Here is a 144,179-nt window from a genome sequence, read left to right as displayed (position 1 = left end):
TTCCCTTCCACCAGTTCGTTGCTCAATCGCTCCATCGTTTCCATGGCGGACGCTCGCTGTGCTCGGGCTGAGCGTTGGGCTGCCCTCTCCGCCCGCGTCGCTCAGACGGCTCCCGTAGGCGGGCCACCTCGTCGCTCTCCGTCTCCCGCCGCCAACGCTACCGTCGGCCCCGCAGGGAACGAGCAGCAGCCATCCTTGTTGCATCCTTCGGTGCGGCAGGACGGCCGCACCGCTACTCCATCACTTACCCATGCCGGTTCTTCATCTCACGCGCACCGCGCTCATCGCGGCGAACGAGCTCCTGTGTTACTGCCCCGTCGACGACCTGTATGAGGATTGGCTCGACCGTGTCGCCGAGCTGGTCCGCGCCGCAGGGGGCTCTCCGGCGCCGTCCCACTCTCTGCCTCCCCCTCAACCAGCCGCGGGCGATGGGGCTCATGGCGTGCCTCCACCACCACAACCCCAAGACGGTGCCTTGGCACCAAGACGCGCACCTCCGCGGCGTGATCCATCGCGCCCGGTGCCCGCGCGTGAAGAAAGAAGTTGCCAAGAAATCCCGCGGCCGCGAGAAGCTGCACCAGCGCTCCCCGCGCCACCTCATCAAGACCGCGCGCCACCTGCAATGGCGCAGCACGGACCTCGCCAAGACCAAGCTCCGCCCCAGAAGCGGGCCCCGGCGACCACGGCTGGCTGCCGCGGCTTCACCCCCGAACTGCGTAGCGTCGCTTGGCCAAGCAAGTTCAAGCCAGATCTGCCTCCTCGCTACGACGGCACCGCCGACCCCGCAGAGTTCCTGCAGTTCTATGAGCTGAGCATCAAAGCGGCCAATGGCGACGAAAAAGTCATGGCGAACTTGTTTCCCATGGCTCTCAAGGATGGGGCCCGCTCCTAGCTACTGAACCTGCAGCACGGCTCGATCTCCTCCTGGGACGAGATGCACGACCCCTTCGTCGCCAACTTCCAACGCACTCGCGACCGCCCACCGGCCGCGGGTGATCTATGCCGCATCAAGCAACAACTAGGAGAGACCCTCCAGAAGTACAGCCAGCGCTTCAACAACACCCGCCTCAAGATCCCCAAGGTCACGGACGAAGCCATCATCTCCGCGTTCTCGGACGCCGTCCGTGACGTCAAGATGAAGGAAGAGCTCGCTAACCACAAGGAGCTTTGCACATCTCAGGAGCTGTTCAACCTGGCGACCAAGTGCGCAAGAGCTGAGGAGGGGCGCCTCTCTCTCCTTGAGCTGCCAGCTGCAGGAGCGGAGGAGAAGAAGGCCAAGGCCAAGGACGTGAAGCGCAAAGAGGCTGTGGTGCTCGCAGTGGAGCCCGACACCAAGCGAGGTAGAGATCAGCCCGAGTCATCCAAGAACGGCCGACCGTTCTGCGCCTTCCACAACCTGAACACCCACAACACCAGCGACTGCCAAGAGCTCAGAGCCATACGGGAAGGACGCTACGGTTGACGCCCCGAGCGCAACGACCGGGGCTACGGCCTCGGAGGTGGACGCTGGGATGACCGTGGCCCGCGCCAGGAGTGGCGCGACCGGCCTCGTGAGGACCGCTGGCAGGACCAACCTCGCGAGGGCGCCTGGAGGGACCCGCCTTGCGAGGATCGCCCATGGGGCAACGCCGGTCTTCCCCCGCTGCCGCCACCAAGGAGGAACGACGACCACCACCAGGACGAGGGGGCTGGGGGCTTCCAGGAGCCGCGTGCGATCGCCTGCATCTTGGGCGGTGCCCAGGCCCCAGCCTCTCAGCGCATCTTCAAACAGTTCGCTCGCGAGGTGAACGCGGTGCTCCCCAAGCTCGAGGCCACGAGCCCGCTTAGGTGGTCCTAATGTGCCATCACCTTCAACTCGGCAGATCAGCTCAAGTGCGCAGCCACCGCTGGAGCCCTCCCTATGCTGTGCTCCCCAGTCATCAGCAATGTGCAAGTCACCAAGACTCTCATCGACGGCGGCGCAAGGCTCAACGTCCTGTCCGTCGACACGTTCGACAACCTCCAAGTGCCATATGAGCAGCTCCAGCCAACCAAGCCTTTCTCAGGAGTGACCGTCACCTTCGGGAGTGCAAGAACTATCGCACCGAGCTCATCGACTTCGACGTCGCGCACATCCGCCTGCCGTACAATGCCATCCTCGGGTATCCAGCCCTGGCCAAGTTCATGGCAGTCACTCATCACGGCTACAACGTTCTCAAGATGCCAGGAAGCGGAGGGATCATCACGGTCCCGTGTGAAGAGAGGGATGCGGTGTGCTCCCTTGAGCGCGCCTTTCAAGCCGCAGCAATCGACAACCCCGACATCCGAAGTGAAGGCCCTCCGGAGACCATTCCCAAGAAGAAGCAGCCGCGCCGCGCAGGACCTCAGGTGGATGGCACCGCGGCAGGAGCCTCATCAGGATCTGCGCCCATCCCACGGGCGCCTCCCTCCATTGCATTGGAAAGCGCGCCCGGCGCCCTCCTCAGGCAGGGCTCGGGGGCTCTCTTCTGGAGAGCCTCAGACCTTGCCAACCTCACGAGGGAGGCGCTTGGGCACCACTTGGAAGCATGCCTCACGGCACACCTTCCTCAGGAGAGCGCAGGGCAAGGAGTGCCCACCACCCAGGAGTTCATCACCAAGACCACCCAGGAACTGCAAGAAGCAAGAGCCATGCACGGCCACAACCGCTCACAAGGCACAGCTCCCCATCCAGGCGAGGATGTCGGGCTGCGTGTCTGCGTCGACGTCCCAGGGCTCAACAGGGCCACATCTCAGGAGCGCTTCTGGCCATCGTGTGTGGCCGCTGTGAGGGCCCACCACACCGCTACGTTCGCATGCCCTTCGGCTTGCCGAGCGTGGCGTCGGCCTTTCAGCGCAACGTGCGGCAAGTCCTGGCGGCTCAGAAGGCCAGGTTCCATGCCGTCTTGGAGTTGATGGAGACGATCTTCAGGGAACCTCTTGAACCCCCAGAGCCTCCCGAGGCTCAGGGTCCTGGTGGCTCATGAGGAGCCATTCCTTCAACGCGCGGCTTCAGCTGCACCAACTCTACTTCGTCTACAGAACCAGGTGACATCATCCAAACTCGTTTAAGCTGAGAGCGCCCCTCGAGCTGCATTATTCGAGGCCACATGGGTTCGTCCCTATGGCATGTACCCCTTTTTGCTTATGTCTTTAGCTTACTTTGCTGGGGGCGCCCCTCGGGCTGCATCATCCCCAAGCCGCTCGGGCCAGACCCAGTGGCATGCATCGTCCTGCATTTATCCAAGTTGATCTGCCCTTCATGCTTAACCTGCCAACGGCTATCGCCTGCTCGATTGCCGCCCGTCGCGGGTCTCTTTATCCCATGCAATCCGCTTGCATGTTAAAAGGGGGGCTCCTGAGCATCGCGACTCAGGAGCTCTTACTGGCTCTCCAGCCCTCACCCCCTGGCCTTGACCACGGCATCGCGACCTAGCATACCAGCGGCGGCTGAGCTCGCTCGAGGGCCGGGACCTGAGGACGTAGAGTGCTTGCATCTAATTGCCTTGCAGAAACACACAGTCACCAAGACTCAAGATCAGGCGCAACCCGCCTTGAGGTAGGGCCTCGTGAGTCCCGCGCTGGCTCACGAGTGCCCAGATACACCTCGCAGCCCTGCCGTGCAAGCCACGTGTCAGGGCGGGGGCTGTACACGCCCCGGGGGCGCCTCTCCGAGGGGCCCCCCATCTCACGCCCAAGTGGAAGCACCATGGTCCGCGCTGGCTGACGACACTGCCGAAGAGCGGCTATGCCCGTGCACAAGCGTAAGCACTATGCTTCGCACTGGTGATAAACAACTGAGGGCGACCCCACGGTCTGCCAACCTCAGGGAGCCCAGAGCTCAGCGCCCAGCCTTACCGCGACACCTCCCCTTGGGAAAGCTGCGCATGGGGGCTAGGCACAGGGGCTGCGCATGGGTCACGCCCAAGCGCACGCCACCTAACCAGGTCCCCCAGACCTGGGCATCGCGCGCCCCTCCTGAGGCCTCGGCGAGGGCAGGTATGGCAATTTTTGGCACGTCAAGGGGGACTCCTGAGCATCGCGACTCAGGAGCCTAACTGGTCACGTAGCCCCTCACTCCTTGGTCTGTCCAAGTCTCCGGTCGTCCCAATGGCGGTTGAGGTATGCGCGGGGCCGGGCCCTGCCGACGTAGAACATTAATCTATCCCCACGAACTCTCCCTATAAACTATTTGCGCGTCAAGGGGGACTCCTGAGCATCGCGACTCAGGAGCCTAACTGGCCACGTAGCCCCTCACTCCTTGGTCCTTTCTGGTCTCCGGTCGGCCCAATGGCGGTTGAGGTATGCGCGGGGCCAGGCTCTGCCGACGCAGAACGCAAAGCAAATAGGAAGGAAATCGCGAAATCTCGAAGCAAATATTACAAGCATATTGTCCTCACAATACCAAGTAAAAGTCTAAACGCCTCCACGAGGCCTGTTGCATGTCGCAGGAACGGAACGGGGAGAATGGCCGCGGGTCACCTCTAGACATCGCCGTTGCCTGCGGAAGGCGCTCCCTGATGAGCGGTTTTGTCTTCACCACCAGCCACAAGGTCGACGACGCCGGATAGAGGAGCGAAGACAAAGCCACGGAACCTCCGCAGCAAGGCCCCCACCTGATCCTACACGGCCGCGGCAGCTGCCTCATACTGATCTTCAGCTACAGGCTCCAGCAGCTCGTCAAGACAAGCATTGGGGTCGCGAAGGTGCAGGTGTCTAAAGACGCGGGTCAGCGCGGTTGAAGACAGGACGCGAGCTTCTGCTTCTGCCATGGGACCGAGACCATCAACGACCTCCTCAAGCGCCTTCACCACGAGAGGAAGCAGTTGGACGGGGCCGTCCTCGTCGGTGTCCAGAGGCTTCTCCAGGCCGTGCTCGTAGAGTGTCTTCAGCGCCTTGCGAGACCTCTTCTCGAGATCGGCAAAGGCCACGCGGTCTTCTGCCAGGACTCGCGCCTTGGCGTCAAGATCGGCCTCCCTCGTCCTCATCTTCCGCTCCAACTCTTCCAACCGGTTGCACTCCGCGGCCTACTTCTTCCCCAGCTCCGCCAACTCTGCATCATGGTTCTTGACGGCTTCCTCCCGGGCCTTCATCTCCTCCTCCTTCGCTTGGCGGCAGCATACCTCTTCGGCGTGCTTGTCGCGCAGGCTCTGCAGCTCGCCCTCCAGCACTTGGCAGTGGTCGCGGGCGGCCTTGGCGTCCTTTAGCGCCGCCTCACGATCGGCTGAAGCGTTGGCGGCTCCTTGCTTCTCCTTCTCGGAAGCCGCAGCAGCCTGGCCCAGCGCTGCGCGAACTGCCAGGTCAAAGTGAAGCCAGCCAGAGGCCAGCTCCAGACGCCCGGCCACCAGGCGCGGGTCCGCGCTGTGGACATCCACCTACTGCTGGGTCATCTCCACAAGGGCACGCTCCAAGACGGCAGCAGGAGCAGAAGGACCAGGGTGTGGAGATGCAGCACTGGGAGGAAGCGACATCATCACCAGGGCTTGGGAGACCGCGGGTTCCGGAGCAGCTGGGACCTCGTTAGCCGTGCCAAGTACCGGCACCGCCGGAGCCAGCGGGGCCATGGGGGCTGACTCCACGCGGCAATGCTCCTCTTGGCCTCGCGAGGACGATCGGGCCGGGGAGATGCGGGCGCTCTTGCCTCCTTTCTCCGCGGAGGGCACGGCCGCTGCGTCTTCTTTCCTCTTCTTCGCCGAAGATGTCAGCCTGGTCAACCAAGGGCGAGTATCAGGAAACGACGAGTACAAAGCAAGGGCAAGGCGAAGCTTGAGACACTTAACGATCCACTGCGACGTATTCCACTGAACGCTTGAGAAGCTTGAAGCCTGACAGCTTCGGGACCTGAGGAGCAGGCGTTCGGGCTCCGGTGGCACCAGGCGGAGCAGAGGCAGAGCCAGAGCCAGCCCCAGGAGGTGCCAGGGCGGAGGCGGCACCACGGGCTTCCAGCGACGACCTACCCTTCATCGGGATGAGGGGTTGCCCCCTCTCCCCTTGGAAGGCGTTGGCCTCGGCATCATTAGGAAGGGCGCGGAGAATCTCGGCCTTGCTCAGGGGGAAGTCTCCCCCACCTCTTACAGGGTCTTCTCCGAGTCCTCCTCCATTTCCCCCTCTCCGCGGGACTCACCAGAAGACACCTCCACCGGTTTCTGCGCCGTAGGAACTCCCGGAGGCGTTGGCGGCACCAACCCGCGCGCATCAAAGGTCGGCCTGGAGGCGACAAATTCCTCCCGGTCCCTGCGCTGGAACAGGGGAACGAAAGCGCTAGGTGGACACTCCTGTTTGTCCCCGACTATGAGGCGCAGGACGGCGTCTAATTCATCGCCAAGCAGGTCCCCTGGCCTCAGGCGGGTCTTGTTCTCCTCTTCTTCAAGCTCCCAGAGGGGGCGCGCGCGCGCCTGGAGTGGCGCAACCCGCAGCGTCAAGAACTCCTTCAGGAGCATCGCCCCCATTACCTTGGCCGCCCTCGCGTTGCCCGGCCTCAGGTCGGTCATCATCTGCCCCAACACCAGCGATGCCCGCTCGTCGACAAGCTCCGCCTTGGGCCACCCCCCGTTGGGAGGGGGCATCGCTGTTGGCAACGCCAGACGCGGGTCGGCGCGCTGCGCATCCATCATGACCCATTTGGATCGGATGTTGTCGGCCCTCTTCCCGGTGCTCGATATCGAGTTGACCTTGCCGCATGCAACGAAATTAGCACACCCGGAGGTGTGCTCGCCGCTGACGCGGAGGAAGAAGAAATGGCGAAGGATTGCCACGGACGGCATAACGCCCAGGTACGCCTCGCAGTAGTAGGCAAAGATGGGCAGGAGGAGGACAGAGTTGGGATGGAGATGCAACGCCTGCAGCCCGTAGTGGTCGAGGACTTCATAAAGGAAATCAGAGAAGGGAGGAACCAACCCGACGGCGACGCTGCTCGAGAAGAAGGGGAAGAAGGTGCTCCCCTCAGGCTCTGGCTCGTCGGACGCGAGGCGGAGCTCCGTCTTCCCCCACTCATTGCCCTCGCCCGCTGTCAGCAGGCGCACGGAGGCGAGGCTCTTCTCCGTGACGATGGGCGCCACGAGGGCCGGCACATACCAAGCCGGAGCTGAGGAAGTCTTGACCTTGCGTGGCGTCATGGGCGGCGGATGCAGAGCAAGGATGGAGCAGATCTGGCGATAGCGGCGGTAAAGAGCGAGAAAGGGGATCTGGAGGGAGGCAAGGAAGAGGCAATGAAGGAAAGAACTGCCCGCGCCAGCCTTTGTCAGGGCAAGAAGTTGCCAAGGTAGCATGGGGAAGCGAAGACGCCCACGCCCAATCAACCGCCATGCGTCGACCTAGGCCGCAGGCTTTGGGGGCCTGCGGTGCTCCGAACTTGACCCTTGGCTTCGCCGCGAGGCCAAGCCCGAGCGCACCTTGGGCCCGGGGGCTACTGTCGGCGTCCTTGGAACGTGGGTCCCAAGACATGCCTGCCTGCGGCCCACAGCATGGCCAAGCAGCAGGCCGTACGGCCCATCTTCGTCAACAAGGCACCCAAGACCCTCGCGAGGGCCCAAGCCTCACGAGGCGGATGACGCAAGACCTCCTCTGGAGTGGCCTAGCCAAGCAGGCTCACGAGGAGCAGAGATATCAAGGCGAGGCAAATCTCACGAGGCTTTCGTGACGTGAGCCATGACGAACGGTACCAGGCGGGTGCCAGTGCGCGTAGCGTCCCTATTTCCTCTTTGGTGCCAAGGAGGCCAGCGCAGGCGAAGAGAACCAAGGCATCAGGCAAAGGTTGCCATATTGGTGCAACAAGACCAAGACCAGGAGGACGGCAAGGCGGAGGTCATCGTGGAGCCCAAGACGGCGTCACCCCAGAGCTTTTCGCAGGCGAAGACCGCTTTTGTTAGGATAGCTTGTACTAGCTGTCCCCCTTCAAATTTGCCCGCCGTTGTTGGCTCCCTTCCCGCTCGATATTTGGGAAGAGGACCAGGGCCTATATAAGTAGAGCTAGCCACCGCAATAGAGGCGTCGAATCCTCACGCCACAAGTTCATACGCACAAGAACACCTCAACCTCAGGAGGCTGTTCTTCCCTTGTACTGTTCATCATCAGCCCAAGAGGCAATCCACCACCACCACACTGGAGTAGGGTATTACACCACAACGGTGGCCCGAACCAGTATAAACCTCGTGTCCTTCTGTGTTGCGAGTTCGTCGAGTTTGTCTGCAAGATCTTAGTGAGCTAGAGCGTAGATCGGTAGGAGGGAGAGACTTCGCGCGCACCCCAGTGTTCGAACCTTAAGGGTTTGCCGGAACCCCACATCCGACACGGCTATATATAGAGCCCCTCCCTCCGCTTCGAAGCCTCACACCGCACCTTTCAACCACCACGACCACGTAGGATAGCCGTAGCCTAGTCGGGCAGGCCTCTGGCTGTCGACCATGACCAGAGATCGTCGGCGATCCCCGCAGCCCACCCTACAAAAAAAAGACACATCCGTGACATTTTGGGCCGAAGGAATTTTTTTCTGTCATACTTATGACACTTCTATGACGATAATTGTGAAAAAACCCGGTATCATCATAGATGTGGTGGGGTCCTACTTCTATGACAAAAAATCATGACAGAAAATGGGCTTTTCGTCCTGGGCGGGCCGGAGACGCAGCTGCATGACATTCTTTGGGCCGTCCATGACGGAAAAAACCGTGGTAGAAGCGAGGGCGAGGAAAATATCGGGGTGTTCCCGGTTACGCTGGGTGGTCGGGGCCCCAGCGATGCACGTTGCTCTCGTACATGCACGCGCGTGGGTGCGAGGCGTTGGGCTCTAACTGAACCCGATCGAGGCGTTGGGCCATAACTGAACCCGAGCGATTGCACTGCAGGCTACGCGTTACTGAACCCGAGCGATCGATCGATGACTGTTAACTGAACCCGATCGAGCGATTCCTTCGCTACTGCTGCTAACTGAAGCCGATCGATGCTGCCTCTGGATGAACAGTGAGCGTTCTGGGGGGTTTGGATGAATAGTTCCTGGTGGGGTGGATGAACAGGACCCCGTGGTGTTGCCTCTGGATGAACAGGACCCCGATCGATCGAGCCGGTTGGGGCTGGATGAACAGGACCTCGTAGAGGGCGGGATGAACAGGACCACCCCGTGGAGGGCTGGATGAACAGTAGATGGTGGATGGCTGGATGAACAGTATCCTGTGGAGGGGTGGTTGATTAGGAGCCCGTGGATAGGGCTGGTGGAACAGTAGCCGGTGGAGTAGCGCGTGGTGGAGGCTGGATGAACAGGAGCCCGTGGATGAACAGTCACAGGTGGAGGCTGGAGGAGATCGACGGTGGATGAACAGTAGCCCGTGGAGGCTAGAGGGGGTCGACGGTGGAGATGAACAGTATCCTGTGGAGTCCCGTTTTGCGGTACGCCACACCCCTCCCGATGAACAGGACCCCCGTTTCGACCGTAGCGCTCCAACACAAGTCTGTTTCCTCCGTTTTGCGGTACGCCACACCCCTCACGATCAACAGGACCCCGTTTCGACCGTAGGAGGTCCGTTTCCTCCGTTTTGTGGTACGCCAGACCCCTCCCGATGAACAGGATCCCGTTTCGACCGTGGTCGGTCGAACACAAGGTCGTTTCCTCCGTTCTGCGGTACGCCAAGCCTCGTTTCCATCGGCTGTTCCGTCCAAGCCCTCCCGATGAACACGACGACACATTCCGTTCCGACCCAGCCGGTTGGCTCCCCATGAACACGACGACGACGCTGTTTCTCTGTTCTGACCCAGCCATGTACACGAGCCCTGGCCGTACGTACGCGCGAGTAGGCGTTCGAGACCCCGCCCGTATGTACGTACGTGGCCGTATTTACTTTCTTGCACCCTGGCCATTGTACGTACGTGTACATGCTACGTGTGCGCCTCTACTACGACACGTGCACGCCTCTACATCGACCAGTATGTACGTACACGTTCGCGACCAGAATGACAACGCTACGTACGCTTCGACCAGGTGGGTCCCGACTGTCAGGCACTTCCTTGCGTGCGAAGATGTAGCTGGTGGGTCCCAGCAGTCAGGGGGCGAATCATTTTTTTGGCCCGGACGCACTTCCTTGCGTGCGAAGATGTAGCTGGTGGGTCCCAGCAGTCAGGGGGAATTGTTTTTTTCGCGAAATACGGTGGCCCGTCCGGTGGGTCCCCGCTGTCAGGTGGAGGAATAATTATTTTGCGCGTAATAAGGAGACACTTCCTTGCAGCGGCCGTGGACCCAGCTGTCAGCCTCTCCACGTACAGTCCACGTCCGATGGAAGCCGTTCCTTGACCACGTTGACCACGCCACGCCGAGAGCACCAGGGTGGTGGACGACGGCAAGGCCTAGGAAGGGGACGACGCGGAGCCGGGGAAGACGCGACAGTGGATGCCCACGCGTAGAGGAGTATGAGGGTTCACTAGTTCGCTGCGGTGTGAGGCTGCCATCGCTGTAGAATAACAGGGGGTGTGGGTGAGTAGAGGGATGGCCTGGCCAACGGTGGGAGTAGTAGGGGCGGTGAGGCCTCCGCCGCATCGCAGCCGGCCACGGGAGGCAGGAGCACGAGGCACGACCGGCGCTGGTTTGGGCGGCTGGAGCAAGAAGACCAGAGGTTGAAGAAGCACTACGGCCGTTGGATGGACATCGTACGGTCAGTAGAGCTAGAATCATGCATATTGACTTAGTTGACAAAGCCCTCCGTCCCTGTCAACTTAGTAGGCTCACAAGTCGGCTTGCCACTATACTGGGTCCCAGCTAGCAGGGGGGGTATTCATTTTTTTGTGCGTAATAAGGAGGCACTTCCTTGCGTGCGAAGATATAGCTGGTGGGTCTAAGCTGTCAGCGGCGGTAACGTTTTTTCCGCAAAATGCAGAGGCCCTTTCGGTGGGTCCCAGATGTCAGGTGGAGGAATCATTATTTTGCGCGTAATAAGGAGGCATTTCCTTGCATGCGGCCGTGGACCCAGCTGTCAGCCTCTCCACGTATAGTCCACTTCAGATGCATGTCGGTCGTTGACCATGTTGACCAGGCCGCGCCGAGAGCACCAGGGCGGTGGACGACGGCGAGAACTAGGAAGGGAACGACACGGAGGCAGGGAAGACTCGGCAGTTGTTTCCCTCACGGAGGGGAGTACGACTGTACAAGGGTTTACTGGTTCGTCTGCCGTCACCGGAGAATAACAGCAGGTGTGGGTGAGTAGAGGGATGGCTAGGCCAGCGATGGGAGGGTGGGGCGGTGAGGCCTGCGCGGCAGCACAGCCGGCGGCGGGGAGGAGGGAGCAGGCAGTCCAGCCGGCACTTGTTTGTGCGGCTGGAGCAGGAAGAGCAGAGATTGAAGAAGCACGACGGCCGTTGCAGTCACTGCTTGTGCGTCAACCTTTTTTTAGGAAAGCCTCAAATCTGTGGAAAACAGCATACAGCCCATCTGCAATTATTTCTAATAATTTACAGCCCATTTGCTAATTCTTAAGGTTTTTTTGGAGCCATATTCTTTTTGTTAGGATTACAGCCCATATTGTGGCCATGGTTAAAAAATTGTATGAAATTTTGCATATTTCGGTGCGGTCCGAACTGTTTTTAATCCCGAAATTTCGAGTCACATTCAAACTGATTTTAAAAATAAATGTATATCAATATAAAATCCAACAAATTGTCCACGCATAAAAATCAATGCAATTTAAAATCTCGAAATGAAAAAAAGAATTTTGAAACTAATTGCCGGTTTGATGTGTTTTAAAAATGTACAGCCCATTTCTCAATACTGATAGGCCATTTTCTCGGCCAGCCGAATGAAGCTCTCCTTGTCTTGACAGATTTGCAGCCCAACAGGCCTGACAAAGCGACTTACTTGGCAAATCACAAAAAAACTGGGTTGTGGCCGTGGACCCAGCTGTCAGCCTCTCCACGTACAGTACTCTTCCGATGGAAGTCGGTCGTTGACCACATTGACCACGCCGCGCCGAGAGCACCAAGGCGGTGGACGACGGCGAGGCCTAGGAAGGGGACGACGCGGAGCCGGGGAAGACGCGACAATGGATGCCCACGCGGAGAGGAGTACGAGGGTTCACTGGTTCGGCTGCGGCGTGAGGCTACCGTCGTCGCAGAATAACAGGGGGTGTGGGTGAGTAGAGGGATGCCCTGGCCAGCGGTGGGAGTAGTAGGGGGCGGTGAGGCCTCCGCGGCATCATAGTCGGCCACGGGATGCAGGAGCACGCGACACGACCGACGCTGCTTTGGGCGGCTGGAGCAAGAAGACCAGAGGTTGAAGAAGCACTATGGCCGTTGGATGGACATCGTACGGTCACTGGAGCTAGAATCGTTCATATTGACTAAGTTGACAAAACCCTCCGTCCCCGTCAACTTAGTAGGCCCATAAGTCAGCCACCCACTATGGTGGGTCCCAGCTAGCAGGGGGTATTCATTTTTTTCTGCGTAATAAGGAGGCACTTCCTTTCGTGCGAAGATATAGCTGGTGGGTCCGACCTGTCAGCGGGGGAACATTTTTTTTGCGAAATACAGAAGCCCTTCCCACGTATAGTCCACGTACAGTGCATAATAAGGAGGAACTTTCCTTGCGTGCGACCATGGACCTCGTGGGTCCCAACCGTCAGGCTCTCCACATACAGTCCTCTTCCGATGACTCTCGTATGTTGACCACGCCACGCCGAGCGCACCGAGGCCGTGGACGACGGCGAGGCCCTAGACTGGAACAACCCGGAGATGGGGAAGACGCGGAAGTGGAGTCGTAGACGGAGAGGAGTGGGAAACTTGACTGGTTCTTGTGCGGGGTGGGCCTACACTCGGCAGAGAATAACAGGAGGTGCGGAGTGGAGGGATGGCCTGGCCGTCGGCGGGGTAGCATTTCACTGAGGAGCGCAAAACAACGCCGCTCGACGCCGGAGGCTGGAGCAGGCGGTCCCGGCAGCGCTGGGGGAAGAAGACGAGAGATTGAAGAAGCATGCCGACCGTTGGATGTAAATCCAACGCCTTCTTAGGCTTCGACCTACTGGCCCACATGTCGGCCAGTCCATTTGTGTTTTAGTCCATTTGGTGGGCTGGGTGAAACAATGATGTAGCATCTATGCTGCCCGTCTATATATATGGTAGAATTTAAACCCATTTGCATTTTTCTCGAAATCCGCGAACTTGCCGGGCTGGGTGAAAATATCATGTTGGACTAGACGCAGAAATGTTATCAAAACATAAACACATAATTGCACGTCTATTACTGCATGGGTCAGTAAAATATTTGCAAGCTTATGTACGCAAACACTAGGAGTTAACTTGCCAAGTTATATATAAACAATTATTATTATTATTTTGTAAGAACTTTCAACTTACGAAATAAAATATCATTTAAATTTGATGAGTTAATAGCACGTGGGGTATCATTATTTTTTAGGCTAGACGTGGGACAGTTGAGTTGGTTCTAGGGAAAAGTACTGGGAGAAAACTTAGTTTACATCGAAAAAGAAAGTGGGAGAAAATTCAGATATAGGATTAATGAAAATGAAAAATAAAGGAAGTGGGAAGTTCTATAAAATGGTTGGACGAATGACAGGTTTAACGGAAAATTATGTTGTTTCTAATATATATATATATATATATATATATATATAAGTAATAAAATAAGATATAAATATAGGTTCAGTTTTGCATTCTTATAGAAAAATAGAACTGAGCTGTGTGTCATCTTGAAAAAACAAACATAACTTGGGCTGCTGATGTTATAGACAAGCTAGGTTGGGAGGCCCAGAGGCCGCTTGATACCTACTGGATCCAAAAAATGTTGAAACATGTCGTGGGCTGCCCATGTTAAACAACAAAACCTAGGCCATGGACCTGGTGGGCTCGGGACTGTTAGCCTCTCGACGAACAGTTGTCTCTCGATTCCTCTTGTTTTGCTGACCATGTTGGGAACGACAGACGGCGGCGCCGCGGCTGGAGCACCAAGGCGGAGGACGACGTCGAGACCTCAGACCGAACGAAACGGAGCGGGGGAAGACGTAGGCGGAGGGCACTACGAGGGTTGACTTGTTCGGGTGCAGGGTGGGCCGGTGGAGCTACCGTCACCGGACAATGTGTGGTAGTAGAGGGATGGCCTAGCCAAAGCCATAGGCTATGATGGCCAGCCGGTGTATAGGAAGAGGACGAAAGATTGAACAAAATAAAGAAATACAAATGGATAGGTGGTTGGTCCCATATGTCTGTGTACGAGACCTGCTGGGTCCACCTGAGGAGGGGAATATGTTGGGAGGAAGGAGATTCCAAGCACGGCAGCCGAGTGAACTAGTTTTTTTAACGAACAAGTGAACTAGTTACATACATAAGCAAATAGCCACTAAAAAAGCAAACAGGTTAATGGGTTCTTAAAAGAAATATTTCGGACAAAACAGATAATTACGACACATAGGCTAATGCATGAAACACTCAGGTGATAAAGGTGCTTATAAACAGATAAAGTACAACATCTAGACCTTCCTGGCACGCTTGATCATGACGTTGCGGCTGTCCGTGTACTCGTCGGTTACGGGAAGCAGACACGCCCTCATGTCCAAGGTCTGCATGTACATGTCGTAGCATGCGTATGCGTCCTTGGCCGTGTAGGTTATGTAGGCTAGATTCAGAGGTACCTCCCACGTGTTCAGGTCCTCGGTATCGTTGTCTTCTTTCATGTTGGCGTATCAGGGGTCGATGATGGTCTCGGCGAGGTCAACCACGGAGTCCTTCTCCTGCCCGTTGCTGATGATCTTGTATTGCTTCTTGATGTCGACAAGCTTGTTGCACCAGATGGCCGAATCGTCGCGTTCATCCTTCTCTCCACCATAGCGAAGGTGCAGTCAGCGTTGCCGATGAAACGGGCGAATGCTCCAGAACCTCTGATGGCCCTACAAAAGTGGTAGATGAGAACCTCGTCCCGCACACATACCTGGGCGACGGCGATCCACTGGTCCCTGTCAGGAGACGAATGGATGGGCACAAGGTCTAGTCCTGCAACCTTGTGCTTTCTCGTCCTGTAGGTACTACCTGAACTCGGCGAGGCAGAGCTTCACCGTGTCCGGATCGTTGGTGTACATCACATTCAACTTGGTGCAGCCGTAGGACTGAACGGCAAACTCAAAGGGGAACTCCTTGCTGAAGTCCATATCCAGCAGACTCACCCCTCGGATCGCCATTGGAGTCTCTTCAAGTGAACGAGTGTGTAGGCGGCGGCAGCAGTTCGTTTTTCAGCTCTTGGGGAACTGGATTCAACAGTAAACTGAGTGTCTATAGGCGACAACAGTTACTACCCCTCCCCCGTCCGCTGCACGCCCGGTAGAAGATGCACCCTCGGCGCATTCAAATGCCTCCATTAAGAAACCTACTCCGGCCACACGTCGGTTCACGAGCAGGTCTGTATTGGTACTGTAATAACAGGAGTTAGTGGTCACTTTACTTAAATTTAATTAGCTTTAATAGAAATTTATACTTAAAACAAGCAATGCATTGGCTCGTTCTATCAGTGCCACAGGATCAACATGCACAACAATTAGAATTATTATTCTCAGGACGCACACGATCAGCACGTTTGTCGCACTTTCCCAAAGATAATACTACCAAGTTTAAACTGTTTGTTATGGTTGTTGTCCTCTGCATCATCATGCCGTGTTTCCCAGCTTGCAAGATTCAGAACCAACAAATAAGATCCAAATAATAAGTACAACAAAGATGCCTACACATCTCATTGATTCCCAGCTTGCAAGATTCAGAAACAACAAATAAGATCCAAATAATAAGTACAACAAAGATGCCTACACATCTCATTGATTCCCAGCTTGCAAGATTCAGAACCAACAAATAAGATCCAAATAATAAGTACAACAAAGATGCCTACACATCTCATTGATTCCCAGCTTGCAAGATTCAGAACCAACAAATAAGATTCAAATAATAAGTACAACAAAGATGCCTACACATCTCATTGATTCCCAGCTTGCAAGATTCAGAACCAACCCATTAGAGCCTTTTTGATAAAGTGAATATCGGGATTAAATCCATCTTGGCTAGCCATGTCATACAATCGAAGAACTTGGCGAATGCTCTTGACCGTCACAACATCTATAGTTGACTATTCCTGTTTGCACAGCACAAACAAGAAGAGCATGATTTCACTTTAAAAGTGGCCTCCTTGAACTCAACCTCCAGCTCCACTCGAATGAGGCCTGCCTAGAGTTCCATGATTTAATTCATGCACCTTTTACTGCAGTTCACCTGAAATGAAGCAAAGATTGCATCATTCAACTAGCAAGAAGTACTTGCTCTCGTGAGCTGGCAGGTTCTTCTTTAGTAGTTGCACTAAAATTGAGGAACATTAAGGTTGGTTGTCCGGCTCATGTAAGGTGCAACTATAATTTTCTTATCCTTTTGTGTAGTTCCACTAAAATAAAGTGTCATTGTGGTGACAGTGACGGCCCATCTTGCAAAGGCTAATAAAATGTTGCACGAGATTACCAGCAGAACTTGACGGAGATTTTGGAAACTCCAATCACCATTTTGTGCAGTTCCACCAAAATTGAGAGATGTTGCCCACGTGACAAAACAGTTGGTGGTCAATAAGAATATACGAAACATATACGAAATGAAAAGAAGCATCTTAATTATGTTCATGGCAATCACGCAAGGACAGTAGAAATTTTAAAACGTTAGCAATGCTTCATGTTACCAGAAGCATTACGATCAACAATGAGATTCCTCAAATATGGGATTACTTTAATGGTGGCATTGCTTGTTTACCAGATACAGTAAATCAACAACAGCTAAAGAGTTGGTTTAAGGGCATGGGACCGTGGGGACACCAGGACACTCAGCAGCGTAAAGGAGCAACTTACTTATCATACTGGGGAAAACAACAGGAGTGCCATTTGTAACACAGTTTAATTGCATCTTATCACTGGAGGCATTAGATTAACAATAACACTGGTTAGACATGTCCCTAAGGTACCAGTGTGATCGCTTCATTTTACATGCACCCTTACATTAACAACAGCAAAAGGTTGGTATAAGGACATGCGACAGTGAACGCATCAGCACAATGTACCTACAAGGAGGCATAAAGTGGTGATGCCGAGTTTGTTCATGCTATGTGAGGGCAGCATATCTAATCCTGGAGACCTTTTACTATGTGACGGCAGCAAACCTGATCCTGGAGACCTTGTACTATGTGAGGGCAGCAAATCTAATCATGGAGACCTTTTACTATGTGAGGGCAGCAAATCTAATCCTGGAGATCTTTTAGTATGCGAGGGCAGCAAATCTAATCCTGAGACCTTTTACTATGTGAGGGCAGCAATTCTAATCCTGAAGATCTTTTACTATGTGAGGGCAACAAATTTAATCCTGGACATACTCTGTTGACTTGTCCACCAGCCGCCACTTTCTATCCTTTTTTCAACCAATAATAGATTTGTTACTTATCCAGTTTGTACTGCATTTTCCCATTATTTCCCTTTTCAACCAAGAGACCGGTTGGGTATCCGGTCTCTACTACTTTCACCATATTATTTCCTCTTTGAATCAAGTCCTAGATTCATGCTACAACTTTCCCCCCTTTCTTCGTTGTTTGAACAAAGCCCTAGATTCGAATGCAGGAAGTAGCTTTACCTCTAATAATACTAAAAATTTAGGTGGCTTTGGAAGAGCTGATGGGAGTAGAAAAAGATGCACATGCAGACACGTGGGGAGCTAGGGCAGTAGAGCAAGGCCGCTTTCGAAGAACTTATACCTAAGGGTCGTCGGGATGTCGGCGGCGGTAGGTCAGATCTGCGGACAATACGGCAGGGAGGAAGAAGGATCGGAGGACCTCCCGAGCCGGCGCTGTGTTAGAGAGAACGGCACAGGCGGAGGATCGGGCCCCTCTGGCAGCTGTGGGTTTCCTCCCTCGTCGGCGATGACCGCGTGAACGATGCACCTAGTCCTCTACACACACCAGCCGAAGGGATCCAGCCGGATCTGTGACCAGCGGTGAGTAGAGAGAAAATGTCGCTACCGCTGTCTTGTTTATATCTGGAGAGGATGAGAGAATGAAGAGAGCAACACTAGTAAAGTAAGCACTCAGGCCCCTGCGTACATATATAGTGGAGTGATTTTCTTTTTCTCTCCACAACAAGCGTTTCAATTTGTGTATGTGGCATTAACGAAAAGAAACTATCTATTTAAGGTGACTACCTGTACGACTCGTACTTACTACTACTAGTAGTAGTATTGTTCACTTGTGCTCCCTGGCCCTCCATTCATTGAACAACCCCACGGTTGAATAAACATACAGTACTAGTATTTATATAGAATGAACAAGCTCGAACTATTTTCGCGTAGTTAAAAGTTGAGGGCGGCGATTTCCCGGGCAGTACGCGCGGCAGTTTTCGCGTAGGCGGTTTGACAAAGAGGCGAGGAGGGTGAGGGAGTAGTGGATTCAACTTACTTACTGCTGGAAAGGTCGGGCTGTGCGATTTGACGGCGCGTTACTGTTTGGATCCATGTGTTAGAGTTAGTTTGGGTTAGTTTGAACTCAACTAACCCAAAAATATCCAAACAGGAGGGTTAGTTTGGGTTACTGTTTGGATCCATGTGTTAGAGTTAGTTTGGGTTAGTTTGAACTCAACTAACCCAAAAAAATCTAACCCACCCAAGAGGTGCTTATTTGGTTTAGTTCTTCTCGGGGCACTAAAAAACACATTTTCTCTCGCTCTCCCCGCAGCAGATCCCTCCCCACTTCCTTGAAGCTTCTCGTCCTCTCCCTCCTTCCCTCTCGCACCGCCCATGAAGGCACCTCGCCGTATCTGCGCTCCATCTAACCCTGTCACCCAAACACCTCTTTCGCTAGAGCTACTTCAGGATTAGAATCTAACTCTAACCTTTAACTGAGTTAGAGTATCCAAACAGGGCCAGGCGGTACCACCGTGGTGATGCCCCCTTCCGTTCCGCACTCTAATCTGGTGCATGACACGTATTACGTCGACTCGGATGCTGCTAGCTGTCCCACATGTCGGCGAAGTAGTACGTAGTAGTAAGAAGAAGCAAAGAATCATGCGGTATAAGTCTTTCTAGAGATTCCAACAAGTGACTAGACTACACCGCGTGCAGTATCTCAAATCTCAAATCTCCCTTCCGGTTTATAGGGCTCAAATCTCAAATCTCATCAACCAAGGCATTTTGCGATTGGAGGAATGTATCTCGTACTTTACAAAACTCCCTAATTAAACTCATACATTAATTACATAGTTCTCTCGTTTTCCTCTCCGCCTTGGTCGCGGTACACAATATTGACCACTCCTACTGTATATGACTAGCCGCTCTATCTATATGTGGGACATCAAAGCATCCGGGCCCGCGTGCCATCCACCAAATCACAGCGAGGTGCTACAGTCGAAACTCACCGGTCACCCCGGTGTGGCCGTCATGACCCGTCATATCACAAAACCCACACCTTTACCAGCAGTGGTAAAGTGGCCTCGAAGTTGGACTGGACGAAGCAACCATCATTTCACTGGAACGCTCGTTGAAGCCCTTTCTCGCCTTTCTTGAAGAAAACCTCACTCCAGGCTACTCACTTCTGCCATTTTTCTTCTGTACCGACAAAGGAAAGGTGGGCGAATCAGTGATGCTGCTATATTTTCATTCCAAGAATCTTCTTTTTGCAAAGCACCGACCGATTCTTACAGCCTATTCTTTTCCCGTTTTCATTGCGATTGTGGTTTCCTTTCGATTGCTTTTTGTTTGTCAGTTCATGGATGGATCCTGGAGCACTAGGCAAAGAGTTTTCGGTGGACAACCTACTGGAGACAGTGATCCCCAGGAAGCGAGCATCGACCAACGAGTTGACCATGTTGGCGGGCCAACCCATGGAGACGAAGAACTCCAAGAAACAAGCACTGGCCAAAGAGTTGACGACGTTGGCGGACGAACTCCTCAAAGAAAGTTGGAAGAAGAGCAAGGGCCCCACCGTGCCTACCCCAGAAACTCTGATGGCCACCTATGTGAGGCTCAAGGCTGAGTTTGAGGAGATAGTCGCAGTTGAGAAGCAGTATTCCCCTGGCAAGGTGATGGCCCCCATCGAGGGCGAGGAGATGGCCCCCGGAGGGATGGGATCCCCCGGTGAGCTGCACAAGGTGAAAAATAATAGCTTATTACCAAAAGTTGTGGTTTTTGATTATTTGCAATGTGCTTGCTAATATGTTAGGGTTGTGCAGGTGCCGGTGGACGTCCTTGATGATTCCGATGTCGCGGCCCGTCTTGTGGACAACGCCCCAGGGATCGTTTTCGATGTCGCGGTCCGTCCTGTTGGCATCGCCCCGAGATCGATTCCGATGCCGCTGCCCATCCTGTGGACATCACCCCAGAGATCGATTCCGATGTCGCGGTCAGTCCTGTGGACATCGCCCCAGAGATCGATTCCCATGCTGCTGTCCGTGTTGTGGTCATTGCCCGAGAGATCGATGACAAGAAATAGTTGGTCGCGCTAATCCTTCAGGGTAGTTTGCATTGCCCTGTGTTTAATTACCAGAACGATGCGTGTTATCAAACCATCTTAGGGCTAGTGCACTGTCTTGTGTGGGCGGTACTCGCTAGTTTTGTTTGATAGTGAATCATGCGAACCCTCTCCGAGTTATGGAAACAGATGTATCCTCACCAACTTTTGACGTAATATATGGCATGCTTAGATGTATCCTCACCAGCTCGTGGTACGCTTATATTGATCCGTCGTCGATCGGCCAATAGCCCAAGCTCCTAAAATTGTAGGCTTAGTGATCAATCAAACAATAGTCGACACGGATACATTCAGGCCTCATTTGGTTCATAGGGTAGGAAAATCGTAGCAAAAGTATAGAGAATTACAACACAAAATCATAGTAGTACGGAGACGTCCCTTTGTTCCAAAATAGATGAGTCAGCTTTTTACTACTAACTTTGAAACGGATGGAGTACAAATCCTAGGCGGGCCAGTTTGGCCTAGTGGGTTTTAGTGATATCACGTGGTACAGTGCCGTCCAGTCTTCGCGTGCGGTAGCAGTACTGCGGGTAGAGTAAGTTTTCATGAAGAAGCGGAATTCAATGAAGTCATGATGGTTCCTTCGTCCGACTAACTTTGTGCATGGCAGGTGGACCAGGATAATTTTGTGCATGGCAGGTCGACCAGGATGGTCGACATCCCACATGTCAGTGAATGAAAGTATTCTTTCCGATATAGTGGACGAGCAATGAGTATTCATTGTTTATTTTTGATGAAACCTATTGTCTCCACTGTTACGATGGAGGAGTGTGAAACACGGCATCCCAGTTAACTTGGCATGTGCACCACTCCCTCCTTCCTCTTGTAATACTACCATAGTGTTGACTATAAGGTTACAACTTTTTCTCACTCTCTCTCTATCTATTTCCTCTCAAATGTTTTTTACCTTTCTTTTTTAGACACAATTATTTTTTATGCCTCTTTTTTAGAATTAGTTTATTTATACCTCGGAGCACGTGTAGAGACGGGCTCCTGCAGATCCCACTCCTTGACTTTGTCAATGCCTCTCTCTACTCCACATAAGCGGGCTTGTCGAGAAGACAAGAGATGATCTCTTAGCACAATATGTTTCACCATGTTTTTAGGAATAACTAGTTATTGAAGATAAGGCTAAGAGATGATCCATTGTACACATGTTTTTTGTCATCTCTAAATTACATGCGAGACTTATGATAAGACTATGTTATCAACCATTGTACATGCCCTTTATAGCCCAGAATTTTACTGGTACTACTTGCTATGAATGCGGGCAGCTGGCCTCTGAGGGGGAGCGCGCGCGGGGAGGTGGTGGGGTGGGGGAGGGGTTCTGGTGAGCCAAGGCGGTAAGAAGCGGGCTTGGAAGCGATGCGGACTACCGCATGGCCCACCTCACATTATCACCACATATTTCTTGGAGTCCGTGCACGGCGGGCAGGCGATCTCTTCTCCCTCCCCCGTCTCTCACCTCTCAGCCGATGCCCGCCGAGCGATTAAATTTAGGCTATCGACGATTTATTCAATTGCAGTCCCACATGTCAGTGAAAATGAAAGACAACGCGTGTCCCCTCTGGTGAGCGGCGTGCGAGCCGGACTGTCGGCGGTGCGACGTGAACACAATGCGTACGAGTTGTAAGTGTGCCGCCTTTTCCTTTTGAACTTGCAAAACGTAACATTTTCGTGCGATCAATTGATAGAAATCAAGAACAAAATGACGAGGGTGGTGCTTTCCCGCGTGTTAGGCGGGCTAGTTTGAGTGATATGAAGTGCTACAGTGCCGTCCACTTGCTCCATTTTATGTAAGCAAGAGTCTACACTCTTACGTGGGAGGAGTGCGAAACACGGCGGATCTGATTTTGATCAAGGGATAACTGTTCGCTGCGAAATAATGGAGCACTGTTAGCGATTATAGCATGATAGTTAGGGCATCTCCAACGCTGGCCCTCAAATTTACACCGGCATCTGTCCGAGGACACTGATGGATGCCATCCAATGCTGCCCGCATACCTTTCGACAACTATATGAACTAACCGGACGAAATTCGTGCAAACAAAGCAAATTTCAAATTGACCGGATGAAATTCATTACATTTCGAGAACTTTTCCTATAAACGATCGCCGGACCCCGACCACCATGTCCGGCCATGAACCCGAGAAAGCCGGCCATTGCCTTTGCCTCCTCCTTATCTGCCTCGATAACCTCCTCCTCCGGAGCACAAGGTTATGAAGATTTCCGCCTCCACGTCGCCATCAAGCGGCTAATCGGCTACCGATTTTTATCCCACCAAGCTTGGTGTCGACTAAGTGGAGGAGCGGTGGAATTCCTAGGACCAGAGCGGTAGCGACCTACCATGTACTACTCTTCCTCGCTGCCGGCTGTGCCCGTGCACGCGCTCCGGCTTCGTGGTCGTGGCTGCGGAGGGCGGGCGGGGGGGAGCCGACGATCTCCTTCGTCTGCTCCTGCGAGAGTATGTCCAAGAGAGCTTTGGAGCTCGCCCGGAGCGGAGCCACCGATGTCCTTCATCTGCTCCTGCGACAGTACGTCCAAGAGAGCTTTGGAGTGCCCAGAGGCCATGGTTGGAGTGGTGCCAACAGAAGGAAGGGACCGGAGGAGAATGAGTGTGGGTCTTTGGCTATGGCTAGGAGCTGGGGCTCAAGTTAATATAGCGGGCGAATGGCAATGAGCCGCGGCAGACGGATGGACGGCGTCGGCAACCATGGTGTCATTAACGCGGAGCAGTCGCTTGCAACGGGATGCCGCACGGGTGGCGCTCTCTCGGCCGTCGTGCTGCTGCAATGCCGGCGCCAGTGAGAGGCCGCATTGGGCGTGAATGCGGATGCTGCTTCAGTGACTTAACCACAAGTGCGTTGTCTCACTGACATGTGGGCCTAACGGGGCATCAGGCCCGCATGTTAGTGACACACCAACTGCACCTGCAGTTAAGGCCGGTGAATGCGGCATTGACGTCCTGGAGAGACGGTGATCGTTTCAGGCGAGAAGCGCGCGCTAGCGATGGAAGGGGTTTCGGTAGTCCAGGGCGGTTAGACGCTGGCGTGGTCGTAAAATGTGAACTCATGGATGACGAGCCTTTGAAGCGTATGCAGCTCGTATTGACAACGAGGCGTCCATGCAACCGCTCTTGTCACCAGCTAGCATTCGACGACCACCATTAGACACCACACAACCATACATAACTTACGAATAATGGACGAATCGATCAGACACACACTCATGTGCAGTGGCACTATGATCGGTTGCTCACGATAGTACATACTCCGCACCATAGTACCCTCTCTAGCTAGGCTGTTTTATAGATTGTCGTTGTGATGGACGATATACATGAGCAAGGCGCCGAGTCACGAGTATGACCGTTAGTGTTGAGCCAGGTGAATACATGCTCGGTGTTCGCGGAGGCCTCCAGCAAACGTCTAAACAGTAATGTCAGATACGCATAATTTTGGTTTTTATTTCTTTCTCCACTGACAGGTAGGCCCGCATAGATAGATAGATAAAGAACACGAGCTGATGAGGTGCATGCGGACTGTTTGACTGGTCAACCAGACAAATACGGAGCTATACGCTGAGCCAGTGATCGTATAATCACCATATCTCGTATACAGTGATCAAAGTGAGCTATCAAGACAAGTCAATGACCGTCAATGCATTTTACTCGGTAATAAATGACCAGGATTGAAGGGGAATCCAAATTTCCTTCGTCTTCTGCCCTTGAGCTCTTGACAAACCAATGCACTTTACGATTGTCCGGACACTCCACCCCAGATCTGTCACCAAGCGTCGTTCATGCCACCGCGCCGCACAGTAACCGGTAAGGAAGCGATGGCATCCCGCCGCGCCGAGTTCCTCGCCGCCCACGACCGCACACAGAATGGTAGGCAAGCGGTGGCATCCCGCCATGCCGAGTTCATCGCAGCTCGCGACCTCACACCTATGTGGGCGGAATTTGAAGCTGCCAAGGCCGAATGGGCGGTAGAGCAAGAGGCGGCCAAAGCCGCACAGAGGGAGCGGAAAAGTCAGAAAGCACTCAAGAAAAGAGAGGCCCGCCGCCGCAAGAAAGAAGAGGACGCACGCGCTGCTGCGGAGAGGTCGGCGGAGATCCAAGCACGGTGGGGTGTCGCCGACAAAGCTGGGAAGGAGAACAACGGCGTCTGGCCAGCATGTGAGAAGTAGTAGTACTAGTAGTTAGTGTGTGTGTGTGTGTGTCTGTGTCGCCTGTACGTTTGTTTAATTAATTACGAGCATGTAACAGTACTACTAGTTACTACTGTAGTTTTTAGAGCAAATTACCAGTACATTAGCCTAGACTCAATGGAAAAAATCCTATCCTATGCATCAAATGGCATCTCTTTCTCTATAGGAATTGAGATGCATGTCACCTCACTTCCTATGATTTTCATATTCCAATAAAATTCCTATCCTATGAACCAAAGGAGGCCTCTGCTAGAGTAACTACTATAGCTAGCAGTACTGCTGGTACAGTAGTTTTCTTCAAGAAGCGGAATTCAACGAAGTCATGGTGGTTCCTTCGTCCAAGCAACTTCACAGTGGGTAAGGTTGGGCCTGTGATTTGACGCCTCATTAGTAATTACTGCGGCGCGATGACCGGGGTGACTCTCCCTTGGAGTTCTATGGGCATGGCAAGTGGACCAGGATGGTCGACGTCCCACATGTCGGCTAGCGGAAGTATTCTTTCCGATATCGAGGAGCAAGGAAACCGCGTGGTATAGTATCACTGGTGATTTATATTTATTTTTTATTTCTAATGAATGCTAGCGTTTCAACTCTTACGACGAAGGAGTGCCAAACACACGGCATGTACTGGATGTCGCACACGTCAGCGAAAGGAGTGGGACATGAACAGCGTGGTAGAGCGTCTCCACTTCTGGGTCGGAGACCACACGTAGTAGTACTACTGTACTAGTGGTATGAACGATACAAAGTGCGACCCGGAGAGAAAGACACGTCTAGTTGGAAGATCTCGGGGCATACACGTAAACAAATATAAAACCTAATATGTGCCTCCAATTAATATAGTAGTAGTAGAGTACTTAGTCACGTACTCCATAACATCACCGGGCATTGCACGTACAACATTTAGTGGTAGTAAGAGACAAATGCCTATATGCCACGCATGTTCATACTATTTGTGACTTTCTACTTCACTTACTGCGCTACATTACACTGGTTCGCACGTCCACTCCTGGGTGCATGTCCGTCTCATAGTTCCAGTCCCACGTGTTCTTCATATAGATGGAACAATCCTTGCATGACATGTGCACCTTGATGCTAGATGTGTCGCGTGTTGGCAAAAGGATGAACAAAGCTCACGTAAAAAAATAGGAGTGGAAGAACATAGATTCCCGACGACCGAGAAGGAGCAAGAAACCTCGGGGTGGAGCGTCTGCACTCATAATATTTTATATTATTTAGCGATATAAAATCAACCAATCATCTCCACACTGGACTGGAAGAGTACGAAACACGGCAGCCCAGTGTAGTTACATCATACTAGTACATGTCTAACCCACGCTATCACCATATTTCTTGGCTTCCGTGCCACACCTATCTCTAGTAATCCACCAGCCCGTATCGCTTCTCCCTCCTCGTCTCTCTCAAAGTGCGGTGGGCTGGCGTTTTTGCCGTCTATTGAGGTCGGTTAACTCATCGCATGTTAGCGACATGCCAAGAGCATTCTAAAAAATTCCTTTCCTGTTCCATTTTCAAAAAGAAAAAATCCTTTCACGTACGAATTTGACTGTATGCTTTGAGCAACTTGCATGTCCTATACTGCTCCTGTTTGGATACTCTAACTTAGCTAGAGGTTAGACTAACTCATGACTAACCCTGAACTAACTGTAGCCAAAGAGGTGTTTGGGTGACAAGGTTTGATTGACAATAAATGCACTTGATGGAGAGAGAGAAGTGATTTTTTAGTGGTCCCAATGAGAACTATCTCCAGTTAGCACCTCTTGGGTGGGATAGTTTTTTTGGTGGGTTCGGTGCAACTTGCTCCAATTTAAACCCTCATGCTTGGATAATTTAGGGCTATTTGAGCCCTAACTAGCTCAAACGAACTCTAACAAATGGATACAAACAGGGCCTATGGCCAGCCTCGACGCGGAGCAGTCGGTGCACCGGGAAGCGGCGCTCTCTCGGACGGCGCGCCGCTTCAAAGCTGGCGCCAGTGAGAGGTCGCCTCCGCTCTGGCCGGGCATTAATGCGGCACTGACGCTCCAGGGCGACGCTGACCATTTCATGCGGGAAGAGCGCGCTGGCAAGGGACTTTAGGTTTTGAACCATTTCAGGTGTAGTACTGGTAGTTTGCAAAACTACTCAATTATTACACTCGGTTTCCTACGAAATTGTGGTAAAAAAAGTTACTCCACAGCCCGCTTCCCTTCTCCTTCCTCTTCCACCGCCCGCGCACGTCCGCGGGAAGCGACCGGTCCACCCTTATATAGGAGTGCTAGCACAAAAAGATGCATGCATGACCACTAAAATTTCCAGATTAAAGAGTCGCTCCGGCGGGAGTATGGCGTATGTTGTTACCTTCGGCCGGGCCATGGCTACCGGGCGGGACATGGATCCTCTGACGTGGCTATCGCTGCCTTACCCTGCCTTTCCTTCGTTGACTGGTGGGACCCATGCTTGGGGGTCCCACATGTTAGTGATAGAATGGTAGGATTGTTCACGTCAGGGCATCCTCATCCGAGCGACGGCGACCAGAGAAGAGGCGGCGGGAGGGGAATGAATGCAACTACTGTTTGGGTTCGCCGTCCGGCTTAAATAAATGCGCAGCATCACGTGTACCCGCGGGTGCACAAATTGTAACATACGTGTCTGCTTAAGTGGGCGTCATGTAACTGGTGTGTGTGTGTGAGACAGAGTGCATGTGTGCGACTCTACTCTTCGGATATGTACTCAACCTTTTGCATCGGGATATAAGTATAATGGTATTTACTTTAGCTAGTGATTTACGTGGCCATCTTAACGTGGTTGTGTAAAAAAATTTCACTTCCTGCTCATGATTTGCGTTATATAATTACAAGCAAGATGCTCGTGCATTGCACGGAACATCAATATGCATTTTTTTTACAAAACACATGTTGTGATTTACCCATGTAGGAGTAATCCCATGTGTAAAAACTAATGATATTTCGAGAATTTTATCGGAAAACCGGTATCTCGAGAATGTCATCGAAAAAATGAAAGATGAGAGATAAGGTGAGGAGGAGTGGAGCGTGGTGGTGACTGGTGGTCGGAATGGCCGGAGGCATGGGGATGGACGGCGCCGGCAGGCGGCAGCGGCCACCATGCTAGATTGTTCGGGAGACTTTCTTTTTTAATTGCTCAGCAATGAGGTGTGGGAGATAAGGATGTGGAGAGAGGTGCTGCTATCTTTTGTAAAATTATCATAGTTTTCTTTCTATCCGTCAGATATAGATCAGATGGTCTATATTACAAGATGGCAGGCACACCATCATCGCCAACTAGGTTTTTTATAAGGGTACAGATGATAAGATTGCTAACTACTAAAGTAAAGTGGAATTTGTCCATGTTATACAAGTAAATTAAGGTGATTGTTTATCATACGGGTAAGGGTGGATGAAGGGTGGTAGGAACAAATGCTCCGCCTAGAGCATGTGTGTCTGAGATGGAGTCTCAGTGTGTGTGTGTGTGTGTGTGTGTGAGAGAGAGAGAGAGAGAGATGGAGTCTTAGCGTGTGTGTGTGCATGCCTGTGTGTGTGATAGAGTCTTACTATGTGTGTGTGTGTGTGTTTGTGTGCGTGTGTGCGTGTGTGTGTTTGTGTTTGTGTGTGTGTGTGTGGGTGTGTGTGTGTGTGTGTCGCGGGGTCCTCGGTGGCGGATGTAATTTAAGTGTGCATGGCTTCATCATAGAGAGGTGATGTGTATGGCAGAGGCCACCAACGATGGGGTGTGAGAGAGAAAATGCCCGTAGAGAGGGAAGAGAAGGTGTGTGCGCATGAGAGTAGTCGACATCGAGAGAACGTGTTTGTTCGACAGACACCGAGGAAGACTAGTATATATCGATGGTGCATGTAGGCGGGAATTAAACGAAGGGATGGTCTTATTGGTTTCGGGGATATAGGGGAAGAGTGAGAGGGGGGTAGCTACAAGGAGATTGTTAAGTGTGAGTGTGTGTTTTACCCATCCAGGCGGAAGTTATGTGCACACAAGAAGAGAACGATTCGATGTGGCGTTAGGGTTGAGGGTAATTAACTACGTATGGAGACATAGAGACCTTCAACGTGCATGTGTGAGAGGTATACATGTATACGTGGGATGTGTGTGTGTGTGCGCGCGCGCATGATTGAGATAAAAGAAAGAAGACATAAGTCATAAGCTAAGATCAACGACATGGGAGAGACGGATTGGTATGACAATATGCATGCATGCGAGAATGCAGGGAAGAAGGCCCGACAATTGAGCATGTGTTTTTGTCTTTAAGAGATAGTGGCGTGGGCTGGAGCATGCATCTATGGCGAGCAGAGGGAGTGAGGCACAACGATTGTGCAAAAGAGATCAACCTATAAATGAAAGAATGTTGATGGAGAAACAGATAAATAGAAAGATAAAGATGCTAGCTAGTGTGCGTTAGAGATAGGAGTCGAGTGGATCAGAAGGCTGAGTTATGGGTGTGGGTGTGAGAGAGATGAAGAAAGGGTGCATGTGACTCACATACAAACAAATATCAGAGAGAAATGAGATCCCGAGAGACAGAGTTTTGTGTCTGCGAGAGAGAAAGATATTTCAAAACGAGAGTGATAGCTAGAGAAACATATGAGGGAACGCAAGATATCTCTAGGGAGAGAGAGAGTGTGTGTGAGCGACAAACAAGAGAACAGTGGAGAAATATGAGACCCTGGGAGACAGAGTTTGTGTTTGTGTGTGAGAAAGAGATATTTAAGAGGAAGAGTCGTAGGTTCTCATACCTAATGAGCGAAAGACATCTCTGTATGAGGGGTGTGCAAGTGGCACACAGGGGAATAGTAGAGAGAAATGAGACCTCGGAAGACAAAGTTTTGTGTTTGTGTGAGAGAAAGAGATTCCACATGGAGAATCATAGTTAGAGACACATAGCAGGGAGCGAGATATACTTAGAGAGAGATAGAGTGATGAAGGTCGAGGGAGAGAGTATCGTCAGTGTGTTACGAAGATAAAAGATCATTGTCGACATACATGTAGCACGAGAGATACCCGAGAGACGATGAACGCGTATAGGTCTAGAGAGATAGTCCTATATAAGCATGAGTGATAGTTATATGAGACGAATATCTGGAAATCACGTGTAATGTTATATAGTTTATCACGACATCGATAATATCATAACACAAATTGGTGTATCAAACATGCATATTCATTTGAATTTGGGGACACGTGTAATGTTATATAGTTTATCAATATTGGTGATCCATAGATTCTTTAATTAGAAACAATGCATGGTTTATATGCAATTAATGTCTAAACGGGATTACACTATATGTTGCGTGTGTGAAACACATTATACATGTTTGAGAAGTAAAAAAACCCGCATGAAACACACATTAATTGGAGACAGTTAGCGAGGAATGCATACACTGGATTTCAACATAAAGTGGTTTCAAATATTTGAAAATCCAAATTGATGGATACAACCTTATGAATCTGAGATCATGCCATTTGTAAACCATATTTATGTATAAAGGGTGTTGTGCTTTTGAAAGTATATATAAAAAATGATGTATATAGAATTTTATTCCAATCGAAAATGGATCCTGCTCGAAAAAAATAGAATACAAACGGGATTCGAATTGAGTTGGCACGGTAAACGTGCACTCTGCAAATTTGAACGAAGCGGGGAAAGTCGCAGTAACCGCCCAAAACCAAAATCTGCGAGATGGAAATTACTACTGCCTATCCCTGCCACGCAAAGCCTATCTGCTCGATTTCTATAGGTTTCGATAGGGGTAGGTTTGTAATTTCACTCAAACGTGACATAACCGCCTCTCACCCGGATTCATACACGGTGGGCGCCAAAACACAGTGTGTCCGCGGCCGAAATCGACTCCCTCCCCGATTCATACACGGTGGGCGCTGTCATGGTTCTAAGTCTGACAGTAGAATGGGGGGTAGGGATGTAGAGGCAAGATCTTACCTATGGAGAAGTTGTACGCAAGAGTTTTACGAGTTCAGGCCCTTCTCGGAGGAAGTAACAGCCCTACGTCTCGGAGTCCGAAGGCGGTCGACTGGATTATATGCGTGTGTGTGTGTGTTACAGGGGGTGCGAACCCTTGTCTTAGAGGAGGGGGGTGGCTTATATAGAGTGTGCCAGGACCCCAGCTCCCCTCCGTTACACAGGATTCAATGTACATAAAGTGAGAACGTTACAGGTAACGTCAATAATAAAGTGCTATAAATGATCATTAAGTCTATGAGTAAACGTCCGACCATTGCTGCGCAGAGTGGCTTTAGGTCTTCTGCACGTCGAATGGTTGAGTGGTCGAGTGACTTAAATAAAGAGAGATCTCCGAGTGAATGGTAGGTCGAGTGGATTGCACTCGACATCTTTGTTGAGCCCTCTCTATTTTCTCTTAAACTTCTTTGCTTCTAGGACAAGGACCTTAGGTAGGATGTATAGGTCAGGCCTATCGCCCTACCCTAGGTATATGTCCTCATCATTAGCCCCCGAATGGATTGAGGTCCGAGTGAAAGGAAGGTTGAAGTTGATCTTGTTTTGAGTCTTGCCTTTCTCAAGAACTCATTTCTGAACGGAGGCTAGTGTTGGTACTTCGGCTTCGTTTCAGTCGCCTTGACCGATTCAGGAATTGCCGATTGGTTTTTATAATGTCACCCGCCGAGTGTTGTCTTTGACGCGAAATCTTTGGCGTGATCGGTTGCAGAGGATCCCGGATTTCGCGGGATTCGAAATTTTGGTGAAAGCGCGCTAGGCGGAGCGTGCCGTGGTAAGCGGAGTGGATAAACATGACATTTTGATTTCTGTGCCACCTTTTTCGCCATGTATCCCGTGTGCGACTGTTGCGGGATTTGACAGGATCGCCCGGACCCACGCGTCAGCCACTCGGTAGTGGGCCTTTAAAAGCGGCAAGGCTGAGGCGTCCGCACTGTGCGTGCCCATTCTTCTTCTTCTTCCTCTCGCTCTTTCACCCCATCCGACTTTTCCACTCTCGACGCCTCTGCTCTGCCGCCATGGGGAAGGAGAAAACGGCGGTGCTGGAGCGCGCGAAGAAGGCGACGGGGGCGGCGAAAGGCAAGAAGACGAATCGGGGATCTTCATCTCGCTCGGGGCTGCCGCGGGGTTGGATCCAGGGAGATTGGATCCTTTCCTCGCTTCAGCAGGAGGACTTGGATGATATGGCCGAGTTAGGGCTGATCGTCCATGGGTCCGCGCGGCTGCCGGAGGGGGAAACGGAGCCACACCCGCAACCGGGTGCGTGTGTTCTGCTTGCCACCCATGTCGACCGCGGTTTCTCGCTTCCTCCACACCCCTTCTTTCAAGGTTTCTTGAAGTTCTTCGGGGCTCAACTCCACCATTTCACTCCCAACACCATCACATACCTTGCCGCATTCGTGTCCATGTGCGAGAATTTTCTGGGGTGTCGACCGCACTGGGGTCTCTTCAAGCACATTTTCACCATCCGCTCCCAAACAGTGAAAAAAGCGAACTCGAACGACGAGAAAACCCATGTTATCCAGATGTGTGGGGGTCTGGGTATTCAGAAGAGGAAGAGGAGTTCCTTCCCTTTGATGACTCTTAATGAGTCGGTCAGGGGCTGGCAGTCGACCTGGTTCTATTGCCAGGATATTGCGACTCTAGGCCAGTCGACTGGACTTCCCCCTTTCTCTCTTGATCGTGTTCAAACTCCATCTTCGTTGAAAGTGACCGCCACGGAGAAGCCGGAGACGGGCATGTTGGTCGAGAGAGTAGTTCAACTGATCAACCAAGGTGTCACCTGCATGGATCTGCTAGAGGTGTTCCTCAGTCGACGCATTCCACCACTCCAAGCTCGTGACCACTCCATGCGGATGTACTCCGGGGCCGAGTGGTTGAGGGGCATCACTGGGAACAAGGACAACCCCAGGGGTGCCAGGAGGGTCAAACCTTTCAGCGAAAGCAACCAACCAGACAAGGTTTGGCCACTACACTTGATTGAATTTGGATGTGTTTTCTGACTGTTTGTTGATCCGACCGATTTCCACTCGGCTCCTTGTTTTGTAGATTTATACAGAGATGTACTCAATGCCCAATGGCGAGCGAACTCTGGAGCAGGACGATGAAGGCGAGGACAGCGCGGAGGAGAGCGGCGAGTGGGAGTCACCAGCCGACGGTGATGAGGATGAGAGCGATGAGTCGGACGACGAGGAGGTAGCCGACTCACCACCTCGTTCCGAACATCGATCCAAGCAGCACCATGATCCCGCGGGCAGGCACGGCAAGGCTGTGGCCTCGAGCGCTCCATCTCAAAAGCGCGCTCGGTCTTCGACTCCAGAATTAGCTGAGAAGGTCACCAAGCAGCCCAAGATCAATCCTTCGAAGGCTCGGAAGACCCTGCCTAAAATCAAGATGGGCGTTCCTGTTGCTTCTGGGTAAATGTTCTCCCTGTATTTTCTTGTTCTGACCGATTCTCTCGTACTGAATGAGTGGATGATGAACCTTTACAGCCCGGCCTCGGCTGCGACTGATATGGATATTGACAAGACTCCAGTCGACGAGGAAACCGCCGATGCAGCTACCTCCAAAGCCAGTAAATCTGCCCGACTCAAATTTATTTGGACGACTGGATTGTTTGTCAGCTATCTCTTTGACTTTATCTGTCTGTTGTAGCACCACGAGAGGTTGTTGTGCTCCCGGACGATGGAGAAGAAGTACCGTTGAGGGGAAGGAGGAGGAGGGACGCGGAACTGAGTGGGAAGACGCCTGAGGTCCAGGTTCCTCAATCGACTGAGATGCGTGAGACGGCAGTCGAGCGATCGACAGATCCGGCACGTACAAACGTCACTTTCGCTATCCCGCTGTCGACTGATTGCCCATCAGGATCAGCAACTCAGACTTCTACTGCGCCAATACCGACTGCTCTGCCATCATCGCTTTTCACTGCGTATCAGACTCCGGATGACCCACCGGCTGCCGCCAAAGAAGCTCTTCTTCAGTTGAACCTTGTGATGGGGCAAATCAAAGTGGTGCATGAGGCCAGTCAGGTGGCCTTCAACACCGGAGCAGCTCTGCAGACCAATGTCCAGGTTAGTTGATTCCTGATTGATCATACTTCTCATCCGATCACCCACTGGGTGTGATTGTTATGAAGTTGTACGAGGCAATTTGAGTCGTCTTGAATTGAATTTTTGAACTAGTGGGGGCACTCTTAGTGCACCCATTGGGTGTAGTCCTCGAGATCATAGTTGACTGCGGGCAGTCGACTGTGGTCTGAGAATCTAAATTTTGTCACTCGGTCTGGACGGACCAGGTCGAATGAAACCAGAACCAGTGGGGGCACGCTAAGTGCACCCACTGGGTGTGGTCCCCGAGACCGTGGTTGACTGGGGGCAGTCGACTATGGTCTGAGAACTTGTTTTTTTAGTCAACTGATATGGCTTATACTGCAGAAATCTTGTGATCTTGGGGCTCAACTTTCTGCAATGAACAAACAGCAAATCTGCCTCATCCTTGATCTGGAATTGGCCAAGAAGAATCTCAAGACTGCTCGTGATGAAGTAGCTGCCATGGGAGGTAACCAATAGTCAACTGTCTATCTCACTGCTGGCACTTTTCCTTTCCATTTTTTGAACCGAGTGACTCCACTCGAGCAGATGTATGTAGTGAAAACCGTCAACTCCAAGCCCGTCTAAAGAATGTTATTTCTTTAGAGAAAATGAAGCAGGCTTTGGAGAAGAAGGATCAGGATCTTGCTGCTGCACAGAAGGAAGCGCGAGAGAAGACGACGCTTGCTGACAAGAAGCTTGCTTCAGTCGGCAAGTTAGAAGAAGAGAACTCCAAACTGAAGGCTGCTGTTTCTGACGCCAATCGGGAGGTCGAGCGACTGAAGAAAGACAAGGACAAGCTGACAAACGAGCTTGGGAGTCTCAAGGCCAGGAAGGGCAAGTTGGAGTCTTATCTGGGCCAGCTTGCTGCAAAGCTGGTCCTAAAACTTGAAGATACTGATGATTCACTGACTTATTGCGGTCGACTGTCAAGCCCGATCATATCGTCGACTCGCCGTTTACTCAACTGTGCAGAGCTTTGCCAAGGTTTTGAAGTGGAAACTGGGCGGGTCGAGACAGGTCTCCACCCCATAAATTGCCCAGTCAAAGATGACGTCGCAATGAATGTGCTGCGATTGGAATCTCGCATGGACAGTGCGGTTGCTTATCTTGCCCGCCTGAAGGCGGCGATGACTCGGGTTGATGCTGAACTCTGGCCTCAGGCGGAACTATCTCAAGACCTCGAGTCTCTGATGGCTCGACTAAACCAAATACCTGACCGAGTGCAAGAATGGAAAAAGTCATCTGCTCGCTGCGGTGCTGATGTCGCCTTGTCTCTAGTCCGAGTGCACTGCAAGGATGTCAAAGAAGACAAGCTGGCGGAGGTCAAGGTTGCTAACACAAAAAGGCACACTTTCCAGTCCTTTATGGACACTTTCCTTGACGCTGCCACTCGCATCGCAGATAGCATAGACCTTGACAGTTTCTGCGACCCAGCCAGTCCTTCTCCCGATGAGTGACCAAAAAACATTATGCTCCACCTTTATTTGCCTCGGAATGCCGAGTGATTGTGTAATATTTAAACTTCTTCAGGCTTGATGCTCGAGTACTATTGATATGTGGTCCGGAACCTTAGGATTTATCTGAACTTTGTTTACCTTGAAATATGCTTGCGTTTGTCTTCGAGTGGGTTTTGTTCTTCACTCAGAATAATCTTTGAACTTGAGATGCAGCTCTGAGGAGGAGATTCCAGTCGACCTGCACCTCATCGTCCTTGTGGATGAAGATGGAGCGTACATTGTACTTGTGGTGTAGCTCTGAGGAGAAGGTTGCAGTCGATCTACACCTCGTCGTCCTTGCGGATGAGGATGGAGCGTACGTTGTACTTGTGGCGTAGCTCTGAGGAGAAGGTTGCAGTCGACCTGCACCTCGTCGTCCTTGCAGATGAGGATGGAGCGTACGTTGTACTTGTGGCATAGCTCTGAGGAGAAGGTTGCAGTCGACCTGCACCTCGTCGTCCTTGCGGATGAGGATGGAGCGTGCGTTGTATTTGTGGCGTAGCTCCGAGGAGAAGGTTGCAGTCGACATGCACCTCGTCGTCCTTGCGGATGAGGATGGAGCGTACGTTGTATTTGTGGCGTAGCACCGAGGAGAAGCTTGCAGTCGACCTGCACCTCGTCGTCCTTGCGGATGAGGATGGAGCGTACGTTGTATTTGTGGCGTAGCTCCAAGGAGAAGGTTGCAGTTGATCTGCACCTCGTCATCCTTGCGGATAAAGATGTGTTTCAAACTTAGGCGAGTACTGGACTGCAGCTAAGCCCCCGAGTGGGAGGGTCGCTCACCACTCGGTATGATTTTTTACACTTAGGCGAGTACTGGACTGCAACTAAGCCCCCGAGTGAGAGGTTTGCTCACCACTCGGTAGGATTTTTTACACTTAGGCGAGTACTGGACTGCAGCTAAGCCCCCGAGTGGGAGGGTTGCTCACCACTCGGTAGGATTTTTTTTAAACTTAGGTGAGTATTGGACTGCAGCTAAGCCCCCGAGTGGGAGGGTTGCTCACCACTCGGTAGGATTTTTTAAACTTAGGCGAGTACTGGACTGCAGCTAAGCCCCCGAGTGAGAGGCTTGCTCATCACTCGGTAGGATTTTTTAAACTTAGGCGAAACGGATTCGCGGCTAAGCCCCCGAGTGAGAGGCTTGCTCATCACTCGGTAGGATTTTTCAAACTTAGGCGAAACGGATTCGCGGCAAAGTCACCCACTGGGGGATTTCAGACGCAAACAAAAGTAACAACAACCATTTAGGAAGACTGTAAAACTCTTGTCTTTGATAAACAAACTACAAAGGTATTTCTTATTACATCTCATCCCAATGAGCACTCAAGTATAAAAGGGGCGGAGCAGCTCCGCGTTCCAAGCCCGTGGCTCGTCTTTCTCATGCTCGACATTGTAAAGATGGTATGCTCCATTGTGGAGAACTCTGGTGACAATGAAGGGACCTTCCCAAGCAGGGGAGAGCTTGTGTGGTTTCTGCTGATCCACTCGAAGAACCAAGTCTCCCTCTTGAAAGGCTCGTTCCCTCACGTTTCTGGCGTGGAATCGACGCAAGTCTTGCTGATAAATGGTCGACCGGATTAAGGTCATCTCTCTTTCCTCCTCTAGGAGATCGACTGCGTCCTGCCGGGCCTGTTCTGCTTCATCTTCAGAGAAGAGCTCGACGCGGGGTGCATTGTGAAGCAAGTCACTCGGTAGAACAGCCTCGGCTCCATAAACCAAAAAGAATGGAGTTCGGCCATTCGACCGATTGGGAGTTGTCCTCAATCCCCAAAGAACTGGTGGAAGTTCATCGACCCAGGCGCCTGCTGCGTGCTTGAGATCACGCATTAGACGGGGTTTCAGTCCTTTGAGAATCAAGCCATTTGCTCTTTCTGCTTGTCCATTCGACTGTGGGTGGGCAACTGAAGCATAGTTGACTCGTGTGCCTTGGGAAGCACAGAAGGCTCTGAACTCATCAGAATCAAAGTTCGACCCGTTGTCAGTGATGATGCTGTGCGGAACTCCGTATCTGAATGTCAATTCTCTGATGAAACTGACGGCAGTGCTGGCCTCAAGATTCTTGATAGGCTTGGCTTCAATCCATTTGGTAAACTTGTCGACTGCTAGAAGCACATGAGTGAAGCCGCTCCTACCAGTCCTCAGGGGTCCAACCATATCCAATCCCCAAACAGCAAAGGGCCAGATGAGTGGAATAGTCTTCAGGGCTGACGCAGGCTTGTGGGACATATTGCAGTAAAACTGGCAGCCTTCACATTTGTCGACTATATCTTTCGCCATTTCATTTGCTCGTAGCCAATAAAATCCAGCTCGGTATGCTTTGGCCACAATGGTCCGAGAGGACGCATGGTGACCACAGGTCCCCGAGTGGATGTCGTTGAGGATCATTCAACCTTCTTCTGATGTTATGCATTTCTGGCTGACTCCAGTTACGCTTTCCCTGAACAGATGTCCTTTTATCAAAGTGAAGGCTTTGGATCGACGGACGATCTATCGAGCCTCTTCTTCATCCTCTGGGAGTTCCTTCCTAAGGATATACGCAATGTATGGCACTGTCCAGTCGGGAGTGATGACCAAAACCTCCATGATCAGGTCGACCACGGCTGGGACTTCGACTTCAGTCGGATCCGTGGCACTCTTAGGCTGTGGGGGCTCTTCAGTGAAAGAATCTTCTTGAACTGAAGGTGTATGAATGTGTTCTAAAAACACGTTGCTGGGAATGGCTTCACTCTTGGAACCTATCTTTGCCAAATCATCGGCTGCTTGATTTTTCAGTCGGGGTATATGACGGAGCTCTAACCCCTCAAACTTCTTTTCCAACTTCCTCACCGCATTGCAATAACCAGTCATAGCTGGGCTTCTGACGTCCCACTCCTTCATCACTTGATTGACTACCAAATCTGAGTCGCTGTAGACCATGAGGCGACGGACGCCGAGTGAGATGGCCATACGTGACCCATACAAAATTGCTTCATATTCCGCTTCGTTATTGGAGAAATCAAAGTGAATCTGGAGAACATATCTGAGTTTGTCTCCTCGGGGGGATACCAGTACCACCCCAGCACCGGAACCATTCAGCATCTTGGAACCATCAAAGAACATGGTCCTGTGCTCTGAGTGGATTTGAGTCGGCAGTTGCTGTTCGATCCACTCGGCGAGGAAATCTGCCATTGCTTGGGACTTGATAGCTTTCTTTGCCTCAAACATAATATCCAAGGGAAGCAGTTCAATCGCCCACTTTGCCACTCGGCCAGTTGCATCTCTGTTGTTCAAAATCTCTGATAATGGAGGGTCGCTGACGACTGTCATGGAGTGGTCAGAGAAATAATGTGCAACCTTCTTCATGGTCATATAAATCCCATAAACAAGCTTCTGATAATGTGAATATCTTTGCTTTGATGGGGTCAAAACTTCAGAAACATAACATACTGGGCGCTGAACTTTATAGGCTTTTCCTTCCTCTTCCCGTTCGACCGTAAGTACTATACTGACAACTTGTCCAGTGGCTGCAATGTAAAGCAGTAAAGGCTCTTTGCTGATTGGGGCAGCAAGCACCGGCTGGGTGGAAAGCAGGGCTTTGATCTCTGCAAATGTTGCATCAGCTTCAGGAGTCCACTCGAACTTATCAGACTTCTTCATTAGTCGGTAGAGAGGCAATGCCTTTTCACCGAGGCGAGAAATGAATCGACTTAAGGCGGCCAAACAACCTGTAAGCTTCTGGACATCGTGCACACGCACAGGGCGCTTCATTCGGAGAATGGCACCAATTTTCTCTGGGTTAGCATCGATCCCTCGTTCGGAAACGAGGAAACCGAGTAATTTTCCACCCGGAACTCCGAATGTGCACTTTGATGGATTAAGCTTGATATCATACCTTCTTAGGTTGGCAAAAGTTTCAGCAAGGTCAGCCAACAGGTCAGAACCTTTACGTGACTTGACCACAATGTCATCCATGTATGCTTCCACATTCCAACTGATTTGAGTGAGTAAACACTTCTGAATCATCCTCATGAATGTGGCTCCAGCGTTCTTCAGACCGAATGGCATGGTGACATAACAGAAGCACCCGAATGGAGTGATGAAAGCTGTTTTTATCTCATCGGGTCCATACAGTCGGATCTGATGATACCTGGAATAAGCGTCCAAAAAGGACAAGTGCTCACACCCTGCAGTCGAGTCGACAATTTGATCGATGCAGGGCAGAGGAAAGTGATCTTTCGGGCAGGTCCGATTGATATGTTTGAAGTCAATGCACATGCGAAGTGAGTCGTCCTTCTTGGGGACCATGACAACATTGGCTAACCACTCGGAGTGGTAAATCTCTCGGATAAACTCAGTTGCTAGGAGTCGAGCCACTTCTTCACCGATTGCTTTTCTCTTCTGCACGGCGGACCGTCGAAGGTGTTCTTTGACCGGTTTCACTTTTGGGTCGACTCGCAAACGGTGCTCAGCCAGCCCCCTGGGAACACCTGGCATGTCAAAAGGTTTCCATGCAAAGATGTCCCAGTTCTCACGGAGGAACTGGATGAGCGCTTCTTCCTATTTGGAGTCGAGTGTGGTCGAGATGTGAGTCGGAGCAGCATTAGGATCGGTCGGGTGAATATGAATCGGCTTCGTTTCACCAGACGACTGAAATGCTGAATCCGTGGCAGGCTTCTTAGCTCGCAACAAATCACTCGGATCTGCATTTTTTTGATACTCCGGTAATTCCACAACTGCCATTTGTGCATCGGCGATCTTTGAGCCCTTCTGGAAGCACTCTCCTACCTTCTTCCGATTGCCAGTGATGGTAATCACTCCTTTAGGACCAAGCATCTTCAATTTAAGGTAAACGTAACATGTTCGAGCCATGAAACGTGCATAAGTCGGCCTGCCCAGAATAGCATGATAAGCACTCTGGAAATCGACGACTTCAAACGTCAACTTTTCCTAGCGATAATTCTTGGAATCACCGAAAACCACATCGAGGGCGATCTGGCCGAGTGACTCAGCCTTCTTGCCAGGAATAACCCCATTGAAACTCATATTGCTTTCACTGAGTCTGGACATCGGAATGCCCGTTCCTTTCAAGGTCTCCGCATACAGTATGTTCAGACCACTGCCACTATCCATCAGAACCTTAGTCAACCGAGTGCCTTCGACGACTGGGTCGACCACCAACGCTTGCCTCCCAGGGGTGGCTATGTGTATCGGGTGATCAGACTAGTCAAATGTAATGGTGGTCTGGGACCACTTTAAATAACTGGGCGTTGCCGGAGCGACCATGTTCACTTCTCTGTTGATGACTTTCAGTCGACTCTTGCTCTCAACATCAGCGAAAATCATCAGAGTGGAATTGACCTGGGGGTAACCATCATCGTCCTCTTCCTTCTCCTCAACTTTGTCCGATTCTTTCTCCTTTTCTTTGGGTTGTTTCTCTCGGAACTGCTGGATTAGGAGCCAACATTGTTGAGTGGTGTGTTTCGGGTAAATGAGATTACCCTCCTCATCTTTTTTGATGTGAATGTGGCATGGTAAATCCAACACATCATTTCCGTCTTGATCTTTTACTTTCTTGGGGTTCCATGGCCCTTTGGGATTCCCCTTGAACTTTCCTTGAGTCACGGCTAAGGTTTCTCTAGGAGCAGCTGGCTCGGCTTTGCGCTTCTGCTTCCGACTGGAGTTCCCTCCCCCGGTTTCGTGGGCGACTGTTTTGTGCTTGCCACTCCGGAGCCGATCCTCTTCTTCACCATTAGCATACTTGGTGGCAATTTCCATCATTCGACTCAGAGACATATCTCCGGTCCGACCGAACTTCAAATTCAATTCTCGATACTTGACGCCTTCCTTGAAGGCACAAACTGCTTGGTGATCAGACACATTTTCCACTGCGTGGTGCAACGTGATCCACCTCTAGATATAATCTCTCAAAGTTTCATTCGACTTCTGCACACAAGACTGTAGCTCAGTTAGCCCCGCTGGTCGTTTGCAGGTTCCCTCAAATGTTCTGACAAACACTCGGGCAAGCTCTTCCCAACTGTAAATACTGCCAGGTGCTAACTGATTCAACCACGCTCTGGCCGAACCCTCTAACATCAGAGGCAGGTGCTTCATGGCCACTTCATCATTGCCACCACCAATCTGCACAGCCACTCGGTAGTCCTCAAGCCAAGTGTCAGGCTTGGACTCACCAGTGAATTTTCTGACTCCAGTCGCCAACCTGAAGTTGGGAGGAATCACTGCTGCTCTGATGGCTCTGCTGAAACACTCGGGACCCGAAACATGCACCCTGCTGCCGGTCGGGTAATCTCTATCGTGGCCATCTCTATGTGCTCTGTTCCTGTCAACCAAACCTTGAACGAGAATGGATCTCGCGTCAAAGCCTGGCTCCCGGAGGTCGACTGGAGTCCTTCGCCCACCACTGTGAGGGCGCCTGTCATCGTGTTGCCGAGGTGCGTATGACCCACTCCTTGGGGGAGGCGTGGGCACTTGGCAACGATCATCGTGGTCGAGTCGGTGATCATACTGCTCACGGTTTCTGTACATATCTCCTCGGTCTCCACGTCCCTCACGCCTCGGGGGCGATCTTGGACTGTGAGCCGACTAGACTGTGTCTGCTACCACAGATCTGCTATGGATCCTATTCCGCAACTAAGATACTGCTGTGTTTTGTTCTCCTGCTGCTCAGAGTAAAGCCCTGATCTGGATCAAACCTCTGCCAGCTTCTGACTGGGAGGGCTGGGTCGACTTTGCTATTCGGGCGGCAACTGTGAGATTCTGAATCGGAGTTCGGTATACCTGAGTAGGAGGCGGAAAAAGTTATCGTCGACTAGACTTAGGAATCCGCTGCCGAGCACGCTCGTCGAGTGCGTGCTGGAGATTCTCCAGTCGAGTGCGCTCAGCCAAGTTGGCCAGGTGCACCTCCTCCAAGGCCCGGGCCTCGGGGGTTTCTCCAACGATAGGAGTGTGAAGTGCATCCATGTTGCGGCGGCGAAGCTCTTCCCTCTGCTGCGAAGAGAGGGGCTCGGGGCGGTACTCCTCGTGGGCACGCGACGGATCGCCTCCGCCGTCGCCACCATCCTCGCGGGGGAAGCCAGGAGGACTGCGCGGTCCGTTGACCATCAGGACTTCCGCCGCGGGGTCACTGCTGTCGCACTCGGACGCAGTCTCAACGGAGCCAGTCGAACAGACCGTAGAGAGTTTCGTCGGGCTCGATTGCCGCGACTTGGGGGGTGGCCGATTGGCGAGCCACCACGTGCCTCACCCACCGATGGAGCCTCGACCGACCAGAACGCTTGTGCCGGCAGACAGCGGGGAGTGAAGACGCCACCGGAGCCGACCGATACTGAGTCGACGACTGCCGCAGGAGGACGCCGCGGACGTACGCGCGAAAGTGCATTGCCCCGCGGACGGGGAGCGCCTCGACGTCGAGTGGAGCTTCTTGGAGCCAAGCGGAGTCGTCGGCGACGAACACGAGCGCGCCGAAACGGATCTCGCGGCGCTCGGCCAATCCTCTGCCTGAAACCATGCTGATGGGGATCGGAAAAATCGCAACTTCTCCAACAAGTCGCTAAGACACCTGCCCCACGGTGGGCGCCAACTGTCGTGATTCTAAGTCTGACAGTAGAATGGGGGGTAGGGATGTAGAGGCAAGATCTTAGCTATGGAGAAGCTGTGCGCAAGAGTTTTACGAGTTCAGGCCCTTCTCGGAGGAAGTAACAGCCCTACGTCTCGGAGCCCGGAGGCGGTCGACTGGATTATATGCGTGTGTGTGTGTGTGTGTGTGTTACAGGGGGTGCGAACCCTTGTCTCAGAGGAGGGGGGTGGCTTATATAGACTGTGCCAGGACCCCAGCTCCCCTCCGTTACACAGGATTCAATGTACATAAAGTGAGAGCGTTACAGGTAACGTCAATAATAAAGTGCTATAAATGATCATTAAGTCTATGAGTAAACGTCCGACCGTTGCTGTGCAGAGTGGCTTTAGGTCTTCTGCACGTCGAGTGGTTGAGTGGTCGAGTGACTTAAATAAGGAGAGATCTCCGAGTGAATGGTAGGTCGAGTGGATTGCACTCGACATCTTTGTTGAGCCCTCTCTATTTGCTCTTGAACTTCTTTGCTTCTAGGACAAGGACCTTAGGTAGGTCGTATAGGTCAGGCCTATTGCCCTACCCTAGGTCTATGTCCTCATCATTAGCCCCCGAATGGATTGAGGTCCGAGTGAAAAGAAGGTTGAAGTTGATATTGCTTTGACTCTTGCCTTTCTCAAGAACTCATTTCTGAACGGAGGCTTGTGTTGGTACTTCGGCTTCGTTTCAGTCGCCTTCATCGATTCAGGAATTGCCGATTGGTTTTTATAATGTCACCCGCCGAGTGTTGTCTTTGACGCGAAATCTTTGGCGTGATCGGTTGCAGAGGATCCCGGATTTCGCGGTATTTGAAAGTTTGGTGAAAGCGCGCCAGGCGGAGCGTGCCGCGGTAAGCGGAGTGGATAAACAGGACGTTTTGATTTCTGCCCACCTTTTTCGCCACGTATCCCGTGTGCGACTGTTGCGGGATTTGACATGATCGCCCGGACCCACACGTCAGCCACTCGGAAGTGGGCCTTTAAAAGCGGCGAGGCTGAGGCGTCCGCACTGTGCGTGCCCATTCTTCTTCTTCTTCCTCTCGCTCTTTCACCCCATCCGACTTCTCCACTCTCGACGCCTCTGCTCCACCGCCATGGGGAAGGAGAAAACAGAGGCGCTGGAGCACGCAAAGAAGGCGACGGGGGCGGCGAAAGGCAAGAAGACAAATCGGGGATCTTCATCTCGCTCGGGGCTGCCGCGGGGTTGGATCCAGGGAGATTGGATCCATTCCTCGCTTCAGCAGGAGGACTTGGATGATATGGCCGAGTCAGGGCTGATCGTCCATGGGTCCGTGTGGCTACCGGAGGGGGAAACGGAGCCACAGCCGCAACCGAGTGAGTGTGTTCTGCTTGCCACCCATGTCGACCGCGGTTTCTCGCTTCCTCCACACCCCTTCTTTCGAGGTTTCTTGAATTTCTTCGGGGCTCAACTCCACCATTTCACTCCCAACACCATCACATACCTTGCCGCATTCGTGTCCATGTGCGAGAATTTTCTGGGGTGTCGACCGCACTAGGGTCTCTTCAAGCACATTTTCACCATCCGCTCCCAAACAGTGAAGAAAGCGAACTCACACGACGAGAAAACCTATGTTATCCAGATGTGTGGGGGTCTGGGTATTTAGAAGAGGAAGAGGAGTTCCTTCGCTTCGATGACTCTTCCTGAGTCAGTCAGGGGCTGGCAGTCGACCTGCTTCTATTGCCAGGATATTGCGACTCCAGGCCAGTCGACTGGACTTCCCCCTTTCTCTCTTGATCGTGTTCAAACTCCATCTTCGTTGAAAGTGACCGCCGCGGAGAAGCCGGAGATGGGCATGTTGGTCGAGAGAGTAGCTCAACTGATCAACCAAGGTGTCACCGGCATGGATCTGCTGGAGGTGTTCCTCAATCGACGCATTCAACCACTCCAAGCGCGTGACCACTCCATGTGGATGTACTCCGGGGCTGGTGATACCGCTCTGGTTCATCTGGAGGAGGTGGAGGCCAAAACAGTGGCCGAGTGGTTGAGGGGCATCACCGGGAACAAGGACAACCCCACGGGTGCCTGGAGGGTCAAACCTTTCAGCGAAAGCAACCAGCCAGACAAGGTTTGGCCACTACACTTGATTGAATTTGGATGTGTTTTCTGACTGTTTGTTGATCTGACTGATTTCCACTCGGCTCCTTGTTTTGTAGATTTATACAAAGATGTACTCAATGCCCAATGGCGAGCAAACTCTGGAGCAGGACCATGAAGGCGAGGACAGCGCGGAGGAGAGCGGCGAGTGGGAGTCACCAGCCGACGATGATGAGGATGAGAGCGATGAGTCGGACGAGGAGGAGGTAGCCGACTCACCACCTCGTTCCGAATGTCAATCCAAGCAGCACCATGATCCCGTGGGCAGGCACGGCAAGGCTGTGGCCTTGAGCGCTCCATCTCAAAAGCATGTTCGGTCTTCAACTCCAGAATTGGCTGAGAAGGTCACCAAGCAGCCAAAGATCAATCCTTCGAAGGCTCGGAAGACCCTGCGTAAAATCAAGATGGACGTTCCTGTTGCTTCTGGGTAAATGTTCTCCCTGTATTTTCTTGTTCTGACCGATTCTCTCGTACTGACTGAGTGGATGATGAACCTTTACAGCCCAGCCTCGGCTGCGACTGATATGGATATCGACAAGACTCCAGTCGACGAGGAAACCGCCGATGCAGCTACCTCCAAAGCCAGTAATTCTGCCCGACTCGAATTTATTTGGTCGACTGGATTGTTTCTCAGCTATCTCTTTGACTTTCTCTGTCTGTTGCAGCACCACGAGACATTGTTGTGCTCCCGGACGATGAAGAAGAAGTACCGCTGAGGGGAAGGAGGAGGAGGGACGCGAAACCTAGCAGGAAGACGCCTGAGGTCCAGGTTCCTCAGTCGACTGAGATGCCTGAGACGGCAGTTTAGCGATCGACAGATCCGGCACGTACCAACGTCACTTTCGCTATCCCGCTGTCGACTGATTGCCCATCACGATCAGCTACTCAGACTTCTGCTGCGCCAATAACGACTGCTCTACCATCATCGCTTTTCACTGCGTATCAGACTCCAGACGACCCACCGGCTGCCGCCAAAGAAGCTCTTCTTCAGTTGAACCTTGTGATGGGGCAAATGAAAGTGGTGCATGAGGCCAGTCTGGTGGCCTTCAACGCCGGAGCAGCTCTGTAGACCAATGTCCAGGTTAGTTGAATCCTGATTGATCATACTTCTCATCCAATCACCCACTGGGTGTGACTGTTATGAAGTTGTACAAGGCAATTTGAGTCGTCTTGAATTGAATTTTTGAACTAGTGGGGGCACTCTTAGTCATACTTCTCATCCGATCACCTATCTGCTCGATTTCTATAGGTTTCGATAGGGGTAGGTTTGTAATTTCACTCAAACGTGACATAACCGCCTCTTACCCGGATTCATACACGGTGGGCGCCAAAACACAGTGTGTCCTCGACCAAAATCGACTCCCTCCCCGATTCATACACGGTGCGCGCCAAAAACAAACTCTCTTCGGCAAATATTCGGTGTATGCGAGATTACTGTCCTATCCCCAACCGACTAATATTGTTGTGATGTAGGAAATTTGAAACGGGGGCTAAGTTTGTAAATTTCCTCGCATTTGAGACAAGCGCCCCCTGAAGACACGGTTCCCCCCTTCCTCTCCACCTCCATTTCCCCATTCGTACTCCGTGGGCGCCAAAACACCCTCTCCACCCGAGCCTCCTCCGTCCGCCACCCCATCCACCGCCGTCCTCCTCCACCATGCCGGAGCTGATACCCCGATGCCGCCGTCCATTACAAGAGATCGACCTCTCTCATCCACGGCTTCGGACCGGGATCCTTGCATCCCGTCCTCTCGCTTCATCCCCGCCGTCGTCCACCTTGCCGGCGCCGCTCCTACGACCGTCTCGTCCACCGCACCCTGCCGCCACCCTCTACCCTCCTAGATCTGCTTCCACGCCGCCGACAGCCATCGCTACCGCAGCACCGTCAAATTCTCAGCAGATGCATACACGGCGCCACACCAGAGGAGGTACTCTTTCGTATATGCTCAACTTATTTATCGCAGCAAGAAAATAGATCGCCACTGTTTTACTCTGATTTCTTGTCCATCACTTACTTGCTAGTTGAGAGCAAACATTGGTTGCGAAGTTGCCTTTGTCCGGTTTGCACCTTCTGATCCGCCATGGCACGCTCAACACTATACTCCCAATGCTTATGGTTTTCCCCTATTATATTCCACACTAGTTAAATCACAGTAGACTAAATTTCAAAATTGGGTCAGTCGATTTTTCAGAGCTCGCCGGAGTTCGCCGGTGCGAACGAAGGGGCTCGGGTGGGGTCTTTGGTTGGGGGCGGTGGTGGGGCCTCGTCCAACGAAGAAAACTCGACGCGGGTGGGGGCGGGGGTGGGGGGTGGGGGTGGCGGAGGAACATAGGCGGTGGCGGCCGGTGGTCCGGCCGGCGGCCCGTGCGGTGTTCTGTATGGAAAGAATCAGAGACGAGGAAGAAGAAGGGTTAGGAGACGTAGGATCTTCATCCAACCGCCTGAAATGGTCGACTGACCCAAATGACAAAAGTCACGCGACTTGCATGCAGACATGCCTTTATATTCAGTACCATCATCGTACATGCTTAGCACTGCTCCTGAATCCATCAAGCTAAACAATGTGCCACTCATAATTCCAAACTTGTTGCTCAAGTACGGATCTGATATGATGCTGATATTACTAAAACAGATAACATTTAATTGGTCAGCTAATGTTCCTACTTTACTTTCGAAAAAGCATGTGCACCACATATAGAGCGACAACAGGGAGTTGCTTTCTTAATGCGCTCTGGTTCATCATGTGTGGGCACTGCGCAACGAACATTTTAATCTGCTTGCTCTTCTTTAGCATGTTCCTCTTCCGTTCTTCTTTAATAAGTGCTCTCTCCGTTCCTAAATACAAGTCTTTGTATAGATTCCACCATGGACTACATATGGAGCAAAATGAGTGAATCTACACTCTAAAATGTATCTGGATACATCTGTATGTGATCCATAGTGGAAATCTCTACCAAGACTTATATTTTGGAACGGAGGGAGTATGATAGTAGTACAGTATGTTCCTTGTAGTGAAGATGAGTAGGGACATTTGCAGTGTAGAGGTCTATACGGTCGGTTGGTATGGACACTTTGAACTCTTCGGGCCTCTTTGATTCGTAGGATTTTGTAAACATGGGAATAGGATTTGTAGTGACCTGCCCACTTGAATCCTATAAGAATAGCAAGGAAATGCGGGGAGCTGTGTCGCCTTTGAGAGTTACACTAATATTAACAGTACCACACCCTCAGTTGAAGAGAGCTGGTATCCGAAGCTTTTCTAGCCGTACCAGCAATACTAGCACATATATTCCAGCAAGTTCCACTTTGCTGATTTTACTCTGATGCTTACGGTTTTCCCGTTATATCTACACTATGATCTGTGTAGCTGCTTTGTGTCGCACTAGCAGCAGTCCACTCTTGAAGCTAAACATTGCAATGACTTACAAAATTGGCACCAAGGCATTGAGTGCCATTCTGGATGCAATAAAACTCATATGCTCACCACCTGTTGACTCTTGTTCAGAATATGATCCTAATGACTCTTGTTCAAAATTGCCACATATAGAGAGACAACATGGAGTTGCATTTCTTTGGGCGCTGTGATTCATCATGAGTGGGCAACCAACATTGTATGAAATTAAGCGGAACCTCAAGAATATGCTTCCTCTTCTGTTCTTTAACATGTTCCTCTTTTGTTATTCTGTATTTAGTACGTACAGTATGTTCCTTATCAGGAAGGGGAGCAGGGACATCTGCAGTCAACTGCTGATAGAGCTGGCATGTACTTGATCGATAGGTTTTCAATTACTAGCGGCAATACAACACCGTATTTTCAAGCCAGTTCCACTTTCCCGATTTATATACTGTGGTTATGGTGTACCCCTTTAATGTACACTATGATCTGCCTAGTTGCTGTGTGCTCTTGTTATCATGGTTTGGCAATAAACTCTCTATACAGTATATTTTGAAGCTATCATCTGCCAACTATCCTTACTTCTGGAGCCTATTTTTGTGTGTACTTGTGCCAGATTATATAAATGCACGCACCATATTACAGCACACATGAGCTCTCTCATCAGAATCCAGTGATAGCACACAAGTATTTACAGGGGCGCCCCTATATTAGAATATCCTCTGCATTACAAAGATAATCTCACAACAATTTATGTTTTCATGGTTCTCAGATATTATACGTAATTACAGTGAATATCAGAATCCGCGCATCAGAAGAATATTATGGAACACTGCAATGACTTAGAAAATTGGCACCAAGGCATTGAGTGCCATTCTGGATGCAATGAAACTCATACGCTCCCCACCTGTAGATTCTTGTTCAGAATATGATCATAATGACCATTCTAACCTCGAGGAGTCAAAGGCAGATGGCCTGTCATGTTCACCCATCATGATGCCTGCTCTAATTTGGCAAGGTTTTATTGATTGCGTGTATCTTGCATATGTTGTCTTGCATTTCTTCTACTTTGTTGCACCGCCATCTCCTTAGTTTACTTATCATATATGTTGAGGTGCCATGCCCATCCATTATCAATACATATTCCATCTGTCATCATACCATGTTTTTTCACTCAAATGTTGTTCTTGTGCATCAGACATCAAAAAGGAAGAAGGTGATTGCCGAACCTGAAGGAGCACCAGCAAAGTCCTTGAAAAACGTGGCTGTGCCGGAGAAATCAGACAGCACCCCACTTATATTGGTCGTACAACCAGTGACACAAAACGTAGGACCGACTCCAGCAGACTGTACCCATACTTCACTGGCCACACCACTAGCCCCACCACACAGGACATGCACTCCAGCAAAAGGTATGCCGATTTTAGTTGCCATAGCACCAGCCGTACCACAGAAAAATCCCACTCCAGCAAAAAGTACAGCAAGTCCACCGGCCGAAGACCTATCCCAACTGCAGAGACAGCCAATTCCTGCAGATTGGAACCCCATTCCAGTTATTCCTAGTTTAAAAGACAATGCTTTCAATGTTGTTAGGGACTACGTGCATATATTCCCATCATTGGAAGATTATAGTGAAGACAAACACCATTTTCACATCTTCCACTCCCACTTACGTGTAAGTGCTATTATTCATGGTGATTATTTTCCTGTTTTCTGCTGATTGAACACATCAATGATTTACATTACATTGTTGTAAGTAGGTGTCGAAGTAAATGGCCACGGGTAGCCTAACCGACTCCCCCCGGCTCTTCGAAAAACTATCAGGCCATTCAAGCCTTCAAGCATACAAAGCATAGGGCCGCCTTCCCCCGGCCGGCTATCCCCAGGACCGACTCCCAGAAGCCGGCCATGAAGAAAGCCGACTCCCAGAAGCCGACCATGAAGAAAGCCGGCTCCCAGAAGCCGGCCATGAAGAAAGCCGGCTCCCAGAAGCCGGCCAAGACTGCACCCACTAAGACTGTACCCACATAACGGCGATAGGATGGGGCGTGGCCGCAGTACAGCCCACTACCCCCGAATCCCGGAACAGGCATGGCCACAGGGCGCCGTACGGGCCAGCCATCCCCCGTCCGGCGCGGCACTGTAGCCGTGTTGGCCTCGATGTCACCCACGACAGGCGCCAGTACGGCCCATAGGCGGCGGGCCCCTTTTGCCAGAGAGACACCCGAAGGCGGCCTGGCCTCCTCTAGTCGGCCAGGGGTGTGGCCGGCTCCCAATAGCCGGCTACCTCCCTCCCTCGAAACATGTGCCTCATTAAGGAGACAAGACGAGGTAAGGCTACAGTGAGAGTCCGCAAGGCGGCGACACTGTAGCCATGCTTACCTCAACAAAGCTCTCGTCATCCGAGGCGAGGCAACAGTAACCAGCCGCCGACAAAGCCCCCAAGCGGTGGGACCGGCCTGTCGGCCAAGAGGCCGGCAGCCAGCGGGACCCACCAGTCGGCGGGCCCCAATGACCGGCGGAGAAGCCGGCGTGCATAGACGCTGACGGCTGGGACCTGCGCCCAACCGGATTACCATTGTACCCCTGGGGGGGGGGTAGGCCTATATAAACCCCCCGGGACACCCATGCAAAGGGTTGATCTCATAGAATTCCACACACCACATAGAGAGAAAAGGAGAGCTAGCCTTGCCCTTCTTCTTCCTTTAGGCAAACAGCTCCAGGAGCGCTTGTAGCTACTTGTATTGATCTAGTGACTATGCGGAGACCCCGCAGAGCATGACTAGGGGTGTTATCTCCACGGAGAGCCCCGAACCTGGGTAAGATCCGCCGGCATGCATGTCTTCGCCTCATCCCGTTTCCAGGCACCGGCGATGTTTTACTGGCTCCCACTATGATAAGCCATCCGTTGGCATATGTCGCACCTACCACCCGACATTTGGCACCCACCGTGGGGCTAGGTGCACCGTCGTCCGGAGACCTGTTCTGGACGGGAACCCTTTTCCTACCCCGCAAGCGCAGCCAGCCTACTGCGCCCGATGGCGCTTGCCCCGACGCGCTGCTAGGCATCGACGACGCCTGCGCAGCGAGCTGCCTCGCCGATCTTCTTGGCGAGACTCGCATCTCTGACGAGCCCGCGTCCGACGCGGGCACGGACTGCCCTGAGAGCCACCTCGTCAGCCTCCTCGACCAGCTTCACGTCTCCAGCGAGCTTGCTGTGGACTTGGAGTCGGTCGGCTCCACCGACCCGATGCTTGTCGACTCCGACACGGCATCGCTCGATGCCTACCCCTCCGATGTGGTAGTATTAGACGACCCTCTCCCTCGAGCTGACAGCGGCAGCAGCGCTGTCACTGAGGTGCTGGTCATCAGCCACGTCGCCGACTCGGGCGAGAACGCCCACGACGCCCTACAAGCAGCAATGCACGACTTATCTGTCCCCATCCCAGCTGACGCCGACGCCGAGACCCTGGAGGCACGCCGCCTCGCCCTCATCGCAGAGGGCCAGAGGATAGCCTCCATGAGACGCCTCACCGAGGCTCACCACCGCGAAGTCGACCGCGCCGCCTTTGGTATGCCGCCTCATGGCGGGCCGAGCCGAGCCGGCCTCGTCAAGAAGCGCGGCACGGCCATCGCCAGCATGCTGGAGGCAGACCGCCCCGTCTACGCCACACCGCTCGAGAATCTGCGAGCCGCTCAGGCGGCCGCACAAGAGCTGAATGGGCTGGGGGCTGATGAGCTCCCCTACATGACAAGGCGCATCCAGCAGCTGATCGACGCGGCCGCAGAACGGCATGAAGCCGGAGCCCGCGCTGAGAGTCCTCCCCCACGCCGAGAGCACGCCGCGACATCCCGGTCGCCTACTGGGAGCGGCGCCCGCGCAAGGAAAGACAAGGAGCCGGCTGCTAGCCGCAGCCGGGACTCGAATCACCATCGAGCGCGACGCGGAAGGCCGCCCTCGAGCAGTGGAGCGCCAAGGCAATCCACCTCCTCCCCCGCCTCGTGGGGAGAGACATCCCACCCCACCGCCTGTCACACATCCGACTCTCGGTGGCCGACTTGGCCACCGCGAAGGAGTGGGCGAGAACGATGCCCGCCACCAGATCGACCGCCTAGCTTGATCCCTGGCGCTAAAAGAAGAAGACGATGTCGGCCCGCCATGCTTTTGCCCCCGCATCCGCGACGAGCCCTTCCCCAAAGGGTTCTCGCTCCCCAGAGACACACCCAAGTACAACGGCTCTGTGAAGCCGGAAGATTGGCTCATCGACTACTCTACCGCTGTCAGCATAGCGAACGGCAATAGGCAGGTAGCCGTGAAGTACGTCCCTCTCATGCTGCAGGGCACGGCACGCACCTGGCTCAACAGCCTCAAGCCCTTCAGCGTCAACAGCTGGCTGGACTTCACGGAAGTCTTCGTCCGCAACTTCACCAGCACGTACAAGCGGCCTCCCAAGCCCCGCCAGCTCTCCTTATGCGTCCAAGGGCCGAGCGAGTCGACCCGCGACTACCTCACGCGGTGGGCCGAGCTCCGCAACTCCTGCGAGGGGGTGCACGAGGTTCAAGCCATCGAATACTTCACCGCCGGGTGCCGAGAGGGCACCCTCCTCAAGCACCGACTCCTCTGCGACGAGCCGGCTACCCTCGACGAGCTGCTGGTCATTGCAGACAAGTATGCCACGGCCGACTCCTCGATGAAGATCGAGCTCCGAGTCGACGCCTCTGGAAAGGTGCTCGGTCCGGCTCCTAAGACGTCGGCTGGCGACTCCAATCGGCGCCCCTACCAGAACGACCACAAGCGCAAGGCCCCTATGCGGCCTTCCACAAGCCGGCAGGTGGCCACAGTCGAAGATGAGCAGCCCGAAGAGCGGCCCGCTCCCAAGAAGAAGGGCGGCAGGCCGGCTTGGCAGCCGGCCTTCTCCTACGAGCAGACTCTTGATGCCCCCTGCAAGTTCCACAGCGGCGCGAAGCCGTCCAACCACACGACCCGAAAGTGCCACTGGCTCACCCGGATCTCCAAGGGCGAGGGGCTGGTGCCGCCTCCGCCTCCCGGCCCGCCGCCTCCAGCCCCCCAGCAGCCGGCTGCTCGACCAGCAGTCGGAGCCATTCAAGATGAGTTCCCTGACGAACACGCCGCCTACGTCGTCTTCACAAGCCAGGTTGAAGACAAGCGCAGCCGGCGCCGACAGCACCAAGAGGTCAACGCAGTCGCCTCCAGCAACCCTGAGTTCATGCACTGGTCCGAAAGGCCTATCAACTGGAGCCGGGCCGATCACCCAGAGGTGATGCCGTCCCCTGGCTCCTACACATTGGTGTTGGATGTCACCCTCGCAACGGAGAGGCGGGCTGCCCGATTCTCCCGCGTTCTGATTGATGGCGGAAGCAGTATCAACATACTGTACCGTGATACCATGGAGAAGTTGAACCTCAAGGCGAAGCAGCTCATGCCAAGCCGGACCGTGTTCCATGGCATCGTACCCGGCCTGTCCTGTTCCCCGATCGGCAAGATCAAGATGGATGTTCTCTTCGGAGACAACGATCACTTTCGCCGAGAAGCAATCTAGTTCGAGGTAGTGTATCTGGAAAGCCCTTACCACGCCTTGCTTGGCCGACCTGCTCTGGCCAAGTTCATGGCTGTGCCCCACTACGCCTACCTGAAGATGAAGATGCCGAGCTCGAAGGGGATCATCACTGTAGCCGGCGACTACAAGAAGTCCATCGAGTGCGCTGCAGCCAGCAGCCGGCTGGCCGAGTCCCTCGTAGTGGCAGAAGAGAAGAAGATGCTGGAGCAAGTTGTGGCCATGGCCGGCAAGCAGCCGGCCTTGTCCCCCAACCCCAAGGAATATGATGTGCAGGGCTCCTTCCAGCTGGCCAAGGAGACGAAGAAGATACCTCTGGACCCGGAGAACCCGGAGAGGTTTGCAGTCATTGGTGCAAACCTGGACAGTAAATAGGAAGGCGAGCTCGTCGACTTCCTCCATGAGAATCGAGACATCTTTGCATGGTCCCCAAAGGACATGCTGGGTGTTCCGAAGGATTTCGCCGAGCACAAGTTACACGTCCGAGCGGACGCGAAGCCGGTCAAGCAGCCTCTCCGCCGACTGTCAGAAGAGAAAAGAAGAATCATAGGAGAAGAGATAGCCCGGCTCCTTGCCGCCGACTTCATTATGGAAGTGTTTTTCCCAGAGTGGCTTGCCAACTCAGTCTTGGTGTTGAAGAAGAAGAACAAATGGCGTATGTCTATGGAATACACTAGCCTCAACAAGGCCTGCCCCAAAGATCAGTTTGCTCTGCCACGGATTGATCAAGTAATAGACTCCACAGCCGGATGCGAGCTGTTGAGTTTCCTGGATGCCTACTCAGGATACCACCAGATTAAGTTAGACCCAGCAGACCGCCTGAAGACCGCCTTCATCACACCATTCAAAGCTTTCTGTTACCTGACTATGACATTCGGCTTGAGGAATGCCGGTGCCACTTTTCAGCGTTGCATGCAGAAATTCATCCTCAAGCAACTCGGCAGAAACGCCCACGTCTACGTAGACGATATTGTGGTGAAGACAGAGAAGCGCGGCACCCTATTGGAAGACCTCAAAGAAACATTTGCCAACTTGCGCCGATTCCAGATCAAGCTCAACCCCGAGGAATTGCAGACTAAGGCATAGCCTAGTGGTGGGAAGGGGCTGATGCCTTCCCACCCACCCAGGTTCAAGGCATGGTACTTGCAATTTGGGGTTGTTGCACCAATTATACTGTAGGGGGTTCCCTTACAGTCTTTCTGTCAAAAAAATGCGTATTCGGAGTACCAGCCGGCCAGCTTCTAGGCTTTCTGGTCTCCGAACGCGGCATTGAGTGCAACCCTGTGAAGATCAAAGCCATTGAAAGAATGGAGATTCCCACCAAGTTGCGAGATGTGCAGAAGTTCACTGGGTGTCTGGCCTCCCTAAACCGCTTTATCAGCCGGCTAGGAGAGAAGGCTCTCCCCCTGTACCGACTCATGAAGAAATCCACTCATTTCGAGTGGAATGACCAAGCAGACCAAGCCTTCCATGAGTTGAAGAAGATGCTGACCACTCCACCCGTCCTGGCGACGCCGACTGAGAAGGAGCCCATGCTCCTCTACATTGCCGCAACTAGCCGAGTGGTCAGTACAGTTATCGTGGTTCAGCGCCCAGAAGAAGGCCGAGCCCAGCTAGTCCAGAAGCCGGTGTATTATCTAAGTGAAGTACTGTCCAGCTCAAAGCAAAACTACCCACACTACCAGAAGATGTGCTATGGAGTGTACTTCGCCGCCAAGAAGCTGAAGCCCTACTTTCAAGAGCATCCCATCACGGTCGTATGCACCGCCCCGCTTGCCGAGATCATAGGCAGCCGGGATGCATCCGGCCGGGTGGCTAAATGGGCCATTACGCTGGCGCCTTACACAATCTTCTACCAGCCCCGCACCGCCATCAAGTCCCAAGCATTGGCCGACTTCCTCGTCGACTGGGCTGAGACCCAGTACTTACCGCCGGCTCCCGACTCCACTCATTGGCGGATGCACTTCGACGGGTCCAAGATGCGCACCTGCTTGGGAGCCGGCATCGTCCTCACCTCTCCCAAAGGCGACAAGCTTAGATACACGCTGCAAATCCACTTTGCCGCCTCCAACAACGTGGCTGAATACGAGGCGCTCATACACGGGCTCCGGCTAGCCAAAGAGCTCGGCATACGCCGGATCATGTGTTATGGCGACTCAGACTTGGTGGTCCAGCAGTCATCTGGCGACTGGGATGCCAAGGATGCAAACATGGCGAGCTATCGGTTCCTCGTCCAGCAGATTAGTGGGTACTTCGAAGGGTGCGAGTTCCTTCACGTACCACGGGCCGACAACGACCAAGCAGATGCCCTGGCACGAATCGGCTCCACCCGACAGGCTATACCAACCGGTGTCTCTCTCCAGCGCCTCCTCAAACCGTCTATCAAGCCGTCTCCAGAGTCGGACTCTATCTTCGTACCGCCCGCCCCCGATGCAGCCGGACCCGACTGGAGGAACCCAGCAGGCGGCTCGGGGACTTCGACAAGCGGCCCGGGGATTGCCGTAGTCGCACCCGGCTCGGGGACTTTAGAACCCGGCACGGGGACTGCAGCAGTCGGCCCGGGGACTGCAGCGACACAAGAAGCGGTGGCCGACTCCAACTCTCCACCACCCAACCCACCCACCCGAGTCGCAGTGGCCGTACTAACAGTAGAAGAAGTCACAGCTCCATCATGGGCCCAGCCCATCCTCAACTTCCTAGTCAACAGAGAGTTGCCGACTGATGAGATCTCGGCAAGACTAGTGCAACACCGAGCCGGATCATATGCAATAATAAACAGAGAACTTTTCAAGCGCAGCGTCACTGGAGTCTTCCAGTGCTGCGTCGAGCCAGAGAAGGGTGTAGCAATCCTCAAGGATATCCACCAAGGCGAATGCGGCCACCACGCAGCCTCGAGATCACTTGTGGCCAAAGCTTTCCGCCATGGTTTCTTCTGGCCGACTGCTTTGGAAGATGCCAAAGAGATAGTCAAATGCTGCAAAGGATACCAAGTCTTCAGTTCCAAGCAACACCTGCCGGCTTCTGCACTCAAGACCATCCCCCTCACCTGGCCCTTTGCCCTCTGGGGGCTGGACATGGTGGGCCCATTCAAGACAGCCCGCGGCGGCTTGACACATCTGCTTGTCGCCGTGGACAAATTTACCAAGTGGATCGAAGCGAAGCCGATCAAGAAGCTGAACGGGCCGACTGTCGTGACATTCATTGCCGACATCACTACTCGGTATGGCGTGCCGCATAGCATCATTACCGACAACGGCACAAACTTTGCCAAGGGAGCACTGGCACGTTTCTGCGCGACACAGGGCATCCGACTGGACTTAGCGTCCGTTGCCCACCCGCAGTCAAACGGCCAGGTCGAGCGAGCAAACGGCCTCATCCTCTCCGGCATCAAGCCCCGACTGGTCGTACCACTGGAGCGCTCGGCCGGCTGCTGGCTCGACGAGCTGCCGGCTGTCCTCTGGAGTCTGCGTACTACCCCAAACAAGTCAACCGGCTTCACTCCGTTCTTCCTTGTGTATGGTGCCGAGGCTGTCATCCCAACTGACATCGAGTTCGACTCGCCTCGGGTCACCATGTACACGGAGGCGGAGGCCAAGGAAGCACGAGAAGACGGCGTCGACCTGCTGGAAGAAGGCCGGCTGTTAGCACTCAGCCGGTCCGCCATCTACCAGCAGGGTTTGCGCCGTTACCACAACCGAAAGGTGAAGCCAAGATCCTTCCAAGAGGGCGACCTTGTGCTCCGGCTGATCCAGCGAACAGCCGGCCAGCACAAGCTCTCGGCCCCTTGGGAAGGCCCTTTCGTCGTCAGCAAAGCACTAGGCAACGACTCCTACTACCTGATCGACGCACAGAAGCCAAGAGCACGCAAGAGGGATGATTCCGGCAAGGAGTCGGAACAACCATGGAACGCAAACCTCCTGAGAAGATTTTACAGTTGAAAGCAGTATGTCTCATGCTACCGTTTTTATTAAATATGAGACAAACGGGCACCCCGAGGCGCACTCGGGGACTGCCCTCCTTTATCTATGGATGACGAGTGTCATACTCATGAATGTATTATTACATTTGATTTTCTATCTAGGACCAGGTTCGACTAGTCGGCCCGGGGACTGGCCGCCTTAAGTTATATTAGAAGTTCTACCTGAAGTCAGACAAGTAGTGTGCCGGCACCCGAGCCCTCTCTTGTTGAAAGTCGCAGCTCGAAGAACCGACTGTCCGACTGGCAAGAGCCAAAGGCAGAAAGGATGCCCACACGAAAAACGGCTAAGGACTAACGAACCTATATAACGTAAAGACGGCCTCCAACAACGCCTACCGGCTGTCAAAACAGCCAGCTGGCCGGCCTCCCAGTCACTTCGCTATAATCCAACAAAGCTAGAGTACTTGCCCTCCCAACTGGCCAAGCACTTTTCCAGCCACAGATTGCAGAGCAGCTGTCCGGCTGGGAAGGCGGCAACCAAGGGAGGGCGGCAAAGGAAACAGCTGAAGGATGAAAAGCAAAGAACAAGGGAAAGCCAAACGCATGCATAATTATATTTACACATAAGGCCCCCAACAGGCCGGCAGTCAATATAGTACGAATACACCCCCAGTGGGTGGAATTGTGCAAACTTAACAAAAAACTGTTCCAAGAGTGGTAAAACAGGAAAGTAGAGGCAGCAGACTAGACTAAGGGCGCAGCAGGGGAGCCGGGCTGGTCAGTGGACACGGCGCCACCGGCTGGAGGAGTGGCCGTCTGGCGGGTCTCGGCTTGATCATCGCCGGCTGCAGGCGGTGCACCCGCGCGTGCCTTGTTGCTGGAGGCACGGTCAAGCTGAGGCTGACCGGCCGCTCCACCATCTGGCCCGGCGTCTTCACCCTCCTCCTCCTCCTCGCCCTCGTCGCTGGAGTCGATCTCCTCCGCCGAGTCCTCGCCATCTGTCGGGTTCAGCCCGAACCACTCTTCCGGCTGGGCAACGCCGTTGTCGTCCAACTCAGGAGTGAAGGCGCTGGTGTCGGTGTAGTCGGCAATCGCCGAAGCCCGCTGAATGATAGCCGGCCGCGCCGGCTCCAGCTCCGTGTCGGCCTCCTGCCGCCAGGTGGCCAGCTGGTCCAGACTCTGCTCGGGATACCAGGCCTTGACGAACTCCAGCGCCCGCCTGGCGCCGGACCGAGCTGCAGAAGCCTTCCAGGCCTCGAAGCGGCCGACCACCACCTACAGCCAGTCGGCAGTCCGACTGGGGGTGCGGGGAATCACCTCACCAGGCCAGAGAGCGGTCAACACCTGCGCCCCCAACACGCTGAAGCCGCCGGAGCATGCGGTGAGCTGGCTGGAGGCGGGCTTGAATCGCCAAGAGCTGCTCCTCCAGCGACCGGCGAGCATCCGGCGCGATCTCAGCGCCAGCCTGCCTTTTTGCCTCGTGGTGGGCCTCGACGACCTGGTTGGCGGCAGTAGAGTAGCCAGGGAAGTACTCTGCACAAGAAAGAAAGAGAAAGAAAAGAAAAACACCAAGTCAGAAAATGAGCCAAACGGCAAGCGGCAAGCAAGGACGAAGAAGAGGGCGGCCTACCGTCAACCAAGTCTTCGATCTGGCCGTAGCCGTTGATCAGCGACTGCCTCGCTTCGGCCCAACTTGCCGCCTCCGTCTCATATTCGGCTTGGAGGGCGGCCTCGCTGTCCTGCACCGCCTTCAGGGCCGCCTTATGGCTCTTCTTCTGGTCGGCCAGCCTCTTGGCCAGGCGGTCACGCTCCTGGGCCAAGGCGTCAAATTCGGCCTCCTTAGCGCGGAGGGCGGCCTGAGTCCCACCCAGCTGCTCCCTTAGTCTGGCGTTGGCCGCTGGAGGCAGGGCAGAAAAGAAAGAAGCAATAAGGAAGAAGTCGTCAAGGAAGATCCGAGCTGACTGCTCAGCAGTCGGCCCGAATCTCGGGACTACACCCAGTGGGTGCGCTGACGCGCCCCCACGTGAGATAAAGGACGAAGCACTTACCCCGGCTCTCAGATAGGTCAGCATTCTTCTGGGTCAGCTCCTGAGCCTGGGAGTTGAAGGCAGCCGCGCAGAGGTTGTGGTAGTCCTGCAAGTCAGGCAGAGGAGCGAATGAGAACAAGATAGCAAAACAAAGCCCGCTAAGAAGTTCCAAGCCGCCTGCTCAGCAGCCGACTCGGAACTCGGGGACTACACCCAGTGGGTGCGCTGACGCGCCCCCACGGAAGAAACCAAGATCAAAAAAGCAAAAATAGGAAGACTAACCCGAATGGCCGCTCGCGTCGCAAGGAACTCGTCGTTGTATTTCCTCAGCGCCGAAGCCTGGGACTGAAGCCGGTTCCGGACGTCCTGCGCCGCCATGTTCACCACGGCCGTCCCTCCACCCGGCGTCCATCCCGAGCTGGCGCTGGCCGCCTCCACTCCCGGGCCGACGAGCCGGAGCCCGCGGCCTTCTGCGGGTCCGATGCGGCCTTCCCCGCGCGTTGGTGCGATGGCAACTGGACCACCAGGTCCGTCCTCGCGGCCGGCTCGCCCCCAGTCGATTGCGCAGGCGGCACGTTAGGCCGGCTGCCTTGAGCCGCCCCAGTCGGCGGGGCCGGTGCCGCCTCCCTCTCCGGGACGACGACGTCGTCCTCCCTCTCCAACCCCGGCTGGTCGCCGCTGGTTTCCTCCGGCGGGGGCTCCGGGGCCTCGGGCGCCGCGACACGCAGAGGGGTGACGAGCAAGGCCCCCTCGGCTGTTGCCACAGCCGCGGCCTCCGCTTGGGCCTTGGCCGCTGCGTCGGCGCGCGCCTTCGCCGCCTCCTCCTCATGTGCCGCCTTGGCGGCAGCCGCCCTCAACTCCCGCTCCTCCCGCGCCTCCCGCGCGTTTCACTCTGTCGCCGCCTGAAGCTCGGCGCGGGGGTCCACGTGGCGGGTGCTCCCGGATCCTCCCGGCGATCCAACGAAGGAGGCGGCAGCAACCCGCTCGAGCGAAAGCGGAGCCCTAATTTTTGAGAAAGGACAAAGATTCAGAAATCACCAAGAAAAGAAGAAAGAATGTACAAAGGAATATACACTTACACCGACACCGTCTGCGGCCGCTTCACCACCTTGCGGAAACGGGCCGCCTTCACGGCCGCCTCATCCCGCCTGGTCGCCGTCGCTCCGCCCTTGGGCTTCTTCGGCCGAATAAGCCCGACGCGGCCCGACGCTTTTGCCCGCCGCCCAGAGAAGGCGGCGCAGCGGAGGAACCCGCGCCGTGGCCGGGCGCCGGCTGGCGGCGTGGGATGATTTCCGCCTTGTCGTCATCCGGCCAGTCGTCGAAGCTGGCTCCAAGCCCGGAGCCACCTGCTTCGCCGCCGGCTTCGCCGCCACCCGCCTCGGTGTTTTCATCCATGGCGGCCGCCCCCAAGTCATGGTCCTCCAGGTCATGCTCCGCCCGGTCGGGGAGGAATCGGCGCTCCGTCTCCAACCCGGTTGCCGGTCGAAGGAGAGGGCTCTGCCAAGACGAGCCGACAGGTCAGAGTCGGCGAAGAGGAACTCGGCGACAAAACTAAGAGAAGAAAGGGAAAAAGAGAACATACCGTGGGCGGCGGATGTGCACGGGAATATGGCTCCTTGCCAAACCGCCACTCCGCGGAGAGCTTGCAGTTCGCAAGATAATTCACCATATGGGCCACCTCTTCATGCGGCATGTCCTTGGTGCACATCCGACTCGGCTCGAGTTGGCCGCTCATCTAATAGATCAGGTGAGAGCGGCTCTGAAGCGGAAGCACCCGGCGCGCGACGAAGGCGGCCAGCAAGTCGGATCCAGCCAGGCCCTCCGACTGGATCATCACCTGCAGTCGGGCGACGACCGCGGCTCTAGCCTGCGACAGCGTCACGGCCCGATAGGACCACTGGGGCCGCCTCCCAGCCGGGGGGCCGGCTACGTAAGCCGGAAAGTTGACGTAGTCGCCTTGTGGGGCGACGTTCTTCACGTAGAAATATGACTTCTGCCAGAGCTTCACCGACTGGATTAATGTGATGACGGGGAAGGGGTTGTAGGCCGCCGGCATCCGCATCGCGATGAAGGCGCCGCTCTAGGCCGGCACGCCCTGCATGCGGGTGCCCAGCTTCGATTGGAAGAACTCCCCCCAGAGCTCGAGGGTGGGGAGAACGCCAAGAAAGCCTTCGCACAAGGTGACGAAGGCGGACAGCAGCACCACCTTGTTCGGAGTGAGGTGGTGTGGCTGGAGTTGATAGAAGTCGAGGAAGGAGCGGAAGAAAGCGCTCGCCGGCAAGCCGATGCCGCGTAGGAAGTGCGAGCGAAAGACTACCCGCTCGCCTTCCTCCGGCGCCGGCGTGATCTCCTTCGCAGTTGCGAGACGGACCCACACCTGTTCTGCGCCGGGAAACCGCCGCGTCTTACGGAGGAACTCGATGTGGTCCATATCGACGTTGGAGCCGTCCCAGTCCCCGCCGTACCGCATGGTAGCGAGAAGCTAGCGAGGAAGAGTGTGGCGGTGGAGAAAGCGCGGCCCTGCGGCGGCAAAGCTGTAGGGCGGAGTGAAGATTGGTGGGACGGCGCGACGGCGAGGCGCTGCTGCGAGAGAAAGCAGCAGGAAGAAGATGGCGGAGAGGAGAGGAGCGTGCGAGCGTCTGCCGCTTCCCCTCCTCCCCCTACTTATAGCCTCGTGCGGCGAAGCCGAGGAGGCGAGGCGTGGGGAGGAACGTGGGATTAACTGCGCCCACTCCCCCACGCCCCGCGATTACTGCGCCCTAACGGCGTGCCGAAATCGCCGCCGGAAGACGTGCGGACAGCTTTCGGCTACAAAGAATACGCGCCTGGGCCCAGGCGTAGGAGTGGTGGGCCCTCGGCCTGCGGCGATGTCTTGTCGTGCGCGTGGGTTGGCAGGCTCTTTTCAGCCAAGGGACGCCACGTGGTTCGCAAGCGGCGAGCGACCGGCCCGCGGCCCGGTGCCGCGCCAACAGACTCCCGCCTTCCGACTTTAAAAATTTCGCCAAGACGGCGCGCCCAACCGAAGTCGGCTCCCAGCTGCTGGCTCGTCAAGATAAGAAGCTGACCGAGCTTCTCGACCTCCTCTCAGCCTCAAAGCCCAACCAGCTTCGGGGACTACTGTCGGAGTAAATGGCCACGGGTAGCCTAACCGACTCCTCCTAGCTCTTCGAAAAACTATCAGGCCATTCAAGCCTTCAAGCATAGAAAGCATAGGGCCGCCTTCCCCCGGCCGGCTATCCCCAGGACCGACTCCCGGAAGCCGGCCATGAAGAAAGCCGACTCCCAGAAGCCGGCCATGAAGAAAGCCGACTCCCAGAAGCTGGCCATGAAGAAAGCCGGCTCCCAGAAGCCGGCCAAGACTGCACCCACTAAGACTGTACCCACATAACGGCGATAGGATGGGGCGTGGCCGCAGTACAGCCCACTACCCCCGAATCCCGGAACAGGCATGGCCACAGGGCGCCATACGGGCCAGCCATCCCCCGTCCGGCGCGGCACTGTAGCCGTGTTGGCCTCGATGTCACCCACGACAGGCGCCAGTACGGCCCGTAGGCGGCGGGCCCCTTTTGCCAGAGAGACACCCGAAGGCGGCCTGGCCTCCTCTAGTCGGCCAGGGGTGTGGCCGGCTCCCAATAGCCGGCCACCTCCCTCCCTCGAAACACGTGCCTCATTAAGGAGACAAGACGAGGTAAGGCTACAGTGAGAGTCCGCAAGGCGGCGACACTGTAGCCACGCTTACCTCAACAAAGCTCTCGTCATCCGAGGCGAGGCAACAGTAACCAGCCGCCGACAAAGCCCCCAAGCGGTGAGGCCGGCCTGTCGGCCAAGAGGCCGGCAGCCGGCGGGACCCACCAGTCGGCAGGCCCCAATGACCGGCGGAGAAGCCGGCGTGCATAGACGCTGACGGCTGGGACCCGCGCCCAGCCGGATTACCATTGTACCCCTGGGGGGTAGGCCTATATAAACCCCCCGGGACGCCCATGCAAAGGGTTGATCTCATAGAATTCCACACACCACATAGAGAGAAAAGGAGAGCTAGCCTTGCCCTTCTTCTTCCTCTAGCCAAACAGCTCCAGGAGCGCTTGTAGCTACTTGTATTGATCTAGTGACCATGCGGAGACCCCGCAGAGCAGGACTAGGGGGTGTTATCTCCACAGAGAGCCCCGAACCTGGGTAAGATCCGCCGGCGTGCATGTCTTCGCCTCATCCCGTTTCCAGGCATCGGCGATGTTTTACTGGCTCCCACTATGATAAGCCATCCGTTGGCATATGTCGCACCTACCACCCGATAGTAGGCGAGGGTCAATCTGGATAGTCATGACGAGCAAAGCTTTCTTGCGCTTTTCAAGGAAGCATTGCAGCAGTATCGGTGTTACATGAGGAAATCACACTTTGATGGCAAGTCTATAAACGAATTTCTGGTGAAGTCTCCTGTGCTAAATTTAGAAGACATTGAATGGAAACACCTTGTTATGCACTGGTCTCGTTCCGAGGATGAGGTACTGTCTATGATATCGCATGACAATTTGAACTTCTACTTTTCCGCATGTGCCTTACGTATCTTTTTTGCAGGAAACCTGCTCGAAAAAGAATTCCGGTTTGAAAAGAACAACAGGATATCGCAAATATGATGCCCGCTGCTTTGCTCTTGTTAGTACATGTTGTCCTATATCACTGTACTTGCATACATACCTGGTTCATTATGTGACAGCGGTATGCATGATAGCTTGCTTATCAATTGTTCGCTCCAAATTATCTGATCTGTATGAATGGTTACATTAGTGTAGAATATATCCAATGCCAATGAATTTTTTTAGCTCTGCATTGTTCTTGTAAGTACCTGCTGTCCTTTATCAGTGCATTTATATTGACAGGTAGTTGTTCATGTACCATCACTCTGCAGCTTATTTTTCTTTGCCCTCCATTTTCTACACATAAGATCTATATTTACTCTTACCATAAGGTTGGATAACACCGATGGTACTGAAGAAGTTTAGCTCTGCATTGCTCTTGGTTGTACCTTTTGCGTGTATCGCTGTACTTACATTTATAGCTACTTGGTTATGTAGCATCACTCTTCATCTTATCTTAAATATTCTCCATTTTTTCTTATATTGTCACATATATATGTACTCTTAACAAAATGTAGAATAAAGGCAATGCTTATGAAGAAGATTTTGTGGTAAACTTCTTAATTGCCCCCCCCCCACATTAGCATGGACAAGGGCTTTATAGAGCCTGCCTTCACCAATAATGTAAGTTTGTCCTTCTCAAGCCTTCAAACTTTGTTGTGTATATTTGGTTAGGCATGACTGCAACAGCTGTTTATTTTTGGGGTTTGCATCAAATTGCATGTTTAAAGTTTATTATGTACTCCAATTCATAAACAAAAGTTTGTCCTTCTCAATTTAAGTTTTCAGTTGTACAACCAAGTTCCTTCTTCATACCATGTAAATTAAACTATACAGAGCAAGTGATCTTATTTTGCCAACCCGAAATGGGATAAATTGACAGCACACTAACCATTGATACTTATGAGTTCTTGATCTGTAATCCAGTGGTGTTGTGAAGCTGCCAACTCCTTCACAATGTCATTTCCTGCCATGTCTTAACCTGAACAATACCATATTGTGTTAATGCTATTTTAAACCGTGTCACTTTATTCGTCAGTAAGAAATGTGATGAATTGTCAGCACTAATACTTATATGTGCAAAACCTGTCATCTGTCTGCTTGTTTATCTTTCTGAGTGAGGAGGATATAAATGTCAAACAAGTGCAGTCTCACCAGCTTGCTCAGCTGCTTGCGCTGCAGCTCCCGAGTAGGGCTAACCTTTCTTGAACTCTATTGAAGTGCTGTCGGTTTTGTATATTATTTTGTTGGCATGTTTAGTTGCACTGGTGGCGATCTTTGATGCCTAGTGTATGTAATCTGCTTGTGCTTTATTATCATAGTGGCGAACTTTGATGCCCAGTGGATGTAATATGCCGTAATTTCTTTATTGTATAGTCTAGGGTTTTTTCTTATTCATGATGTTGCAGTTATTTTACTGTATATATATCATGTCTTCGCAGTAAACCGGCCAAACCGTAAAATTACGGTACATAATCGGGCCGTCATGCAAATCACCATGTATGATCCGCATCATGGGCCCCGTCATCTTGGTCCGTTAACAGGCCTAAATGTAAACCGGCCCACTAGTAGATTCGGGCCTTTAATAGGCCGAGTAAACCGCCGGCCCTATTTTCCCAAGAAAACTCAATGGGCCTTTAGGAGGCTGAAAAGTAGGTTGGGCCTGAAACGTGCCGAACATCTCACGGGCCGGCAGTAGGCCGAAATAGACCCCGGCCCATGAATGTGCCAATCAAATCATGGGCTTATAACAGGCCAAAATTGTCTCGGTCCTTGTTTGGCCCAATCAGATTATCGGCTGCGAGCAGGCCGGATGCAAATCGGGTCGTAGTTAGGCCCAACTATATGACGGGCTTTTAACAGGCCGAAATTAATATAGGGCCGAAATTTTAAACAGGCCCTTAACGGGCCAAAACTAATATCAGGCCGAATTACTAAATGGCCCTTTAGCAAATGGGCCCAAAAGCATAGCGTCCAGTTGACGGGCCGAATCTGATATGGGCCATAATTTAGCCCAAAGCCTCTTCAAGGGTCGGACCTGATCTGGGCCGTAATTTGGCCCAGAACGTGGTAGCCTTTTAACGGGCCGGATCTCATATGGGCCATTATTAGGCCCGGAACGTGGCAGGCCATTAATGGACCAGATCAAATATGGGCCAGCATTTGGCCCAAAACATGGCAGCCAGTTAATGGGCCGGCCTACTAGGGTCCTCAAAATCTTGTGGGCCTACAGCTGGGCCGGCCCATTAATGTCGGCGAAATCTCGTGGGCCTTTAGCTAGGCCGGCCCATTATGGTCCACAAAAATCTTGTGGGCCTTCACCTGGGCCGACCCATTATGGCCCACAAAAATCTTGTGGGCCTTCACCTGGGCTGGCCCATTATGGCCCGCAAAATCTTGTGGGCCTTTAGCTGGGCCGGCCCATTATGGTCCGCAAAATCTTGTGGGCCTTTAGTTGGGCCGGCCCATTTAAACTTTATGGGCCACTTTTGGGCCGGTCCACGTGTTAACATATCATAGGCGCATCTCGCCCATTGGATGAGCGACACCTGTGCCAACACGGAGCTGACACGTGTTTCCTACAGTCAATGATGATTTTACACGTGGAAAATCCCCATTGGTCCGGGCTGTTAACGGGCTATCGGATCCAAAACCGGACCCGATAGCTTAACGGCGTTCCGTTACGGTGGATGCCACGTGTCGGTCACCCTTGACGAAAGCACTTCTTTGACGCGCGATTTATCGTCATGGAAGTGGACACTTCCGTGATGATAATTTTGGTAATGTCATGGAACACTTCTACGACAACACAGGTATGACTATCTTGATTATGTCATAAATTTTTCATGGATGTACATGCATGACAGAAAACTCGACCTACTGTGACAAACACGTATCATCACGGAAGTGTATTTTTTTGTAGTGCCAGCCACCCTGCTCCAGAGCCCCTCGAGCTCAACCGACCTCTCAGGCGCATCATTGGAGGTCCACTGGTGTCGCCTGGAAGTAGCAGAGCCCCTGGAGTCGCCCCTCGCCGTCGCCTTCTTCCTCTCCGGCAAGACCCGCCCACCACCGCTGCTTGCGAGCTTGGTTGCGAGCAGCTCCGGCCATCCCCCAACAAGCCACGGGTACAGGCAGGTGCGCCGTGACCCGCTCTCCACTTCTATCGCTCTGGCTTCGCCCTAGAACCCCTCCTCATTGGCGTGAGCTCCGGCGGAGCACCGCCGTGCTCTGTTTCCTCTCTCCCCCTCTCTCTCCTGACCGATGGGGCCCATTGTCAGCTGATACGTCCATTTTGCATCATGCTTTTATATCGATATTTATTGCATTATGGGCTGTTATTACATGTTATGTCACAATACTTATGCCTATTCTCTCTTATTTTACAAGGTTTACATGAAGAGGAAGAATGCCGGCAGCTGGAATTCTGGGCTGGAAAAGGAGCAAATATTAGAGACCTATTCTGCACAACTCCAAAAGTCTTGAAACTCCACGGAAGTTATTTTTGTAATTAATAAAAAATACTGGGCAAAGAAAGAACCAGAGGGGGCCCACAACCTGGCCACGAGGGTGGGAGGTGCGCCCTACCCCCTGGGCGCGCCCCTGCCTCGTGGGCCCCCTGGCAGGCCTCCGGTGCCCATCTTCTGCTATATGAAGTATTTTACCCTGGACAAAATCATAAGCAAGCTTTCGGGGAGAAACTCCGCCGCCATGAGGCAAAACCAATCTATGGCTCCGGCAGAGTGTTCTGCCGGGGTAACTTCCCTCCGGGAGGGGGAAATCATCGCCATCGTCATCACCAACGATCCTCTCATTGGGAGGGGGTCAATCTCCATCAACATATTCACCAGCACCATCTCCTCTCAAACCCTAATTCATCTCTTGTATCCAATCTTTGTCCCAAAGCCTCAGATTGGTACCTGTGGGTTGCTAGTAGTGTTGATTACTCCTTATAGTTGATGCTAGTTGGTTTATTTGGTGGAAGATCATCTGTTCAGATCCTTTATACATATTAATACCCCTCTGATTATGAACATGAATATGATTTGTGAGTAGTTACGTTTGTTCCTGAGGACATGGGAGAAGTCTTGCTATAAGTAGTCATGTGAATTTGGTATTCGTTTGATATTTTGATGAGATGTATGTTGTCTCTCCTCTAGTGGTGTTATGTGAACGTCGACTACATAACACTTCACCATTGTTTGGGCCTAGAGGAAGGCATTGGGAAGTAATAAGTAGATGATGGGTTGCTAGAGTGACAGAAGCTTAAACCCTAGTTTATGAGTTGCTTCGTAAGGGGCTGATTTGGATCCATATGTTTCATGCTATGGTTAGGTTTACCTTAATAATTCTTTTGTAATTGCGGATGCTTGCAATAGGGGTTAATCATAAGTGGTATGCTTGTCCAAGAAAGGACAGCACCCAAGCACCGGTCCACCCACATACCAAATTATCAAAGTAACGAACGCGAATCATATGAGCGTGATGAAAACTAGCTTGACGATAATTCCCATGTGTCCTCGGGAGCGCTTTTCTCTATATAAGAGTTTGTCCAGGCTTGTCCTTTGCTACAAAAAGGATTGGGCCATCTTGCCGCACCTTGTTTACTTTCATTACTTGTTACCATTACAAATTACCTTATCACAAAACTATCTGTTACCGATAATTTCAATGCTTGCAGAGAATACCTTACTGAAAACCGCTTGTCATTTCCTTCTGCTCCTCGTTGGGTTCGACACTCTTACTTATCAAAAGGACTACGATAGATCCCCTATACTTGTGGGTCATCAAGACTCTTTTCTGGCGCCGTTGCCGGGGAGTGAAGCGCCTTTGGTAGGTGGAGTTTGGTAAGGAAAATTTATATAGTGTGCTAAAATTTACTGTCACTTGTTACTATGGAAAGTAATCCTCTGAGGGGCTTGTTCGGGGTATCTTCACCCCGACCAGTAGAGCAAAGAGTTGCTCCTCAACCTACTGAACCTACTAAAAATGTTTACTTTGAAATTCCTTCGGGTATGATAGAGAAACTGCTAGCTAATCCTTTTATAGGAGATGGAACATTACATCCCGATTTGCACCTAATCTATGTGGATGAAGTTTGTGGATTATTTAAGCTTGCAGGTATGCCCGAGGATGTTATCAAGAATAAGGTCTTCCCTTTATCTTTGGAGGGAGAGGCATTGACATGGTTTAGGCTATGTGATGATATGGGATCATGGAACTACAACCGATTGAATTGGAATTTCATCAGAAGTTTTATCCTATGCATCTTGTTCATCGTGATCGTAATTATATATATAATTTTTGGCCTCGCGAAGGAGAAAGCATCGTTCAAGCTTGGGGGAGGCTTAAGTCAATGTTATATTCATGCCCCAATCATGAGCTCTCAAGAGAAATGATTATTCAAAAAAATTATGCTCGGCTTTCTCTTAATAACCGCTCCATGCTCGATACTTCTTGCACTAGCTCTTTTATGATGAAGACTATTGAATTCAAAGGGGATTTATTGAAAAGAATTAAACGCGACTCTGAAGATTGGGATCTCGACGAAGGTAAGGAGTCAGGTATAACTCCTAAGTTTGATTGTGTTAAATCTTTTATGGATACTGATGTTTTCCGTGAATTTAGCACTAAATATGGACTTGACTCTGAGATAGTAGCTTCTTTCTGTGAATCCTTTGCTACTCATGTTGATCTCCCAAAGGAGAAGTGGTTTAAATATAATCCTCCCACTGAAGTAAAAGTAGTTGCACCTATTAAAGTTGAAGAAAAGACTATCACTTATAATGATCCTGTTGTTCCTACTGCTTATATTGAGCAACCACCTTTTCCTGTTAGAATAAAGGATCATGCTAAAGCTTCAACCGTGGTAAAAAAAGTAACATTAAGACACCCAAACCCCTGAGCAAATTAAAGTTGAACCTAGTATTGCTATGGTTAAAGATCTCTTGGCTGATAATATTGGTGGGCATGTTATTTACTTCGATAATGAAGATGCTAGAATTGCTAGACCTGATACTAAAAGTAAACATAGACCTATTGTAGGCATGCCTATTATCTCTGTTAAAATAGGAGATCATTGCTATCATGGCTTATGTGATATGGGTGCTAGTGCAAGTGCAATACCTCATTCCTTATACAAAGAAATTATGCATGATATTGCACCTGCTGAGTTAGAGGAAATTGATGTTACAATTAAGCTTGCCAATAGAGACACTATTTCACCAGTTGGGATTGTTAGAGATGTTGAAGTCTCGTGTGGGAAAATTAAATATCCTGCTGATTTTCTTGTTCTTGGTTCCCCACAAGATAGCTTTTGTCCCATCATATTTGTGTGACACCCAAAATTTTTGGCCTTATTTTGTTTATTAAAATATTGCCAGGAAATAAAACTTTTCCAATCTGTCAAGTTTTACCTTTTGTGATTTTGGATTTTTGCCTCTAGTGGGAGAAACCCTCAAGATATTGTTGGACTTGATTTCTCTCTATAATAAAACAATTATTCATTCAGTGGATTCAAATGTTGCAAGATTTATTTATTCAAAAAGCTTTCTTTCTTTAAAATGATTCCTTTTGCATTTGGGGCCTATTTGCACTACAACCATTTGATAAATGCTTTTAAAAATTCCACCAAAATTTGGGGATGTCATGTGATGTTTCCACATCACTTTTATGCAAAGATACCTTCTGGCCATTGGAGACTTTGAGCTCTACACCAATTTTTCCAATCTGGTCCAGTAGGCACTTTTGCACTGCAACCCATTTAAATATTTCTTCAAAAATTCTTCCAAGTGTTTGGAGATGACAGTGGATGCATACAATCCATCTTCAAGCAAAAACCCAGTGATGTTCCTTGGAAAATTTGAGTGGATCAACCTCTTTTGCATTCTGGTCCAATTTGGTGATTTGTACTGCAACCATATTTTTCCTTGCTCTAATGACCCTGAGCTTTTTCCTACTTGTAGCCCTCCCTACCAAACTCTTAAGTCCAGGAGATTGGGCTCATTGGAGGTTTTGAAGTGCATGTTCTAAACCCCTTTTCTTTCTGCCCAAAACTGGAGTTTTGCAAACTTGCACTATCAACTTTCTGTTTTTGCCAAACTAATCTCACCACCATCTCCTGTATCTAAAGAGACACTGATCTGGAGACTTTGGCCACTCCAAGAGTTGCCTAAGTGCACTTGACATTCTGTCGAACACCTGGTGTGCACAGTCAATTTTGGCAAGCTCTCTGGTTTGCATTGTGGACTTGTACCCCACCCCCAACAACCTTGTCCACTGAGCTCCTAGCCACCCCTACCCTTGATCTGTGCTTTGCCAGCTCCACCCTCGCGCTCTAGACCACGCTGGCATTCCGTCGAGCACCTGCCGTGCGTGCTTTGGGCGCGCCCAGAGCGCACGTTTTGCACGCGCGCGCACTACGCCGACACGCCACACTGCCGCACGCGACGCGACCCGACCCTGGCTCCCTCTGCATCGCTGAGCCGCGCACTAGCCGCCCACTGCTCCACGATCCCTCTGGTGCCCGGCTGCGCCGCTGGCCGCGCCCTTGGCGGCACGCCGGCGTCGGCAGTGGCCTCTGCCATGTTCGGCACCGCCCAAACCACGCCAGCGCGCCAACTGCCCCGGAGCACAGGTCGTGCTTATCCTCCCGCTCGTTGGAACGCGTTCGTCGCCGCCAAGATGCCCTGCACCTACAGCAACGGCTGTCGCCGGCGATCCTATCCTCTGCCACCGCGGGAACCTGCCTCGAGCGCTATATAAAGGGTCCCCGAGCCCCCTCCGAGCACTCACGCGACTTCAGGCACTCCTCGTAGAGCTTCCCGCGTAGTGAATCGACCTGTGGTGGCCGTCTCCCTCAACTCCGGCCAGCTCGGCCGCCGCCAAGCCCCGGTGCGATTCGTCGCAACCGGCCACCCTCTCGCCCAACCAGCACCACCAGAAGCTTCCCTGTAGTCTTGCGGAGCTGCCCAGCTACCCAACTGCGGTCGGAGACCACCGGAGCACCTAAGTCACTTCACCACCGTAGCCTCCCTCCGCCGCGAAGCTCGCCGCCGGCGATTCCTGCCACCTCCTCCGACCCAGCAACCACCCCGGGGACCGCCTCGGTCTAGCCGTTCCATCCCCGCCCGCAGATGCCCTCAAGGAGCTGCCGTCCGTCGCCGGCGATCGCCGGAGCCCCGCTCCCGTCGGGCAGAAGAGAAGAAAGGGAGGGAGAGGGAGACCAGTCAAACCTGACTAGTGGGCCCTCTGGACCCACTGTCAGCGACCAGCGCAGCGCCCTCCCTCTGTTTAAGTGGAGGCGCAAACCCCCGCGTACGTCTCTCTGCTGCGAAAGCGTATTTCTGCTGAAACGTTTTCCTTTTTCTGGTTTTATTTAAAAACAGAGTTGACCAAACTTTGACTGGCTATAACTTTTAAAATAAAACTCCAAATGAGTTGATTCTTTTTCCTACCTCTCTCAAATTTCATGTAGTTTATTTTAAGATTTATTTCAAAAATATTTGAGACAAGTTTTGGTACTGTGTTTGAAATATTTGTATTTGTGTATTTTGCAAAATAGGAATTTTTGGAGGAAGAGGAAAGCTTCCAATAAGTGCATCCTTTGCATACTCTTGAAGGCAAGCATTTCTGAACTCTGGCATAATAATTGTTGTGGTGTTTGGATACGATCACAACACCTTTTGTCTGGGAGTATAAGTGACAGTTTATGTATCGATGTAGTCTCGTGCATGAGTGCACTTTGGAGTTGTTTGTGGCCAGCAATGGATACCCTGAGGATTTGGATCGCCCTCGTGAGCTTCTCTTGCACACCGGTAGGAAGCGGGAAAGTCGTGGTCTTGGGTAGACACGAGCTTGTCCCTAATCCCTCGTTGTGACGAGTATGCCCGGCATAGCATGGTGAGGCTCGAGGAGTGGTGATTTATTTCACTAGTGGTAATATTGTTGGTGGATACTTGGATCACCTGAGTCGGTTGTAGACCGAGTCTTGTTCAGTAGCTTCCTTTTGTCGGTACCACCACTTGTCCCTGCAGGGGACAGGGTATGGTTCAGTAGGTTGTCAACCCCTTTCCAAAGCACACACCGTACAGAGAGGCCGTGATGAAGGTCCCGTGGCCACGGATTAAAGCCTGTCATTCGGTCCGGGGGCATGGGTGTTTTCGGTTGTAGCCGAAGGGGATAGCTTCCCCAGTTTGCGCGCGGTATAAATTTTGTGATCCCATGCTACGTCGAGGTTGTAGCCTCCCCACTTAGAGTTTTGCTTGGCAGGTGTCGTGGGTGATTCCAGACACTGGTGAGTTAAGCTGGTGTGTGCAGGTCAGGCGTGTTTTCAATCAAAAGACCGTAGACGGAATTAGTCCTGAGGGACTGAGTAATCCCGTTACTCGTGGAAAATGGTACTCCCTCTGCAGAGGATATATCCTGTCGGATAGTCATGTTCTTGAGTATAGGACCACAGTCTGGGTTAAATCTTGATAACGGTATTCGGATGGAGAACGATTTAACTAGAACTTTGTAACGGTATTCGGATGGAGAACAATTTAGCTAGAGCTCTGTAACGGTATTCGGATGGAGACACGGTTAACTGGATCGTAGTAACGGTATTCGGATGGAGATACGGCTTGAGTAAATTATCGGTTTTCGGATGGAGAAACGACTGTACTAAATATTGTTTATGATTATGGCACATATGTATTGTGATCTTTATTGTTTTGGACTAACCATTTATATCATGCATTTTTATTGAGCATCCCTGGGATGGTTCTACCTCCTGGATATTCACTGTGATTATTCTCGTATAAGCCCTTTCTGTGATGTCGCTCAGACGCCCGACTGCGGCATGCTTGTTGTTCATTTATCTTTTATAAGCCCTTTCTGTGGTGTCGCTCAGACGCCCGACTGCGGCATGCTTGTTGTTCATTTATCTTTTATAAGCCCTTTATGTGGTGTCGCCCCGACGCCCGACTGCGGCACTATTATTTCTGCATTTTCCGCTCGAGGAGTCATTCAGACACTCGTTTGGCACCAGTATTATTATTTCTGCATTTTCCGCTCGAGGAGTCATTCAGACACTCGTTTGGCACCAGTATTATTATTTCTGCATTTTCCGCTCGAGGAGTCATTCAGACACTCGTTTGGCACCAGTATTATTATTTCTGCATTTTCCGCTCGAGGAGTCATTCAGGCACTCGTTTGGCACCAGTATTACTATTCTGCATTTTTCCGCTCGAGGAGTCATTCAGACACTCGTTTGGCACCCAGTATTTTATTTTGGTATATTTTTATCCATATGTGTGCATCATGGTTTCTCGTATATTTTCGTGACGGATGTATGATCGTCTATTAAATCTGGAGTATGTTGGATATATTATACCCGTGTTCTTAATGTTTGCGAGTACATTCAAACGTACTCACTGGCTTGTCCCTGGCTATTGTCTTGGCCAGATTTCTTGCATGGAGGTATGCATCGCGGTGACACCCTCGGAACCTACGCTGTTGACGTGTGCAGCCTCGCGAAGATAGGAGTTATCCTGGTCAGCTGTTCTTGTGGGAAATGGAGTCCCATAGACGCAGATGTTTCCAACCGCTTCCGCCCTCAACCATTAAAACCCAAGTGTTGTACTCCCAGGCCTAAATGGTCTTGTACTACATATTTTTGTTCCTTGCTTGGAATTCTTGTATCAAGTTGGTACCTCATCAGCTAACAGTAATCCTGGGGCTGGTGAGCACACAGGCCGTTTTTCTGGGAATTTATATCCCAAAAATCCGGTCGTGACAGACTTGGTATCAGAGCCAGGCTGACCATTGGCTAATCCTATCTTAGCCAGGTCAATAAACCCAGGTTATCCCAAACCATCAGACCTTAGCCTGACCCCGGTCAAGCTTTTCGCGTAAGGTAGCTCCACGGTGACCCGACGCATTTTCGGCAGACGGTGCCCAACCTATCAGCCTAGCCCGTCGATCACGCGCCAGTGACCGACGTCCAACCCGTCTCTATCGCAAGCGTGCGGAGGAAGACTCCGTCCCCTTTTCCTATAAAAAGGGCACGCTAGCCACGACACAGCACAGCCTCTTTCCCCCAAACCCAGCCACGATGCCTGGCCCCATTGTTCACAATGAGACCACAGCGACCAACCTTGGAGGTTTTGTGACCGTGCTCGCAAACCTCACCCGCCGTGCCTACGCGTTAGAAGAACCTCCTGAGTATGTTGTGTACCAAGGACCCATGTACGGTGAAAGCCGTCAGTACTGGGCCACTGTGCACATCTATGGTAGGGGTCTGTCGGCAGAACGCCCCTACAGGTTCACTGGAAGGACAACTTCCTTTGATCCACAAGCCATCCAACTGGCAGCCCGAGAAGCTATAGTTCAACTCCGGCACTTGTCGCCCAGAGTTAACTGTCGCTCGTTCTACTACTACCCCAGTCGTGACGGGTATGGTAGGCCGCCCCAAGTTGCCGACGGAGACCACGAGACGGATCCTGCGCTGCTGCATCTGGTGCGCTATGTAAGCACACTAGAGCAACTGTTCGACCACGTCACTCTAGATCTGATCGCAGCTCATGGAGAGCTGGTTCGCCGGGCCCCGGCGAGGAGAGAAGCGGAGCCCGACACCGACAACCCAGTCGTGCTGTTCGGACACCCGATCGATCCCTTGAGGTCTGCGCCAGCCATCAACCAGAGCACTTTGGTGACCCCAGAAGCGCTTCGTCACCTTTTGGAAACCCATTCCAACGGGATTTGGGCCAACAACCCCCGGGATGGTCATCACCATCTCCCCGACCCTGCAGCACCTCAGCCTCAACCAGCAAATCCCGACGGTGAGAACCGTGGAGAAGCATCGGCGTCCACAAGGCCAGCCCACTTGGACATTAACGAAGTAGACTAAGTCGCTCAAAGTTATATCGAGCCTTAGTTTCCCTACGCTTTGTAATGTGTGGCCTTGTATCGCTTTTGTTGCATGCTGTCTGTTTGAGCGCTCTTATTTTTGGAGTAGTAGCTATGCATGTGTACGTTGGCGTACAATTGCATTTTTATTTCTCGGGCGCAGCCACCTAGACCAACCCCGTCAACGCCCACAGTAATGCGTCACCTTTATGTGATATGTATATCTGTGGCTTTGACCCGAGTACAGGATCGTCAGCCAGTCGCCTTTTACCCTGGTAGATATCCCAGCCCCGGGTGCTATATAAAGGCCACTTACTGACCTTGCCGAGCACCCCTCACCTTTGTGCGCAGCACCCGCAGCCATTCCTTGCCATGTCGACCCCCAGCATTTATCTGAGAACCCCAGACGCAACCCCCGGCAGTTTTGTCAAATTACTGTGGGACTTTACCTGCAGTACTATGAGTGCCACCCGTCCACCCCAGTACGAGCTGCTCAAATCGAGGATCACTCCATCCACCTCGAAATATTGGGCAGTCGTGCACATCCCTCCCGCCTACCCAAACCAAGATCCCACGGAAGTCTCCTTCGTGGGGAAATCCATGCCGACTCCACAGATGGCCATAGAAGCTGCTGCGTACGAGGCGCTCACCCGCCTTCGATTCGTGGTGCCCTACGCCAGTGAGCGAGGGTACTATTATTTTCCGAGCCGTGCAGCACCCGGAGAAGTTGCATCTTTCCCCGGTGGGCGCATTGAGAGAGATCCAGTACTGGCCAACCTTGCCCAGTACGTCATCGCCCAAGAGCGTTTAACTCAGCGGGTAATGGGTTATCTCCAGAGCCTCGCTGATTTAAATCCTCGGATCGCTATTGGCAGACCACTGAGGCCCGACCAAGAAGGGCGCATTCATCGTCTGGTCAACCCGCTTCCCTCGATAGAAGAGGAGTGTGCCCCAGTGCCAGAGGCGTTTTCTCAGGACCCTGTCGCTTTACCGTTTTCCATGTGAACGCCTCCGATGTATTTATTGTCCAGTACTTGTATTTGTGTGTTGCAGCATGTTCGTAAAATCTTTGTGCAACGGATCCGACTTTCTTTAGTTCCTGTTTTATGAGCAGTGTTACTGCTGTTAGTGTTGTTTCAATTATTTCTTCTCTCGCAACATATTTTCAAGGATATTTCTTTTCCCCGAGTTATTGCTGCGTATATATGCATTTTCCCGGTATAGACCTTTTATTCGCGCATCATCGTTACAACTTTTAACAAATCTCGAGGACGAGACTTTTCTTAAGGGGGGTAGTTGTGACACCCAAAATTTTTGGCCTTATTTTGTTTATTAAAATATTGCCAGGAAATAAAACTTTTCCAATCTGTCAAGTTTTACCTTTTGTGATTTTGGATTTTTGCCTCTAGTGGGAGAAACCCTCAAGATATTGTTGGACTTGATTTCTCTCTATAATAAAACAATTATTCATTCAGTGGATTCAAATGTTGCAAGATTTATTTATTCAAAAAGCTTTCTTTCTTTAAAATGATTCCTTTTGCATTTGGGGCCTATTTGCACTACAACCATTTGATAAATGCTTTTAAAAATTCCACCAAAATTTGGGGATGTCATGTGATGTTTCCACATCACTTTTATGCAAAGATACCTTCTGGCCATTGGAGACTTTGAGCTCTACACCAATTTTTCCAATCTGGTCCAGTAGGCACTTTTGCACTGCAACCCATTTAAATATTTCTTCAAAAATTCTTCCAAGTGTTTGGAGATGACAGTGGATGCATACAATCCATCTTCAAGCAAAAACCCAGTGATGTTCCTTGGAAAATTTGAGTGGATCAACCTCTTTTGCATTCTGGTCCAATTTGGTGATTTGTACTGCAACCATATTTTTCCTTGCTCTAATGACCCTGAGCTTTTTCCTACTTGTAGCCCTCCCTACCAAACTCTTAAGTCCAGGAGATTGGGCTCATTGGAGGTTTTGAAGTGCATGTTCTAAACCCCTTTTCTTTCTGCCCAAAACTGGAGTTTTGCAAACTTGCACTATCAACTTTCTGTTTTTGCCAAACTAATCTCACCACCATCTCCTGTATCTAAAGAGACACTGATCTGGAGACTTTGGCCACTCCAAGAGTTGCCTAAGTGCACTTGACATTCTGTCGAACACCTGGTGTGCACAGTCAATTTTGGCAAGCTCTCTGGTTTGCATTGTGGACTTGTACCCCACCCCCAACAACCTTGTCCACTGAGCTCCTAGCCACCCCTACCCTTGATCTGTGCTTTGCCAGCTCCACCCTCGCGCTCTAGACCACGCTAGCATTCCATCGAGCACCTGCCGTGCGTGCTTTGGGCGCGCCCAGAGCGCACGTTTTGCACGCGCGCGCACTACGCCGACACGCCACACTGCCGCACGCGACGCGACCCGACCCTGGCTCCCTCTGCATCGCTGAGCCGCGCACTAGCCGCCCACTGCTCCACGATCCCTCTGGTGCCCGGCTGCGCCGCTGGCCGCGCCCTTGGCGGCACGTTGGCGTCGGCAGTGGCCTCTGCCATGTTCGGCACCGCCCAAACCACGCCAGCGCGCCAACTGCCCCGGAGCACAGGTCGTGCTTATCCTCCCGCTCGTTGGAACGCGTTCGTCGCCGCCAAGATGCCCTGCACCTACAGCAACGGCTGTCGCCGGCGATCCTATCCTCTGCCACCGCGGGAACCTGCCTCGAGCGCTATATAAAGGGTCCCCGAGCCCCCTCCGAGCACTCACGCGACTTCAGGCACTCCTCGTAGAGCTTCCCGCGTAGTGAATCGACCTGTGGTGGCCGTCTCCCTCAACTCCGGCCAGCTCGGCCGCCGCCAAGCCCCGGTGCGATTCGTCGCAACCGGCCACCCTCTCGCCCAACCAGCACCACCAGAAGCTTCCCTGTAGTCTTGCGGAGCTGCCCAGCTACCCAACTGCGGTCGGAGACCACCGGAGCACCTAAGTCACTTCACCACCGTAGCCTCCCTCCACCGCGAAGCTCGCCGCCGGCGATTCCTGCCACCTCCTCCGACCCAGCAACCACCCCGGGGACCGCCTCGGTCTAGCCGTTCCATCCCCGCCCGCAGATGCCCTCAAGGAGCTGCCGTCCGTCGCCGGCGATCGCCGGAGCCCCGCTCCCGTCGGGCAGAAGAGAAGAAAGGGAGGGAGAGGGAGACCAGTCAAACCTGACTAGTGGGCCCTCTGGACCCACTGTCAGCGACCAGCGCAGCGCCCTCCCTCTGTTTAAGTGGAGGCGCAAACCCCCGCGTACGTCTCTCTGCTGCGAAAGCGTATTTCTGCTGAAACGTTTTCCTTTTTCTGGTTTTATTTAAAAACAGAGTTGACCAAACTTTGACTGGCTATAACTTTTAAAATAAAACTCCAAATGAGTTGATTCTTTTTCCTACCTCTCTCAAATTTCATCTAGTTTATTTTAAGATTTATTTCAAAAATATTTGAGACAAGTTTTGGTACTGTGTTTGAAATATTTGTATTTGTGTATTTTGCAAAATAGGAATTTTTGGAGGAAGAGGAAAGCTTCCAATAAGTGCATCCTTTGCATACTCTTGAAGGCAAGCATTTCTGAACTCTGGCATAATAATTGTTGTGGTGTTTGGATACGATCACAGCACCTTTTGTCTGGGAGTATAAGTGACAGTTTATGTATCGATGTAGTCTCGTGCATGAGTGCACTTTGGAGTTGTTTGTGGCCAGCAATGGATACCCTGAGGATTTGGATCGCCCTCGTGAGCTTCTCTTGCACACCGGTAGGAAGCGGGAAAGTCGTGGTCTTGGGTAGACACGAGCTTGTCCCTAATCCCTCGTTGTGACGAGTATGCCCGGCATAGCATGGTGAGGCTCGAGGAGTGGTGATTTATTTCACTAGTGGTAATATTGTTGGTGGATACTTGGATCACCTGAGTCGGTTGTAGACCGAGTCTTGTTCAGTAGCTTCCTATTGTCAGTACCACCACTTGTCCCTGCAGGGGACAGGGTATGGTTCAGTAGGTTGTCAACCCCTTTCCAAAGCACACACCGTACAGAGAGGCCGTGATGAAGGTCCCGTGGCCACGGATTAAAGCCTGTCATTCGGTCCGGGGGCATGGGTGTTTTCGGTTGTAGCCGAAGGGGATAGCTTCCCCAGTTTGCGCGCGGTATAAATTTTGTGATCCCATGCTACGTCGAGGTTGTAGCCTCCCCACTTAGAGTTTTGCTTGGCAGGAGTCGTGGGTGATTCCAGACACTGGTGAGTTAAGCTGGTGTGTGCAGGTCAGGCGTGTTTTCAATCAAAAGACCGTAGACGGAATTAGTCCTGAGGGACTGAGTAATCCCGTTACTCGTGGAAAATGGTACTCCCTCTGCAGAGGATATATCCTGTCGGATAGTCATGTTCTTGAGTATAGGACCACAGTCTGGGTTAAATCTTGATAACGGTATTCGGATGGAGAACGATTTAACTAGAACTTTGTAACGGTATTCGGATGGAGAACGATTTAGCTAGAGCTCTGTAACGGTATTCGGATGGAGACACGATTAACTGGATCGTAGTAACGGTATTCGGATGGAGATACGGCTTGAGTAAATTATCGGTTTTCGGATGGAGAAACGACTGTACTAAATATTGTTTATGATTATGGCACATATGTATTGTGATCTTTATTGTTTTGGACTAACCATTTATATCATGCATTTTTATTGAGCATCCCTGGGATGGTTCTACCTCCTGGATATTCACTGTGATTATTCTCGTATAAGCCCTTTCTGTGGTGTCGCTCAGACGCCCGACTGCGGCATGCTTGTTGTTCATTTATCTTTTATAAGCCCTTTCTGTGGTGTCGCTCAGACGCCCGACTGCGGCATGCTTGTTGTTCATTTATCTTTTATAAGCCCTTTATGTGGTGTCGCCCCGACGCCCGACTGCGGCACTATTATTTCTGCATTTTCCGCTCGAGGAGTCATTCAGACACTCGTTTGGCACCAGTATTATTATTTCTGCATTTTCCGCTCGAGGAGTCATTCAGACACTCGTTTGGCACCAGTATTATTATTTCTGCATTTTCCGCTCGAGGAGTCATTCAGACACTCGTTTGGCACCAGTATTATTATTTCTGCATTTTCCGCTCGAGGAGTCATTCAGGCACTCGTTTGGCACCAGTATTACTATTCTGCATTTTTCCGCTCGAGGAGTCATTCAGACACTCGTTTGGCACCCAGTATTTTATTTTGGTATATTTTTATCCATATGTGTGCATCATGGTTTCTCGTATATTTTCGTGACGGATGTATGATCGTCTATTAAATCTGGAGTATGTTGGATATATTATACCCGTGTTCTTAATGTTTGCGAGTACATTCAAACGTACTCACTGGCTTGTCCCTGGCTATTGTCTTGGCCAGATTTCTTGCATGGAGGTATGCATCGCGGTGACACCCTCGGAACCTACGCTGTTGACGTGTGCAGCCTCGCGAAGATAGGAGTTATCCTGGTCAGCTGTTCTTGTGGGAAATGGAGTCCCATAGACGCAGATGTTTCCAACCGCTTCCTCCCTCAACCATTAAAAACCAAGTGTTGTACTCCCAGGCCTAAATGGTCTTGTACTACATATTTTTGTTCCTTGCTTGGAATTCTTGTATCAAGTTGGTACCCCATCAGCTAACAGTAATCCTGGGGCTGGTGAGCACACAGGCCGTTTTTCTGGGAATTTATATCCCAAAAATCCGGTCGTGACAATTTGGTAGACCCTTCTTGAATACTGTTAATGCTAGGATAGACTGCGAAAAGGATGTTGTTACTATTGGTTTGGGGGATATGTCTCATGAGTTTAACTTTGCTAAATTTCATAGACAACCCCGTGATGAGCAATTGCCTACTAAGGATGGAATTATTGGTCTTGCTTCTATTGTTGTGCCTCCTAATGATCCTTTAGAACAATATTTGCTCGACCACGAAAATGATATGTTTATGAATGAAAGAAGGGAAATAGATGAAGTATTATTTAAACAAGGACCTATTTTGAAACACAACTTGCCTGTTGAAATCCTAGGGGATCCTCCTCCACCCAAGGGTGATCCCGTGTTTGAGCTTAAACCGTTACCTGATACTCTTAAATATGCTTATCTTGATGAACAGAAGATATATCCTGTTATTATTAGTGCTAACCTTGCAGAGCATGAAGAAAAGAAATTATTGAAAACTCTGAAGAAGCACCGTGCTGCTATTGGATATACTCTCGATGATCTTAAGGGCATTAGTCCCACTTTATGCCAACACAAAATAAAATTGGAGAAAGACGCTAAACCAGTTGTTGATCACCAATGACGGTTAAATCCTAAGATGAAAGAAGTGGTAAGGAAAGAAATACTAAAGCTTCTGGAGGCAGGTATAATTTATGCCGTTGCTGATAGTTAGTGGGTAAGTCTTGTCCATTGTGTCCCTAAGAAGGGAGGTATTACTGTTGTTCCTAATGATAAAGATGAATTCATCCCACAAAGAATTATTACAGGTTATAGTATGGTAATTGATTTCCGGAAATTAAATAAAGCTACTAAAAAGGATCATTACCCTTTACCTTTTATTGATCAAATGCTAGAAAGATTATCCAAACATACACATTTTTTCTTTCTAGATGGTTATTCTGGTTTCTCTCAAATACCTGTGTCAAAAGAGGATCAAGAAAAGACCACTTTTACTTGTCCTTTCGGTACCTTGGCTTATAGACGTATGCCTTTTGGTTTATGTAATGCACCAGCTACCTTTCAAAGATGCATGATGGCTATATTCTCTGATTTTTGTGAAAAGATTGTCGAGGTTTTCATGGATGATTTCTCCGTATATGGAACTTATTTTGATGATTGCTTGAGCATCCTTGATCGAGTTTTGCAGAGATGTGAAGAAACTAATCTTGTCTTGAATTGGGAGAAGTGCCACTTTATGGTTAATGAAGGTATTGTCTTGGGGCAAAAAAATTCTGAAAGAGGTATTGAAGTTGACAAAGCTAAAGTTGATGCTATTGAAAAGATGTCGTGTCCCAAGGACATTAAAGGTATAAGAAGTTTCCTTGGTCATGCCGGTTTTTATAGGAGGTTCATTAAGGACTTCTCTAAAATCTCCAGGCCTCTGACTAATCTCTTACAAAAAGATATTCCTTTTGTCTTTGATGATGATTGTGTAGATGCATTTGAAATACTTAAGAAAGCCTTGATTTCTGCACCTATTGTTCAGCCACCTGATTGGAATTTACCCTTTGAAATTATGTGTGATGCTAGTGATTATGCTGCAGGTGATGTTCTAGGACAAAGAGTTGCTAAGCAATTTAAATGTTATACAATATGTTAGTAAAACTCTAGACAATGCCCAGAGAAATTATGCTACTACTGAAATAGAATTTTTAGCAGTTGTATTTGCTTGTGATAAGTTCAGACCTTATATTGTTGATTCTAAAGTAACTGTTCACACTGATCATGCTGCTATTAAATACCTTATGGAAATGAAAGATGTTAAACCTAGACTTATTAGATGGGTTCTCTTGCTACAAGAATTTGATTTGCATATTATTGATAGAAAGGGAGCTGAGAACCCGTTTGCAGACAACTTGTCTAGGTTAGAGGATTTTATTGATGACCCACTACCTATTGATGATAGCTTTCCTGATGAACAATTAGCTGTTATAAATGCTTCTCATGCTGCTCCATGGTATGCTGATTATGCTAATTATATTGTTGCTAAATTTATACCACCTAGTTTCACATACCAGCAAAAGAAAAAGTTTTTCTATGATTTAAGACATTACTTCTGGGATGACCCATACCTTTATAAAGAAGGAGTAGATGGTGTTATTAGACGTTGTATACCTGAGCATGAACAGGAACGGATCATACGCAAGTGTCACTCCGAAGCTTATGGAGGACACCACGCTGGAGATAGAACTGCACATAAGGTATTGCAATCCGGTTTTTATTGGCCTACTCTCTTCAAAGATGCTCGTTAGTTTGTCCTATCTTGTGATGAATGTCAAAGAATTGGTAATATTAGTAGACGTCAAGAAATGCCTATGAATTATTCACTCGTTATTGAACCATTTGATGTTTGGGGCTTTGATTATATGTGACCGTTTCCTTCCTCTAATGGTTATACACATATTTTAGTTGCTATTGATTACGTTACTAAGTGGGTAGAAGCTATTCCAACTAGTAGTGCTGATCATAACACCTCTATTAAGATGCTTAAAGCAGTTATTTTTCTGAGGTTTGGAGTCCCTAGATATTTAATGACGGATGGTGGTTCACATTTTATTCATGGTGCTTTTCATAAAATGCTTGCTAAGTATGATGTTAATCATAGAATTGCATCCCCATATCACCCATAGTCTAGTGGTCAAGTAGAATTGAGTAATAGAGAGCTCAAATTAATTTTGCAAAAGACTGTCAATAAGACTAGAAAGAATTGGTCCAAGAAACTTGATGATGCATTATGGGCCTATAGAACTGCATATAAAAATCCTATGGGTATGTCTCCGTATAAAATGGTTTATGGAAAAGCATGTCACTTACCTCTCGAATTAGAACATAAGGCATATTGGGCCATTAAAGAGCTGAATTATGATTTCAAACTTGCCGGTGAGAAGAGGTTATTTGACATTACCTCAGTAGATGAATGGAGAACCCAGGCCTATGAGAATGCCAAACTATTTAAAGAAAAAGTTAAAAGATGGCATGACAAAAGGATACAAAAGCATGAGTTTAATGTAGGTGACTATGTGTTGCTATTCAACTCTCATTTAAGATTTTTTTGCACGAAAACTTCTCTCTAAATGGGAAGGGCCTTACGTTATCGAGGAGGTCTATCGTTTCGGTGCCTTAAAAATCAACAACTTCGAAGGCACAAATCTGAAGGTGGTGAACGGTCAAAGAATCAAACATTATATCTCAGGTAATCCTATAAATGTTGAAACTAATGTTATTGAAACCGTAACCCCGGAGGAATACATAAGGGACACTTTCCAGAACGTTTCAGACTCCGAAAAGGAATAGGTATGTGTTGCGGTAAGTAAACCGACTCCAAAACAGTTCTAATGGCTATTTTTCTCCATTTTGGAATATTTAAGAAAATAGGAAAATAAGAAGTAGTCCGGGAAGGACACGAGGCTTCCACGAGGGTGGAGGGCGCGCCCTACCCCCTAGGCGCGCCCCCCTGCCTCGTGGGCACCTCGTGTGCTCTCTGGACTCCGTTTTCTTGCACGATACTTCTTTTGGTCGGTAAAAATTCATTATATCATCTCCCGAAGGTTTTGACCACCGTACCATGCAAATATCCTCTGTTTTTGTTTCGAGCTGTTTTTCTAGCAGATCTAGATCACCATGACGTCTCCAAGTGCCCCCAAGGACAAGTTCTTCGAGAAGGTCATCAACCCCTACCTCGCGGAAGTGCTGCAACATCCTCAAACCATTGAGATGTGTGAGGGGTTGCTGCACATCCGCGATGTTGAGGGACCAAGGAGGACCGGAAGCATGGAGACAAGGCTCGAGGCAATGGAGCAATAGGTTTTCAAGTGTCAGGAGATGGTGGAGCGTGGACTCGACTCCAATCACATAATGATCATGGAGTTCACCAACAACCACAAGCTGGACGCCAAGGACATTGGGGAGGCCATCTTCAAGCTTCATGAGAAAATCGAGCACCTCCAAGCCCAAATCTATGACCTGCAAAACCAAAACTGTTACTATGAATATAGGTTCAAGAGGATGAGTTTGGCTGCAGATTTAAGGATCCCGGAGACTCGATCTTCCTTCTATGATGGCGAGCCTATGCCCTGGAAGAGGGACGACAAGCCTACATCATCAACAACTCCATCTCCTTCACCAGCAAAAGAGATATAATCACACAGGTATGGGCACTCCCCTTGGCAACTGCCAAGCTTGGGGGAGGTGCCCCGGTATCGTATCACCATCACACCCCTATCTTTACCGTTTTTCTTAGTTCGATCCTTTTGGCAATATCTTGATCTAGTAGAATAAAAGCATTAGTATGATTTAGTTTTGAGTTTTGCTTTATGACACTTCTATGTAATCGAGTCCGTGAGCTATATATAATAAAGATTAGTGTTGAGTCAAGGGCTTGATTATCTTGGTATGATCTTGAGGGATTTAAAGATAAAGAAAGAATAAAAAGAAGTACAGAGATCATATTGATCTTATGGAGAGTAATGACTTCACATATAAATAGTATGATGAATAAAAGTTGTTGAGAGTTGGCAAACATAGTTTTGGTCATCGTTGCAATTAATAGGAAGTAATTAAGAAAGAGAGGTTTTCACATATAAATATACTATCTTGGCCATCTTTTATGATTGTGAGCACTCATTAAAATATGACATGCTAAAGAGTTCATGTTGGACAAGGAAGACAACGTAATGGGTTATGTTTTCTTATATCTGAAATAAAGTATATTGTCATGGATCATCCAACATGTTGAGCTTGCCTTTCCCCCTCATGCTAGCCAAATTCTTTGCACCAAGTAGAGATACTACTTGTGTTTCCAAATACCCTTAAAACCAGTCTTTCCATGAGTGTCCACCATATCTACCTATGGATTGAGTAAGATCCTTCAAGTAAGTTGTCATGTTGCATGCAATAAAAATTGCTCTCTAAATATGTATGATTTATTAGTGTGGAGAAAATAAGCTTTATACGATCTTGTGATATGGAAGCAATAAAAGCGACGGACTGCATAATAAAGGTCCATATCATAAGTGGCAATATAAAGTGACGTTCTTTTGCATTAAGATTTCGCGCATCCAACCATAAAAGCACATGACAACCTCTGCTTCCCTCTGCGAAGGGCCTATCTTTCATTCTTGTCTTATACTTTATACAAGAGTCATTGTGATGTTCACCTTTCCTTTTTATATTTGGGAGCATCTAGCCGGTTCATTGTATGAGTATTATGCTGAGGTCACTCTACACCACAGTTCCCCTTCTGGCACTTACACTTGTTCTTCTAAGGGTGGTATCGCTTCTACGCCATCTCAGGCGGTCCAGTTTGCTGCAATCGAAGCTCTTGTAGACTTGCGCTACAACGAGGTTCGCATGCACACCCACCCAGGTTTCTTTTACTACCCATCTCTGCACGAGAATGGGCGTATCCGCTTTTCTTTGATTAATCCAGCGTGTTATCGTCCTTCTAGCCACCTTTCTCGTTATATCACTGCCAGTTACCTCCAGATCTATGAGTTAGCTCGGGACCTAACCCGAGCCCGGATAGCTCTCACCGCTGCTCGGAATAGGAACCCTCTACCTACTGTAGGTCTCACTCCATACGTTCCTCCAGCCTCTGCTACCACTCAGGGTACCGTTAACCCTTTGGCAGTGACCCCTCGCAGTGCTCCTGCTGCATGGGCTTCCCTTGTCGCTACTCCTGCAGCTCCTATGCTTAGATCCCATCCTGCACCTGTCCCTGAGGGAGAGTCCTCGAGGCAGTGCCGTCGTGTCTCTCTTAACCCGGAGGTCTCCACTATCAGTTCAGGATCTAGGTCCGGCTCCGGAGAGGAGCCCGCAGCAGCGCCATCCGAGCAGTAGATCACTAGAGTATCACCGTCGTTATGAGTATGATGTATGGGTGTAGTCGTATGTGTTATGATGCTTAGTTTCATGTATGAGTGTAGTGAACCCGTCATGATGTTTAACTCTTATGTTGAGTCTATGTATAATTATGTTGGAACTTTCTTTTTATTCGCCTTGGTTTCTTTTGTTGTTTTCTTCTAGGATTGTCGATGGCTTTCCTCCTATTTTTGGATATTTCTCATCGCGGTTGCTATATATTGGGAAAATAATTAATAGGATGACGTGGGGAGGCAGCAGCAGCCAAGCTTGTGAGGATGTCCCTGTTCGTCGCTCCGCAAGACAGGCAGGACATTCCCCCGAGCCGTACCAGCCACCTCCATCTCCACCGCCACATCCGCCTTCCACTGAGCAAATCATGCGAATATTTGAAGAAATGAGGAGCAACGATCTGCTGGAACTATTGAAAAGTGTGCAAGTTATGGTTGGCAGAATGGAAATCAGAATGGTCATTACTCCAAGCTGTCAGATTTTCAGCGAACCAAGCCTCCCAGTTTCAGTCAAGTTATTGATCCATTGGACGCTGACGATTGGTTAATGACTATTGAGAAGAAACTGAAAATTGCTCGCACTGAAGAAGGAGACAAGGTCCCTTTCGCAACACATTATCTCGAAGGAGCTACCGCGATATGGTGGGATAACGCTAAGGCCATGTTGCCCACGGACGAGGAAATTAATTAGACTAAATTCAAGGATCATTTCCGCAAGTATCATATTCCCGCCGGAATTATGAAAATCAAGCAGCGCGAATTCCTCGCTCTCACTCAAGGAAGCATGTCAGCAAGGGAGTATCTGAATAAGTTCAACCATTTGGCCCGCTATTCTCTCTATGATGTGGCCACCGAAGTACGGAAGATCGACAGATTTCTTGGAGGACTGAATCAGCATCTCAGGTGCACTCTTAGTATGTTTGATTTTTCGGACTTTCAAACTCTGGTGAACAAGGCCCTCATCGCAGAAAGGGAAAACAAGCTCATGCATGACAACAGGCTCGCACATAATGACCACAAGCGCAAATTCAAGCCTAAGAAGGATATGCAACCCGTGCAGAACACTACAAAAAAAGACACATCCGTGACATTTTGGGCCGAACGAAATTTTTTTCTGTCATACTTATGACACTTCTATGACGATAATTGTGACAAAACCCGATATCATCATAGATGTGGTGGGGTCCTACATCTATGACAAAAAATCATGATAGAAAATGGGCTTTTCGTCCTGGGCGGGCCGGAGACGCAGCTGCATGACATTCTTTGGGCTGTCCATGACGGAAAAAACCGTGGTAGAAGCGAGGGCGAGGAAAATATCGGGTTGTTCCCGGTTACGGTGGGTGGTCGGGGCCGAGCGATGCACGTTTCTCTCGTACACGCACGCGCATGGGTGCGAGGTGTTGGGCTCTAACTAAACCCGAGCGAGGCGTTGGGCTCTAACTGAACCCGAGCGATTGCACTGCAGGCTACGCGTTACTGAACCCGAGCGATCGATCGATGGATGTTAACTGAACCCGATCGAGCGATTCCTTTGCTACTGCTGCTAACTGAAGCCGATCGATGCTGCCTTTGGATGAACAGTGAGCGTTGCTGGGGGGGTTTGGATGAACAGTTCCCGGTGGGGGTGGATGAACAGGACCCCGTGGTGTTGCCTCTGGATGAACAGGACCCCGATCGATCGAGCCGGTTGGGACTGCATGAACAGGACCCCGTGGAGGGCAGGATGAACAGTAGACGGTGGAGGCCTAGATGAACGGTAGCTCGTGGAGGGGTGGTTGAACAGGAGCCCGTTGAGAGGGCTGGTTGAACAGTAGCCGGTGGAGTAGCGCGCGGTGGGGGCTGGATGAACAGGAGCCCGTGGATGAACAGTCGCAGGTGGAGGCTGGAGGAGGTCGACGGTGGATGAACAGTAGCCCGTGGAGGCTGGATGGGGTCGATGGTGGAGATGAACAGTATCCCGTGGAGTCCCGTTTTGCGGTACGCCACACCCCTCCGATGAACAAGACCCCCGTTTCGACCGTAGCGCTCCAACACAAGTCCGTTTCCTCCGTTTTGCGGTACGCCACACCCCTCCTGATCAACAGGACCCTCGTTTCGACCGTAGGAGGTCCGTTTCCTCCGTTTTGCGGTACGCCAAACCCCTCCCGATGAACAGGATCCCGTTTCGAACGTGGCCGGTCGAACACAAGGCCGTTTCCTCCATTCTGCGGTACGCTAGGCCTCGTTTCCATCGGTTGTTCCGTCCAAGCCCTCCCGGTGAACACGACGACGCATTCCGTTCCGACCCAGCCGGTTGGCTCCCCATGAACACGATGATGACGCAGTTTTTCCGTTCTGACCCAGCCATGTACACGAGCCCTGGCCGTACGTATGCGCGAGTAGGCGTTCGAGACCCTGCCCGTATGTACGTATGTGGCCGTATTTTCTTTCTTGCACCCTGGCCGCTGTACGTACGTGTACATGCTACGTGCGCGCCTCTACTATGACACGTGTGTGCCTCTACATTGACCAGTATGTACGTACACGGTCGCGACCAGAATGACAACGCTACGTACGCTTCGACCAGGTGGGTCCCGACTGTCAGGCACTTCCTTGCCTGCGAAGATGTAGCTGGTGGGTCCCAACAGTCAGGGGGTGAATCGTTTTTTTGCCCGGGCGCACTTCCTTGCCTGCGAAGATGTAGCTGGTGGGTCCCAGCAGTCAGGGGGAAACGTTTTTTCGCGAAATACGATGGCCCGTCAAGTGGGTCCCGCTTTCAGGTGGAGGAATAATTATTTTGCGCGTAATAAGAAGGCACTTCCTTGCTGCGGCCGTGGACCCAGCTGTCAGCCTCTCCACGTACAGTCCACATCCGATGGAAGCCGTTCCTTGACCATGTTGACCATGCCGCGCCGAGAGCACCAGGGCGGTGGACGACGGCGAGGCCTAGGAAGGGGACGACGCGGAGCCGGGGAAGACGCGGCAGTGGATGCCCATGCGTAGAGGAGTATGAGGGTTCACTGGCTCGGCTGCGGTGTGAGGCTGCCGTCGCCGTAGGGCCTGGCCAGCGGTGGGAATAGTAGGGGGCGGTGAGGCCTCCGCGGCAGGACATCCGGCCACGGGAGGCAGGAGCATGCGGCACAACCAGCGCTGCTTTGGGCGGCTGGAGCAACAAGACCAGAGGTTGAAGAAGCACTACGGCCGTTGGATGGACATCGTACGGTCACTGGAGCTAGAATCGTTCATATTGATTAAGTTGACAAAGCACTCTGTTCCCGTCAACTTAGTAGGCCCACAAGTCAGCCTCCCACCAAGGTGGGTCCCAACCAGCAGGGGGACTATTCATTTTTATTTGCGTAATAAGGAAGCACTTCCGGTGGGTCCGAGCTGACAGCGGGGGGAACGCTTTTTTCGCGCAATACGGTGGCCCATCCGGTGGATCCCAGCAGTCAGGGGGAAACGTTTTTTTTCACGAAATACGGTGGGCTGTCCGGTGGGTCCCTGCTGTCAGGTGGAGGAATCATTATTTTCCACGTAATAAGGAGGCACTTCCTTGCTGCCGTCATGGACCCAGCTGTCAGCCTCTCCACATACAGTCCATGTTCGATGGAAGCCGTTCCTTGACCACGTTGACCATGCCGTGCCGAGAGCACCAGGGCGGCAGTTGACGGCGAGGCCTAGAAAGGGGACGACGCGGAGCCGGGGAAGACGCGGCAGTGGAAGCCCGCGCGGAGAGGAGTACGAGGGTTCACTGGTTCGGCTGCGGTGTGAGGCTGCCGTCGCCGCAGGGCCTGGCCAGCGGTGGGAATAGTAGGAGGCGGTGAGGCCTCTGCGGCAGCACGGCTGGCCATGGGAGGCAGGAGCATGCGGCACGACCGGCGCTGCTTTGGGCGGCTGGAGCAAGAAGACTAGAGGTTGAAGAAGCACTACGGCCGTTGGATGGACATCGTACGGTCACTGTAGCTAGAATCGTTTATATTGACTAAGTTGACAAAGCCCTTGGTACACGTCAACTTAGTAGGCCCACAGGTCAGCTTCCGAAACGGTGCGCCCCAGATGTCAGGGGGAGGAATCATTTTTTGGGCGGGTGAGGCTAGAATATCCGAGATTGAAGAAGAAGCACGGCATCCGTTGGATGGACATCCAACGGCCACTGCTGCTAGAACCGTGTGTTGACTATAAGTTGACAAAGCCTTGCATACGCATCAACTCTATTTTTTTTAGGGGACGCGTCAACTTAGTAAGGCCACAAGTGTGTGGCAGAGAACTTATAGCCCATTTTTTATTAGTAAGAATGTGCAGCAAATTTTTGAATTCTAATGGAATTTACTACAGCCCATTTATAGTTTGTTAAAAGTACAGCCCATTTCAACCAACCGTTGAAAACAGAATTCAATAAAATTTCCCACATTTTGATGGGATCCAAAATATTTTTATCCCGAAATTTATAGTCAGATTAAATACAATTTCAATATAAATTTATATTACGTAAAAATCCAACGAAACATTGCGCACGCAACAATTAATGAAATTAAAATTTTCAATATCCAAAAATAATATTTTATAAAGTAATTACGTGTTTGGTGCATTTTTTATAGTTACTGCCCAGTTTTTATAATTACATCCCATTTATTATTTCTTAAAGCAAATTTTCTTGTTAAGCCTAATGCTTCCCTCGTAGGAAAGATTTGCAGCCCAGCGGGGCGGAGAATAACAACTTGACCTTGCCTGGGTATTCCTAAAAAAAGTATAGTTGGGCTAGGCATTTTCAGCTTAAAAAAATTAATATCTGGGCTAGACGGGCCACAGCCCGCCCAGTTAATAGCTGCAGCGATGTTTTCGTTGTTGTTCAGAGGAGAAAAAATAATATCTGGGCTAAACATCGCTCAAGAAAAACTCTGCAGTGCTCACACCTCAAAAACACAAATAGTGCTCGAGCTGCTTGGTCCCAGCTGTCGGCCGCTTCTTGTGCAATTCTCTCGTTTATTTACTACATAGGTTCACTGGTGTGGGACCATGATGTCAGGAAACCAGGAGGAAGCAAAAAAATTATAGTTTTATATACTAATAAGGAGGCACTTGCTGTCATCCTCTCCAAGTAAAGTCATCTCCTCATCCTCATGTCCGTTGACCATGTTGACAACGCGAGACGACGGCGCCACGGCGAGCGCAACAACTCGAAGGACGACGGAGAGGGCCTCGTGGGCCCTACGGATGGTCTGATACAGTGCCCGCTGCTCATTCGAGAAGCCAGGATCATAGGGCCACATGTCCGCGACGGCATTGTCGTTCGCTTGTTCACCGGTGCTCGTTGAGGAGACGGAGGTTGCAGCACAGGTCCTCCTGCGCTGGTAGCTCTTCCGCCATTAGGGCGTCGAAGTGCGAGCGCACCAGCTCTATGGTGAACACGACATGAACCGGCTTGGACAGTGGCGCCGGCTCCTGGTTGGAAGCTACGTCCATCGTCTGATTGTCGTCGCTCAGCTCGGCGAGGTAGCTCGCGAGCCAGCATGTCCGGCTGCTGGACCAACCCGCTGCCAAGCAAGAGCCTGACTGCCCTGGCCCACCCAGATCGCCTCCCTCGCCCGCGCGCGCTTTCCGCCCGAAACGGTCAGCGCCACCTGCCCCGCTTCCCGGTGCATGCGATTGCTCCGCCTTCAAACGACACAAGTGTCGTCCGTCCGTCCTTCTGCCGCCCACATTAATGATACACGATTGCCGAGGCGGCTACTCCGGCGCCACACGTCCGTCCCTCCGCCGCCCACCATTGCTATATAAACTGCTGCACCGGCCATAGCCGCAGTCATCCGCATCCGTTCCTATTCTCCTGTCCACACCACTACTGCCCACCATGGCTTCCTCGCGCTCCAGCGCTCTTCGGGACGGGCAGACGACGAACCACAAGGAGATGGCAGCCATTGCTGCCGACTGGCTGGCCGGCAGGCAGCCGGAGGAGGACGACGTCCCAATGGAGAACATTGTAGTCGACGATCCGGCGCCAACCCCCTCGTCCGCGCCATCCTCGCCGGTGCATTGCACCATGACCATCGGCGAGGCCCGTGCCCAATATATGGACACGGTGAGGCGGAAGAATGAGGAGCAGTTTCGGGAGGCGCAGGCCGACGCCGCCTACAACCACCATCTCCTCCAGGAGCACCTGCAGGCGGAGGAGCAGATCGCCACGGAGCGGGCAGAGCAGGGGGCGCTGCTCGACTCGTACCGCTCCACCCGCGAGGGCCGCCTCGAGCGCTGGAGGTACCGCATGCGGGTGGCGGAGGCTGCGGCCGCCTACAAAGAGGGCGATGAAGCGGCCGAGGCGTTGTTTGGTGAGACCGAGGACGAGGCAGAGGACAATGCCAGCTCCGACGAGTCCCCGCTCCGCTGGCGTCGACGAGGCCCTGCTCCGCCGAGGCCCCACGGCGCCAACAACGAGGCAGAGGACACTGCTGGCTCCGCCGAGGCCCCACCCTGCCGGCAACGAGGGGGAGGATTTTCCCCCGCTCCGCCGAGGCGCCGCCCGCCGTCAACGAGACAGAGGACATCGCCGGCTCCGCCGAGGCCCCGCCCCGCTGCCAACAAGGCCGCGCCACACAGAAAACAAGGAAGAGTAGAACACGGTAGGTCGCCGCCGCTTGGGTCCAAGTAAGGCCACTGCTGCTACCCTCCGGTTGCTGGCACTGAGCTGTACATCATGGAGCAATTCTATGATTGCAGGATGATTGAAGAGCGCTCCGTGGTTGAGCAAGCTCTTGGGATACAGTCATTTGCTAGAGAACTTGAGCACTTCAGGTGTATGCTACCGGACAATATGCGAAGTAAAAAGGAACAGAAGGAGTACAAAGAGTTTGAGCAGCTTTTTTAGCATTCATGTACATTGCAATCACAGCGATTCACATGTCATAGAGAACATTCAAAACAATCGATGATTATGCATCTCAGCGATTCACATGTCAGAGCCAATATTTACTTCACAACTAAAGAATAAAGAAAAAATGGATCGACGCTGCTGACAGCAAAGGGTGTCCCATTCGAAAATATCAAACGCATGTCTTCTTGCTAAAATCAATGAGCAAAATTTGACAAGGTTTTCCCATTCCAAAATATCAAATGCCTACGATTATGGAATGGGTAGGGTTTGCCATCAGTTCAGACATTGACATGGCACCTTGTGCTAAATAAACCAGTTGTTCTTTTTTGTGCAGTTCCACCAAAATCAACCAAATTCGCGCATAGCTTGTATGATTTCGCCCTTATATGTTGCAACGCCTGGAACTTATCGGCGCCTCCTTTCTTGTGGTGGAAATGAATGATTCAATGTATTCATGAACATTTTGTGCAGTTCCCATTGAAATCAAGCTGAGCACCCCTGTTTGCGCAAATACAAAAAAGTGATTAGTATAAAGCAAACTGTACTATGAATTGACAGTTTAAACAGGCACGTACATGGTCCATGTAGAGCACACTTTTACAAAAATGGAACTCACCGGAAAGAATCCTAGAACAACATTGTACTCGCGCATCATAGCAAGAAAATGGAGATTTGTCAGTCCTTCTGAGTTGAAGTTAGTTTGGTCTTGTGGGGGGTAATGTAACCATCCTTCAACTACTCCTTCTGATGAGAAGATAGACATGGCTTCTTCATCCTGGCATAATCGAAACTAGTCACTTCACGTACTCCATATTCTTCTTCAAAGGAGGATGATCCTGTTGTGCAAAGACAAGAGGATAACTAAATGCTAGCATCCCTGTTTGCTCGAAAAAAAGGAAAGGAAATATTTAAAACAGCATAGATGAAGCACTTCTTAAGGCCAATACCACCTTTTGATGACAGCATCTAAACAGTAGCACAACACCAATAGAGATGACAAAGCTCAATCATATGGATGAAATCAGTGGGCGAGTACCAACCATTGTCAGGAGGCTTATTGTGTAGAGCATACAGATGAACCACTTCTCCGGAACCATCTGTTGCTATCTACTGTTGTGGCCATGCTTACTATATACTCCTCGATTAGATTAATGTTTCCAACATCTTCTTGTGCAGTTCCACTAAAATATATGGTATCTTCAAAGAAGATCCCTGTTTGCACAAGTAGAGATAATTATGTATTACATTAAGAGTGGCATCAAATCAGTGGCAAAACAATTGCTCGTTCCAGCCATAGCAATAAATTAAGATGCAAAACTATATCATTACTTGTGTCATCACAGTTCCAGTGCTTCATTACAGCACCAGGAGTTGATTTTTTGTTTTTCTTCCGCTTGTTCTTCCCCTTCATCACTTGGTTCAATAATAGACAAGCTTTGCCTTCAATGTAAGATTTGGCATGTCAATTAGGTTGCACAAGTATAGCACTAAACAATGACATTAATTTTCTGATGAAAGTGGCAAAATACAGGCCAACAGTTGTGAAATACCCTTATCTTACCTCAATGGGATATTACGGTGCACATACAGATTGGAAGTCTTGTCTCCATTTGTGCAGTTCACTAAAATCAAGCAACATTACCATACAAGTACCACAACATATGAAAGCACACTACAGAACCATGTGAAAGAAGGCTAGTACTGACCTCTCATGACGCGGAATTCAAACAACTCACAAGAAGAAGATCTGAACCAAATTTGCCAACACGGATAGGAAGTAAGATCTCCTCTTGTGCAGTTCCACTAAGATCAAGCAATCAAGCAACATTGTCGGTGTGACATTTTGGTTGAACTGCACAAAACACTCTTAAAACAAAAGTGTTTTGTGTAGTGCAACAAAAGGTCACAATGGCAACGAGGTGAAGTAGATAACCCTGCTTACACAGAGGTGCAAAGGAAACAACTAGTGGTCAATAACGGTGGATGACACAGAAGCCAACAAAAAGAAGCATCTACCTTATCTAAATGGGAAAGAAAGCAAGACAGTAGCATTTCTCAAATGGTGGCATTGATTAATATTAACAGAGAGATTATATTACCAATAAAATTCGTTAAACATGTAATTTGCTTTTAACTGTGGCATTGCATCAATTTTCCAGCGGCATTATTAGAGGGTGTTTGTTTACAGGGACATTTTGGTGGAGGGACTAAAAAAACTCTGTGCCAGTCCCATCTAAACCAAACAGGAGGGACTTTTAGGGACTAAAAGTGGGCATTTGGGACTAAAGAAAGAAGACCCCGAGGGAGAGTCTTTTTGGGACTTTTTCCAACAGTTGCCCCTGCCACGCATCGCACCTTGTCTCTAGTAGTTCACTACTAGGGGTAACATGGTCTTTTAGCATGTCATTTAATAACCTCTAGTCCATGTTTAGTCCCTGGAACCAAGCAGGTAGGGACTAGGGAGTTTTTAACCAAACAGGGCCTTAGATTAACAACAGCTAAAGAGTTGCACGGGACAGTGGACGCACCAGCACCATGTGCATCTACCGATGTACTGGGGTGATGCACAGTCTGTTGCAACAAAGAACAAACAACCAAGGAGCATATTTGTGTTGGTCCCAGTTTTGTTATCTTTAGACACCTTTCCCTATGTGAGCGTAGCAAATCTAGTCCTGCTCAAACTCTACAGTCGTGTCCCCCAAAACAAAAGATCAGTTCGTTACAGATGTGCGTACTGCGTTTGTCATTGTTTTCCCTTTTCGACCAACGTAGGTGCTGGATAGCCAGTCTGTACTAGTACTTTCCCCACTTCCTTTCCTCTGTGAACCACGTCCTAGATTTATGCTATACAACTTTCCCCACTACTTTCCCCCATTCCTGTCCTCTTTGAACCACGTCTTAGATTCATGCGATACAACTTTCCCCACTACTTTCCCCCTTCCTTTCCTTTTTGAACCACGTCCTAGATTCGTGCTATACAACTTTTCCTACTACTTCCCCCCATTCCTTTCCTCTTTGAACCACGTCCTAGATTCATGGTATACAACTTTCCCCACAACTTTCCTGTTTGATCCAACACCTAGATTCGAGTGCAGAAGCGGAAAAAGCACACATGCAGCTAGAGCAATGCATGTGGAATAAGTAAATTATACCTTAAGGTTCTTGGGGTGTGGTTCGGTGGGCGACCGGAGGCTGTTCGACCCACACTATGTACGGCGGCGAAGAAGAAGGGGTCGGAGGCCCTCCCGCGCCGCCGCTGGGTGAAAGTGAATAGTTGCGCCGGTAGTGAATTCCCTCCCTCGCCGACGGCAACAGCGTTAAGCCTCCTTCCTTTCCCGGCGGACGGATCCTGCCGGCTCTTTGACCAGCAGTGAGGGGAGAGAGAGAGGCCAGCGAAGTCTTGTTTAGATCTGGAGAGGGTGAGAGAGTGTGAAGAGAGCAACTACAAGCAGACCAGCAGTGAGGGGAGAGAGAGAGGCCAACAAAGTCTTGTTTAGATCTGGAGAGGGTGAGAGAGTGTGAAGAGAGCAACTACAAGCGCTGAGGCTCCAGCGTATATATATACTGGAGAGAGTGTGAAGAGTGCAAACCCTAGAAAACAAGCGCCGAGGCTACAGCTTATACGTGATGAGGTGATTGTACGGTCACTACGAGATCGTATAGCTCCGTATCCATCCATTTTCACTAGTCAAAGAATCCTCCTGGCACGAATTATGCTCAAGTGTAGTTATCGAACCCGAGACCTCAAGTTTGATGAGCGAACAGGCTAACCAGCTACACAACCCTCCCGTTATGTTCAACGAGAGGAAAATAACCTTTTATACATTCCTGCATTCGTGTGACAAGCATGCCGTGTTTTTTGTGTGTGTGGAAGTCATTGGTATTTAAATCATAATCGTGTCATGTGGCTTTGGTGGTAAGACTATCCACAGTGTGCAGAAATAATGCAGCCTTAGTCACCTTACCTCTCTCCACGTAGTACGTTGGGTCCCACCAGTCAGAGGGTGAAACAAACAAATTAATAAGAAAAATTAAAAGCGCTAGCGGTGTATCTTACCTCACACATCTCGCAACTGCTCGGGAACACTATCCAATTGATCACTCTGTTCGCTCACGTACTATTTTAAGTGAATCCTTATTATAACATGCACACAATTTTGGGCACTTGTATTCGACCTAAGTCAGTGTGCCACTGTATCTCATACGAATCCCTCCGTCTAGGTGTAATAAGTCATGTTAGAAGGTGCAGCGGGACCAAGGTGCAAGCAGATTGGAGGAGAAGGAGAAACTTGACCGGTCATTCCTCCAATCAAAGCCCTGATTTCTGTCTCTAAACGCAACAATTAATCCAAACAACTAAGAGATGCCTCTTCTCTTCTTGTACGTACTCCATTTGTATCTCACTTCCTGTGGCTTCGCACTCGCACGATTTTCCTATTCTATGAACCTGTGTGTGCGTGTGCGTGTGCGTGTGTGTGTTTAACAGCATGTGTGTGTTAGAGAGAGCGACAGATCGACCTACTTCTACAGAGAGATGGTGTGTAGTGTACGATTTTAGCCGCGAGAGTCAGTGCATCCTCTCGTTTTCGGGCGTACGGTAGGGACAGGCGGACAGCTGCCACGCCCGCTCCTGACCAGCCTGGCCCACCCAAAGCCCCTCCATCGCCCGCGCGCGCTTCCTGCCCGAAACGGTCAGCGCCGCTCCAAAGAATCGATACCGCATTCATGCCCGGGCAGAGCAGACGTGACCTCTCACTGGCGCCTGCGTTGAAGGGAGAAGCGGATTCAAGAGTGATGGTTGCTTCGTCCGTCCAACTTACTGCTGGGTCTATGTGATTTGACGGCTCATTGGTCATTATTACTGAGGTGGTAGGACTGCTGGATGTCCCACGCTTTCGGCGAAAGGAGGTACTACTAGATTACAATTTTCTCCATTCTTACGGCAGAGGAGTGCAAGAGCAGTGAAAACACGCAGGCTCAGTGATTACATGGCCCACCTCACACTATCACCATATTTTCTGGACACCGTGCGACACCTAATTAACTCTTTACATAGTACTCCCTCCGTTCCTAAATATAAGTCTTTGTAGAGATTCCACTAGGTGGACTACATATGGAACAAAATGAATGAATCTAAACTTAAAATGCATCTATATACATCCGTATGTGGTTCATGGTAAAATCTCTACAAAGACTTATATTTAGGAATGGAGGAAGTACTTGTATAGTACGTACTATAATTTATCAGCGAGATAGTACAATGCTATGAAGCTTCCAGCTTCTGTTACATGTATCTTGCATCCAAGGTTGCCCATTGCAAAATTTCATCAAATACAAAGGAGACTAACATGCATGCTATTGCATCTCAATGATTGACAGATCGTAGCAAATATGTACTCCCTCCGTTCCAAAATAAGTGTCTCAACTTTATGCTACATACGGAGCAAAATGAGTGAATCTACACTCTAAAATACGTCTATATAAATCAGTGTTTGGAGTATGTACTAGTAGTTCATATTGAAATCTACTACAGGACATATATATTCCAAACAATATGATAATCTCTCTAACCAAGGTAGTAGGGACGAGGAGTAAATGGAGGGAGTAGTAAAATTTTCTCCTCGTCCTGCGAGCCACCGCGCGCGTGGGCGAGGGAGCTGGCGTAAGGCATATAGTACTACTACTACTACTCATGCAGTCCCTAGCCATTGAAACAGAGACAGCTAAAGAAAAAAACGATCGATGCAGTCTCTAGCCCTTGAACCGTAAACCCTAACCAGGCTTTAATTTGCTGGCAACGTCGGCGCTTCCTAAGAAATGAAGTTTGCAACCCTTCGACCATCGGATCATTTTGTGCAGTTTCACCAAAATCAAGATGAGCATCCCTGTGGCAAAGAAATTGAAGAAGCGTGATTAGAATAAGATTACTGGGACTAGTTGATGAGACATAAACTCATCACAAATACAGTACGTAGAAGCCAGTAGAGGTATGTGCGGGGCAAAGAAGTAGAGAAATATCCACATGGAGTGATGTGGGCAGCTGGAGCAGTGGTGCAAGCCGGCTGTAAAGGGAGTTGTACCTGAGTCGGGACGTAGCTCAACCTAGAGGAGGGCGGCGGGAGGAGGCAACTACCCACGTCACGGCAGTGAGCAATGGACGAAAGCAACCTCACCGGCTTTGTGAGAGAGAATGGCGGGGACCCCTGATCGGGACGTGCCGACAGTGGGTTTTCGCCGTCGGCGAAGGCGACCGCATCTACTAAGCATCCACCCCTTCCCCTGGCGGACATGATCCGCCGGGATGTTATAGATGTGGCCACAGTGGTTTTGTGTGAGAGAGTGTGAAAACTGAAGAGAGCAACCCCAGCAAGCAACCGTGTAGGCTCGTCCTGCCTATGTATATAGTGGAGTGGTTTCCTTTTCTCTCCATATGAACCTATTTATATTGCGTACGTGCCACTGAAGAAAAAAAACTTTATTTATAAATGACGCGGCACCTAGTACTCGTTCTCCTATAAACCTTGCGCTTGGCATCTCCAAACTATTAACCTTGCGATTGGCTCTTCGCCTCTTCGGGGAGTCGAGCAATAATGGTATTGCAGTATATATCGTTCTGGCTATATGAGACCGAATGAATTGCTGCACGTCCACCATGTGGTGAGGGTGGAGGGGCGAGGGAGAGTGCGTACTATTACGTCTGTTTCAATATGGACTGCATACGGAGCAAAATGAGTGAATCTACACTCTAAAATACGTCTATATACATCAGTGTTTGGAGTATGTACCAGTAGTTCATATTGAAATCTACTAAAGGACATATATTCCAAACAATATGATAATCTCTCTAACCAAGGTAGGGACGAGGAGTAAACGGAGAGAGTACTAGTAAAATTTTCTCCTTGTCCTGCGAGCCACCGCGCGCGTGGGCGAGGGAGCGGGCGTAAGGCGTAGTAAGCAAGCTTCACCTCATCCTGCGAGCCAACGCGCCCATGGGTGGGGGAGACGGCGTACTAAGCAAGCTTATCCTCGTTCTGCGAGTTGACGGGACACATCAAAAGTACTCCAGTGTATAGAGCCTTGCCTCTAAGGTAGGCCCCACATGGTTTGCCTCTTTTTTAACATAACGCATCAAGTCGCAATTTGTTTGTTCACCCGTGGTAGACGATCCTCCCTCCATTTAGTGGACAACCAGTACACGTGTCAAGTTACCACGTGGGCTGCCTTTTTGTACAGAAATGAGCTCCACCGTGTACCCGCGCGGGTGTGGTTGGGAAAGAGACGGGAGTACGTGCGCCGTGCGTGCACCTCTTCTCTTCGTGCACGTCCCCCACCTACGTGGGTGTGTGTGTGAGAGATACAAACCTAGACAAATTACTTGTGCGTTCGTGAGTGTTTTTTGTATTTGGGGGGGGGGGGAGGTTGATTTCGTGAATGTATTTGTGGGAATATGTGTCGATGACATCTCAAAAAAAATTTGCATGCAATGTGTGTGAAATGGAGGCCTATCCATATCATATATAGAGGGTCGGGAGATCCACGAGAAGAGAGGGAGGGGTCATAGATATCAATAGAGTCGAAGAGAGGATCAAGTGGGTGGGTGTGAGATCGATGAAGAGAGCCATCGAAATTGTGTGTGTGTGCAAGTCAAAGATATAGGGCGACTGACCTAGCTACCGGAACGTCAGAGGGCACAGGTCAAGTTTGTGTGTGGCAGGGAGACATGACTAGAGCGCTCGATGTATCGGTGTGTGTGTGTGCGAGGGGATGGGGGGAGGGGTAGGCAGAGGCCTAACTATAGAGGTAGAACGACTCGTATATGTGTTGAGAAGGAGAGACCCAGCTATGTCTTGAGGGAGATCGGTCGACATCCATACATAACTGAAGGACGGGAAATAGGATGGGACAGAGAGAGAGAGGAGAGAGAGAGGGAGGGAGAGGGGTAGAGTGCTGGATAGGTGATGGAGTTGCTTCTCGAAGATGGTGGGAGAGGCCTACTAGACAAAGTGAGGGTGGAACTGCAATATTATCAATAAGAGTGGGGATGTGTTTCTGTGTGTGCCTGTGCGTGATAGATCTGTCGGGACACGTCCATGGATGATGAAGGGGAACCATGTGTTTGGCAAGCAAACCTAACTAGATCGGTAGATCAATTGTTGTTTGTCGGAGGAAGGGAGAGACATAACTAATGAGGTAGATCGATCGACGCGTGGGGGAAAACGAGTTATAAGGACCTAGCTAGCTATATGTATAGCGGGAGATCGGTCGGTGTACGTCCATTTGTTAGAGGCAAATAAGGCCCGGCGAGACGGATACACAGAGAGAATGGAGCTAGGAGGTGGTGCGAGAGCCCCAGCTACTAGCTAGATAGGGGGAGGAGTGTGCGGTTGTGAGATCGATGAAAAGAGGGGCGAGAGTTTACACATGAGTGGGACCGTATGAGAGACACGAGGCAAGGACACATAAAGGAGGAGATTGAAGGTGTGTGTGTATGTTGTAGGCAGACATCGCTGGAGAGGTTTATCGATCGGTGTGTGTTGGAAAGGAGTTGTGGAGACTGTGGGAGAACGACCTAAAGAAGAAAAAATGAATGTGCGCGATGGATAGAATGCTGAGGGAGGGGGAGGGCGAGGAGGGCGTGTGCATGCACAAGAGAAAGTTAGTGGTAGCTACAAAGGTTAGAGGATTGTGTGGGTGTAAGAGACTAACAAAGATCATGATTTGATATGAAAGTGGATTCATATATTTGAATAGGAGATCATAGTGTTTTAAACATATGCATGCATGAATATAGCGGTGATACGCATGTTGTGGTTTTGCATACCATAATGTGATAATGCATGGCGTTTGCAACTCACAGCTAAATGTCGAACAATCTAACCCATACTATACATCAAACAATCTCACATTTTATTTGAATTTGTGATAATATGTGGCGTTTGCAGCTTACAACTAAATATCGAACAATCTAAACAATACTATATATCGAACATTCTCACATTTTATTTGAATTTGTGGTAATGTGTGGTGTTTGCAACTCACATCTAAATACTTGTAGGCGTAGGGGGCGGGGCACCATACATAATGTGATAAACACATTATACATATGAGACACAGCTTAGTTTGTGAAGATCTAGCTAGAGCGTGAAATGTATTATGATTTGAAATCAACATAATGTGGATTCAAAAAATCGAGTTCGAGTTCATATAGTACACATAGTTCATATGTAACTCGAGACTAATCATGTGGTGTGCTGTGAAGATAATACACAAACAATGGTTTAACTTGACAATAATGACGATTGTAGATCTTATTAATACAGAGAAACGAATTCAAACGCTTTGACTTCACAACAATCATTATTGTAGATCTTATTCAAATAGAGAAACGAATTCAAATTTAGTTTATATTGAAGCGGTAGTATATACGTTTGGAATGCACTAAAACGTTCATTTGAGTACTAGGTTGCATGCATTATACACGTAGCGAAATATTTTAATTGAACATAACATGAATTCAAAGTTTTGAATGACATTTGTAGTGCGAATTGATTTGGTACAGTACACGTTAAGCTTGTCCGGAAATTTCAACCCGCGCCTTGTTAGCCCGAAATATTTAAGATATATCTTTGTCTCGTTGAGCTCCGACAACTCCCTCCATCTCAACCCGCGCCTTGCTATTCCAAAATTACAACGCACGCGAAAACTCCCACCTCCTGTGAAATCCCGACACGCGAAATGCCCGTGATACCCCTGAACCGAAAGAACCGCCTCAAATCGGTGGGGGTACTTTCGTAACTTACCCCATGTTTCGGACAAGCGCGTCCCTAAGCCATGGTTCCCCACTCCCATCCCATCCGCCCACCCATTCGTACACCGAGGCCGGGAAAACCTGCGAAGCCCCACACCCTCCTCCGTCCGCCACCCAGCCGGAGCCTCTTCCCCGACGACGTCGTCCACAGCAACACCTCGACGTCCCTCATCCACCGTACCGGATGAGGATCCGTCATCGATCTGGTCGTCCCGCCGGTTCAGCCACCCCGTCCTCCACCTCCAAGGAGCTGCCCCGACGTTCCCCTCGTCTTTCGCGCCACCTCCATTCCCACACCGCCGTCTTCACCTACACCATCGGAAGAGCATCAGCATCACCGTTTCCTTGGATGAAGCTGCGGCCTAATCGGCGCCACCAAAGAGGTTGTACACTAATCGCCGCATTTTCTTCTTGATTCGGTCTCGCGGTGCTGCCGGCGCTCGGTCCCGAGCCGACACAGTGCGGCTCCATCCACCGTGGTGTCGCCGGCCACTTCCTCCACGGCGTCGCTCCCTCGGCGGCGACATCCACATCAGTAGGAGTTGTTGCTGCTCTAGCTCTCGCTCATGCTGCTGCTCTGCTCTTGCTCTCGATCCCCTGCCTGGTCTGCTCTTGCTCTTGCTCTTGCTTGTGTTGCTGCTCTCGCTCTTGCTCTTGCTTGCGATGCTGCTCTGATTTAGCTACACTTCAATCGACTGAATCGACTTTTGGGTCAGTTGATTTTCAGGGGGTGGGGAGGCTCCCCGGAGTTAAGGAAGAACCAGCCACAGCGGGGAGGGGGGCTCGCCGGAGAAGTACCCCACTATCTATCTTAGGGTTCAGGGTGGGGCGGTGGTGGGGCGGTGGCGTGGGGATCGCCAAAGAAAAAGCTCGGCACGGGGGGGCCTAGAGGGATGGCCAGGGCGGCGGCGGACCGACGGTGGGGAGTGTTTTCGGGGCGGGCGGTGCGGCGCACCGCCGGCCGCGGGCGGCGGGGGGCGGCTGTTTGGCCGGTGGTGGCTGGCGGCTCAGGGGGGTGGAGGCTGAAGATGAACTGCAGGCCCTTGATTTCGTATCCAATGGCTGCAAAATCGACTGACCAGAGATGAAAAAGTCAGTCGACTGACGTGTAGCCTCACCTCTAGTGCGTTCAGTTTTGACGGTAAAATTCAGTTTTGATAGCAAAATTCAGTTTTGACAGTTAAGTTCAGTTTCGACAGTTAAGTTCAGAGATGAGCGGGTGATGTATACATCTAGCACTTTGTGGTTATGTATTTTACGTCATCTATTCGAGATGCTATTAGAATTCCAGTCAGGTTAACGTTGTCTCTCTTGTCCTGCTTTAGCCTCGGCGTCGTACAACTCACCGGAGCTGCTCCAACGACGAAACCCTCCATCAGAGCGGAGCAGTACCTCGGGCTCCATCTCCAGACGCCTAAGATCTTCTTCCCCTCCTCCGACAGCCAAGTCAGCTGGAGCATCCTCACCGGCCAACCCAATCACGCTGAGATCGACATGGCTTCGCCAAAGAGGTTGTACACTTCTGGTGGTTTGACTTAATCTCACCATGCTTCTTTGCATCCTGTGATCTTCCAATTCTTGTGAACCAAACACCCAGATTGGCACAAATCCTGTGTTTTTAAATTCTCTGTTTTGCACGTGTATTCCTATCCTATTCCTGTCTATTTCCTATCCCTGCATTGTTAGAATCCTCAAATTCAAACAAGCCCTTACACAATTACTTCTGTTACAGATATGTGTCAAAGAAAACCTTGTGTGGTTTGTCCTGCTCCTGCGGTGCTATGTTCCACCCCAGCTCAGCTGCTCCAACAATGGAAGGGTTCACCACAGCAGGGATCCGCTCTCCAGACTGTCTTTTGCCACCTCAGATCTTCTTCCCCGCTGCCGACAGCCATGACAACTGCATTACCATCATCAACTGAGCAGATGACCTTGAGGACTACACGGGTCCGCAAGAGAGGTTGCACTCTTCCGTGTCTGCTTACGTTATGCATCGCTTAATATGATGACATGCTACTTTATCGTCGTGTTCACCTATTAGACTCTGACTTAGGTCCAAACTTATGCTGAAACTTGAGTTTTTAAATGGTTGTGGGGTACATATTGGGGCAAAAATCAGTACTATCTGTCTACTATCTGGTTAATCTCGGGTGTCTACTATGAGTTTCATGTTGGGTGCAAACACACATTAAAGGAGCCATTATCTGTATTTTTTAACTAAAGCTATTATCTGCCTGCTATCATTGGTTTTGGGTCTATCCACAGTTTGCTACCATCACTCTGGATTTGTGCATGCACTCCTTACATAATCTCACTATGTTTTATTCCTATGCATGTCAGTCATTGTACACAATGGAACTGGACATGTAGAGCAAAAGAGACGAGCCTTGCGTGGCAATAAAATTTCATGCAGACGTTGCTCCATGGTGGGCGCAAAGGCAGCCCCCCCCCACCCATTTCGGATCGTAATCAAGAGGAAGATAACTGTTCTGAGGGGGATTCAGAAGCAGAAGACCACTCATATTTACCCCATGAGGTCTTCGCTCTAACTTGGCATGCTGATGTTGGTTATATCATGCATATGGTGCCTTGGATTGCTTACTTTATACATCAAATATGTCAACTGCTTAGTTTAGACATGCTTTGTGAGAATGCCATTTGTTTAGTTTATTCATCGTTTATGTGAATTATGCAATGCCATCTTGTTTAGCCAGGCATCATATATGTGAATTTTGCATTGCCATCCTTCTTAGCCAGTCATCTTATATGTGAATTATATCAGGCCATCCTTTTTTTCGTTACGTATTACATTTGTCAACAATGTTAGTACATTCAACTACTCTTCGTGTGCATCAGCCATTTGACACGGTGATGGAAAATTCTGGAGTGAAAACAAGGTCTTCAGAGCAGACTATGCTATCTAACGAAGCGCATATCTCGCTGGTTACGGATAGCTTCTCAGAGGAGGATTCAGAGACAGATGACCAGTCCTATCCCCCCCCCCAAGGTGCATGCTCTAACTTGGCAGGGTTATGTTGCTCATATCGTGCGTATGGTATCTTGCATTGCTATGTCATTTGCTTAGTTTAGACATGATTTGTGTGAATGCCACCTGTTTAGTGTCTAATTACCATATATGTGAATTATGCAATGCCATCTTTTTGCAAGACATTATATATGTGAATTATGCAATGCTATCTTGTTGCAAGGCATTATATATGTGAATTATGCAATGCCATGCTGTTTAGACAAGCGTCATATATGTGAACTATATCATGCCATCCTTTTTTGTATTTCTCATTGCTTTTGTCGACAATATTTGTATATTCAACTGCTCTTCCTGTGCATCAGCCATTTGAATTGGTGATGGATAAATTCGGAGTGAAAACAAGGTCTTCATAGCAGACAATGCTACCTGGTGAAGCAGATATGTTGTTGTGTTACAGATATCTCTTCAAAGGAGGATTCAGAGGTAGATGACCAGTCCTATTATCCCCCTGAGGTGTATGCTCAAACTTGGGAGGGTTATATTACTCATATCATGCATATGTTGTATTGCAATGCTTAGTTTTTACATCATATACACGATATTGAATGCCATCTCCTTAGTTGACACATCATATATGCGATTGCCCTCTACTCACTTCCTTAGTATATAAATCATATATTTGAATTATATCATGCCATGATGTTTACATAGATAGCATGTATCTGAATTATGGCATGCCAACCCATTTTCTAAAGACATAATATAGTTATATCATCTCATCCTGTTCACATAGTCATCATATTTTGAATTATGTCATTCTATCCGTGAATTATATCATGCCATCATGTTTCCATCGACGACATGTTTGTGATTTATGGCATGCCAACCACTTTAATAGACACATCGTATAGTTATATCATGTCATCCTGTTTACATAGTCATCATATTTTGAAGTATGTCATTCTATCCTGTTTAGTTAGCCATCATACATGTGAAATTGTGTCATGCTATCCTGTTTAATTAGCCATCATATATTTGAAATTATGTCCTGCTATTCTGTTTGGTTAGACAACATAAATGTGAATTATTTCATGCCCTGTTTTCTTCCCTACTATCCATTGCACCTGTCTATCTTACAATGTCTGTACATACAATTACTTTTCTTGTTTATTAGCCATTTCAATTGGAGGGGGTGATGGCAGTATCTGTGGGAGTAAAAACACGGTCTTTAGAAAAGATCGTGCTACCTGTCGATGGAGATAGAACCACGGTTGTACTTGCCCAAGAACCAGCCCCACCACACATAACCCAGACTCACGCAGATTGTACCCCTACCCAGTTGGACAGAGAACCAGCTACACCCCTTCTAACCCCCAACCCCAGCAGATAGTAACCTAGTTCCCGTTGACACAGCACCGTCTCGACCACAGAGCACCCAAACACGAGCAGTTAGTAAGGCAACTGCAGTGCCCAAAGCACAAGGACCACCACTCCGAACCCCAAGTCAACGCTTAAAGCAGAAGAAGAATTGTTCTCAGGTCAGGTTCCGTAGCTATGGTTCATACTACTTTGCTCTTGCATCACTGTATTTACTCATACCAACTAATTTCAAATTTGAAGGATGCAATTGAAACTCCAATGGCGCAACAGGTATGTTTTAAACCTGTTTCTTTAACGTGTTTGCTGTTGTAACTTGCTCTATGTTGATTTCAGATTCAATTGAATAAACAGTTATGTTCTCATGCCATGCACATTACAAGTGTTGTTATTGCTGTGCAGTTTCCCACACTTATATTCTGTCTATGCTGCTTTGTCTTAAATAGATGTGATTCGTATTGTATCTATCTTGATTTGGCAACATAAACTAGAATGATATAGACCATACAGTGACCATACTACATAGATATATGTTTGTTTCATGTTGTTATCCTGTCCACCTTACTACTAAACTGGTTTACCAAAATGAGTTTCATATACTACATTGTAAACCTGTGATGTGTTTGTTTGTTTCTCCTTTAGAACGCGGATAAAATATTGGAGAAGAGTACCCCGTTATGCAATGGTAAATGAAGTAATGCAGATCAGGTTCAAGATAGTGAGACATCCCTGTTGTTCTCCAAGAAAGCTGATAAAAACTATATTGAAGACACTGAGACAACCCCAAAGTCCTGTCTTGATGTAGTGTTCAAGTTACTGGCTACTACTGCTGGCACCAGCTCTTCATACTCGCTGCCTGAATCAGTTCGGCTTCTTGAGTCTCAACTTCAAGTTGAAAGACATCGATCAGATGTTATGCGACAGGAAGCCGAAGGACTGAGGAAGTCCCTGCAGAATTCAGATGAATACTTTCTGGTGCAACAACAAGTGCTGGAGGATTTAAGCGCCAAACAAGAGAAAGTTAATAAGCTTGCTAAGCATCTTGCCAGCATTATGGGTACCCAGGATATTGTTTCTTGAGCTCTTCTAAAGTGGTTTCCGTTCTGGACTTGTTTTGCTGCGGCGTTTATATGCTGCTTTGTTCCCTATATTTGCATTTGTGGCGAACTTTGATGCCCAGTGGATGTAATATGTGTAATAGCCGTGATAGCCTAGCGTAAATTACTTACTTATTTATTTATGTTGTCTTGTTTATTTGTTTTCTTGTAGTCAGTGCACTTCTTTTTCCACGGTTTGCTAGTGGCCGGAATAACCTATTATTTAAAACTAGGCCACATTAACAATGGGCTACATATTTACTGTAGTTAACATGGGCCTCCTACGGGCCGTAGAAACAATGGGCCTTCTAAGGGCCGTAGAAACAATGGGCCTTCTACGGGGCATAGACACAATGGGCCTTCTACGGGGCGTAGACACAATGGGCCTTCTATGGGCCGTATCATCAATGGGCCTTCTACGGGCCGTATGATCAGTTGGCCAAACATGGGCTAATAACAGACCACATTATGGCCGTAAATGGGCTAGAGTTGAAATCGCCCATTCATGGGCCAACCATAATGGGCCGTCGTTAATAGGCCGTATTTGATGACGCTATGAAAACGGCCCAACGTATTAACGGGCCACAAACGGGCTGACTGTAACCACGGGCTGTATTTTGCCCACAAGCAGAAAATGACAGTAACGGGCCGAAAGTAAACGAATGCTGGAAATGAACCCAAGAATAAATGGGCCCTAAGAAGGCCGAAAGATAACATGGGCTGGAAACGGTCCAACGGAATAATGGGCCGTTAATGGGTATAAAGCTATAGACTGTTCATTACGGGCCAGTTTTACCACGGGTCGTTAATGGGCCGAGGGTTTCTAAGGGCCTCATATGGGCCAAAAGACGTCATGGGCCATACATGGGCCAGAAGTTAAAACGGGCTGGAATTATATTGGACGGCCTAGATGACGCTACTGGGCCTAATTCGGATAGGCCGTAAACGGGCCCTGGGTTAGCGGGCTGTAAATGGGCTATATGCGAACAGGCCGTTAACAGGCTTGCCGTGGGCCGGCCCGCCACCTTTTGACCAAGTCAAACGGGTCGGCCTTTTCACAGGAATGGGCCTCTGTTGGGCCGTGCCACGTGTCGACATATCATAGGCGCTTTGGGTCCAATGAGTGGATGACGTCTGTCCCAACGGTGAGCTGACACGTGTTTCCTCCAGCCAATGATGAATTTACACATGGAAAATCCCCATTGGTCGGGGCTGTTAACGGGTTATCGGATCCAAAACCGGACCCGATAGCTTAACGGTGTTCCGTTACGGTGGATGCCACGTGTCGGTCACCCTTGACGAAAGCACTTCTATGACGCGTGATTTATCGTCATGGAAGTGGACACTTCCATGATGATAATTTTGGTAATGTCATGGAACACTTCTACGACAGCACAGGTATGACTATCTTGATTCTGTCATAAATTTTTCATGGATGTACATGCATGACAGAAAACGTGAGCTACTGTGACAAACACGTATCATCATGGAAGTGTATTTTTTTGTAGTGGAAGGCTCGTACTTGGCAACAGACTCAGGTTGAGTACAAACCCAACTGGCAGCAAAATGTCAACAAGACCACCACTCAAGTCAAGAATGTCGTGACCAGTCCGGTACGTGAAGAATGCCAGCACAACAGTTCCTGTTTCAACTGTGGGCAAACCGGACATTACGCCAGACAGTGCCCCAAGAACAGCAAGCCAACAGCTCCATTCCGTCTGCAAGTTAACTACATGGAGCCATATTCCGTCCCGAGTGCCATCCAAGGGCAAATCCATCATATCTCCGCCGATGAAGCCCAGGAGGACCCAGACGTAGTCATTGGTATGTTTCTTGTTAATAACATACCTGCCATAATTTTATTTGACTCTGGGGCTTCCCACTCTTTTATTTCGCGGAGTTTTGCTGCCCAAAAAAAATTCCTTGCTCGATTTTGGGAAAACCTATGCTGATACACTCCCCGGGATCCTTGCTCAGAAGCAATTTGGTCTGCCGTAATTTGGAAATTGATATCAAGGGCGTCAAGTTTCCAACGTCTCTGATAATCATCGAATCTGACAAATTGGATATTATTCTGGGAATGAATTGGTTAACCCAATACCAAGTATGCATCAACTGTGCGACCGGAGAAGTTACCATGGCCAGTCAGGAGGGTCGCACCACCAGTTTTTATGCCCGCAGAAGCATACCCAAGAAGGATATGGTTTTCACAGCTGTGGCTAAAGAAGTGGAATTGATTCCAGTGGTCAGTGAGTATCCAGATGTATTTCCTGAGGAATTGCCAGGAATGCCGCCAGACAGAGAATTGGAGTTTGCAATTGACTTGGTGCCTGGAACCACATCGATACACAAGAAATATTATCGGATGCCTTCATCAGAATTGGTGGAATTAAAGAAACAGCTGGATGAGATGATGTAGAAAGGATACATCCGTCCAAGCTCTTCACCGTGGGGTTCACTCACTATTCATGGATAAAAAGGATGGCAGTTTTCGGATGTGTGTGGACTACCGATAGCTGAATGACGTCACCATGAAAAACAAGTATCCATTGCCAAGGATTGATGATTTGTTTGATCAACTCAGTGGGGCCAAGGTATTCTCCAAAATTGATTTGAGAACCGGATATCATCAACTCAAAATCAAGAAGGAAGATATTCCCAAGTCCGCGTTCACCACTCGGTACGGTCTTTATGAGTATATCATTATGTCATTCGGCCTCACCAACGTCCCTGCCTTCTTCATGCATATGATGAATAAGGTGTTTATGGATTTCTTGGACAAATTTGTGGTGGTGTTCATCGATGACATCCTCATTTATTCCAAAAGCGAAGACGAACACAAGGATCACCTCCGCGCAGTTTTGCAAAGACTCCGCGATCATCAGCTTTACGCCAAGTTCAGCAAATGTGAATTTTGGCTCAAGCAAGTTGGATTATTAGGGCATGTTCTTTCAGCAGAAGGAATAGCAGTGGATCCAAGCAAGGTGAAAGATGTGCTTGATTGGTCCGCACCCATGACAGTCTCAGAAATCCGGAGTTTTCTTGGACTAGCCGGGTATTATCGCCGCTTCATTGAAGGATTCTCTAATATTACCAAGTCAATGACAGAACTCCTAAAGAAGGATAAGAAGTTTGAATGGACTGAGGACTGCGAACAGAGTTTCAATGAGTTAAAAATCAGATTGTCGTCAGCACCAGTATTGACTCTTCCCGACATCTACCGCAGTTTTGATGTCTACTACGACGCCTCCAGAAAAGGCCTTGTGTGCGTACTTATGCAAGATGGCAAGGTTGTGGCCTATGCATCCCGACAATTACGGCCGCACGAAGGAAATTATCCCACTCATGATTTGGAATTGGCTGCGGTCGTGCACGCTTTGAAGATTTGGAGACACTATCTTATTGGAAAGAGGTGCCAGATATTTACCGACCACAAGAGTCTCAAGTATATATTCACTCAACCCGATCTAAACCTTCGTCAGCGAAGATGGCTCGAGTTGGTTAAGGATTACGACCTTGGAATAAATTATCACCCGGGTAAAGCTAATGTGGTGGCTGATGCCCTCAGCCGCAAGCCTGCCACCTTGAACGTTCTAATGGATTCCTTGCCTCATGAACTTTGTGAAGAAATCGCTCAGCTCAACTTGGTAATCGTGGATGCCAGTCTTGCCAGCATATTGGAAATTGCTCCTACCCTCGAGGCAGAAATTCGCAGCGCTCAAGCTAATGACAAATCGTTGCAATTATATGCCAAGCGTTTGCAAGAAGGACAAACACATGATTTCTCTAAAGATCAGAAAGGTATGCTAAGGTTTCGAGGAAGGATTTGTGTACCCAAACAAGAAAGTCTGAGAAAGAGGATATTGGCATAAGCACACGAATCGTCATACTCGATTCACCCAGGTGGCACCAAAATGTACGAAGACCTTCGTCAGATATTCTGGTGGGATGGAATGAAGAAAGACATCGCTTACTTTGTGGATTGTTGTGATATATGCAACAAGGTAAAGGCAGAACACCAAAAAACCGCCGGACTCCTTCAACCCTTACCCGTATCGTAATGGAAATGGGACGATGTTTGCATGGATTTCATCACGGGTTTACCAAGGACTCACCGAGGTAATGACGCAATATGGGTCATAGTGGACACATTGACGAAGGTAGCCCATTTCCTTCCCATTTGGACCACCTACCGTGCCGATCAACTTGCACAATTGTATGTGTCCAGAATCGTCAGTCTGCATGGAGTGCCAAAGACTATCACCTTAGATAGAGGATCTCTTTTCACTTCAGCATTTTGGTCCCGACTACATGAAGCCTTGGGGACTGCCCTGAAATACAGCACAGCTTATCATCCCCAGACAGATGGACAGACTAAGCGAGTAAATCAAATACTCGAAGATATGCTCCGAGCATGTGCATTGGCCCAAGGACCCAAGTGGGAAGACTGTCTGCCGTACGCCAAGTTTTCTTACAACAACAGTTTCCAGACCAGCTTAAAGATGTCACCCTATGAAGCCCTGTATGGCGGAAAGTGCTGCACTCCACTGAACTGGTCTCAACCCGGAGATAGCCGTATTTTTGGGACTGATTTAATGATCGAAGCTGAGAAGCAAGTCAAGGAGATCCGAGATAGACTGCAGTTGGCCAAGTCACGACAGAAGAGTTATTATGCCACAAAACATCATAAGATCAGCTTTGAACCCGGAGAACACATGTATCTCCGAGTCACCCCTATGAAAGGAGTTAAGAGATTTCAGACCCGAGGAAAATTGGCACCCAGATATACTGGTCCGTTTCCAGTCATGACCAAAGTCGGAACAGTTGCCTATCAGTTGGAATTGCCACCAGAACTGTCAGAGGTACACAATGTGTTTCATGTCTCACAACTAAGGAGATGTATCTCGCCACCGGAGAAAAGGACTGATATGGCAGAGATAGAACTGGCTAAGGATTTAACATATGAGGAAAGACCAATCAGAATATTGGATGAGACAGAAAGAGTCACTCACAGCAAAGTGATAAGGTTTTACAAGGTTCCGTGGAAGCATCACACCGAGGAAGAGGTAACCTGGGAAACAGAGGAATTTTTAAGGACTGCCTACCCAGAACTGTTTTCCCAAGCAACCGAATCTCGAGGACGAGATTCATCCTAAGTGGGGGAGGTTTGTGACAGCCTGGATTTTGCCTTCTCTCTTTTTCCGGACATGATTTTGCCTTTGCCTTGGATTTGAGTTTTTGGAATCAATTCAAATGGACTTATCACTTGGGCATGCCCTTGACCTTCACCCAAGTGACCCATCTACCTCTCACTCAATCTTATTTCTCTGAAAAATCCCAAAATGGTTAAATGAATATTTTTCATAAAAGAAAAATATTCATTTTCTCTTCTAAAACTCATTTCAGAAATTAGTGCTCCAAAGCAACCGTCATTTTTATTGATCCTAAAATATTGAAATAATTCCTGAATATTCTTTGAACCTTGGCCCACCTTCCCAAGCAAAAATATTGCATGACTTTTTGTAATATTTTTGCTACAGTTAATCATTTCTCTTCTAGCCCAAAAATGCACTTTGTACAGCAAGTGTATTTTTCCTTGATCCTTTAGTCTTGGTTTTTCTTGAGCCTTATTACCCTCCAAAGTAAACCCTAACCCCAGGAGATCAGCCCTAATGGCCTTCTAGAAGCCCTCCAAACGTAGCAGCCAAGCTTCTGGCCAGAAACTTGCCAACAAGCTTGAGTCACGTCTGGTCGGCCTGGTAGTGAGTTCTCAGCATCCCTAGACCTAACACTGCGTGGACTATAGCCCAGACAAGGTTTGGCCGAGCGTGGGCGTCGTTTTGACCATGCTAGGGCGGTGACCGCTTGTGGACACGGTGTCTGGCACGCGTTCGACGCGCTCTGCGTCGCGCCAATGCCTCTGTTCGGTGCGTGCTCGAGCCAGAGCTCACTGACGACTGCCGCGCCGCGCCACTAGCTTCGACTCATCACCCTTGACCTCTCCCTGGCGCTCGCCAACGCTGGAGACGCCGCAGCGAGCATGGGCACGTCGCGGCCAAAAGCCACAGTGCGCTCGTGCCCTTGTCTTCCTCTCCCCTGCCTCATGTGCTCATCCGCGAGCGTGGACAGCTCCCACCTGAGCGCTGAGCTCTTGCCCCCTCTCACTGGCGCCCTTCGTCATTGCTCGCCGGCTTCCAAAGAACTCCGGTGGCACCATGTACTCCCCTCCTACTCTGGCTATATATAGAGCCCCTCCCTCCGCTTCGAAGCCTCACACCGCACCTCTCAACCACCACGACCACGTAGGATAGTCGTAGCCCGGTCGGGCAGGCCTCTGGCCATCGACCATGACTAGAGATCGTCGGTGATCCCCGCAGCCCAGCCACCCTACTCTAGAGCCCCTCGAGCTCAACCAACCTCTCAGGCGCATCATTGGAGGTCCACTGGTGTCGCCTGGAAGTAGCAGAGCCCCTGGAGTCGCCCTCGCCATCGCCTTCTTCCTCTCCGGCAAGACCCGCCACCACCGCCGCTTGCGAGCTTGGTTGCGAGCGGCTCCGGCCATCCCCCGACAAGCCACAGGTACAGGAAGGTGCGCCGTGACCTCTCTCCACTTCTATCCCTCTGGCTTCGCCCTAGAACCCCTCCTCGCTGGCGTGAGCTCCGGCGGAGCACCGTCGTGCTCTGTTTCCTCTCTCCCCCTCTCTCTCTTGACCGGTGGGGCCCGTTGTCAGCCTCTCCACTCGCAACCGAAGCAGTACGAGTGGAGGCGTATTCCGCCTTTACGCCATCGACGCCAACCCCCCTAGATTTTCTGTTTAATTCAAATTAATTCAAAAAGTTGACCACAACTTTGACCAGTGATAATTTCTAGCCTGTAAGTCCAAATTAGTTGATTCTTTTTGCATTGTGTTTGTTTCAGAAAGCTCTAGCAGCACCCCAAAATGTGGAATTTTCCTTGCTTTCTAGAAGTTCTGGTGATTTTCAGATTGGTTTTTGACATTTTGTTTTGTGGTTTTTAAATATTTTCAGAACGAGAAACTTGCCTTGAAGATAACCAGGAGGAGTGTGTCCCTCCTCTGCACTAAGGCAAGCCACACCAGCATTTGGATGGTGTCATTTCAATATCTATGATTTTTCGTACTTAAATATGAGTTCTTTTATGCATTTAAAATTTGATAAATAAATTTGGTCGAATGCTAGTTACTTTGTCATGCTTGAAATGTTTGTTTAAGTTACTGGTTGCATGCATGGAGTAGTTTGGTTTAGTAAAATAGAGTTTGACTTAGTTATATTGCTATTATATATAATGATAGTTCTTTTTGCTTAATGAGAATTTCATATAAAAGTATGAGTTAATCAAAATATTGCATGATAACAAATAGTGAGGTAGAACCAGTGAAGTTTAATGATGAGTTAGTGCAAGGAAGTTATATTGACAAGGTTGATCCGTTCTTGTGAGTTGCATGTTTTGCATATCGACTAGTTGCATTGCTCATGGCATCGTATGACTTGGAATAGTTTTTATTTTCAAGTTAAACCTGATAATAATCCAACTTGAATATAACGTTGATCAAGTCATGGTGCCACTGAATCGGGTTTTTCCTCAGTGCGACCACATTTACCTTTATGGGGGGTCCTGATTCGGTCCTTTGTTGTGCCTCTCGCCGGTGCCTCCGACGAGGGAAGGTTATGGGCGTGCGGTACCCTAGCTCGGTAAGCAGACATAACCTTGTGTGCCCGTTTGTTTTTATGGTACCTTGTCCCCGTTTGGGACCTTTTTGCCACGACGGTGGCCGTTGATGCCTTTGGTAGGCACGGGGCCACCCAGGACTGTACTGACCTGGCGTGTCATGCCAGATTTCAGGCAAGTCGTATCGCATTGGAGAGCTTCTCGCGTCTAGGCCGTGTCCACGTCGGTGTCCGTGTTCTATGGAGTTCCACTTCGTCGTCATTCCACTGCCACGTAGTTTATGTGCTCGAGGCCCCTTCATGTCCATTAAATAATGTACATATTGTTCAGCCGCACCGTGTGTGCCGCTTGGCCTCTTACCTCGATGTAATATCAGACTTATGTATCCGCTAGTATCAATAAAGCGGTTGTTTCTGTACCATGTTGTTGTGTGTTGCCAGAAGACTTGATCTCTGGGCTGGCAATGCAAGGTAAACCGGTTGCTCTGAGCTGGGGTGCCACATCGGCGAGACGCCACACTTGTTCCTTCTCATCCTAACACAGGATTTAAAATGCGCACAGTATGTTCCTAGAATCCTCTTTTCTATCCGTGAGGGTGGGGTTTTTTGAACATGCTGTCGACTAATTTGGAAATTTGGATTGCTATATTTGGATAAAAGGTACTAGTACCATGGTCAACACTGATGTGAAGGAGGGAATTATTTCTACATTTGGATAGGGAATACATTGTGTTCTCATAATATTTTTCTGGCAGTGCATTCCTTACTCTCCCAGAACACATGTACTCAAGATGCTCGGCCTTGCCATAACTGAATACACCAGCTTAATGGTCACATTGAAGACAAACCATGGATATAAGTTCTGAGTTGGGTTCATGAACCAAGAAGATCGCTGCTTTTTTTATGGCTGAACTTGGATAAACTTTCTCAAGTGTTACAGACTGAAAGTTGGCACACGAATGTTGATGGAAATAGCAAAACCTGGTCTCATCTTCACTGTGATCTTCCACCCCGACGTTGTTCCAATTGTTCATCCATGTTAGTCTTGTATCTGGTTCTTGCTTGTCGCCTCGATTACTTCGTAATCCACCTATTCTGTCTAACTAATCAGAATTTAACTTTAGAAGTAGCAACGAATCTCTCACGAAGATGCTACTTCTAACTAATATTTCTTATAATTGGTGGCACGTGTAGGTTTTTTCAAAGTTAAGCAGGCTACTCGTATATTATTCTATAAGAACTCGACTGTTACCGATGGTACTGAAGTTGACTAGGACGACATCCACAAGTTCCTACACTTTATTGATCGTCTTGAGGTCCTTGTGGGGCGTTTCAATGCTGGAAGGTCACGTGGGATATGTGTGCCACTGTTGCAGTCGTTGAACAGGTCCAACTGTGTTGAGAAACTTATGGCACGAGCTGTTTTCTGTTATATATGCTGTTCATAAACTCTTGCTTATACACAGTTTTACAGTTGTGATCTTCTTGAAACAGAAACTGCTCAGTTCTATTGTTCCTATGCAGATGCGTGACCATGGTCGGGTCAGACTTGCGCTTGGTGACAACATGATGTTCATGTCGACCTACTCCATTCCCCTTGGAGGTGAAAAGATACTTATTCATGAGTGGTCTCAAATAATGAAGGCCCGTCCATCTTGGAGAATAGGACAGAAGGTTATGTTCATGCTTTTCCATGTCTCTAAAGCGAATATCCTGTTTATTGACCACATTGCGAGATGAAGCCGCTTTCAGAAGGTTGTGGATGCGCGGGGTGGTGCCGGGGCCTTGTCCTAGGGCTTGGCGGGCTCACCCTTTGTTAACTGTAGGCAAAGTAGCACTGTTCGAGGCATGCTTTGTACGATTAAACCTGTATAAGTACTCATACTGCTTTCAGCTATGGTTGTTAAGTGCCCCTGCTGGTTTCAGTTAAGGTTGTTAAGTACTCCTGCTGCTTTTACAGTCTGTCGTGTTTCTTCAGTCCTATCTTCCTCCAGCCGCCAAAACCAAACCAGCGCCGGCGGGGCCGCCTGCTTCCGCCTCCTACGGCTTGCTGCGCCTCAGCGCACGCATCGCCGCCCCACCGTCTCCTAAATCATTAACACCGACGTCTGAGGCCTTGTCGTCGTCCTCCATGCGCTTTGGTGCCCTCGCCGCGGCGCTGCCCTCTCGTGTTGTCAACATGGTCAACAAACAAGAGGAAATCGGGAGAGGACTATATGTGGAGAGGATGACAGTAGGGGCCCACCACGTCCATGGCCGTACGCAAGGAAGTTCCTCATTTTTTTGTTATATATACTCCATTGTCAGCGTATGGAAAAAGAAAATGCTTCCTCCTAGTAGTTTCCTGACATCTGGGACCCACGACATTGTGAGCGTATATAATCAATAGACAAGAGAACAGCACAAGATCGGCTGACACCTGGGACATAGCTGCTCGAGCAGTATTTTTTGTTATTGTCGAGACGGAGCAGGGTTTCAACTGGGTTGTGGCCCGTCTAGCCCAGGCTTACATTTTATGTTCACCACATGACCCAACTATTTTTCCTTTGTGAAAATGAGCCAATTTATTTTTTTCCTAAAGAATATCCAATCCAGGCCTACTTATTTTTCTACGCCCTGATGGGCTGCAACTCTTTCAAGACGCCTGCAAATCTGAAAGTAATATGAAATGGGCTGTAAATATAAAAAACAGATGACAAATTGGTAATTACTTTATAATTTCTGGATTTTTTCACATTTTCATATTCCAATTTCACTGGGCTTTAACCTAATTTAAATATATCTTCAAAGTACTTTAAATCTTGCGCGACATTTTGGTATTAAAAATAGTTTGGAACCCATAGAAATATGTGAAATTTTGTTCAATTTTTTTACCCTGGCCCTTGATACGTCTCCAACGTATCTATAATTTATGAAGTATTCATGCTATTATATTATCTGTTTTGGATGTTTATGGGCTTTACTAAACACTTTTATATTATTTTTGGGACTAACCTATTAACCGGAGGCCCAGCCCAAATTGCTGTTTTCTTGCCTATTTCAGTGTTTCGAAGAAAAGGAATATCAAACGGAGTCCAAACGGAATGAAACCTTCGGGAGAATTATTTTGGAACGGAAGCAATCCAGGAGACATGGAGTAGACGTCAGGAAAGCTTCGAGGAAGCCACGAGGCAGGGAGGCGCGCCCTACGTCCCTGGGCGCGCCCCCCACCCTCGTGGGCCCCTCGTGGGCCCCTCGTGGCTCCCCTGACCGACTTCTTTCGCCTATATATGTCCATATACCCTAAAACATCGGAGAACATAATAGATCAGGAGTTCCGCTGTCGCAAGCCTCTGTAGCCACCAAAGACCAATCGGGACCCTGTTCCGGCACCCTGCCGGAGGGGGAATCCCTCACCGGTGGCCATCTTCATCATCTCGGCACTCTCCATGACGAGGAGGGAGTAGTTCACCCTCGGGGCTGAGGGTATGTACTAGTAGCTATGTGTTTGATCTCTCTCTCTCTCTCGTGTTCTTGAAGTGGTACGATCTTGATGTATCGTGAGCTTTGCTATTATAGTTGGATCTTATGATGTTTCTCCCCCTCAACTCTCTTGTAATAGATTGAGTTTTCCCTTTGAAGTTATCTTATTGGATTGAGTCTTTAAGGATTTTAGAACACTTGATGTATGTCTTGCTTGTGCCTATCTGTGGTGACAATGTGATATCACGTGATCCACTTGATGTATGTTTTGGTGATCAAGTTGCGGGTTTCGCTCGTGAACTTATGCATAGGGGTTGGCACACATTTTCATCTTGACTCTCTGGTAGAAACTTTGGGGCACTCTTTGAAGTTCTATGTGCTGGTTGAATAGATGAATCTGAGATTGTTTGATGCATATCGTATAATCATACCCACGGATACTTGAGGTGACATTGGAGTATCTAGGTGACATTAGGGTTTTGGTTGATTTGTGTCTTAAGGTGTTATTCTAGTACGAACTCTATGATAGATCAATCCGAAAGAATAACTTTGAGGTGGTTTCGTACCCTACAATAATCTCTTTGTTTGTTCTCCGCTATTAGTGACTTTGGAGTGACTCTTTGTTGCATGTTGAGGGATAGTTATATGATCAAATTATGTTGTTATTGTTGAGAGAACTTGCACTAGTGAAAGTATGAACCCTAGGCCTTGTTTCCTAGAATTGCAATACCGTTTGTGCTCACTTTTATCATTAGTTACCTTGCTGTTTTTATATTTTCAGATTACAAAAACCTATATCTACCATCCATATTGCACTTGTATCATCATCTCTTCGCCGAACTAGTGCACCTATACAATTTACCATTGTATTGGGTGTGTTGGGGACACAAGAGACTCTTTGTTATTTGGTTGCAGGGTTGTTTGAGAGAGACCATCTTCAACCTACGCCTCCCACGGATTGATAAACCTTAGCTCATCCACTTGAGGGAAATTTGCTACTGTCCTACAAACCTCTGCACTTGGAGGCCCAACAACGTCTACAAGAAGAAGATTGTGTAGTAGACATCAGCCCCGGCCAACAAAAAAATGGACTGCAATAAATTGGATAAGAAGTTGCAATAAGCTATGAATTATTAAAAAAAATAGGGAATGGTCTGACTTGTGGGCCTATTAAGTTGACGCGTATGCAAGATTTTTTACTTATTATATACGTCAACAAACGATTCTAGCAGACATAACCGTTGGATGTCAATCCAACGGCCGTCGTGTTTCTTCAATCTCTGATCTTCTTGCTCCAGCCACCCAATCCAGCGCCAGCGGGACCGCCTGCTCCCGCCTCCCGTGGCCGGCTGTGCTACCGCGCAGGCCTCACCGCCCCCTACTACTCCCACCGCTGGCCAGGCCATCCGTCTACTCACCCACATCCCTCCACTATTGTGGCTTCGCCGCCTCCGAGTCATTCCCTTCCTGGGTCTCGCCGTCGTCCATCGCGCTGGTGTTCTTGGCACGGTGTGGTCAACGTTGTCAACAAACAACAACATCTGAAGAGGGATGTACATGGAGAGGCTGACAGTTGGGACCCACATGGTCCATGGCCGCCCGCAAGCAAGTACCTCCTTATTACGCCAAAAAGAACGAATACTCCCAATGACAACTCAGACCCAGCAGCTATATCTTCGCAGGCAAGGAAGTGCCTCCTTATTACGCACAAAAAAATGAATACTCCCCCTGCTAGCCGGGACCCACCATAGTGGGAGGCTGACTTGTGGGCCTACTAAGTTGATGCGGACGGAGGGCTTTGTCAACTTAGTCAACAAACGATTCTATCACCAGTGACCATTGGATTGTTAACATCCAACGGTCGTCCTGCTTCTTCAACCTCTGATTTTCTTGCTCCAGCCGTCCAAACCACCGTGTGCTCTTGCCTCCCATGGCCGACAGTGCTGCCGTGGAGGCCTCACCGCCCCCTACTACTCCAACCGCTGGCCAGGCCATCCCTCTACTCACCCACACCCCCTGTTATTCTGCGGCAACGGCAGCCTCACACCGCAGCCGAACCAGTGAACCCTCGTACTCCTCTCCTCGTGGGCATCCACTTCCGCGTCTTCCCCGGCTCCGCGTCGTCACCTTCCTAGGCCTCACCGTCGTCCACCGCCTTGGTGCTCTCAGCGCGGCGTGATCAATGTGGTCAAGGAACGACTTCCATCAGAAGAGTGCCGTACGTGGAGAGGCTGACAGCTGGGTCCACGGCCACAGCAAGGAAGTGCCTCCTTATTACGTGCAAAATAATGATTCCTCCACCTGACAGCAGGGAGCCACCGGACGGGCCACCGTATTTCGCGAAAAAAATGTTTCACCCCTGACTGCTGGGACCCACCAGCTACATATTCACACGCAAGGAAGTGCCTCCTTATCCTCCCTGACAGTCGGGACCCACCTGGTCGAAGCGTATGTAGCGTTGTCATTTTGGTCGCCAACGTGTACGTACATACGATCGGTCTGTCTGCAGGCTGCAGTGATGAACCGTCGCTGAGTAAGGAAGGGCACATGTCGTAGTAGAGGCGCGCACGTAGCATGTGCATGTCACGTACATACAGCTGATACGTCTCCAACGTATCTACAATTTTTTATTGTTCCATGCTGTTATATTATCAATCTTGGAAGTTTTATAATCATTTTATAGTCATTTTTTGGTACTAACCTATTGACATAGTGCCAAGTGCCAGTTGTTGTTTTCTGCATGTTTTTTACATCGCAGGAAATCAATATCAGATGGAGTTCAAATGCAATGAAACTTCACGAAGATTTCTTTTGGACCAGAAGACACCTAATGGGCCAAGGCTGCTCCTCGGGGGTGCTCCGAGGAGAGCACAACGCACCAGGGCGCACCGGGAGGCCCATGTGCGCCTTGGTGGGTTGTGCCCACCTGGGGTGCCCCCCCCCCCCCCGACCGCCTATTTGCTCTATAAATACCCCAATATTTCCAAAACCCTAGGGGAGTCAACAAAAATCAATTCCATCCACCGTAGAGTCCAGAACCACCATATCCAATCTAGACACCATCACGGATGGGGTTCACCACCTCCATTGGTGCCTCTCCGATGATGCGTGAGTAGTTCTTTGTAGACCTTCGGGTCCGTAGTTAGTAGCTAGCTGGCTTCCTCTCTCTCGCTGAATTCTCAATACAATTATCTCTTGGCGATCCATATGATGTAACTCTTTTTGCGATGTGTTTGTTGGGATATGATGAACTTTGAGTTTATGATCAGTTATATCTTTTTATATCCATGAAAGTATTTGAGTTTGTTTGATCTCTTTTATGCATGATCTCTTATAGCCTCGTATTTCTTCTCGATATTTGGGTTTTGTTTGGCCAACTTGATCTATTTATCTTGCAATGGGAAGAGGTGCTTTGTAGTGGGTTCGATCTTACGGTGCTTGATCCCAGTGAGAGAAAGGGAACCGACACGTATGTAACGTTGCTACTAAGGATAAATCGATGGGGTCTATATCTACATAGATAGATCTTGTCTACATCATGTCATCGTTCTTATTGCATTACTCTGTTTCTCCATGAACTTAATACACTAGATGCATGCTGGATAGCGTTCGATGTGTGGAGTAATAGTAGTAGATGCAGGCAGGACTCGGTCTACTAATCTTGGACGTGATGCCTATATAATGATCATTGCCTGGATATCGTCATGATTATTTGAAGTTCTATCAATTGCCCAACAGTAATTTGTTCACCCACCGTTTGCTATTTTTCTCGAGAGAAGCCACTAGTGAAACCTACGGCCCCTGGGTCTCTTTCTCATATATTTGCCTTTGTGATCTACTTTTATTTTGCATTTATTTTCAGATCTATTAAACTAAAAATACAAAAATACCTTGTTGCACTTTATTTTATTTGCGATCTATTTATTCAATCTATTACAACTTTCTCCCGTCCATGCACCAATTCTGGCGCCGTTACCCGAAAGGGATTGACAACCCCTTTAACACGTCGGGTTGCGAGGATTTGTTATCTGTGTGCAGGGGCTGTTTATGTTGTGTTGCTTGGTTATCCTACTGGTTCGATAACCTTGGTTTCATATCTGAGGGAAATACCTACCGCTGCTGTGTTGCATCATCCCTTCCTCTTTGGGGAAATACCGACTTAGTCCTAACAGACATCAAAAGGAATTTCTGGCACCGTTGCCAAGGAGGATCTTCAACATATACCAGGTTCCTAATCACAAATCGCATCTCCTTGCAATTTAAATTATTTGCCATTTGCCTCTCATTTGCCTCTCCCCAGCTTCACAAAAATTTGCGGTTTCATTCGCCCTCTTTTTCGTTCGTTGTTTTCTCGTCAGATCTCATGTTTGCTTGTGTTGCCATGTGCCTTCTATTTGCTCACATCTTTGCTTGCTAAAAATTTATTGATATGGATCCTCATCCACTTGCTAATATTTTTAAAAGATCCAGTTATGATGAACCAATTGCTAGTGAATTAAGTTCACTAGATTATTTTTGTGAAGTTTTGCTTGAGATATATGAATCTGAAAATAGTGATGAAGTGTTAAACGAAGGAATTTATAAAGCGATTCATGATAGCTCCTTGGATGAAAAGCATGATTGCAATGATGTTACTATAAATTATATTAATGTCAATTGTGCTAATGATATGCAAAACCCCAAGCTTGGGGATGCTAACTTTGATATGTCTACTACTTATTGCAATGATCATGATTGGGGTGATAATGTTTCTTATGATCTTGAAAGTTTATTTAAGCCTGATGATGAATATTTTGGCAATAATAATATTGAAAGTGGGTTTGGAAGAGCGTCAACATAGGTAATAATAATTCCACATATTTGGAGAGTGTTCAATCTTATGAAATTTTTGATAAAAGTGAGTTTGGAGAGGTCATGACTTTATTTGATGATGATCCCACAATTTTGGATGTGTGTCAACTTTGCATGCATGTGGATCATGTTGAGAATATTTTATGTGATAGCTATATTGTTGAATTTGATTATGATCCTACATGTAATTATTATGAGAGAGGAAAATATGGTTGTAGAAATTTTCATGTTACTAAATTACCTCTCGTTAAGTTGAGATCGTCAATGTTTTATTCCTCTTCTTTGCATATGTTAGATGTTTCTTGTCTTGATAATTTGTTTGCTTATAAAATGCCTATGCATAGGAAGTTTGTTAGACTTAAATGTGTTTGTCTTATGTTTCATGTTGCTCTCTTTGTGTTTCAATTCTTATCAGTAGTGTGAGCATCGTTGAAATCTTAAGCCTATCTTAATGGCTATAAAGAAAGAGCTTGTTGGGAGGCAACCCAATGAATAAAATTTATTTTTGCTTTTTGCTTTATGTTCTTGAGTGTTTGCACAATTATGCTACTGTTATGATTGAGTTTTCTGTGTTTTAATTAGTGTTTGTGCCAAGTAAAGCCCTTAGGATCTTCTTGGGTGATAGTTGTTTGATCTTGCTGAAAAATAGAAACTTATGCGCTCACAAAAACAATTGTTAAAAATCACCAAAAAGTGATAAAATGCCAATTCTTTTTTAAGGAGATTAATATAAAAATTACCCAGGTCGTCCTAATTTTTCCGAATATTTGGAGTTACAGAAGTATTCGAAATAGTCAGATTGCTACAAACTGTTCTGTTTTGACAGATTCTATTTTCTTTGCATCGTGTGCTTGTTTTGATGGCTCTATGGTTTTCTTTGATGAGTTTTGCCATAGAAAAGTTGGTATGGAGGGCAACCGTGGATACGTCTAGCCATGGAAAGTGAAAGTATGGTTGAAAATGGAATAAACTTTATTTTCTGTTTGGGAACCGCCTATGATTTATCTAACATGAATAGTGTTGGTAACTCTAAGTCGCTTTCGTTGGTGGGATGGATACACCTACCAAAATGTTTTTACCTCTAAGTTTTTTGCTTTGAGCTCTGGCACCTCTACAAATCCCTACTTCCCTCTGCGAAGGGCTTTTCTTTTAGTTTATGCAATTTTTATTTTGAATTTGAGTCTCCATCTTATCTTATAAAAGCACCAACTAGGAGGCAATATGATCGTACTTGAGTATTGGGTGTAGTTAATATGCGAGTGTGTTTCATGAATGGATCAATGGTTGAGCATGATGGGCTAGGGATAACTTATTTTAGCGTTGATATTTTGAAAGACATGGTTGCTTGTTGATATGCTTGAGTATTTAAATTATCATGTCAAAACTAGACTATTGCTTTGAACAATATAGAAGTCCAAATGTCCACTCTATAAAGAAAATAATATGATATGACATGTTAGGCAGCATTCCACATCAAAAATTCTGTTTTTATCACTTACCTACTCGAGGACGAGTAGGAGTTAAGCTTGGGGATGCTGATACGTCTCCAACGTATCTATAATTGTTTATTGTTCCATGTTGTTATACTATCAATCTTGGTTGTTTTATAATCATTTATAGTCATTTTGTATCATTTTTTGGTACTAACCTATTGACATAGTGCCAAGTGCCAGTTGCTGTTTTTTGCATGTTTTTTACATCGCAGGAAATCAATATCAGACAGAGTCCAAGTGCAACGAAACTTCACAGAGAGTTTTTTGAACAAGAAGACACCTAATGGGCCAAGGCTGCGCCTCGGGGGTGCTCTGAGGGGAGCACAACCCACCAGGGCGCGCCAGGAGGCCCGGGCGCGCCCTGGTGGGTTGTGCCCACCTGGGGTCCCCCCCCCCCCCGACCGCCTATTTGCTCTATAAATACCCCAATATTCCCAAAACCCTAGGGGAGTTGACGAAAATCAATTCCAGCCGCCGCAGAGTCCAGAATCACCAGATCCAATCTAGACACCATCACGGATGGGGTTCACCACCTCCATTGGTGCCTCTCCGATGATGCGTGAGTAGTTCTGTGTAGACCTTTGGGTCTGTAGTTAGTAGCTAGATGGCTTCCTCTCTCTCTCGCTGAATTCTCAATACAATGGTCTCTTGGAGATCCATATTGTGTAACTCTTTTTGCGTGTGTTTGTTGGGATCTGATGAACTTTGAGTTTATGATCAGTTATATCTTTTTATATCCATGAAAGTATTTGAGTTTCTTTGATCTCTTTTATGCATGATCTCTTATAGCCTCGTATTTCTTCTCCGATATTTGGGTTTTGTTTGGCCAACTTGTTCTATTTATCTTGCAATGGGAAGAGGTGCTTTCTAGTGGGTTCGGTCTTACGGTGCTTGATCCCGGTGACAGAAAGGGAACCGGCACGTATGTATCATTGCTACTAAGGATAAAACGATGGGGTCTATCTCTACATAGATAGATCTTGTCTACATCATGTCATCGTTCTTATTGCATTACTCCGTTTCTCCATGAACTTAATGAACTAGATGCATGCTGGATAGCGGTCGATGTGTGGAGTAATAGTAGTAGATGCAGGCAGGAGTCGGTCTACTAATCTTGGACGTGACGCCTATTGCTACCTCTTGAGCACTGCGTTGGTTTTCCCTTGAAGAGGAAAGGGTGATGCAGTAAAGTAGCGTAAGTATTTCCCTCAGTTTTTGAGAACCAACGTATCAATCCAGTAGGAGACCACGCGCAAGTCCCGCGCACCTACACAAACAAATAAGAACCTCGCAACCAACGCGATAAAGGGGTTGTCAATCCCTTCACGGTCACTTACGAGAGTGAGATCTGATAGATATGATAAGATAATATTTTTGGTATTTTTATGATAAGAGAAATAAAGATGCAAAGTAAAAATAAACGGCAATGAAAATAGCTAAGTGTTGGAAGATTAATATGATGGAGAATAGACCCGGGGGCCATAGGTTTCACTGGTGGCTTCTCTCAAGAGCATAAGTATTACGGTGGGTGAACAAATTACTGTCGAGCAATTGATAGAATTGAGCATAGTTATGAGAATATCTAGGTATGATCATGTATATAGGCATCACGTCCGCGACAAGTAGACCGAAACGATTCTGCATCTACTACTATTACTCCACACATCGACCGCTATCCAGCATGCATCTAGAGTATTAAGTTCAAAAGAACAGAGTAATGCTTTAAGTAAGATGACATGATGTAGAGGGATAAACTCATGCAATATGATATAAACCCCATCTTGATATCCTCATGGCAACAATACAATGCGTGCCTTGCTGCCCCTATTGTCACTGGGAAAGGACACCGCAAGATTGAACCCAAAGCTAAGCACTTCTCCCATTGCAAGAAAGATCAATCTAGTAAGCCAAACCAAACTGATAATTCGAAGAGACTTGCAAAGATAACCAATCATACATAAAAGAATTCAGAGAAGATTCAAATATTGTTCATAGATAATCTTGATCATAAACCCACAATTCATCGGTCTCGACAAACACACCGCAAAAGAAGATTACATCGAATAGATCTCTAAGAAGATCAAGGAGAACTTTGTATTGAGATCCAAAGAGAGAGAAAAAGCCATCTAGCTAATAACTATGGACCCGAAGGTCTGAGGTAAACTACTCACACATCATCGGAGAGGCTATGGTGTTGATGTAGAAGCCCTCCATGATCAATGCCCCCTCCGGCAGGACGCCGGAAAAGGCCCCAAGATGGGATCTCACGGGTACAGAAGGTTGCGGCGGTGGAATTAGGTTTTCGTGGATGCCTCTGATGGTTTGTGGGTACGGAGGTATATATAGGAGGAAGAAATACGTCGGTGGAGCAACATGGGCCCCACGAGGGTGGAGGGCGCGCCTGGGGGAGGTGGGCGCGCCCCCCTACCTCGTGCTCTCCTCGTTGATTACTTTACGTAGACTCCAAGTCCTCTGGATCACGTTTGTTCCGAAAATCACGTTCCCGAAGGTTTCATTCCGTTTGGACTCCGTTTGATATCCTTTTCCTTCAAAACACTAAAATAGGCAAAAAAACAGCAATTTGGGCTGGGCCTCCGGTTAATAGGTTAGTCCCAAAAATAATATAGAAGTGTATAAATAAGCCCATTAAACATCCAAAACAGAATATATAATAGCATGGAACAATCAAAAATTGTAGATACGTTGGAGACGTATCACCTATATAATGATCATTGCCTGGATATCATCATGATTATTTGAAGTTCTATCAATTGCACAACAGTAATTTGTTCACCCATCCTTTGCTATTTTTCTCGAGAGAAGCCACTAGTGAAACCTACGGCCCCCGGGTCTCTTTCTCATATATTTGCCTTTGCGATCTACTTTTCTATTGCATTTATTTTCAGATATATTAAACTAAAATACAAAAATACCTTGCTGCACTTTATTTTATTTGCGATCTATTTATTCAATCTATTACAACTTTCTCCCGTCCACCCACCAATTCTGGCGCCGTTGCCCGAAAGGTATTGACAACCCCTTTAACACGTCGGGTTGCGAGGATTTGTTATCTGTGTGTAGGGCTTGTTTACGTTGTGTTGCTTGGTTCTCCTACTGGTTCGATAACCTTGGTTTCATATCTGAGGGAAATACCTACCACTGTTGTGCTGCATCATCCCTTCCTCTTTGGGGAAATACCGACGTAGTCCTACTAGACATCAATAGCCAGGGTGCAAGAAAGTAAATACGGCCACGTACGTACATACGGGCGGGGTCTCGAACGCCTACTCACGCATATGTACGGCCAGGGCTCGTGTACATGGCTGGGTCTGGACGGAGAAACTGCGTCGTCGTGTTCATCGGGAGGCAACGGAATGCATCATGTTCATCGGGAGCCAACCAGCTTGGACGGAATAGCCGATCAAAACGAGGCCTGGCGTACCGCAGAACGGAGGAAACGGCCTTCTGTTCGACCGCGTATGGTCAAAACGGGATCCTATTCACCGGGAGGGGTGTGGCGTACCGCAAAACGGAGGAACGGACTTCTCTTCGACCTCCTACGGTCAAAACGGGGTCCTGTTGATCGGGAGGGGTGTGGCGTATCGCAAACTGGAGGAAACGGACTTGTGTTGGAGCTCCACGGTCGAAACAGGGGTCCTGTTAATCGGGAGGGGTGTGGCGTACCGCAAAACGGGACTCCAGGTACTGTTCAACTCCACCGTCGACGTCCTCCAGCCTCCACTGGCTACTGTTCATCCACCTTCGACCTCCTCCAGCCTCCACCAGCGACTGTCATCCACGGGCTCCTGTTCATCAGCCTCCACCGCTCCTCCACCGGCTACTGTTCAACCAGCCCTCTCCACGGGGTCCTGTTCAACCACCCCTCCATGGGGTCATGTCCATCCACCCCCAACCGGCTCGATCGGGGTCATGTTCATCCAGCGGCAACGACCTCTACTACCACGTGGTCCTGTTCATCCAACCCCCACCGGGAACTGTTCATCCAACCCCCCCCCCCAACAATGCTCACTATTCATCAAGAGGCAGCAGGTTCGATCGGCTTCAGTTAGCAGCAGTAGCGAAGGAATCGCTCGATCGGGTTCAGTAAACAGCCAGATCGATCGATCGCTCGGGTTCAGTAACGCGTAGCCTGCTCTGCAATCGCTCGGGTTCAGTAGGCGAACGCCTCGCTCGGGTTCAGTTAGAGCCCAACGCCTTGCATCCATGCGCGTACGTGTACAACAGAAACGTGCATCACTCGGCCCCCGACAACCCACCGTTGTTGGAAATATGCCCTAGAGGCAATAATAAATGGTTATTATTATATTTCCTTGTTCATGATAATTGTCTATTGTTCATGCTATAATTGTGTTATCCGGAAATCGTAATACATGTGTGATTACATAGACTACAACGTGTCCCTAGTAAGCCTCTAGTTGACTAGCTCGTTGATCAACAGATAGTCATGGTTTCCTGACTATGGACATTGGATGTCATTGATAACGGGATCACATCATTAGGAGAATGATGTGATGGACAAGACCCAATCCTAAGCATAGCACAAAAGATCGTGTAGTTCATTTGCTAGAGCTTTTCCAATGTCAAGTATCATTTCCTTAGACCATGAGATCGTGCAACTCCCGGATACCGTAGGAGTGCTTTGGGTGTACCAAACGTCACAACGTAACTGGGTGACTATAAAGGTGCACTACGGGTATCTCCGAAAGTGTCTGTTGAGTTGGCACGGATCGAGACTGGGATTTGTCACTCCGTATGACGGAGAGGTATCTCTGGGCCCACTCGGTAATGCATCATCATAATGAGCTCAATGTGACTAAGGAGTTAGCCACGGGATCATGCATTACGGTAAGAGTAAAGTGACTTGCCAGTAACGAGATTGAACAATGTATTGGGATACCGACGATCGAATCTCGGGCAAGTAACATACCGATTGACAAAGGGAATTGTATACCGGATTGATTGAATCCTCGACATCGTGGTTCATCCGATGAGATCATCATGGAACATGTGGGAGCCAACATGGATATCCAGATCCCGCTGTTGGTTATTGACCGGAGAGGCGTCTCGGTCATGTCTGCATGTCTCCCGAACCCGTAGGGTCTACACACTTAAGGTTCGGTGACGCTAGGGTTGTAGAGATATTAGTATGCGGAAACCCGAAAGTTGTTCGGAGTCCCGGATGAGATCCCGGACGTCACGAGGAGTTCCGGAATGGTCCGGAGGTGAAGAATTATATATAGGAAGTCCAGTTTCGGCCACCAGGAAAGTTTCGGGGGTTATCGGTATTGTACCGGGACCACCGGAAGGGTCCCGGGGGTCCACCGGGTGGGGCCACCTATCCCGGAGGGCCCCATGGGATGAAGTGGGAGGCAAACCAGCCCCTAGTGGGCTGGTGCGCCCCCCATGGGCCTCCCCCTGCGCCTAGGGTTGGAAACCCTGGGGGTGGGGGCGCCCCACCTGACTTGGGGGGGAAGTTCCCCCCCCCCTTGGCCGCCCCCCCCCCCCATAGATGGGATCCCAGGGCCGGCGCCCCCCCCCCCCAGGGGGCCTATATAAAGGGGGGAGGGAGGGCTGCTGTACCCTAGCCCCTGGCGCCTCCCTCTCCCTCCCGCTTGCGCTTGGCGAAGCCCTGCCGGGATCCCCGCTACTTCCACCACCACGCTGTCGTGCTGCTGGATCTCCATCAACCTCTCCTTCCCCCTTGCTGGATCAAGAAGGAGGAGACGTCGCTGCTCCGTACGTGTGTTGAACGCGGAGGTGCCGTCCGTTCGGCGCTCGGTCATCGGTGATTTGGATCACGACGAGTACGACTCCATCAACCCCGTTCACTTGAACGCTTCCGCTCGCGATCTACAAGGGTATGTAGATGCACTCCTTCCCTCTCGTTGCTAGTAGACTCCATAGATGGATCTTGGTGATACGTAGAAAATTTTAAAATTCTGCTACGATCCCCAACAGTGGCATCATGAGCCAGGCCTATGCGTAGTTACTATGCACGAGTAGAACACAAAGCAGTTGTGGGCATAGATGTTGTCAATTTTTCTTGCCACTACTAGTATTATCTTGTTTCGGCGGTATTGTGGGATGAAGCGGCCCGGACCGACCTTACACGTACGCTTACGTGAGACAGGTTCCACCGACTGACATGCACTAGTTGCATAAGGTGGCTAGCGGGTGTCTGTCTCTCCCACTTTAGTCGGAACGGATTCGATGAAAAGGGTCCTTATGAAGGGTAAATAGAAATTGGCATATCACATTGTGGTTTTACGTAGGTAAGAAACGTTCTTGCTAGAAACCTATAGAAGCCACGTAAAAACTTGCAACAACAATTAGAGGACGTCTAACTTGTTTTTGCAGCATGTGCCTTGTGATGTGATATGGCCAAAAGGATGTGATGAATGAGATATATGTGATGTATGAGATTGATCATATTCTTGTAATAGGAATCGCGACTTGCATGTCGATGAGGATGACAACCGGCAGGAGCCATAGGAGTTGTCTTTATTTTTTTGTATGACCTGCGTGTCATTGAATAACGTCATGTAAATTACTTTACTTTATTGCTAAACGCGTTAGCCATAGAAGTAGAAGTAATCGTTGGCGTGACAACTTCATGAAGACACGATGATGGAGATCATGATGATGGAGATCATGGTGTCATGCCGGTGACAAAGATGATCATGGCGCCCCGAAGATGGAGATCAAAGGAGCAAAATGATATTGGCCATATCATGTCACTATTTGATTACATGTGATGTTTATCATGTTTTGCATCTTATTTTCTTAGAACGACGGTAGTAAGTAAGATGATCCCTTATAATAATTTCAAGAAAGTGTTCCCCCTAACTGTGCACCGTTGCGAAGGTTCGTTGTTTCGAAGCACCACGTGATGATCGGGTATGATAGATTCTAACGTTCGCATACAACGGGTGTTGACGAGCCTAGCATGTACAGACATGGCCTCGGAACACACGCAATACACTTAGGTTGACTTGACGAGCCTAGCATGTACAGACATGGCCTCGGAACACGGAAGACCGAAAGGTCGAGCATGAGTCGTATAGAAGATACGATCAACATGGAGATGTTCACCGATCTTGACTAGTCCGTCTCACGTGATGATCGGACACAGCCTAGTTAACTCGGATCATGTTTCACTTAGATGACTAGAGGGATGTCTACCTGAGTGGGAGTTCATTGAATAATTTGATTAGATGAACTTAATTATCATGAACTTAGTCTAAAATCTTTACAATATGTCTTGTAGATCAAATGGCCCACGTTGTCCTCAACTTCAACGCGTTCCTAGAGAAAACCAAGCTGAAAGATGATGGCAGCAACTATACGGACTGGGTCCGGAACCTGAGGATCATCCTCATAGCTGCCAGGAAAGATTATGTCCTACAAGCACCGCTAGGTGAAGCACCCATCCTAGAGAACCAAGACGTTATGAACGCTTGGCAATCACGTGCTGATGATTACTCCCTCGTTCAGTGCGGCATGCTTTACAGCTTAGAACCGGGGCTCCAAAAGCGTTTTGAGAAACATGGAGCATATGAGATGTTCGAAGAGCTGAAAATGGTTTTCCAAGCTCATGCCCGGGTCGAGAGATATGAAGTCTCCGACAAGTTCTTCAGTTGTAAAATGGAGGAAAATAGTTCTGTCAGTGAGCACATACTCAGAATGTCTGGGTTACACAACCGCTTGTCTCAGCTGGGAGTGAATCTCCCGGATGACGCGGTCATTGACAGAATCCTTCAGTCGCTTCCACCAAGCTACAAGAGCTTTGTGATGAAGTTCAATATGCAGGGGATGGAAAAGACCATTCCTGAGGTATATTCAATGCTGAAATCAGCGGAGGTGGAGATCAAAAAGGAACATCAAGTGTTGATGGTGAATAAAACCACTAAGTTCAAGAAAGGCAAGGGTAAGAAGAACTTCAAGAACGACGGCAAGGGAGTTGCCGCGCCCGGTAAAACAGTTGCCAGGAAGAAGCCAAGGAATGGACCCAAGCCTGAGACTGAGTGCTTTTATTGCAAGGGAAGTGGTCACTGGAAGCGGAACTGCCCCAAATACTTAGCGGACAAGAAGGCCGGCAACACCAAAGGTATATGTGATATACATGTAATTGATGTGTACCTTACCAGTACTCGTAGTAGCTCCTGGGTATTTGATACCGTTGCGGTTGCTCATATTTGTAACTCAAAACAGGAGTTGCGGAATAAGCGGAGACTGGCGAAGGACGAGGTGACGATGCGCGTCGGGAATGGTTCCAAGGTCGATGTGATCGCCGTCGGCACGCTACCTCTGCATCTCCCTACGGGATTAGTTTTAAACCTCAATAATTGTTATTTAGTGCCAGCTTTGAGCATGAACATTGTATCTGGATCTCGTTTAATTCGAGATGGCTACTCATTTGAATCCGAGAATAATGGTTGTTCTATTTATATGAGAGATATGTTTTATGGTCATGCCCCACTGGTCAATGGTTTATTCTTGATGAATCTCGAACGTGATGTTACACATATTCATAGTGTGAATACCAAAAGATGTAAAGTTGATAACGATAGTCCCACATACTTGTGGCACTGCCGCCTTGGTCACATTGGTGTCAAACGCATGAAGAAGCTCCATGCAGATGAACTTTTGGAGTCTCTTGATTACGAATCATTTGACACGTGCGAACCATGCCTCATGGGTAAGATGACCAAGACTCCGTTCTCCGGAACAATGGAGCGAGCAACCAACTTATTGGAAATCATACATACTGATGTGTGCGGTCCAATGAGTGTTGAGGCTCGCGGTGGCTATCATTATGTTCTCACTCTCACTGATGATTTAAGTAGATATGGGTATGTCTACCTAATGAAACACAAGTCTGAAACCTTTGAAAAGTTCAAGGAATTTCAGAGTGAGGTTGAGAATCAACGTGACAGGAAAATAAAGTTCCTGCGATCAGATCGTGGAGGGGAATATTTAAGTCACGAATTTGGCACACACTTAAGGAAATGTGGAATCGTTTCACAACTCACGCCGCCTGGAACACCTCAGCGAAATGGTGTGTCCGAACATCGTAATCACACTCTATTGGATATGGTGCGGTCTATGATGTCTCTTACCGATCTACCGCTCTCATTTTGGGGCTATGCTTTAGAGACTGCTGCATTCACTTTAAATAGGGCTCCATTGAAATCCGTTGAGATGACACCGTATGAATTATGGTTTGGGAAGAAACCTAAGCTGTCGTTTCTAAAAGTTTGGGGGTGCGATGCTTATGTCAAGAAACTTCAACCTGAAAAGCTCGAACCCAAGTCGGAAAAATGCGTCTTCATAGGATACCCTAAGGAAACCATTGGGTATACCTTCTACCTCAGATCCGAAGGCAAGATCTTTGTTGCCAAGAACGGGTCCTTTCTGGAGAAAGAGCTTCTCTCGAAAGAATTAAGTGGGAGGAAAGTGGAACTTGATGAGGTGATATTCACCCCTTCCGAACCGGAAAGTAGCGCAGCGCGGGAAGATGTTCCTGTGGTGCCTACACCGACTGGGGAGGAAGTTAATGATGATGATCATGAAGCTTCGGATCAAGTTACTGCTGAACTTCGTAGGTCCACAAGGACACGTTCCGCACCAGGTGGTACGGCAACCCTGTCCTGGAAATCATGTTGTTAGACAACGGTGAACCTTTGAACTATGAAGAAGCGATGGCGGGCCCGGATTCCGACAAATGGCTAGAAGCCATGAAATCCGAGATAGGATCCATGTATGATAACAAAGTATGGACTTTGACTGACTTGCCCGATGATCGGCGAGCCATAGAAAAAAAATGGATCTTTAAGAAGAAGACAGACGCGGATGGTAACGTGACCATCTATAAGGCTCGGCTTGTCGCTAAGGGTTATCGACAAGTTCAAGGGGTTGACTACGATGAGACTTTCTCACCCGTAGCAAAGCTGAAGTCCGTCCGAATCATGTTAGCAATTGCCGCATTCTATGATTATGAGATATGGCAAATGGACGTCAAAACGGCATTCCTTAACGGCTTTCTTAAGGAAGAATTGTATATGATGCAGCCAGAAGGTTTTATCGATCCTAAGAATGCTAACAAGGTATGCAAGCTCCAGCGCTCCATCTATGGGCTAGTGCAAGCATCTCGGAGTTGGAACATTCGATTTGATGAGATGATCAAAGCGTTTGGGTTTACACAGACTTATGGAGAAGCCTGTGTTTACAAGAAAGTGAATGGGAGCTCTGTAGCATTTCTCTTATTATATGTGGATGACATACTATTGATGGGAAATGATATAGAATTCTTGGAAAGTATAAAGGCCTATTTGAATAAGTGTTTTTCAATGAAGGACCTTGGAGAAGCTGCTTATATATTAGGCATCAAGATCTATAGAGATAGATCAAGACACCTCATTGGTCTTTCACAGAGTACGTACCTTGACAAGATATTGAAGAAGTTCAATATGGATCAGTCCAAGAAGGGGTTCTTGCCTGTATTGCAAGGTGTGCAATTGAGCACGGATCAATGCCCGACCACTGCAGAAGATAGAGAAAAGATGAGTGTCATCCCCTATGCCTCGGCCATAGGGTCTATTATGTATGCCATGTTGTGTACCAGACCTGATGTAAACCTTGCCGTAAGTTTGGTAGGAAGGTACCAAAGTAATCCCGGCATGGAACACTGGACAGCGGTCAAGAATATCCTGAAGTACCTGAAGAGGACTAAGGATATGTTTCTCGTTTATGGAGGTGACGAAGAGCTCGTCGTAAAGGGTTACGTCGACGCTAGCTTCAACACAGATCTGGATGACTCGAAGTCACAAACCGGATACGTGTATATTTTGAATGGAGGGGAAGTAAGCTGGTGCAGTTGCAAGCAAAGCATCGTGGCGGGATCTACATGTGAAGCGGAGTACATGGCAGCCTCAGAGGCAGCGCAAGAAGCAATCTGGATGAAGGAGTTCATTAACGACCTAGGGGTGATTCCCAATGCGTCGGGCCCGATGACTCTCTTCTGTGACAACATTGGAGCTATTGCCCTTGCCAAGGAGCCCAGGTTTCACAGGAAGACCAGGCATATCAAGCATCGCTTCAACTCCATTCGTGAAAGTGTTCAAAATGGAGACATAGATATTTGTAAAGTACATACGGACCTGAATGTAGTAGATCCGTTGACTAAACCTCTCCCTAGGGCAAAACATGATCAACACCAGAACTCAATGGGTGTTCGATTCATCACAATGTAACTAGATTATTGACTCTAGTGCAAGTGGGAGACTGTTGGAAATATGTCCTAGAGGCAATAATAAATGGTTATTATTATATTTCTTTGTTCATGGTAATTGTCTATTGTTCATGCTATAATTGTGTTATCCGGAAATCGTAATACATGTGTGAATACATAGACCACAAAGTGTCCCTAGTAAGCCTCTAGTTGACTAGCTCGTTGATCAACAGATAGTCATGGTTTCCTGACTATGGACATTGGATGTCATTGATAACGGGATCACATCATTAGGAGAATGATGTGATGGACAAGACCCAATCCTAAGCATAGCATAAAAGATCGTGTAGTTCGTTTGCTAGAGCTTTTCCACTGTCAAGTATCATTTCCTTAGACCATGAGATCGTGCAACTCCCGGATACCATAGGAGTGCTTTGGGTGTACCAAACGTCACAACGTAACTGGGTGACTATAAAGGTGCACTACGGGTATCTCCGAAAGTGTCTGTTGAGTTGGCACGGATCGAGACTGGGATTTGTCACTCCGTATGACGGAGAGGTATCTCTGGGCCCACTCGGCAATGCATCATCATAATGAGCTCAATGTGACTAAGGAGTTATCCACGTGATCATGCATTACGGTACGAGTAAAGTGACTTGCCGGTAACGAGATTGAACAAGGTATTGGGATACCGACGATCGAATCTCGGGCAAGTAACGTACCGATTGACAAAGGGAATTGTATACGGGATTGATTAAATCCTCGACATCGTGGTTCATCCGATGAGATCATCGTGGAACATGTGGGAGCCAACATGGGTATCCAGATCCCACTGTTGGTTATTGACCGGAGAGGCGTCTCGGTCATGTCTGCATGTCTCCCGAACCCGTAGGGTCTACACACTTAAGGTTCGGTGACGCTAGGGTTGTAGAGATATTAGTATGCGGAAACCCGAAAGTTGTTCGGAGTCCCGGATGAGATCCCGGACGTCATGAGGAGTTCTGGAATGGTCCGGAGGTGAAGAATTATATATAGGAAGTCCAGTTTCGGCCACCGGGAAAGTTTCGGGGGTTATCGGTATTGTACCGGGACCACCGGAAGGGTCCCGGGGGTCCACCGAGTGGGGCCACCTATCCCGGAGGGCCCCATGGGCTCAAGTGGGAGGGAAACCAGCCCCTAGTGGGCTGGTGCGCCCCCATGGGCCTCCCCCTGCGCCTAGGGTTGGAAACCCTGGGGGTGGGGGGCGCCCCACCTGACTTGGGGGGAAGTTCCCCCCCCTTGGCCGCCGCCCCCCTCATAGATGGGATCCCAGGGCCGGCGCCCCCCAGGGGGCCTATATAAAGGGGGGAGGGAGGGCTGCTGTACCCTAGCCCCTGGCGCCTCCCTCTCCCTCCCGTGACACCTCTCCCTCCCGCTTGCGCTTGGCGAAGCCCTGCCGGGATCCCCGCTACTTCCACCACCACGCCGTCGTGCTGCTGGATCTCCATCAACCTCTCCTTCCCCCTTGCTGGATCAAGAAGGAGGAGACGTTGCTGCTCCGTACGTGTGTTGAACGCGGAGGTGCCGTCCGTTCGGCGCTCGGTCATCGGTGATTTGGATCACGACGAGTACGACTCCATCAACCCCGTTCACTTGAACGCTTCCGCTCGCGATCTACAAGGGTATGTAGATGCACTCCTTTCCTCTCATTGCTAGTAGACTCCATAGATGGATCTTGGTGATGCATAGAAAATTTTAAAATTCTGCTACGATCCCCAACAACCGTAACCTGGAACTCCCCGATATTTTCCTCGCCCTCGCTTCTACCATCGTTTTTTCCGTGATGGACGGCCCAAAGAATGTCATGCAGCTGCGTCTCCGGCCCGCCCAGGACGAAAAGCGCATTTTCTGTCATGATTTTTTGTCATAGAAGTAGGAGCCCACCACATCTATGATGATACCGGGTTTTGTCACAATTTTCGTCACAGAAGTGTCATAAGCATGACAGATTTTTTTTCGTTCGGCCCAAAATGTCACGGATGTGTCTTTTTTTTGTAGTGCGTCACTTGTCATTTCAGCTCGCAGTGTTGGCGTTGCAGCTCCTGTTACTTCCAGGGAAGATTCTCTCTCTCCTGTATAATCACTGTATAATCTCAAAACAGGAATAATATCTTGTTTTTTGTACCATTTATGTTGTTCGTCTGAGGTGTAATTTATTGTTGCTTCCTTTGATAAGCTTGACGAATCTTAGGGGTTGTTTGCCTGACGATGAATCTTATGAGGGAAAGAATAATAGCAAAAAGAGAAGTAAAATCACGCAGGAGGTTCAAGGTAACTTGAATGAAGAATTAACGCACTAGATCTTGTATGTTACTTCCTCCGTCCCATAATGTAAGACGTTTTTTGACACTACACTAGTATCAAAAAACGTCCTATATTACACTAGTACAAAAAACGTCCTATATTATGGGACGAAGGGAGTGATTTTTATGTTTTTCTGGATGTTCTAACTAATAAGCGTTATTGGTTGGTTCAGGCGCAGAAGTGGCCAGTTTGCAGACATGCGACACATCATCTATGGAACAGCAAGGATGATGGCTAAGTCGATGACACTGCTCATTTGGGTTGCAGTACATCGTGTTATAGTGGCGAAGGCTCACGCACATAGAATGTCTGGATATACACAAGGGATTTTTGTTCGGAAATTTTCAACTTTTCAAAATGTGTATTTGAACAATGGGTGCATATGCACCTAGGAGCCATTGCCAATTTCCACTTTTAAGCTGAACTGTTTACTGATGTATTAAGTTCTCTTAATCTACTTTGTGCTGCAGTGTGTTAAACTAGTTCTTGTATTTCCTGTCTATATGCAATCAAGTTTGTTTACCCACTAAGCTCACCTCCATGTATTATGTTTTGTAATGTTATTATTGGTCTTTCCACTACATTTGATGGTGATGCTTGAGAACCATAACTCTGAGATACTACGAAGTTACTTTTGGTTTGGCATAGTAAACATAAACATGATGTAAAGGGAAGGGAAAAAACCGAAACATGTTTGGTTCAGCTCCTTACTGTAAGGGCATATTTCTCCCTAAGTGGTTTTGGTGATTGATGACAATGCTTTTGTGGACTAATCGTGTGCATTGAGCATTTCAGATATCTCATGTATAGGCACAAGACGATTCGGTGCCCCTCGGAACCTTTCGAAGACGACGTTTCTCTATGTTTCTTTTTGGTGGATTTGAGTCGTAGGAAAGCCGTACTATTAAGAGGGGGTCCGCTCCGGAAAGGTTAGGGTGGAATCAACACGTAGACATCTGTTCCTTTGCACCACCTTTCCTTGCTTCATTGGAGCACCGGTTGTTCCCCTTGTCGTTGCGAAGATGAAGGCCTCCTAGTGCTACTGGTCTGGGCGTGCGGTAGTACTGCTCAAGGGAGCAGTAGTACCACAGCTGCCCACGGTAGTACCACACATGGTAGCGGTAGTACCGCTCCTAGCACGCGGTAGTACCGTGGCCTCTGGCCCAGCACGGTGGCGTGAGCGGATGTAGGGGCAGAAGTAATTTTTTTTACTTCCGCACCCTACGCGGTAGTACCACTCCTTGTGAGCTGTAGTACCATGCCGGATTTACGCACTGACCGAAACTCAGCGGAAGTAGCCACGGATGTAATTTTATTAGTCCGTGCCTTCCCAGCCCAGAATGAGCCCTGCCTTGCGGTAGTACCGCAAGGGCGCGTGGTAGTACCGCTCCGGCGGTTCTACCGCTCGTTGCCTTGTGCAACAGGGCCTCACCTGGCTCCTGCCACGCGAGCGGTAGTACCACACTTCCCAGCGGTAGTACCACAAGCCTGTGTGGTAGTACCGCGGGTATGTGCGGTAGTACCGCATGTCGCGGGCTGAGTAGGTGGGTAACGGTTGGATTTTTCGTCACACGATATAAGGGGGGGGTCTTCTTCCCAAAGTTGACTATCTCTTCCCTTCCCAAGCTCCATTGTTGCTCAAAGCTCCATTTTCGCCCGATCTCTCTCCCTAGCCAATCAAACTTGTTGATTTTCTAAGGATTTGTTGAGAAGGCCCCGATCTACACTTCCACCAAGAGAAATTTGATTCCCCCCACTAATCCCTTGCGAATCTTGTTACTCTTGGGTGTTTGAGCACCCTAGACGGTTGAGGTCACCGCGGAGCCATATTCCATTGTGGTGAAGCTTCATGGTGTAGTTGGGAGATTGCCCCAACCTTGTTTGTAAAGTTTCGGTCGGCGCCTCCAAGGGCACCAATAGTGGAATCACGGCATCTCGCATTGTGTGAGGGCGTGAGGAGAATACGGTGGCCCTAGTGGCTTCTTGGGGAGCATTTGGCCTCCACACCGCTCCAATGGAGATGTACTTCCTCTCAAATGGAAGGAACTTTGGTAACACATCCTCGTCTCCACCGGCTCCACTCTTGGTTATCTCTTACCTTTACTTGTGCAAGCTTATATTGTGTTGTATCTCTTGCTTGCTTGTGTGCTTGTTGTTGTTGCATCATATAGGTTGCTCACATAGTTGCATATCTAGACAACCTACTTCGATGCAAAGTTTAAATTGGTAAAGAAAAGCTAAAATTGCTAGTTGCCTATTCACCCCCTCTATTCAACTACATTGATCCTTTCAATTGGTATCAGAGCCTCGTCTCTTTATTAAGGACTTTGCCGTCCGAAGAGTATGGTTGACACCGTACACCGTGGGGTGGAGCACCCCGGTGTGATTCCGTCCTCGTCTACGGCCGATGGGGGATCCTCAGTCTCACATGAGGAGTTCAATGCGGCTTTGGACACATTGAAAACCTCCATGACAACCGTGGTCGAAGGCATGTTCAATAAGTTTTTAGAAGGCCTTAAATTATCCATCGCACCAATGAAAGTGGGTGATCCCGCTAACAAGGTGACGGATGCTAACTCCGACAAGGGGGAAGCTAATAGTGATAAAGTTCCTTTATCTAGTGGTAGAAGTGGAAATGGCATCTTTTCCCATGTTGAACCACCCCTTACTTATGGAGGACCGGTTCCCTCCACTCATTTGAATCATGTTGGTCCTCCTCCTAAGTTTGTGAAAAATGAGGACTTTGCCTCTTGGGTCTACCATTTTAAACGTCATTTGAATCATAGTTCTACTAATCTTTGGAGAATTATTGAGCAAGGTTTCTACCCGCATGACCCAAGCAACCTCACTCCAAGAGAAGCCGCGGATCATCAATTCAACGAGTCCGCCCTCTTCAT

Source organism: Aegilops tauschii, chromosome 1 (assembly GCF_002575655.3).
Source record: "Aegilops tauschii subsp. strangulata cultivar AL8/78 chromosome 1, Aet v6.0, whole genome shotgun sequence".
Taxonomy (NCBI): Eukaryota; Viridiplantae; Streptophyta; class Magnoliopsida; order Poales; family Poaceae; genus Aegilops; species Aegilops tauschii.
The sequence above is the reverse complement of the archived record's forward strand: the minus strand, read 5'-3'. Positions refer to the sequence as shown.